The sequence below is a fragment of the Ornithodoros turicata genome, chromosome 6, assembly GCF_037126465.1.
Source record: "Ornithodoros turicata isolate Travis chromosome 6, ASM3712646v1, whole genome shotgun sequence".
Classification (NCBI taxonomy): domain Eukaryota; kingdom Metazoa; phylum Arthropoda; class Arachnida; order Ixodida; family Argasidae; genus Ornithodoros; species Ornithodoros turicata.
In genome coordinates, this window is record NC_088206.1 from 46688682 (window position 1) to 46832860 (window position 144179).

The 144179-nt window shown below is 45.4% G+C and overlaps 3 protein-coding genes and 1 long non-coding RNA gene across 6 annotated transcripts; 1 reads left to right on the top strand and 3 right to left on the bottom strand.

Annotated features, from left to right (window-relative positions):
• Positions 1-7364: 7364 nt before the first annotated feature.
• Positions 7365-15128, bottom strand: LOC135396619 (uncharacterized). 2 transcript variants are annotated; one of them, XM_064627686.1, is made up of 5 exons: positions 14965-15128; positions 14351-14632; positions 13731-13941; positions 10540-10592; positions 7365-10343 (listed from the first exon to the last, which is right to left on the bottom strand). In XM_064627686.1, exon 5 carries the CDS (start codon positions 10187-10189, stop codon positions 8201-8203), a length of 1989 nt encoding a protein of 662 aa, XP_064483756.1. In that variant the 5' UTR covers positions 10190-10343; positions 10540-10592; positions 13731-13941; positions 14351-14632; positions 14965-15128; the 3' UTR covers positions 7365-8200. The 2 variants fall into 2 exon arrangements, with proteins under 2 accessions (XP_064483756.1, XP_064483755.1); XM_064627685.1 differs by having other exon boundaries at positions 7365-10592.
• Positions 15129-23233: 8105 nt separating this feature from the next.
• Positions 23234-28267, bottom strand: LOC135398576 (uncharacterized). Its single transcript, XM_064629966.1, has one exon. It carries the CDS (start codon positions 28265-28267, stop codon positions 23234-23236), a length of 5034 nt encoding a protein of 1677 aa, XP_064486036.1.
• Positions 28268-29692: 1425 nt separating this feature from the next.
• LOC135397978 (acetylcholinesterase-like) lies at positions 29693-99227 on the top strand. Of its 2 annotated transcripts, none has more exons than XM_064629445.1 (9): positions 29693-29749; positions 29894-30132; positions 82971-83277; positions 84614-84830; positions 88526-88761; positions 89508-89708; positions 93060-93314; positions 95650-95876; positions 98955-99227. In XM_064629445.1, the coding sequence occupies exons 1-9, from the start codon at positions 29726-29728 to the stop codon at positions 99103-99105; spliced, it is 1857 nt and encodes a 618-aa protein (XP_064485515.1). In that variant the 5' UTR covers positions 29693-29725; the 3' UTR covers positions 99106-99227. The 2 variants fall into 2 exon arrangements, with proteins under 2 accessions (XP_064485515.1, XP_064485516.1); XM_064629446.1 differs by having other exon boundaries at positions 93060-93254.
• Positions 99228-139541: 40314 nt separating this feature from the next.
• Positions 139542-140599, bottom strand: LOC135397979 (uncharacterized). The gene is made up of 3 exons (XR_010423926.1): positions 140323-140599; positions 140182-140243; positions 139542-140105 (listed from the first exon to the last, which is right to left on the bottom strand). It is a non-coding gene; the product is annotated as an uncharacterized LOC135397979 (long non-coding RNA).
• Positions 140600-144179: the final 3580 nt, after the last annotated feature.

A 144179-nucleotide genomic window follows, 5' to 3' on the forward strand; every position in this document is an offset into this window, starting at 1 on the left:
CGTAGCCGTTTTCAGAACAAAAATCCATTCGATAGATCGCCGGCAAAAAATTCGTGAAGGAACGTCATTTTTTCTTTATTTTGTTCATTGCGCTTCTTAGAAGACGCGTCTTTCTTTGACCCCCAATGTGAGAGGGAGAAAGAGCACACTATCGCCTCTCGCGTCCTGGAAAAAGATTAAAAGGAAACAGAAAATGCAACCCAAGATAAGGCCAGTTCCGATAGAGTCACCCGATACAATTGTTTTTGTTTTGTTTCCGCAAGTTAAAGCTCATCTTCGACGCGTGAGGCGGCACTGTGCTCCTTCCCCCTCTCCCGTTGGGGATGAAGGAAATACGCGTCTTCTAACTCGGAGAACAAGGAGCAGTCAAAAACAGGGACAACGACACAAGAAGACACACAGAGGCTCCCTGTGTCTTGTGTCTGTGTCTTCTTGTGTCGTTGTCCCTGTTTTTGACTGCTCCTTGTTCTCCGAGTCATGTACCAACAAGCCCATCAAGCTACTCTAGTCTTCTAAGAAGCGCAATGAACAAAATAAAGAAAAAAATGGCGTTCCTTCACGAATTTTTTGCGGGCGATCTATCGAACGGATTTTTGTTCTGAAAACGGCTACGATATCAGGTGACCGAAATGAACAGATGTTCTCATTGGGACAACATTGTAGCTTTTATAATTAAAAAGTTAATTAATGAAAGTTAATTAAGACATTGCCTTTCGACTTTGCTAATGCCCTGCTGGGGAGTACCCTTCAGAATATGCTATATTGCAATTGATTTCATCTTGGAAAAAGTGTTATATATATATTTAAAAAATCTGTTCACACTTAGCGTGGACATCCTGTATGTGTGAGGCCATCATGGTATTCTACCTTGGCTTGAGTGTATGAAAATTGTGGAAAGAAACATGAATGGTGTTCATAGCACTTTTGAAGCTCCACCAGCCTGTTCAGATGTCGACATGCTGAGTATGAATCCATTTTGATATTTTGACAAGGTCGGTAAGTATCATAATTGTGCAGAGCTGTCTCCCAACTGTCGCCAGTTCCCCGCATTGTTGAGCACGGGCAACATCCCAACATGTCGCTCTGCGTTACGTCCTCTTGCCATCTTGCCTTTACTTGGGTGTCATTTCAACATATGAAAATTGCCTTTTCAGATTCAGGTTTCCAGTACTACTGCAGGTATGATGACCAGACGCCCAAAGGTCAAACTTTCTAAGTGTTACTGTCTTTATGTGTCATTTGAAAATTTCCCACTCTCTCCCCGATTATGAAGCACCTGCCCTTGCCAGTGTTGTACCTGGTTCAGCATTATGTGGCCAATGATGAATGGTGCCCTGTTGGACTTTTTTTTTCCATAAACACACACTCTGAGGCCTTAGCTGCCAACTGACAAGCATGGCAAAAGCAACTATCAGTTGCTACTTCATCGCTCAAAAAGGAAACTCGTTGCTGAGTAACACGTTCCAAGTTTTTACTATTCCCATATTATGAATCTGGCTCTGTCCACCAGGATGCTATATGTGCGAGACCTTCATGTCCAAGTGCGCCTACATGCAGCGGACTGTATGGTACTTCATTATGTGTTTATGCCACATCGCCAATGATGAAATGTGCTCTGTTGGATACTGTATCCACGAATGAACATTCTGAGGCTACAAGCATGAGCTGATACGCATAAGTAATGCAGAAAACGTGACGATGTATACATGCTGCGTTCTTCAATAAAATATCTCCAATCTACCAATAGTGAACGCATGCTACTAATTTCTTTTTAATCTTTCGGGTGCTGGCTGTCTAGGATTTTCTGCTTGCAGGAATCTGTGAACCAGTGGTTACTAACAATGGCTATTGGTCACCTTGACCAGATTTCATCTGAAGAAAAACTTGAGTCCGGGGGAACACTGCAAACACATCTGTACGGACCACAATACGAATTTGAGGAGAAATACATTTTTTCCCTTGAAAAGCTTGCTGTAAAGCATAATATATTTTATTAACCAAAACATATCGCACGAGTTGCACCCGTAGGAAAATACCCAGCCATCTCATTCAGGCTACAGTGGGCATCAGTGACTCGCACTCATAGTGGCAAGCAACGCAGTAGTCTTTCAATTTCAAATTTCACACGCAATATCATGCACCACCTCGCTGTGTTTAGAGTTTCTGCTCCAGGAAATATTACGGGGAGGGGGCATATGTGCCCTGGACCAACTTCTAAGGAAGCTACTGGTCTCAGGGTGCCTAGGGTAACGAGCAGACAGCCCAGCCGGAAGCTGGCAGACGGCATGGAGCCATTACAAAATCGCCATTGGAATGATGATAGTTGTTTACAAAATTTTATCGAGCAGGTCTTGCGTAAGATGTGGGCCATTTGTACACTAATCAAGGGGCAAAGTATGCGATGGCAGGAGGAACAGGTTAGAAAAAACTTTGGCTACGTTGCTGCTGCTGACAGAAGTGAGCATAGGATTGGGGATCAGATGACGTGATTGTTATAATACAGCAGGTAATGGTGGTAACATCGTTCTGTGTCGTCATGACATGGCGGCTAAAATGGTGAGCGTTCACCACGGTGAGCGCACAGGCCTGCATGCACTCGTGGGGTGTCCCTTAGCACGACATTCTAGTAGTGATAGATATAGCACTTGGTAACAATGGGCCGCTCAGGTTACATGCGACACGCACACGCACGATATATCAGAAAACAATGGAAATCATGTATCGATAGTGTGAACAATGGGTTCCCAGGTTTCAATAACATGCGCCGCCAGGATAAGGTAACGGTTAACTCAGGTAAACAATGGGAACTCACGTGTCGATAGTGTTTGATGGGCACCTGGATGCACGTTTAATGACATTTAATAACACGCAATGACATGTAATAACGCGCAATGACATGTAATAACACGCAAATGATATGTAATAACACACAAATGACATTTAATAACAGGCAATAACATCTGATGACATTTAATAGTATTTTTCCGATCGGGTTGACGTCAGTCCGTCACCTGGTTTGGTTGCCGCGTCAGAGCGCCAGGTAGTTTCGGTTCCCACCAAGCGCCCTCTAGTTTTCAAGCTTTGGCCGTCTGTAGTTTCGGTTTCGGTTTTCAATGAATGGACGCCAAGCTTGGTTGCTCCACGTGTAGTTCTGGTTTAAGTTTCGAATTCCTAGGTGTTGCCAGATGCCCTCTGGTTTCAAGCCATTGACCGACTGTAATTTCGGTTTCAAACCGCAGCACGCTAGTTTCGCTGTGACAACATCAACGCATTTTCTGGCGATATAAATTAAGCGTACGCGTAGAAATTTCATCAGAAAAAGAAAAAAAAACATGGTTGACCAGTTCTATGTGAACCTGCTCTCAAATGCATCTTTGGATGTGTTTCCCGACAACACAATGAGCAAGTTCCGAGTAAAGCTAGCCCATCCACAGACGTTGGAGGGTAGGTGGGAGGCCACTATAACAGAAATCAACATCCCTTTTGCGATTAAAAATGTAACTGACACAGTCAATAGTATATCGGAAACGACATTCCTTGGTTCTACGATTGAAGCAACAGAGAAGGTCAAGTTCAACGCTAATGAAAACATTCTCTTGCCTTTGAGACAATTTTTAGCAAAACATTTGCAGTATAAGACAAGAATTATACGTGGTAGCGGTCATTATGAGATACAACTTCCTCTGAACTATAGTTTGGAAATTAGCGCAACTCTTGCCGCTAAGCTTGGCATGGCTGAAAAGATAATCGGCTGTGGAGAGTTGGACAGAGGGTCACCCGTGAAGCTATTCAAATACCAGGTGGATACGGAAGAAACGATTAACATAGTTACCTATCGTTCACGAACGGTAAAGTATGAAGTTCCAGAAGGCTACTACGAATCGGGGAAGGACCTCGTTAATTCCATTAACCATGCCTATCGAACAAAACTTCATTTGTCGCAAGATGCTCGTCTCCTCATATGTAACCCATACAACGGAATTTGTCACCTGGAACGCATGAACGATGGCTATGTGACCTTTCATCCTTATTTGGCTTTGATGTTGGGCTTAGGAAAGAGTACAACTTTCTCAAGTTATGCAGTCGCCGAACGAGACGTTTGTCTATTCCCTGCTCAAAACTATATTTTCATATACTGCGATGTCATCGAGAACGAGTTTGTGGGTGACGTGACAGCACCACTTCTTCGATCGATACCGTTCAGAGTCCAGGGTAGGAATGATGTGATGTCTTATTTATTCACAAACCTCTACTATAAATATGTATCTGCGAAGGAATTGACAACCATTCAAATCGAGTTGGCAAACGAGATAGGTGATTTCATTCCATTCATTTCTGGCTCTGGACGTGTCGGGTTGACGATCCACCTACGTAAATGTATATAACAAACCCACCATGTTGCATAGCACATTTTGGTGCAGGAAAGCGAGAGCATCTACCACACTATACTGCTCCCGAGCTTTATCAGATTGGAGGAGGCATATTTGGTGACGTATTGAGGGGTTTCTTGCCCATACTGACCAAAAAGGTAGCGCCATACGTTGGAAGAAAGCTCCTTGATACTGGAAGACATATAGCCGAGGAAGTCCAGCAAGGAGCATCATTTTGAGAAGCCGTCAAGAAAGGAGTAGACCGCACAGTGCATAAAACTCGTGACGAGTTACTTCAGAGACTCACAGGGAAAGGAAGAAAACGCAAGACCGTTAAAAAAGCTCGACCTGCGGAGAAGTGGAGGAAGTCTGACTTCTTTACTTGACAGAAAAAAAAAAAGAAATGTCTATTGCAGTAGTGCATAAAGATTCCTGTCTGTGTACTACAAACCAGCTGGAACGCTTCTCTCTTCCACCTACAAACTTTGCTTTGGAGAAGTCTGAATACGTCGAGTTTTTCCCAGTATCTGCTCCGACATCAAGCGGAGTGATCGAGTACAATGTTCCGGGACTCGGTGGGGGCTTCTTTGATCTTCAATCCAGCTTTTTGCATATTCAGTGCAAGATCATTCGAAAGAATGGAGATCCAGCGGTAACTACAACAAGCACTTCAACAACACCTGATGCAGTCATACCTGTCCAAGCGTTTGGTTCATCGTTGTTTCAACACGTACATATCTACCTGAATTCAACCTTGGTTTCGAGTTTCGAACATTATGGCTACCGTTCCTACTTGGACATCATTACGAATGCCAACAATGTAACTCAGACACACACCCTTTCAGCAATGTTATACGAGCCAGACCCTTTAGGCACGAGTGAGGTATATGCTCCCACATCTGATTCAAAAGAAGTTTTCGCTCGTTACAAGCGAACCAAAGGATCGGCACTGTGTGACATGTACAGCCCAATCTTCAGCGACATATGTCAACAACAGAAGCTCATTCTTAACGGAACCGACATAAGAGTTGTGCTACGTCAAGCGTCGGATGATTTTCGTCTCTTGCAAGCTGATGGTTCAACAGAAAAGCACACTGTGGAATTTTCACGTATCGTGCTCTATCTCCGACGTGTTCAGTTATCGCCGAGTATACTTGTTGGTATAGAACGAAGACTTCAAACAACACCTGCAGTATACCTTCTCCGAGGACTGGAAATTAAGTACAGAACCATCGCCCCTAACCAATCTCAGGTGATATTTGACGACTTGTACAGCGAGCGAGTTCCCTCCAAGTTAACAGTATTGATGGTCAGGAGCGATGCCTACCAAGGTAGCAGACCACGAAACCCATTCAAGCTTGAGAACTTCAAACTAAAACGAGCACTACTGGACGTTGGTGGACAACAGTACACCGATGAGTTCGACTTCCAACGAGACATCTATTCCAAAGCCTATATACACCTGCTTCACAAACTAAAACGCAAGGATATACCAATAGCTCCAGCTGCGTATGCAGAAGAGACATTTATGCTTTATTACCATCTGACTCCAGATGCAGAAGTGAATGCTCTTTGTCCTGTTGTTCAAGCCAACGTTCGTCTGACCCTAACGTTTGCTGCCAATCTAACAGAAGCAGTTACGGTGTTGTTTGTATCCGAAACACCACGTGTGCTAGAAATCAACAAAGACAGACGAGTGAAATTTGTCTGAAAAATAAACATGGAGGAGTGGCAGTTCTATGCAGCATTCAGTAGACACTACTGCACCAGAGAACTGTTTCGGGGAACCTTTGCATGCAATGAAATCGCAAGACAGGAAGCCATACCCGGGATTTATGTGATTAACACAGCTCCAAGGAGCAGTAATGGTGAACACTGGACCATGACTTATGTTTCCGGTGACAATGTGGTTACGTATTTTGATAGTTACGGCATTCAGCCCGTCTACAAAGAATTCTACCAATTCATTCATCATACCAGGTCATTTTACTATAACAAGAAAAGACTTCAGGGCTATGGATCAGCTACATGTGGCCTCTACTGCCTGTATGTAGGCAGCATGCTGGCTTGTGGATTCTCGCTCCGAGAGTGCACTCAGAGATTTTCGTCAACGAACTTCACACTGAACGACAAGCTGGTACCCGTCCTTGTACGGAAGCAATTCCCAAGAAAGACAGACAACATGTCATGTTGCAGTGTACTTTGACACAATAAAATTGTATTTATTTCCATGTCGTTACAGGCACAATCTTATATATATATATATAAAAAAACAGCATTACAACAACAACAGCCAGGTAGGGCAACATATGCATAAAAACTGTCTACATCTTTCCATTGGATGCGTACCCAAAGGGTAACGTGTGGATACCATCCTCACAAATGAAACGCTTTGTGTCTAGGGGATTTAAAGCTACTTTCGTAACACATACACTTTTATTTATATTTTCCTTGCGCACAATGAGGTTCTGACAAACTTTGTACACTTCACCAAGCTTAAGAGAGTCTATGTACATTGAATAATGCAACTTCTGGGCTTCACATTGTTTCACCCCCTTAGCACGATTGTAGCGTCTTTTACTATGGAGATCTAGTGCATAGAGCTTTGGTTTCAGGCAACAGAACCCTAGGATGTGGTCGTGGGGCATTTCGTTCTTAAATTTTCCTAGCACCATCTTGTTGTTCGTAGAATACATCGAGTCATCACAAGAATGACCAGATGTATCAAGGTGGGTATCGGCGAGCTCTGCAAGGGCCTTCTCATCGCTCAGCATCACGATATAAGAATCTGTGTCCATATACAAGAGCCTTGTGTCCGGGGCTACCCGAAGCAAGTTGTTATAATAAAAGTCATACATCATGACTTTAGACAGCTCGAGAATAGTGAACCCCAGGTACAGAGGCTGTCGCATACGGACTATCGATTGAGCGAACTGAAACAAGACTACGTTAGAGCTTAGAGCTCTGAATTGTTTGAGGTTCGGTCTACTTAAGAATCTCAACACTTGCTCCTCGGAAGTTGCTAAGCGGCAGTCGACGAACTTTCGTACATTCATACATGTTTTCCCATATACGGAGTTAATTAAACACTTGTACAGGTTACGTTCGAAGGTATTGGTTGCCTGCTTGCGTAGTTCATGATGGAAGTCAACATAGGATCGCAGGAATGGTTTTTGTTTGAACCTGAGCACCCGGTGAATTTTCTCGAGCCGAAGACCCAACTGTAGGTACAACTTTAGACTGCGATAATGAAGAAAATACTTCTTCTTGTCAAGCAATGTAAGGAGTAATTTCGGTTCTATATCATGCTGTGGGAGGTTAAATTTTTTCATCAGGTCTTTCTGATAATCCGAAAGCAACTCATACGGGACGCTCATTTTTTCGGGCGCGAGCGGTAAATCTTTATGTCGTTCGTGGAGCTCTTGTACGTAGGCCAGGTCTACCTCTAAAAAATAACCAACGTCTGCATAATCTGCAACAAGGGTTACATCTAAACCTGCAACCTCTTCGGGTGACAGCCATTCAAAGTCTCCGAATGGGAGTGGTTCACGCATCACTGTGCCATAGAGTCCATTTATGTCCATGTAATGAATTATGGTCTTTGGTTTTTCGGGATCGTACTGCTCTGTCCCTGGGACATTTGCAGTGGCCATTCGCGTTGAACACTGGGTCATACCACCACGCAGGCCCCGTTCAATTAACAGATAGGCATCGGGATCATGGATTAAATCCAGATTAATCTGGCTCATTTTTAGTGCGCAAGACATGCTTAGTCCCGGGAGTGACACGAAATGAAGTGGTTCAATTTTGTGTGTCTCCAACGCCCATATTCAGAAGTTTTGAAACACGTCTGCCAGAAGCAATGCGTCCGTCAGAAGGTACAAATCCGAGTACTCGCCCAGACTCTTCAGTTGAAATTTTTCAAACACGTTTTGCGCATGGCGGTAATCTTCCTCGCTCACTTCTGATCCGTTCAGTTGGTTAAAGAACCGGTCACGTGATGGCAAACAGGGCTCGTCGTAACGTTCAAAAGAGTTAACGTAGTTATAACAGAAAACCCCTTTACGTACAACCAACTTGAAGTAGTCCTCCTGTGCGAAAAACTGACGCAGACACCTGAAGTTAGATTCACCTTTGTCACATAGATTTTTCGTCAATGTGTCGAGACTAGCATTGAGGAAGCTTAACGAGTCTATGAAGCGGAACACACCAATGTCTATAGCCTTAAACTTTTGACAACTGGAGGCTATCACTCTGATGTCTGTCTTCCGAAGCAGGTGCAGATGAGCTACTGTGAATCCGAGGTCATAATTGGCATTATGTGCAATGATGGGCACTTTCCGTGGTATCCGCAGTTTCAGATTACATCCCTGACACAATGATTGGCGAAATTCTCCACTTACGTGATCATGGTCTCGCACTTTCTGCTTCTTAGTGAATGGTTCTTTACAGATGTTACAGTGAGTGGCTTCAGAATGTTCGAGTTCGTCTCCTGGGGTCATTTGCAAGGGCACGGTCTCGTGCAACATCGCATACAGCTCATCATGCAAATTACGCAATAGTTCCATGAAAACGGAAACGCAGTCTGCACCACGGTAAATATGTTTCTTCAAGACATACGAATCGCACGAGCGTATGACGAGGAGACAGAAGGATGAAGGGATGTGTTCCTCGTAGACATTCCCGCCTCCCGAACACGGTGATAGTACACTCTCAAAGTCGTATACGCAGTAGAAGGGAACTTCCGACATCAAATGCTCTCCGGCAAACGACAGTGTCTCACCCTTCTTTGGAAAAATAGTCTTGGACACTTTTTGTTGTTTACACATTAGTAGATGATCGGCGAGTACACCCGGGGTGGTGCAACCCATCGTACACCGTTTGCAGTGAAAATAATCAGGTGGTGTGAACAAAGCATTGAAATTAGTAATGAGTACAAAATGGAAGTCAATCAGCAGTAGGTCGACATGCTTCTTGCACTGGTCGTCGACAACCTTAATCGGGTAAACATATTTTTCATCTTTGTCATAACCGTACACGTTAATGCTCACATCGTTCTGCTTCTCAAACATTTCTACATCTTTCGGGAACACTACAGGAAACGTCTCTGGAAATACATATTGAGACAGGTATGACCTGTAGGATGAAGCTCTGCGTCTGTAAGAACCCTTTGCAGGATGTAGACCGGCAAGTACGCAAAATGCGAAACACATGTTCTGTTCACTATCCTCGTGAAGGTCGACACTCAGAAGACACCGACACTTTTTTTTCAATTCGTTTGGCAATTCAAAGTCGGTACAACCAATGAGCTGTGGTGCGAGACGACCGACATGAAGAATGCAGGCGTGAATTCGAAATAAGAAAAATCCTGACCCTTGCATTTCAAGCTTTTCTAAATTGTTGGTGACTTCAGTGCCTACTTCAATGACAGCACGTTCTACGTCTCGTTCCGACCACAGCGTATGCACACTCGAAGGAACAAATTGAGTGACAAATATGATCTCATCCTCAGGCGTATGTCGACCGAGTTCCGCCTTCAGCAAAACATAAAAGCATAACGGAAATCCGAAATATCGAAGTACACCGGCAAGGTAGCGTCCGTTTTCATGAAAGAATGTGCTGACATCCTGCCCGTCGTCGTCTCTGTCATGTAGATGAAGCTCATAGCGGTTGGTATAGTTGCGGAGCGTACAGAGTGTCTCACAAAATGGGATACAGGGTGTTGCAAGGTTATGAACGTTAGCCAGATGAACTTGAAGTCCCAGCGCTGTTGTGTAGTGCTGCCGATCGGCCGGAGGACAAAGGTGGCATGTCACCATTTCTTTTTATTTTTTTACTCGGATTGACCGAACACGATGTCTGGCGAAAGAAGACGTTTCCCGTCTTTTCCAACTCGCTCTTTCTTCTCCATCCAGAGTCCGCTCGTGTTCCTCATGTCTTCGATGTCTTGAGTGCTTAGTTTATGAAACCGAGCTGGAAGGAACACCTTTACGTGCTCGTGATCCTTCATAATTTCTACGTAGACCGCCTCGCCATACCTCGTTTCAATTTTGTTAACATCAACCACATCATACTTGATGTTTTTAGGAATTGTCGCCATTTTTTGAAACTCTCCACATTTCTTTAACTTGTCAAGTTTATGCAAGATCGACGAAGACATGATGCTTACTTGTACACTGATGCAATGATGACGACGATGATCCTTCGGACACGTTGGACCGGCTGAAAACAAAAGGAGCACATGTTAGAACACTGCAAAATATTTCATCATTCTGAACACCATACCTCCTCAGAAGGAGGTTCGAGAGTGAAGGAGCTGAGCGTCAGACAGTTCTTATATAAGAAGTTGCCAGCATGGCAACCTTGAGGAGTCTTCTTTTTTTTTACATTGTCAACTCTGCAGTCGAACCTACCTTTGCAGTTTGCTTTTTTTTCCTGCAGTTTGCAAGCACGGACTTGTTTATCTAACGAAACGTATCTTGACCAGACTTCATTCCCTTGCACGAAATGACAGTGATAGCACCTTTTAGGTTCGTGACGCCTGCCTCGGTGTCAATTTCAGGGGCTAGTCAAAGTGGGAAATCCACATTCGTGGCACGACTAATTAAGCACAGAGCTGTCCTCTTTGACAAACCGTTCAAGCAAATATGGTATATCTATCTTTATAAGCAGCCGGTATTCGATACTCTTCCTGAAGTAAATTTCAGTCAAGACATCCCTGCAGATCCGGAGAATTATAGCCACTCATTATTTATATTTGACGACTGTTTAGCCGACCGGCAAAGACTCAAAGAAATCTGCAAATTTTATATCGCTGGGTGTCACCACCTGTCAATCACGGCTGTGTTCATCTCGCAATACCTGTTCGTCAACGATCCTTTGTATCACACAATACAATTCAATAGCACGGCTCTCGTTTTATTTCGTTCACCACGCACTACAGACCAGCTGCGTATGCTGTCCAGGCAGATTTTCGGGCGAAATGATTTGTTGCCCACGATATATAAAGATGCCTGTCAGAAACCATACTCATACTTAGTTATCGACTTGTCTCAACAGAGCAACGATCACTATAAGGTGTGGACCAACATTTTCCCGGATGATCACAGACAGATCGTATACAGGTCATGAAAAGGCTTAACAAACACATTCGTTTCCTTCGTATGATCGCTGAAGCAAAGACAGGGGAAGATCGCTACAACCTGATTCAACATGCCAGCAGGGAACAGCTACGAACAATCAGGGAGATTTGCATGAACCTCTGCAAAGGAAACATCGACGTACCGCCGAAAGTTAAAAAGCAATTGCAGCCTTTTGCAACACCCATTAGGACACTGGCTTCCAGGCAAGACCGTGCAGATGTGAAGAAAGTTAAACGGATTCTTCATCAGTCCGGCGGGTTTTTGCAATTTTTGTTGCCACCCTTGTTAGGTCTCGTTTCAAGTTTAGCGGGCAAAAGCATCGCAAAAGCAATCGGCATTTAAATAATGCAGAAATACGAGCTTGTTCCCTATCGGGAAAGCACTATTCCGTCGATATTGAATAAACAGGAGCCTGATGATATCAAAGCCAAGGAGATCATCCAGTACTTGCACAAGCTATTGCATCCTCCCGCGAACACATTAAGACAGCCTAGTGCAGCAGGTGAGGAGACAAATCATGTGGCATCGACAAGAGAGCAGACACAGATTCAAGCGGACGAGGAGGAAGATGCCATCGTTAATTTTATGAGCAGCGGCTACAAGATGAGAGCAAGCCAATTACTGCGTTTACTAAAACCCGTGCTCGGCTGGAATAGTAAAACGTTTGAGCTCATTGTCAATGGTGAACAAATACCAAATACCAACGTTGTAGACCTTGTTTATTATTTGGTCACAAGAGCGCGAAATGTGTGGCGACCCGCGTATCTCGAGAGGATCCTACCACTATTGGTCAAGCTAAATATACCGACACTTATCGTACATCCATCTCGACTTGAAAAGGAGACTGCAGAGCCATCAGCCAGTAGTCCTACGTTCACACCTGAGACACCTCGTCGACGCATTTCTCCGGTTATCACAAGAGCGGCTAAGAGACTTCGAGAATGGAACCAGTATTGAGCACGTTGGAAACGCAACAGGAACACTGTGGTTACCTTCGGGACGAAAACATTCTGGCGCATTTTCCCGCACGACACAGGAAGAAGGCCATCGCCATTCTGCAGATGCTAAAGACCGTATTTGCGATAGATGAAGAGGGAAGGATTATCTGTCATTCTCGCGTTGTTCCAAGTAGTTCCGTCATCGAGCTTATAAAATACGAACTGCACAATCGATCGCCCTCTTGGTACAAAGGTGACGTGGCAGCCGTTATAAATGCCTACTTGTCATTCGACGGACTTCGTGTTCGTGGAAGAAAATTGTGCTAATGGCTGCTTACGTGGACGTATACCATCCTGGTGCTCTAGGTGGTGTTCAACGACTCGCACGAGCGATCGGTGAAAAGCCGGCGAAGGTTGCCAAGTTCCTGGAAACCAGTGATGTGTACTCTCTCTTCAGAGAACTTAAGCGACCACGTCAGTTCCGGAAGACCATCGTTTTGGGTGTGAAGGATATATTCCAAATAGATTTGAAAGACCTTCAGAAACTGTCGAGATACAACAAGGGTTTTCGCTATCTTTTGTTTTGTATCGACGCATTTTCTCGTATGCTTGCTGTAGTGCCTGTGCAGAATAAACGAGCAGCGGAAATTATACGTGGACTGAGACTCGCTTTTAGACGTATTGGGACTCCGAGACTGATTCATTCAGACAGAGGTACAGAGTTCACCAATAAGTCAGTCGGAGCATTTTTAAAATCAAAAGGGATATCTCTCTTCCACTCTAATTCAAATACGAAAGCAAGTATTGCAGAACGATCTATTCGAAGTCTTATGACGCCACTTTATCGTGCTTTTGAATATCAGGGACATAAATCGTACTTGAAAATTTTACAGCCTCTGGTCAAAGCATATAATCATCGTGTTCATAGAACTCTGTCGGCACGACCTGTGGATGTCAACAAAGAAAATGAACATTTATTTAGACAAAAGCTCTATCCTACTCCGAGCAAACCCCCAGAGAAGCCACGTTTTCGCGTTGGCGACCTTGTCAGAATAGCAAAGTCTAGACACCAGTTAGTCAAAAGTTATCTTGGTTCGTTTACGCGTGAAATTTTTGTGGTGAGAGCAGTCAAGATTGGTTACCCGAATACCTATCTCTTACGTGACCAGCAGGAAGAACCTATTGAAGGTCAGTTTTATGCAAGCGAATTAACACGTGTGCAGCCTGGAAAGGGCCACCGCATTATAAAAAGACGCGTTCGGAACGGAAAGGTGCAGTACCTGTTGCAACCTTCTGGAAGTCGTAGAAAGACTTGGGTTCCGAAGAACTACCTGCCACCACCGACGACGAAATGACTGGCGATCACTGGTCCGATGTCGAACAGCCAGCCAACGCTGGCGATTCCTGGTCCCAATCGGGTAATGATGTGTGCGGCATGCGGGACGTTACCCAGGATCATCAACTCCAAGGAAAATGTCGCCGTCCTCATACCTGTTGGAATGACGTGTTAGAATGCGGTTCATCGAAGTCAACGGACGACACAGTGCTCGTCGCAGCATTTAAGATAACCAGAGACATTTTCCTGTTCCAGTCCCTGCCTCTGAACCTTCCCGCGAAAAAGACTGTGTGGGAGTCTTCAAAAACAATGTATGCCAGGGTGCACAGGAAGTGTGAAGACCTATCCGACCACCCGTTCGACCTGGTCTCCGAATGGGGAAAACAGATGAGCTCCATATTCAGCTATTACGGTGATCGTGACGTCGACGTAATGCAACTGGTGGCCGAAAGTCTATGTATCATGTACTACGCAATGAAGACTGGCTACCATTACCTGGCTGTGTACATAAACGACATGACAATTGACCTGTTGCAAAATAGGTTGTCACCCAAAGACGCTTACCAATAAATATTGAAATCCATGACGAGTTGTCTCATTTTACTGTAGGTCGTCATGGTAAATAGATGCCCGGAGATGTTCTGCTACACCTTGTCCTTTCTGAGTGCTGTTTCCCTGTTCGTTTTCGTAGCTACAACAGAATTTACAAAACCAACACTGAAACAGGGAAAATGCACTACCGTGACTCAGATTGACCATAACATCTACGTCCACCGATGTCCAGCTGCAGTAACTGCCGTACGCCTTTGGCTCAGCAATGGTCATCCGACGAGATACGGAGTAAATCTGTCGCAAAATGATACACGTCAACTATGGCATTGCTTGAAAGAAGCAAATGTCGAGCACAATTATTATAACTTCGAGTGCTCGAAGCTATGTGAAATAAGCTTCGAACCCAGGCAAGTAATAGAACGATGTCCCGGCAATGTGTACAATATTGCAAGACTCATTGGGAATGGAAAGCACAGCGGTTACGGTATCACTCTTTCGAAATCGGCTACCATGTCTCTGCTGTCTCATCTGAGCGAAACAATAAAAAGAATTTAAAACAAATACATACCCGCATTTCATTTAGCTATAAGATATACTGTAACACAAGAATGGTTTGAAATACTCACATCACTTGGCTCTTACGTGGCACACTCACTGCTGGAAGCTCGTACGTGGCAGACAGCGTATACCACCGGTCGAAAATGCATCTTGCGAGGGCGATAACGTTTTCTTTTTTGTGTGTGTGTGGCTGGTGTTCCCAAAGAGCGTTTGGAAAAAGCCAGACGGGTGTTTCGCGGTTGTGTAATCATACCAAAAGAAGAAGAAAAAAGAGCGCGTCGGCAAGAGGTATCGCATTTCACATGCTGCTCCTGCGAAAGGAGAAGCTGTCCACGATGCATTCACGTGATCCTTCCTTCCCTTGAAATAAAACAAAAATGTAGGGTCTTATAAGCTAGCTGTCGACGACTGAGACCGATCAGACCTTCATCGACGACGCAACTTTGAAAGGATGTGAGTATACCTCTTGTCTTTATGCCATTTTATTTTTTGTTATTTTTATTTCGAAACCATCACAGCTAGTAACCGCAATACGTAGTCATGCAATGCTTCTCGATTCGTTGTATGCTGTTGTCGCAATGCGCAACACAAGTTTGGAAATGCGTGTGTATAGAACACCTCTATTTTATAGTGATTGTTGTCACTGGGTTATTTACTTCCAAACGTCGTACTCCAATACAAATGCATGACACAGTATCAGAGACATATCGGAAAGTGGAAAACGTTAACCGATTCTTTGATAATGCTGCTTGTTGTTGTTGCATGGCACCTGATCGAGATTTGAGTCATCCTAGACTTTGTCCTGATTGAGAAGAGCATTCACAGGATGTTTCGTTTTCCCTTTGTTTTTTGCAGATTGCTTCTGTACAAGGATGAAGTCAAGCAAGACTCTGGTAATTTGTAACATATCTTTCGTTAGTTGAATAAAAGAGTAGTAAAATAATGTGTTGAAATAAAAAAGGAATGTATACAGTGTTGTTTGGTCTCTGATATACATCATTATTTGAGTGCACTTATCAAAGTAGCATGGGGGGAAAAAATCATGCTGTGACGCGGCATTTATTTTTTGTCAAATGAAACCGAAAGTACAGACGGTCAAAAGCTTGAAACTAGAGGGACATCTGGCAACCATTCAAAAACCTGCGTTGACGTTGTCACAGCGAAACTAGCGTGCTGCGGTTTGAAACCGAAATTACAGTCGGTCAATAGCTTGAAACCAGAGGGCATCTGGCAACACCTAGGAATTCGAAACTGAAACCAGAACTACACGTGGAGCAACCAAGCTTGGCGTCCATTCATTTAAAACCGAAACCGAAACTACAGACGGCCAAAGCTTGAAAACTAGAGGGCGCTTGGTGGGAACCGAAACTACCTGGCGCTCTGACGCGGCAACCAAACTAGGTGACGGACTGACGTCAACCCGATCGGAAAAATACTATTAAATGTCATCAGATGTTATTGCCTGTTATTAAATGTCATTTGTGTGTTATTACATGTCATTTGCGTGTTATTACATGTCATTGTGCGTTATTACATGTCATTGCGTGTTATTAAATGTCATTAAACGTGCATCCAGGTGCCCATCAAACACTATCGACACGTGAGTTCCCATTGTTTACCTGAGTTAACCGTTACCTTATCCTGGCGGCGCATGTTATTGAAACCTGGGAACCCATTGTTCACACTATCGATACATGATTTCCATTGTTTTCTGATATATCTTATCGTGCGTGTGCGTGTCGCATGTAACCTGAGCGGCCCATTGTTACCAAGTGCTATATCTATCACTACTCATTCTTCACACGACTCCATTGGCTTGAGTACGATGCCACGACGCGGACCCGGTGCTTTCAGCCATGGTCCATAGCGTTTCACGAGGGCTGTGCGGAGGATGCCTGCTAGGCACGATAACCCCCGTCCCCTCGAAATGTGATAGCCATCCTGTGAAAGCATCCCCTCTTTCACCTCCTTGTTCCTGGTAAAGACCTTGTGCTGGAAAAGATATTTAAACATATATACGGAATGTTTTTGCAAACAGCACTTCACAAAGACAGCAATACAAATAAACCGGAATTCCTGGTAGGCATGTGCCAGTACTTCGTACGCATTTTATTTTCGGAAAAATTGCGCGATAAAAAGCAACTGGAAACTAGCTTTGTGATACTTGAATTACAAACAGGTACCGCATCAAGACCAGCACCTGTTTGTAATTCAAGCACCACAAAGGTAGCCCCAGTTACTTTTTGTCGCACTGTTTTTCCAAAACTAACCAGCATACTGTATAAAATACCTGCCATGACCACCAGGAAGTTCCAGAGTTAGCGTTCGAGAAGCGACTACTCACGTCAATGCTCAACACCGTAGCGTCACCAGCACGGACAGCTGGAATCGTGCGTAGCATCGCGTTATATCCCTGAATTGTGCCAGAAAGTTCAGGCCGCCTTGTCTGTGGCATCAGCTTATACAGGAATATATGCTCCGCGTAGCCTTTCGCCACCTCAACGATATCCTGTGAAAGAAGACAATTCATGGAAATGAATCTTCCCTGGCGTGTCAGAGGAAATGGGTTTTAGCAGCACAGAGATTGAAATCGTTGCAATCTGTACTTACTGATACTTCCCGCAAAACAGCTGCGGCATTCTTCCCATCCTGGATATCGTTGCCACCGATATACATGACGATCCAGTCTACTGCTAGGTGCAGTCGATGGATTTTTTCTCTCAGACGGGCCGCTGTAGCTCCGGGATAGCTAAAAGTGACGATTTCCACGTCAGCGTCCACGAACAACCTGTCGCGCGTCATAAACTTCAGCTGGCTACTGCCAACCAACGCGCCTTTCATCGTTTACGTTTCTCTGAGATCACAATGCGTGATGCGGCGAACTTCAAAGTCAGCTGAACACTAAACAAGTAAATCTCCGAAGAAGCTGCAAGGGCGAACCATGCGTGCGTCTGTGCCGTGCGCGAGACACAGTTGGCGCCGTTGCGTAGTCCTCCTCTCCACAGCTGTCTGGTCGTCTGCTCGCTGAGGTCGACGCGACCACCAAGCCTTTGGCAGCCCGCTCGTGCAGACGCAGATGTTCTGTGACGGGGCCCACACAACAAACCCACCGCATGCAAAAATATAAATAAAATCAAATGTGTGTGGTGTTTTGCACATTGGTTTAGGGCCTTATGGGCCAGCCAAACCAAATATATTGCGATGACCGTGAGGGTGGGGACGTTTGCCACAAGATTTTGCGGCACGCTACCCAAACCCGGATTTATTTGTCATGAGCATTTTGCATGTATTCCTAAGAATCCTTCGCTGTAGTGGGACGATCATATGTTTAAACACTAAAAACAACAAATTATTTATCGAGTGGTCAAAAGCTTCCTTTTATGAACTGTATATGCACCGCGGAAAGGATGGAAATTCGCCTGTAATCTCTGACGGTGAAAATGAAATCGTAGTTCGATTGCCGCGGAAATAAACACTCTTTTATTTTTGAATCGGATAGTCCGCAATTGATGCAAACTACACTATGATGAACAGTCGCGTCCGAAATATCGAATATTCAGACAAACAATTCAACACGTCAGCCTGAACAGACTGGAAGACAGGTTGCTTTATCTTGGAATTATGAAATTTTTATCGTGGTTGAGGAAGGCCCGGCTAGCATTAAACCCCATAAAAAAGTAACAATAATACAGTGAAGGAAGTAACAAATCGACACCTGCCGTCTGCACGCACACTGTATCACAAAATTGGCCAAATCCGGCGGCCATTTACTCAAAATCGCCGCACGATTTTCGGGTATGTTATGGCGCGAGAGCTTCACGAGAACACAGAAAGAAAATTGGAATGGACAAAGGGGACTGGCCATCGGGCCCGCTGCGAGCCTGGGGAACACTTAGAGCAGAGGTGGGTTTGGATAGGGCCTCAGTATGGAAATATTGGTGTATGGGCAGGGCACGGGCCTGAAAATCCGGCCCATGCAGTGCTCTACCCCTTCTCAAGAGGCGACTACAGTACCAAAATGCGCATGACCTGTGCATACGTGCACTGTTTGGTTTGTTTGATAGCTGAAGAAACTCGGGACGGGGTACAAGACAGCGGTTTCTATAGAAAAGCACTATCACGCATTTTGTTTTCCCAAATGTTCCCGTAAGCAAGACGGACACTTGGTAGTTGGACAAAATGGGCATTTGGACCGTATGACGTGCAACCCATTATTTGAGGGTGAAATCCATACCCGACCCCTACCTCCTCTGACAAGACCCGCCACCCGCGCTCTACCAGAAAATGAAATCCGCACCCAACCGGACCCGACCAGCAGGGGCTGCGGCGCCTTTATTTACTTATTATTTGGTATGATCTTTTCTCTTCGTTGTTGTTCGTGGCCGACCCGCCAGCAGTGCTTGTGCCAAAAACGCTGCCCGCAACAGTCTCGCAACCCGCGCGGGTGTCAAGAATATCACCCGCAACCGACCCGCTACCCGCGAGAAATTCCAAACCGGGATCCGCACCGCAGGATAGAGCGGGTCGTGCAGAACCCTGCACTACGCCTGAAAACTCCGCACTTCGGCTTTCCTCTTGATCAGCGTCATCAACAGGCCTCTCCACCCTGCTTTGATTACCGGACCGCTTATCATCTCCATCATCATCTCTCATCACGTACAAATGGCACTGGGGCAGCGCCCAGCCTGCTGGCCGGCATCAGCCCCATCTCATCATCGTATCTCTATGTGTGTGTGTGTGTGTGTGTGTTGATCAGCGTCTCACTCTGCTTCACGGAGAGAGCGGTGTCGTGTGTACGCGGTTGCTCATCTCTGGCTTTGTTGAAGGACGCTCCTTCTGCTGTCCAAACGCGCCCACCACGCCTGTGGGCCCCAACGTGTGTGAGTGCATGTGTGTGGAATTTGGAGTAGCAAGCCGTAGCCATCTGGCTGACATCTCTTAACCCCTATGAAGAAGAAGAACCGAGACCCGTTACATGAAATAGGCATGGAAATGGACACAAAAATTCAGCTGTCGAGTGCCGAGCTGTCAAAAATCGAGCTGTCATGAAGTCTGTTGACGTACATGCCGCACCATGGTATGTGTTGTCGAGTCCGAACCTGGCACGGGCACGTGCGAAAAACGTAAAGCCCGGCCCGACAAGGCCCGCGCAATGCTCTAAAGGGGAGTGCGAAACCCTATCAAAATTTGCTAGCAGTCCTGTGCGAGCGCACCGGCCTTGAGTTCTATTATGAAATAATGCGAGCCGATTGAGGGAGCGCTTTCACGACACCAATCGACAGCAACGAACGTCATGGTTCAACAGCGTAAGTGTCACTGGCAAGAAAAGCAGGGATGTTTTGCAACGGGATGTCGCACTGTCATATGACCGTCGACAACCCCGCGTCCTTTCTGGATACCGTTGCCTCTGACAAAAATCGCTATTCAGCTCAACTGGAGTCCCCCGATACTCTCAGGGACACGTGATCCTGTGACACCACGAAAACTGAAAACTACGACCACCATATAGAGAATAGACACCTCCACGGACAGTCTCTGCGTATCGGGTGAAAAGCTTTAGCCCGCTGCTACCGATCAGAGCAATCTTCATCCACGAGAAAGCGAGGTGGTAACGGCGGTACGCGACAGTCACACGGCATGTTCGAGAAATGCCAGTAAAACGTACACACCAAACAGCAAACGCGAGACAACCAAATCCACCGCGCAAAAGCAAATCGAGGAAAGGAGGAAATCTAAAAATAAAGGAAACACAACCCAGCTCATAGGTCTCCGCCTGTCACGTGATCTTGTCGTGTCCTCCAATCAGAGACGCGATGGACTTCTTGCAAAATCGGAAAAGTAAGAAGGCCGCGCGTGTGGCGCCATCTATCGCAGAAAAAAAGTTCATTTTTGAGTTGAGACCTATGTGATATGTCCTCTTAAGTCTGTGCTAGTCAGAGTATTACATTTGTAATGTTTCTCGTTTTGATAGAATGTTTCGCTATTATTTTCCTGCGTGTATCTGTTGTTTAGGTGTTGGATGATGCGCCGTTTAGAGTGTTTCTCTGTTCTTCAGCGTTAAGTCCGTGCTAGTGACACTATTAAATTTGTAATGTTTCTTGTTTTGATATGAAATTGTTTAGATATTATTTCCCTACGTGTTGGATGGTGTGCAGGTTTGGCTCTCTATTAATTCTGGCTGTTGATTGTGTTGTTTCTCATTATTTCCTTACGTCTATGCTATTCACTTAATACGAAATTTGATTAATTAAAAGTTGTGTAATGTTGAAACAAAACATATGAAACTTAGATTCCCTATTGCGCTCGAAATGTTCATAACTGTCACAAAACAGCCGTACGCCTCCCGTCTTCAACAAATCAGGGCAGCTATCATTAGAGCTGGTTGTTGGCTAGGAGCGTGCTATGCGGTGAAGTACATTTTTAACGTATCTATTTTCTGTGTTGGATTCATAAAACAAAGTAAGGTTTGTAGTGTCTCTTAGAATGAAAATTGTATAGTGTTCAATTAGATTAAGTCACGAGGGTAGGGTCCTGCACTCAACGCAGAGAAACATCCCACATCATCATCATCCATTCATCTATGTTGTTGTTGTTAAGTCACGAGGATGATTTTATGATAGTTAAAATGATAGATTATTGTCTTCTGTTGTTTTGACTAAGAATACCTTCTTTGATTAAATGTAGTGTTATAGATTTTATTTCCTCTTGTGTTCGTGTCGTCGTGTCGTTCGTGTCCCATGGTCTTCCAGGGTCTCTGCTGTTCACAGTTAATTACATACATCTATCTGCACTTGTAATTATAATCCCGCTATTGCAATGATGGTGGTCACGTATAGGAATATTAGAGTTTTTATAATAAAACTTGTAATTTTGATTGTAATCGTATTGATTAAGAATATCTTCTTTGATTAAATGTAGCGTTATAGATTTTATTTCCTGTTGTGTTCGTGTCGTCGTGTCGTTCGTGTCCCATGGTCTTCCAGGGTCTCTGCTGTTCACAGTTAATTACACACATCTGTTGGTACTTGTAATTAAAATCCCGCTATTACAATGATGGTGGTCACGTATAGGAATATTAGACATTTTATAATAGAACTTGTAATTTTGATTGTAATAATATTGATTAAGAATATCTTCTTTCAGTAAATGTGGCGTCCGTTTCTCGTTTTGATATGGTATAGTTTAGCTATTATTTCCCTACATGTTGGAGGATATGTCGGTTTGGTTCTATATTAATCCTATCTGTTGATCGTGTTGATTCGAATTACTTTCTGTCTGCGCTATTCACTTCATAAGAAACTGATTAATTAAATTTGTGTCATGTTGGAATATTAAACTTAGCTTCCATATTGTGCTCGAAATTACTTGTATCTATCAGAACTTGTAATTAAAGCTCCACTGTTGCAATGACAGTGCTCACTTTAAATGTATCTTTTTCAGATTATCCAATGTGGCCTCAGTATTGTATGTATTATTGAAAGTAGGATATGATATTAAATTAGATTCTCTTTCAGATTATTCTTGCTATAATTCAAATATGATTGTTAATATTAAAATGTGTCTTTTTCAGATTATCCAGTGTGGCCGGAGTATTGTATCTATTAATGAAAGTAGGTTACGATAATAATAAGTAATCTTTTAGGTCTTGGTGCGGGGCTCCGTAAGTGAACAATTGGTAAGCAATGTGATGAATGTTGATATGATGTTTTCTTTCAGAATCTGATGACCGGAAATATTAATAACGAATAAAATATGTATATTCTTTACACGTAGTGTCTTGTGTTTTGTTTCTTCTGTTTCAGGTGGTGAAGGTTTTTCGGCTGGGTTTTTCTCCTTCACCTGATCGGCATCACAATTGGCAGCACTATTGGCATTACAATTGGCACAATTCCCAGCACTATTGGCTTTAGTAAATATATTTCAACTTGTACTTTTGTGTATGACTACTCTTTGCATGTATATGAATGTTATAACCGCGCGGACAACCCTCCGCACACGCGCCGCCCGCCGATAAGCGGGAAAAAATACGCGAAGGACCCAGGGGTCAACGGCACAGGGGTTAGGGGTTCATGTTGTTGAGTGATACCCCCGCTCACACGGCCAGACCAATTACTACTGATGTGGGGCTACTTTATCTGCACCCACCCTGTAGATTATGATATGACATGTGTGGAATAAAGCAAAGGAGCCACAGAGGTGACAGAAGAGATGTCCGTTTAATGCAACAAACTGAAGTGGAATGAAAACCCTCGCTCAAGCGCGATCACGAGGATGGTGCGTAGTGACGTCATTGTGTCATCTTCCTCAACACACTCCCCCGCGAAACAATTCCGAAGCTCACGCAGTGTCGCCCTCCAGCCTGTAAAGCAGCTGAATTGGTCGGGTTAACATCCTCCCGTCCGCCAACCTTACACGGCATGACCGTACTCTGCCGTCTGCACTGACGAATACCTCTTCGACTCGACCCAGAGGCCATGCTACTCGGGATACATTTTCTTTAGCGAGGAGTACCATATGCCCAACCTTGATGCCAGTCGAAGAGCATGGCGGACAGATATTCGCCGATCGCAAGCACAAGATGTATTCCCTGGTCCATTTCGCCCAAAGAACGGCGGTCAGGTTTTCTTGGTAGGCCCAGCGTCTTCGGAGATCACCCGACGTCGAGTTGCCCGCATCCAATGGGCGGGGTGCTGGAAGGGCTGTGAGTCTTTTCCCCACCAAGAAGTGAGCAGGTGAAAGCGCTTCGGAGTCGCTTGGATCTTCAGAGATGTAGGTGAGGGGTCTCGAATTGATGACAGCTTCCACCTGAGTGACAACCGTAGCTAAATCCTCGAACCTCAGCGTGCTCTTTCCCAAAACCTTGCGGAGGGAGGTCTTGACGCTGCGGATCAACCTTTCCCAAAACCCTCCCCACCAGGCAGCACGCTCCGCAATGAAACGCCAAGTGACTCGGTTCGATGAAAGGAGCCCGGTGACTTGCGAGTCCTGGGACAGCCGTGCCAGGGTGAGGTCTCGGCGAACACGTTTAAATGTGAGGAAGTTGTCAGAATAGATCTTCAGCGGAACGCCACGTCTCGCGATGAATCTTTTGAACGCTTGCATGAAATCCTCGGCCGACATTGACCTCGTGAGCTCAAGGTGAATGGCCCTCGTGACGGCGCATGTAAAAATGAGTATGTAGGACTTGCATGCTCCACCAGTGGATGACTTGTAATAAAGTGGTCCTGCATAATCCGTGCCAATTACCTCAAATGGTGGTGAGGGAGATACCCGATCGCGCGGCAAAGGGGCCATTGGCTCAGTACAGACGCGAGCCTTGGCGCGTTTACAAACAAGACACTGATGGAGGACTCTTTTGACGACCTGTCGACCTCTAATGACCCAATATTCTTCTCTGAGTTCGGCTAGAGTCTCTTGAACACCTGCGTGGAGAAGCCTTGTATGCGTGCTCATCACTAGCAAAGCGGTGACTGGGTGATCCGTAGGGATGATTATGGGGTGCTTAAGTGAATCTGCGTATCCTCCATACTGCAGGCGGCCCTTCATGCGCAGTATACCATGCTCGTCGCGGAAGACGGATGTATTCTGAAGAGACTTATGCTCGGTAGGTTGATGGCCGAAAGACTGCTGCTGTGCCACCACTATCCAGTATCTCCGTGCAGCTTCTACTTCTGTGGTAGTTAGAGCTCCCGTTTTGTTGGTTTGCTGATAACGAGAGTTGTGTAAGAACCTCTGTACCCACGCCGTGACACGCAGCAGCCTAGAAAATGAACTGTAGTTGAGTACCTCAAAAGGGGGACTCTTCACGGTAGCGTGACCGAGGCAAACGTGTACAGGTCTTGCTTCGTGGTGTACATCAGGCGAAACTTCGGTGGGCGTGTGCCAAGCGGGAGGCCACGCAGTCTTGTCACACAACCACTCCGGTCCGTTCCACCAGCAAGGACTGTCCACGATGTGAAGACAAGACGTTCCCCTTGTAAGAAGATCAGCGGGATTGTCCCGTCCCGGACAGTGTCTCCATTGGTCAGGAGACGTAATCGACTGAATCTCTGCGACTCTATGCGCCACAAACGGCTTCCATGTAGTGGGTGCCCCATAAATCCAGTGCAGAGTAATCTCTGAGTCTGTCCAAAAGAGGACTCTTGCCTCACGAAGCGATACGGCGTTTGTCACGAAGCTGGAAAGACGCGCGGCTAAGATTGCGCCCATCAATTCGAGCCGTGGCAATGACGTCTTCGTCGGGGCTACTCTAGTCTTCGCGAGCACAAGTGTTGCTTCCGCATGCCCGGTGCTGTTGCATGATACGAGGTAGATGACAGCGCCATAGGCTTGCGTGCTGGCATCGCAAAAGACATGCAATGTCTTTGCCGCCGTAGAAAAAGCCATCGTAGCAATGAATCTTCGCGGAATCCTGATACGAGAAAGTGTATGCGCTTCATTGCACCACTTGTGCCAAACATGCAGCAACTCCTCCGGGAGCTTTTCATCCCATGACAGCTTTGCGAGCCACAGACGCTGAAGCAGTATCTTAGCGGTGATGACATAAGGAGCGATGTACCCTAAGGGGTCGTATACACGAGATACCGCTTGCAGAACGTAACGCTTGGTATCAGAACGTTTCTCGAGGAACTCGAAAAATGACTTCAACGAGTACAACACCTCGTCGGAATCAGTGTCCCAGGACAGACCGAGGACTTTCTTCATGATTGCGCTCTTCGCAGGCGCGACACGATCAGCTTCAAACCTGGCTTGCAGAGTAGAATCATTGGTAGACCACTTAACTAATTTCATTCCGCCTTCTTGCAAAATGGCTTTAGCTTCACAGTAGAGAGATGCAGCGTGTTCAACAGTGTCCGCCCCGACAACAAGATCGTCGACGTAGAAGTTACTGGCAAGCAACGGGGCCGTTTCAGGGTGAGAGCCTGCGGCCGAATGCAAGTGCTGTCTGAGTGTTGCCGCCAAGAGGAATGGGCTAGACCTTGCGCCGAAGGGAACACGAGTCATTCGCCAGGTCTCTAATGGAGGTAAAGGCTCTTTCACGTGGGGGGTTGAAGCGTACCAGAAAAATCTTAAACAGTCCCGGTCGTGCTTATCCAATACAATTTGTAGAAAAGCCTTCTCCACGTCTGCTATAAGGGCTACCGGGTAAGTGCGGAAGCGCAAGAGTAGCTCCAGCACATCCGGGTTCAGATTAGGTCCAGAATGGAGAGCTTCATTAATGTGTTGAGGAAGATGACACAATGACGTCACTACGCACCGACCATCTTCGAACGATGCCGAGGAACGAAATCGCTGGAGCACAGTGTCGTCATCTGGGTTAGACTCTTCGCGGTGGACAATGCCCATATGCTCTAGTTCACAGAAAGCACGCAGCTGGGAGTCAATATCGCTGACGGTGTCTCCAGATTGTACCCCAATCTGCATTACTCCAATAGAACCGTCTTGCTTGGAGGCGTTCGCAGACAGGCCTTGTAGCGTCCACCCGAAAAGAGTTTCAACAGCTACCAGCTGTTCTGATAACCGAACGGAAGCGCCGGTGACGATCTTCCAGTAAAAATCACTGCCGATTAACAGCGAAACGTCACAGATGGCTTTCGTGGGTTCGTCAGCAATGTCAAGACCCATGGTTTTCAGCTGCCTTGAGAGATCTTCATTAAGGGCTGGTAGCTTGTTCGAACATATTTGCTCGTATTCAAGTGCCTCGATCGTAACTGCAGGGTCCCGGTCAGGAGAAGCGAATTGGCTACACAGTACTACTTGTACGCAACGGTATGTAGTACGGGAGGGAGCGACATTTCCAAGGGTGTGAATATGCAAGTCCTCAGTACGCAACGCAGTGCATCCAATCTTGGCCGAGATATCCTTGCGGATAAAACTGCGCTGGCTGCCGCCATCGAGCAGAACTCGCACCAGGCGTCGTTGGCCATTCTCGCCCTGTACCCATACCTTTGCTGTTTGCAAAAGAATTTCTCGTTCAGGCTGCACTTTGGGAGCATGTGGGGCAGAGGACATGGTCGTGACGATGTCCTGAACCACTGCCGCGCTCGACGACGGAGCAGGAGATGTCGTAACGATGTCTGGAGTAACAGCGACATTGGACGACGAAGCGGAAAGGCCCTCCAGACACAACTGTGTGAGATGCCGCCTATTGCAATTTTGGCAACGAAGTGTGTAGCAGACGCGACAATCCTTCGACAAATGTGACCGCTTGCCACACAGAAAGCAACGTCCTTCCCGACTCAATAGGCTCCTCTTGTCCGCTGCGCTCAGTGGGGCTGTACAAGCTTCTAGCGAATGCTCCTTAGACTTGCAGAGTACACACACCGCTGCCGTCGCGCTGGCTGCTAAAGAAGCAGCAGAAGGGTAAAGGGGTGTCTTGCGGCGATCAGCAGTCTCCTCCTTAGACGAAGCTGTCGGCCTGCGGACCCGTTCTCGAAACTCAATTTCTTTTTCAAGGAAATCCAAAAGTGATGACAGATCATCGGCCGTCGACGTGGCTGCCGAGGCGGTTGCAGAGTCGGTTCTGTTCGCACGGTAGTATTCCAACTCAAGTGGTGAAGGTATCTTCCGAAGAATTGTCCGGAAAATGGTAATCGAATATTGGCTTCGTGATACACCCAGACTCTGAAGATTCCGAATTCGAACCGTAACAGCTTCATGGAACTTTCTCAAACTTCTGATATCATCAATAGACTTCACAGGAGGCAAGTCGAACAAAGAATCCAAGTGGTCGCTCACCAAAAGCTCAGTCTTGCCAAACCGTGCCTTGAGGATATCGACGGCCGTAACGTAGTTCTCGTCCCTGAGTGATAGCCCCTCTATCGCTCGAGCAGCGGGTCCGGTGACGAGTGAGATCAAATATTTGAACTTGTTGACGTTAGAAAGTCTGGGGTTCTCATGAATACTGACACGAAACTGATCCCAGAAACCTTGCCACTGAGACAGCTCACCAGAAAAGGAGTCAATCCGCAACTTCGGCAATTTGACGCCGTCTGCAGGAGGGCCCACGCCTTGAGATGTAGCAGACGAAGGCTGTGGAGCACCGCCGACCTGAGCGGATGCCAGTCTCGTGATACCGAGAGCGGTGTTCAGAGCTTCACTGACTTGAACCGAGATAGTGATAATAGATTCCGAGTACTGATCGCAGGCCTCGCATTCTGCTTCCAAAGATGCTTCGTCGATAAGGGCCTGGATCTCTTGGTTGAGCTGAGTCAAGGTTGATGCTTTTGTTTCGAGAAACGTAAGCTTCGCAGTAAGCTGAGCAGGATCGTGGGGCGATGTAGCTATGAGGGTCTTCAAATCGTTGATGATACGCGTCACAGTCGCTCGGCTGGAAGCTCGCATCTTCTTCAGTCGTTCCAAGTTATCCATGACAACCTATGGCAGTCAGTAATCCTTGCACAAAATCGCCTCCCGGGTTTCGGCACCAGATGTGGAATAAAGCCAAGGAGCCACAGAGGTGACAGAAGAGATGTCCGTTTAATGCAACAAACTGAAGTGGAATGAAAACCCTCGCTCAAGCGCGATCACGAGGATGGTGCGTAGTGACGTCATTGTGTCATCTTCCTCAACAACATGATTATGACAAACTGGACGGAGATTGTGATGATGGAGGTGGTGAATGAGGGCTTTTTAAGTGTGCGCGCGATAATGCTCAATGGATGATGGTGCAGGGGTGATGGTGGATGGATGCGGGATGATGCAGGTTGGGCTAGAAGTGACGTAAGCGGGAGAGGAAATACGAAGAACCCGCTGCCACAGATCTGTACCAACTCTGAAGTGTGAGAGGCCCAAAGCAAAAGGAGGGCTGACAGGAACAAGGGGGCTCCCAGCAAACGGAGAGAGAGACTGATATAGGCTTCTCGAAGACTAATGTAATAGCCACAGTGGAGTAGGAAGTGTTCGACTGTCTCGCCCGGGCCACAGTGGGGGCACGCAATGGATGAAGAGCGACCGGCTCGGCGAAGGTAAAAGTTGAGGGGCAGGCAAGGCAACGGGCCCGCGTCAACAAGACTTCCGACTGCCGAGAAAAGCAGAAGCCTGCCACGAGAAGGACAGGTGGGCGTACGCAGGACGCAAGATGGTTCCAAAGAAGAGCCGTCAAATCTCGCGTAGTTGGCCTAGTCTTCTTCCTTATCTCACGGGGCCCCACAACTCGCGTGACACCTCCGGCATAAAAGCGGTACGCAATTACTCGAGGAGATCCGTACCGGCGATACGCTAGCTGAGCTCCGGTAGTCGCGCATGCGGCATGAGACCACCGCCGTACCGGGTATTGTATATGAGATGCTAAAACTGTCTACTAAAATTCTCTAATGAATTCACTTACACGGTAGCATCAAAAACACACACACAAAGGACAAAAGGTCCCAGCGCTGTATCGGGAGGCCCGCCGACGTCAAAAGGAAGCCACTTCCACCCCTCACCGAGCGCTCCGATTGGCTGGGTGAAAAAGCTCTTGTAGAACCGCGCTGGAAAGCTGCAGCACGAAGCAGTTCTCGAAAAGCGCCTGGAAACGCCTCCCGTCTCAGAGGCCGCGGCACCGCCTCAAGGAACGCATGTGTAAATGATAGTGTTGGAGTAAATGGTCTGGCTGGTGCGCTGCTTGGCAACAGTATATGCGCTATGACCTGCGTTTTGCTTAAAGACCAGCACACGTTCCGTGCAGCTTAGCCACTATACTCAGGAGAGCTCAGACATAGGAGCATGCACATGTCCTCGCGCGCATTTTCGGCCGAAGAGGAAGAGGGAACGCTTCGCATTTCATTTCGCGTGAACATTTTCCCGACAGAAGCAGAAGCTATCCCGAGAAGTCCAGAGTATCGAACCATGCAGTCAAACGCCGGCACAACGGTAAATAGCGCCTCTTATCAAGCGTTACGAACCTCTACCACGATCTGTAAAGTGCTGCCGGATATACTATAGCTCTGTGACTGATGATTCTTTTTCAACAAGCATAAAGACACTCAAAAAAAGGGGCTGTATGTATTCCTGTAGGCGAGGTGGGACCAGAGGTCTGCATCCATCAGCTCCAGGCCTGGCAGCCGAAAGTTGTCATTCTTCGAACGGGACACACTGTCGTCGTGGACACCACATGAGCACATAAGAGCCGACCGACCAGTCTTCCAGGACTCCAGCAGGTCACGCACAATGTCTGTGCACGACATCCCGCCATCCATCTCCAGAAACATTGGCATCAAGTGGGAGAACGAACTGTTCGTCAGGCCACACACAAGGTAGCTGCTCTTTACGTTGGCACTTGACAGCTGACAACTCGAGTCTTTTCATGTGGGCACGGCGGGACCAGACGTAAACGCTTAGGACGTGCGCATTCTCTCATTTCTATAATATGGTTCTATAATATGGTCTGTGGTCCCGTCTTTCTATCTACACTTTGGGGGATCGTTTTAGACGGCTGAAGGGTCATAACACGTTTACAACAAAAAGTCAATGGGTTTCCAGTAGCATTTCCGTAGCAGCGCTTACGTACAAATTATGGTCAACAATCACTCTCGTATAGTCTAGCTTTGATCTTGAATAGATTCTTGAATAGAGCATGGCATGGAAGTTGAGCCATTTCATTTTCTCGGGTTGTAGTCACCTCTGGAATATGAATCTGGATAATGTGTTTTATATGTGTAGTGTGTATGATAACTGGGCATTGTTTCTTGTTTCTTATTTAGTACTGTGCTAGTTGGATGTGTAAATTTTGGGGATGGGAACTTGTCAAGTTGTCCCACAGCTTTTTCCTATCTCCACATCCGAAAGATGAAATACAATTGAATTGAATTGAAAAAACAAAGAATTTTCACGAAAGCACGTCACTAGTGGAGCCACGACACTTCTCAGCTCTGTCTCGCTATGGGAGTATTGTATCAATTGGGCTGGTTAGTACATAGCAGATAGGATAGTGGATAGCAGTGGTGGACAGTACCACCGAAGAAATGCATACAGATCTGAAAACCCCTTCTCGTCTCACATCGAAGGCAGATTACAATGAATGAGCGCGGTGATCGGACAACATATACCACCCAAGCAACACAGCCCGTTGACAGCTGCGCAGACCGATGACGGGCGAAGACCCTGACAAATCGGGTGTGCGTCGCCTCCCAGCAACGGTACTACGTACGTTTTGCAACACCGGGAAGACAAAGTCCGATCAGGATTCCCGGTACCAGCTTCCGACTCTTTCCCGACAGCGTCCCATTACCCTGCTCCCCGCGCGTTCCGCTGTGTCTTTTAAATTTATTTGTTTTATGTATAGAATTTGATGAACGATAAGCACAAGTAATCTGAAGAAAGTTTTATTAAAGGAGCAGTCTAAGACCGAGAAAAAAAATAGTTTTTGATCGTGTGGAATGTCCGATCACTAAATATCGTTTGCACGCAAGAAATATGAGCGTAGCAGAAAAATATCGCGCGCAGCAGTCGATTGATTCTCACGAGTGCGGAGAGCTCTCTCCTACTCCCGTGGAAGACACGTGAGAAATGACGGGCACCTCCGTCACGATGTGACGTTGTACTCCTAGGGCTCGCAAGTGACCTCGGCTGCGATCTGACACCGACAATTGTCAAGGTGACGGCGGGCTCCTTTCGCGCGCGTTGTTCTGCCGAGAGACGCATGCGCATCAGAAACGGCTACCTTTCTTTTTATTTTCTTTTTTTTTACAGAACATGACGTCGGAAACATTGGTCGTCTGATCAGTCTGCCGCCAGTCGAATATTTTCGGTTGCACGGTGAAGACACGCAGTGCAACGAAATCGGGAACTCGCGTGTGGATTGAGGTCAGCACTCTTCCAAAAGGGAATGGGGACGTGCAGGTGCAGTGCGAGTGGAAGTTGCGATCGTTGAACTAATTCAATAAGTTGCAAACAGAAAGAACACACTTTGAAAGATGAAAGTCACTGAAAAGGTTAGAAAGGCTGTAGGACCCGAACCCACATCTTCTGGATTGCCGGTCCAGGGCTCTACCAATTGAGCTAAGCTAACACACCTCCTCAGCGACTTCCAAGGGTGTGTCCATCTGAAGGGACAAACCAGCCACTATCTCTCACTCATCCTCCTTTCACTCTTACATTTTTGCTCACTCACACACACATTCATATACGGCGGGATCGACGCAGGCGGCTAAGGCAAAAGCTTCTTAGGCAAATTGAGGCCTTGTATGTATTTGTCCCTTCTATGTTGTTCCAGCCTCAGAACATCAGTTCTTTCATGAACGCACTTTGTTTGTTTGTTTGTTGTCCAGGAACGAATACGAGGTGAGTCGCGTCATGTTGCATCGCTTCGCGAACAGCACGAACCGCCACCCTGCGTATCGCCTCATGTGAGACGCTGGCACTTTTCGTTAGTTGGATACGTGTATAATAAACAAAAGCAATGACTATAAGACACACGATCGCGTTACCATTATGAGCGTAATGTTTTATTGTTCGTTTGCACCTCTGTTTTATGCCTCAAACCAAGAGAACATAATGAACCGCTGTCAACAAGGAGCATGCCGTGTCCGAAGCAGACGAATTTTCCGTAGCGAATGAGAGCACGTTTAACGTTTGACGTCACAGTCAACGGAGAGTGGCTTGTGGCTGGAGCGCGCGAGCCTCCCGCCACGGAAGCGATTTTACAAAACATTGTTCAGCCGAAATATTTTACGAGAATGATTTTTACACACTGCTTGACAAATTAAAAACGGTTTTCAGCTATTCAAATTTTCTTTCAATGATCCTTTAAGACATGATGCAATATACAGTGTGTTTCACCTAACTGCGAACATATTTTTTACTATATTCAAATTAGATGTCCATAATTCCACCAATGGTGACACGTTCTACGGCGGTTGGCCCACCTTATGAGGACATTAGAAAATTCCTTGGTTGTCGTATCAATTAATTTGCACTAATTACCTTTTCAATTATTAGAGATAGAGGCTCGGTTCAAATGTAACATTGGTAGATCTTGTTCCACTGATGTCATTGCCGTTTTCAGAATCGAAATCGGCCCAACCTTGCTCAACAGTCCTTTGCCGAAAAGCCATGTGTTTTTCTTTGTTTTGTTTATTTTCGGCCCTGCAGGCGCGAACGTTTCCCTCGCCGTCTGATGGGACAGAGGCAGGGGCATTCTAGGGGCTGCAGTTGCAAAATACAGATGTGACTGCTGCCTGCCCAGTACGAATCGCGAAACGATAACCAATCGCACTGTATCAGACTGTGCCACGTCCTGTGTGCTGTTTCCTTTCTTTCTTTTGTGCCAATGCGGATCGTTGGTCAGGTTGATTCGTGTCGCAAAAAAGTCCGATAAGCAAGCTTCAGACACTTCCCCAAAGTCTCAAGGTCGCCGGAAAAACGCCCTTAACTCTTTATTCGTTTACTTTGCGGCCACTTTGCAATTTTGCAACTGCAGCCCCTAGAGTGCCCCTACCTCTGTCACATCATAAGGCGAGGGAAAAGCGAGCGCCTGAGGGCTCGAAAATAAAACAAAACAAAGAAACACTACATGGTTTTTCGGCAAAGGACTGTGGAACAATGGTTGGGCCGATTTCGATTCTGAAAACTGCAATGACATCAGGGGAACAAGATCTACTACTGTTATATTTGGACCGAGCCTCTATCGCTAATAATTTAAAAGTTATTGCTGAAAATTAAGTAATACGACAACCAATGAATTTCTGATGCCCTCATGAACGTGTCACCATTGGTGGAAATATAATTTTAATATAGTAAAAGTATCTGTTCGCAGTTAGCTGGGACACCCTGTATATGTTACAATTACACACCATGGATGAAGAAATCCGAATGATATAATGAATCCGAAAGATATCATAAGTGCACAAGATTCAAAGTGTTTACTGTCATAACAAGGGAAAGAGCAGGAAGCCTAAAGAGCAACGGTATCACAAGAGGAGAAGCGACTGCTCAGAAAGTATTGTAACATCATAAGGCAATATGCTACCACACCAGAAACTCAAAATTATGTTTAAGAATGACCACTATAAGGACACGGACAAACGACCAGCTGTACAAACTTCTGAAATATGTTGCCAATCGGATCCAGATCCTTTAAATGCAATGAATATCCATGTGGTGCAGAAAGGACACTTGCAAATCGTCAACACTACCCAGATTGTGTATCAGTTCACAATTCACCAAGCTGGCTATAAAACGTCGCAGTTCTTCATCTGTGCACAGGGGAACCCTTGGAGGGGTGCTGAGCCAGTCCTCATTCTCTTGTGTCATTTAGTCTGTGACGCCTTGTACACACATTTCAAGAGCTTTCATGGATTTTTTCATGTCAACAAGGAGTGCTAAGATGCCTCACTCAAAATCTGAAATTCTGCAAAAATAAGACATGCTAAAAACGATGCTTGACGCATCTGTGATGGGGCACTTATTCTGAGCTGTTCCCACTAAAATGTCGGCGTCGTGCAGGTACTATGTTTCCGAAGAAGCGTCAGGCCCTGATAAACACTTGCAGTGATCACACACGTACGTGAATGCACTTGTTCGAGACACTGATCCTGTGTTCTAGACAGGTCATGGCGAACAGTCAAGCCTGCAAGAGAAAAGTTGTATTTCACGACATTAAGAACCTAAAACAGGACATATGAACCTCACAGCACATACAAAGAAATAGGACTAACCATTTCCAGCGCGATGCTCTAATGCTGCAACACAGCTGTTAGGCAAGGGAGTGTAGCAGAACGTGAGCCCAGTGCAGCCCTAATGACAATGTTGTGCAAGGGTAAGTGCTAAGAACCAGGACTGGATAATAATAGAAACTAGCAGTTGAGTGGGAAGTCCATGGCGGCGAATTCTTGGTGTATCTCAGCATGGTCCCCGTGGTTCTGTCTTCGTGCAGGTGGAAAACCGATGTCATCAAAAAGCTGTTTTAGCACAAAAGGGAACATATTCATGACTGACGATCATTCTACAGACCAGGCGCAGTAAGACGGTTCTAACTGAGGCATAAATGTCGTCGCGATTCACTGCTCTGGATGGAGGTCAGGGGGGATGACCTCGAACGGGTGACCATGGCCTACGATGAAATTCAAATGACAGTTATATGAAGGAACTCGAATATATGCCAACGAAAATATACAGTGAACCCTCATTAATATGACCCCCGTTAATCTGACGTACTTGCTTTATGACCGTTTTTCTCGGGAACCGTTCCGCGGGCATGTAAATCCCCCTCCTTAATATGACAATCCGTTTATCGGACAATGACCAAAATTTTTGTCACAACTAGGGTCAAACACAGGCGTTATCTTCTCGTTATTATGACCGCGTCACATGACCTTTAGATTAGCCCCCGGGAGAGGCTACCACGTACCTCGCTCAGAGAGTGACATGCGTTAAAGTAGGGTGTCAAGGTTTGGGATGACCCCTGAAATCGTTGACCCCACATTTATACTCATATCGCTTTTCGAACCACCGAAGCGCTTAAAAAGGCGGTGACCACGGGACCAGGTAACATTGTGCTGCTGAAGTCACGTTAGGATGGCCGGAACAAAGCGGAAGAGGTTTTTGGAAGGAAGAGGAAATTTGGTAGCCGGAATCAAGAGCGGCGTTACTCGAAGGAGGCAAGCGAAGCCCTACAGGTTTCCCTTCTTGACATTATTTTTTATTTTTTAGAATAGCAAGCCGACCTCTGGCTGACATTTCCTTTTGTCTTTAGTAAACCTTTATATCTTCCCTACATGTTGCCTAGGTATTTTTGAGCAAAGAATGGACATTGCTAACGTGTCCCCGATTGATGGTGCTATTGTCCATCTAGAAAAATTAATTACTGAAAATTGTTCGAAGCAGACATTGTTAACAGATTTTTCAGAAAATAAATCATACTTTGGTAGGCTTTTGTTGTGCGTAGCGGTCTGTCCGGACCGCGGAGGGAGCGTTTCTCGTTAATATGACAATTCGCTTTATGACCAAAATCCGCGGGAACGGGAGTGGTCATAATAACGAGGGTTCACTGTATACAGACACAAGGAACCCGATGCATAACAAGCGAACAAGCAACATTCACACAAGGCACACTCGAACACAAGTGGTAAGTCCGGGCAGGTGCATCCCGTCTACGAAGGGAATACCTACAGTACGAATACCTGCACGAGGGAATACCTACACGAGTACCTACAGACTAGAAATCTGTTGAACATCATTTTCTAATGGCAAATTCGACATACTTACATCGAGGGTACGACTCCGAGAACACTGAAACACTAAAATCTCCATGGCCGTTCCTCATTTCTGCTGACAACGGAAAATCGAAAATAGCGGCCAGCACTCGCTCCCTCAACGGTCCATCCCAACTGCGACTGCGCGGTGTCGGACTCGCTCCGGGAAGCGTGACTGGCGTGACCACAAGGGAGCTGCCGTCTGTTGGTCATGGAAGGCGTTGCCTTCCGTTGGCTGCTTCATTCCGCTAAACTTGACGTGCTCGTTTACCTAAATTCATCACTTGATATCTAACTTCGGCGTACTTGCGTATCTCACATGTATTTGTTAAATAAATAAGCAGTGAATATTTTCCCACTAGTACATCACTTGCTTGTGTGCTGTCGTCTGTTCGTCACTTTATTATCACGAAACTCGACAGACCAGAGCATGGAATGCGGGTAGTTTCGTTTTTGCCATTTCCGGTTCCCGTTGGTTTGAAGAGCAGCATGAAGATGACGGTTAACTGTGTGTATTCATCTTTGGATTATTGTTGTCTTCGGAAATACATGCCTACATTCGTTTCAATGGGTAATGATTTATTGATTTCGCGCCCAAAGCATACAAACGCCGCTTCAACAGGGATCACTCTGGTTTACACTTCGCAAAATAAACTTCGAGAATAAACTCCTCAAAATAAATCACGAAAAAATCCACGGTGTAAAGATAAAGCCGTAAAAATCAACTTTTGCGATACAAACGCTTCAGATTCAAACTTTCAAAATAAATCGTCTCTGATTGGTCGACAGGCACGGCAGCCTCAGAGCAGCGAAGGTCTTTGGCTACCAGCTCCCGTGGCTCAGTGGTTAGCGTGCTGGCCATGTCACGTCGCGACTGGGAGGTACCCGGGTTCGAATCCCGGTGCCGGCTGTGCTGTTTGGGGTTTTTCCTGGGTTTTCCTCAGACGCTTTCAGACATATGTCGGCACAGTTCCCTTAGAAGTCGGCCCAGGACGCACATTCCCCCAGGGCGTGAGTCGTGACGTTGCCCACATACGTGAGGCCGACAACGGCAAGCCCTATCACCACCACCACCATGGCTTTTGGCTCCCGCGTCTCAAAATAGTTCCCCGCAGGGTGAGGCTTTTTGCGGTGGGCTGGGAATGAGAGTACCGAGTCTGGACGAATCGTTTACTGTATTCTCCGCCGGCTATCAGGATTCTGTTGACACTGCAGTTAATAATTTGCTCTGCTGCTCGCCTGTCAAATTTGAGTATGTCGAACTCTGAATTCGTGTGGTGTCACCGAATGAGTTCCCGGTGTTGGTCCCAGCCGTCCCAGCTATGGTGGACACCTGCTATATTATGAACATTGTCGCGAACATCGCCATTCTCCTGCAGCTGCCTTGGTTGTGAAGTCGTAGAGTTGAAAAGTGACGATCGACGAAAAAGCCTGATTCCGATACCGTGTGGATGTGTTGTGTTTATCCGTCTGTACGTGTTTGTGTGTGTTCCAGCCTCAGAACCGTAGAATCGTGAAATCGGAAGCTGCCTGTGGTTTTCCTTGTGAGCCTACGTTCTGATTAAAGGGACAGTCGCATTCTCCGAGGTCAATTTCGAAACTAATGCGAATTCTAATTCCTTGCCGACCACTGAAGTGGGCCCGAAAATACCATTTCGATCCGCGGCGTACTTTTTGCGCAATCCTTGCGCCCTCGCTCTCTAAAAGTGGGAGGAAACGTCACCCGGATAAGGCCAATCATCGCGCGCCCTGGGCAAATGCGAGCCGCGCGCCTGTTTGGCCATCCCGAAGCAAAGGGAGCAAACATGGAGTCGGAAAACGAGTGATGTTTCTCTGTCTGGGGGAGATTCTGACGAACATTTTAGCGGTAGCGGCGACGAGTTAATGCTGGATGATGACCCAAACTCTAAGGACCCAATGCCTCCGGAACTCGCCGACCAGAGCCTGTGTTGCCATTCTGTTGCTAGGGTGGTAGAAATGTGCAACAGTGCCGCCGTGCAGTGCATTGCACAACACCCATTACTCAGGGACGTCTGCCTCCCTAGAGAGCTTCTAGTGGAGTACGCGCCTCAATTATGCCGCTATCATCAACATTTTAGGCGGCTCAATCCCCAGGACCACAGGTAAGCCTGCAGTGCTCTCCCGTTTGCTATATGATTACGACCGTAATGAATTTTTCGGTTTAAATGACCCCCCCTCCCATTCGGAAGGGTAAACTCGGGTTCTAGTCGGGTGTTGTTGGTTATGCAAATTGTCGCACCTAAAGTGGACAAGGGCTGTATACAAAAGGGCGACTATTCTCAGCAGCTTTTTGGCCTACACAAGTTTGCCCCCCATAAATCATAAGCGCGGAGGACAGCCGTAGAACAATCCAGAGAATCCTGGCCCAACAATTCCATCGGAAAAGTGAAGCAACACAGCCGCTTCAGCTAGTCTCGACATGCTCTCAATTATGTCAGTTAGCCATGGCCTGATTGTCAACACAAATCCCTGATTGATTGGCAGATATCCAGTGGAAATTTTAAACTTTGAAGGAAAGTCTTACAAGTCTGAAAACAAACATTTGAGGTGCCAATGAAGGGGGGAAGCATGTTACTGAAGTATGTAAGAGTAACGTATTATGGGAGAAATTAGATTTTGCCGAAATTGGAGGGAAGCTGGTTTGGGAGGGAGTTAGCAGTTGGAATCGGGCTCATCCTGAAAGAGACGGACATTTTTTTGTTGTACTATGTTGCACATCTGCCAACCTTCCACATACAAAATGTGGGGGACCCTGGAACTAAGGAAGGAATGCACAGGCTTTGAACTCCAAGGTTGGAATAGTGTCTGTTCTGGCTATTGTCTTCCCAACACTGCGGGAGATTTGGCAGGTGTGCAAATGCCCACAAGATATGATGCTAAACAAAAAGAAATGTCATGTGGAGTTGTCTTTTCCAGCTGCCTGAGGTTCACGGCATACTCGTCATTCACAAGATGGCCTGGATGCGTTGTCCAAGCAATCAGGAGGGAGTTCCCGTCTACGTCTTATCAAGGCTATCAGTGTTAGGACCATCGAAACAAGGATGTCTTGACAAGAGAGACAAGCTGGTGCATACTGATGGCTGGAACTGGAGCCATGTAGTGGCAAGATGAAAATTTTGCTGACATAGGCACACTTTGTGCACGTGAGCCCTTGGTCATCCCCCTTGCCTCCTATCAGAGGTTTTCGAGAATACTATAGGTGTGTGGTGTTCTCGAAAACCTCTGATGGGAGGCAAGGGGGATGACCAAGGGCTCACTTGCACGAAGTGTGCCTTTGTCAGCAAAATTTTCGTCTTGCAGCAATTTTTGTCTTTTCGTCATTGCAGTGTGGGGGATGTTTTGTCTTGTCACTCTGTATCTCCAGTTGCAGTCAACAGACTGTCTACCCGTCTGTACAGCAAAAACTACTACACGTGGGGGTATTAGCTCTGTCATCAAATTCAGACCGTACTGCACTAAGTTAGTGTCGAGGTGTGAATATTTCGAACTCTGTGCAGATTGTCAATGCGGTGTAGTGACGGGAATAAAGAATGACCCTATAGTTGTATCGATTTATTGTACAGTGGAGTATGACAGAGTGGGAATAACAAAATAGCTTAGGTTTATTTGCCTCCCATTATGTATGGCAGGCAAATAAACCTAAGCTGTTTTATTATGTTGTGCTGTGGTTCTAAATTAATGTGGTGTGAAGTCTGGGTGGTTACAGGTATGCTGCCACGGGGATGTTAGGAGGGTTCATGTTGGCAGATCCATATCTGGTGTTCTAATACGCTATGCAAGTGTGTGTCCTTTGTTTTCCTCTTCCTGGAATCGGGATAACAACCCCCTTGTGAGGCGCGGTGAAGTGGGTCCCCAGCACTTGCTTCAGCCATGACCTCCGCATCTGAAATATGGCCTTGAGTGTTAACACTGAAAAGAATACGTTTAGTGCCTAGCGGGTACAATAACAAACATAAAAATTACTATGCAAATAAATCTTCCCCTTTGCGGTCCCTGTTTCACTGGCACGGTTATTTTCCTGTCGACATTACGTTATAAACGCTGGCAGCCGCATCATACAAGATTCCTTTCACAGGATTCGGCAATTTCCAGGGCTCGCACACATCCATTATGTTGTGGGACGTGCAAAAAGAATTGCAATATTTTCGTGGCTTGACAAAACGTACCAAATCCAGTTGATTCCGTTGACGTGCTTGCTGCCGCCTGAAATAGGGCCAGAAATTAGCAACAAGGCTGCAGTAGAATACTGATGCAACGTGTGTGTCTCGGACGTAGCCAAACACAGATTGCGATGTTTCCACATCCCTCAATGCTGCCATCAGGCTTACACTATGAACTGTAGAAACATCCACTAGCTGCAATAACATTAGAATAACGCTGTCATGTGGGAGTGTTACGTTACTCCTGCATAATACAGGAGACAATTAGCACAGCAACAACACACCAATCTTTTTTCTCGAGAGTACCCGTACTATTGCGTCAGGATGCTGCAATCATTGTAATAATTTGTGTACATTAGTAGGCGGTGTGACTGTGACGTTACAATCGGCGGCGAGGCCAGGTGTTCGCGATGATGTTTACTGTGACAACTGATAGTTTTCATCGCAGCGTAGCTGTGACCACGCAGGATTGTCACTTACATCCGTTACTGGTTCCTGCACTTGTTCCTGATCGAATATGGTAGGCACGGCGTCAATCTTCAGCCGTTTCCGTTTCTGCCGCAGCCCGAGCCGAACTTGCAATACATCTTCATTAAAATAGGCGTCGTCGGCGAAATGACAGGAACAGACGCGTGAAACATTCAACCCTTGGGCCACACCACAGTAGTGGCTGGCGATCGCTGCCTCCCACTTTCGTTTCGTCTCGCCATTGCGAGGTTGGTGAAATGTAAGCTCGGGATTCGCGTTATAAGTCTTTGTGCACCCGGGCACGTAGCACCGGTTTCCTGGCTCTGAAATCGCACGTCAACGGCGTGAAATCCTAGGGCACACGCTGTGGTTCAAAGCACTTCAAAAGCAAACGCGACAAGACAAGAAAAAGGGCCAGACGCGCGCTCAGACACACACAGAACTCCGGCGCAGGTCCCCCAAGGTCGCCATTTTCCCATGTATTTGTTCCTATCCAGGCTCCCACAGCTCCCCATAGAGCCCATAGTTTGAGATAATTCAGGCAACACTGGACATGCAACCAATGAAAATGAACTATGATGCCTACCTTTCGGCCAATCAGGAGTCTCTCAGTTTGGCTCGCCTTTCGGCCCGGTACTGGCCAGTGGCTACCATCGGCTTTAACTTTTACTGGTTTTCATGCCCGACGCTTGTTATTCCGTATTCCAGAACTACTAGGCAAATTTTTGACAAAATACACGTTTATTTGAAACATCGTACTGATTCAATAGTCTGACACAAATATTCACCGTCCCTACAGAGTCTAAATCGTTGCGTTCGTTGACCAAGTTCGAACTTGAAAAACACACACACACTCTACTCCCAGAAGTGAGCGACGCTCACACGAGTGCATGCGATTTCACGGTGAGTCTTTCACCTTTCGTTGGTTGCAGTGCAAAGGTTTCAACGAAGCGGGCAATGCTTGTCGCACGGACACCGAATCCTGTCTCCGTTGTGACTGCATTTGAAAATGCGACGGCGCTCACAAGTGTTCCTCAGGCGTCAGCTCACCACTGCATTCCAGTTCTGAACTCGAGAGACTGTTCGTACGTAGGATAGTTGTGTCGGGAAACATCACAACACGCGCTGAGCCACTTTGACACACGAACAAATCTGGGACTTCTCTTTGAACAATGCCATCATACCGTGGTGTCAACTGACATCGTCGAGACGCGAGACGCCGCTGCCACTTCTCTCCCTTCTCTTCTCGTAACTGCCCGCCAGACAGGCAGCCCGCGAAAGAATGCTCTTTTGAAACTTTGCCAACCAATAGCGGAGCGCGCAATGTCCTTCGGCCAATGGGTATCAACTATGATGCCTGACGGAGTAATATCACGTGTTTATGACGTGCAAACATTTTTTTTAGAGCCGCGAAGAGGGGGAGCTGTGGGGGCCTGTTCCTATCCCGATGTGTATCCCGGGTGACGCAAACCCGCCATTGTTGTAACTACCCTCAAGCGGGTGCTTTTGGCAAAACTGCCATCTTGTCCTGGTCGCACGTCATAAAAAACGTCATTTTCAGGTCATGTGACTTTGTTTATATGTCGTTTTGCCGCTTACCGACATATTTTCGCCGTCATAACACCAAGAGATTACCGTATTTTGCTAGCGTAAACTATGCGGTGCTTCTTCCGCAACATGGTAGCCCATTTCCCCTTAGTTTAAGTACATGGCATCGGCTCGGTAAGTATTAACGCGCAGTCGTCACCACATCTTTGGAAGTCAACAATACGAGGCTTTGTGTGCAAAACTGCGCGTTTTACTGCAAGATTATCGGATAAAACTAATTACCGTGATCGAAAAACATCCAAAACGTCGTCCAGAAACAACAACCGCATTGTTTACAAACGGTTTGGCCGCCGATCACGGGCGCCGCCATCTTTAAGGTCACGTGCGCCTTGACGTTTGCTGTGACGTGCGACCAGGACCTGTCCAGGATGCATTGCGTTCGCCCAGCACGCTTTCGTCTACGGAGGAATACATTGGATGCCACCCCTGTGGTGCAATGCCGGAGGCCGCCCTTAGATACCCCATTGTTACCAGACGTTGGCTTGCGTGGATTGTAGCGCGCTAAAGATCCAGTTAAAGCACAATCCAAGCCAGGCCAAGTCACCGAAGGAGAAATGGACGACTGCGGCGCCTGGTACGACAGGTACGCTATGTGATGCACACAGCCGTGCACTAGATCCTTCCGATCGCTCAACACGTTTAAAAACGGGACCAAAAAGTGAAAAACGACAGAGAAAGTTGTTATACGCGTTTTATTTGGACATATAAAGACTATATTCATTCGCAGAAACAACAAAAACATTTTGCCGCTAAACTTAGCGCGCTGAAGTGATCCGGAACGGCAACAGTGGGGTATCTAGTGGCGGCCTTCTTCGTTGCACGCTTTTCCGAGGTGAGTTTGGGGGACCTGCTCCGGCGGGAAGAAGCGCCTCCTGATGGTTGGTTTATCCGGGTGACGTCATCCAGTGTCGGCGCCTTGCGGGGATTGCCGTGCGCGCCGGACATTTAAAAATCGTTTCTGAGTGAACCAAGTGGATTTGTGCGGAGAAAATTTGCCGGCATACATTATGAACGACAGGGAACATGACCATAACAGTTCCGGAACACGCTTCCGGATGCGACTATCCCTTTAACGCACGGAACAGGTACTGGACAGACTCTCGAAATGCATTTCTGCAAATAAGCTGCATATGAATGTGAAGAAATTGTGTGTTTGTTTGCAAGAAAAAAACTATTTTCTCTCGAATGAATAACTTGAGTCAGCAGAGGTCCTAATTTTTTTGTAACCAGCATACGGTAATCTCAAAGTGTAACGAAATAAGATTCTAATTTCAGGAACATCCACATTGATTCGCGCACCTTCCTAGACAACGATTTGCCATGCAAAAGCTGCAAAAGATGTATCTAGACATAATACTTCAAGCACTTTGTTTTCACTGGTCTTTGAATACACTGGAACCGAAGAATGCCATTTTCAAGGTATTAAAAACCATGAAATTTTCTCACAGGAATTTTTGCATCTTTTTTATTCGCGTGGACATACAGTGTAAATTCTGGTTATCAGATGTGGGAACTGAAGAAAACTAAGAGCAATGAAGTAACTGAAATCAGAAGTGTGAGAAATGAATGGCACCCTCTGTTGTCTTTGTTTGCCTTCCTTTCTCTCCTATGACCTTCGCATTCAGAAATCCCCAAGTACATTTATTAGCAGTCACTCTTTATGCCAAGCACCCACGCCAAGAAGAGGTCTAAAATTTACGGTACCAGCTACTTCACTGTATGGTACCCTTGCACCCATTTTTACAGCTTATAAATATTGTGCTGAAATATGAAATCGCTGTAAAACTTGCATCCTGTACGACATTACATTAAATGTGCTGCTTGCAGTTCTGCAGCGTTGTTTCTTCCTCGCGTTCAAGTGAAAAGGCAAAAAGAACGCTCCGGGACTTACTCTCACACAGCCATTATTTCGGGGCCATGTCCTCGCACTAAATGGTCACGAGTATTCTTTGGAAAACTATAGCGGCACATAGGGAAACCGACATTGCATTTGCACCGACCTTCTATTTCTAATAATTAAACGAGACCTAATTAGTACATTCGCTTCGGATGTAGAACATGTTGTCATCCTTTATAACTGCAAAAATATTATTTCTCTAAGAATAAAATATCAGTCCATGGACATGCTATATGCACTGCACCTACTAGAAATTGCTTGCTACCAGTGCTTGCTGAAAATATACTGGTATTTGTGTCTTATGTGATGTATGGCCCACATTTTCTTTTTGACCAGCTATGCCCGTGTGAGAGCTCCTACGCCAGACTAGCTAATTCCTCCTCTTTGTCCTCTATGTGGTCACATATATGTTACGCTACAAGGAAGCTACCTGATACCACACCAAAGAGGTGAATTTACATGAAGACAATCACATAGCAGAGTGAATAACAACCACCATTATTGACTTAGTTTGCTTGGTCGATGACAACTGAAGGTGGCATATTTCTTTCCTCAGATTTTTTTTTTATTGGTTTGTTCCAGCTAAAAACAGAAGCCATACACTGAGCAGCAGGGCATAATAAAACCCTCCATAAGCATCACTTTGCCTCTTTGGCTTTGGCAAGCGTGACTTTGCCTCCACAAGCATAACTTTGACATAATTGCTTTGTGCCGTGATATAGGGTACTATGACTGTGTTCGCAGTATGATTTAAAACGTTGGCACCTATAGGGCTAGATTGCGGCCCCCTATTGTGTGCAGATATTCTGATGCCTGCAGAGCTGTAAGCTGTTCTTCCGGGTGAAAGAAAGCTTGAAGACTGCATACGTTGTGGCTCACTGCCAAAGAGATGCGGTTGGAGAAGAAATTACTAGACATAAAGCACAGTGAGGCATGCTCCACCCAGGCCACAAGGAGGTACACAATTAATTTGAGCCACCTTCTGTTAATGCAGCAAAAACACCTATTTCCACTGAAAGAAAGACAGGGTTTTTTTTTTTTCTGTTGTGGTTGAAGGGCACACGAGATCATAATAAATTGTTTCCAAAAGCTGTTACGTCGCATTCTGACATGATCTGAGCCAATATGGTCAGCTGATGCTATAAGACCTACAGAAAACACATGCCAGCAGATTCTGAACATGCTATAGGAGAGGGTATGCCCTTGAAATGATGAGATTTGTTCACTTTCCAGATGACTTCAGGTATGTGAAAACAATCATAAATGTTGACAAAGCTGTTATGAAGCAGCGACTGGAATTAATCTGTAGAACTGGGCAGAACGGTTGAATGCAGAATTTGTTCAAAGTGTGCTATAGCGTCATACAGATGGGATATGAATGAGCTGACGAAACATTTTTCTTGCGTAAGAGCAAATACACCTGTAGGTTCTCAAATTATTTTTTTTGCTTCCTAGATGGCCTCAACTCACGAACATGCTGCAGCACATTATGGTGACAATTTTTTAAAATTTTTCTTAAAGAAAAATAAACCTCTAGATTTTCAATATGTTGCAGGAGAGTTATACAAATAAGGGAAGATTTCTTTTAGACGACCTATATGTGAATATACTATCTGAAAAAAACAGTAATTTTTTGCAAGTGCTTGTTATTCTCAAACACATGGTTAAACAATGAATATAGATCAGCTTGATATTTTTATGTGAAGCAAATCACAAGCAATCAGTTACAAGCATAAATAATCTGGGGCTCCTTCAAGAATGCTAATGTGTCAGAAATTTATTGTAAACTTGTCTCCAAATGTGTTCCTTTCTCGAGTTCTCACCACGTCACCAGATTTATTCTCGTTCTACATACCCTTTGGGATGGCAGAGCCGTGGTTCCCCTCTAACACCAGGCAAGGAAAGCGCACAAATGATGCATATGTAGATGTCAGAAGGAAGCTCGTAAGGGACAACTTCATATTTCGGCACAGTTTAATGTGCCCCCATTGTTCAAGAAAACAAAATGATGAGTTACATTCGATATATGCATCATCTAAAAAATGCACACAATTTTTTTCAGTGATATTTAACAGAGTCAAGCTACATCTCTGGCTGGTTTTGGCTGGAATAGCCCAGGTTGACAGTTACACAAGCTGATGTATGTCAGCACTGAAAATATAAAGGAAAAAAGGCAATTTAAAATGCCTCACTCAATTTACTACTTTTCATAGCTTACACCTTGACAGGTGTTTTTTATCCTAAAATGGTTTCATTGCCAAAATCAACGAGAATGACCGTCATCACATTAACAAGTTTCAACTGTATACCAAGTAATAACAAACATGTGCTTACTTTTTCTGCAATCAAGATGTAAATTACATCGTTGAGTTGCAGGCTTCAGTGAAAAATCACTGCTGAGTGAGTACGGCACTGCTAGTGACGCAACATGTGATTCCAGTGTCTTTCACCCCACCCCACGTTATTTCATGAGCAGTTGGCATCAGAATTAATCAGCTTGCATGATGCACTTATGAAGGGTAATTTCATGTGTGCCAATAAACATACTGCAGTGCTAATTTACAATGTAGTTTGTGGCTGTGGAGCACACTCATATTCAGTATGCCATGTGAACTAGGGGAGCATTTTCTGGCATAAACATTAGATGAGTGAAGACCCCAAAAAAATGTAACCACTGTTTACGTGCATTTGACAACCCGCATTTTTATTGCTGAGAGGCTCTCTTCGTAACAAGAGGGAAAGGGTGCTGGCAATGTGGCGCATGTTCATAAGATGTAGAACCAGAGACACAGAAAAAAATTGACAGCATATCATGATGTCAATCATGTCATTGTGTCCGTGTTTCTCTCTCCTGTTCTGCATTTGTTAATCTTTTTGTGTAGTTGCTGGATTTTAGCCCAACAGCAGGGGTCAGCAAATAGAGCACATCCAGAACATGCAAGGCATACATTTCCTCATTCTCCGCATTCCTCATTCAAGTAATGTTGAAGAAGTAACCATGCGAAGAAACAATACAACAGTGAAGCTGGCTTCAGTACACTACAACATGTAGCAATATACAGTATGCCTCAGTGTTTCCCAAACCGTGTGTCAGGACCCCCATTGAGGCCACGATAGCCCAAACGGGGCCCAAGAGAAAGCAGATGAAGTGAGGGCAATATGCCACAAAACCAAGGAAACTATTTCTCTACGACTGCATTATATTGAAGTTGTTTTACAAAAATGCAAGCTCGCAGCAATGCTTTGAATCAGAGAGAAACTGATGTTCTGAGGCTGGAACAACATAGAAGGGACAGATACAAACAAAGCCTCAAATGCCTAAGAAATCAACGATGTAAGATGAAAGTCACTGAAAAGGTTAGCCAGCTGTAGGGATCGAACCCACATCTTCTGGATTACCGGTAATCCAGAAGATGTGGGTTCGATCCCTACAGCTGGCTAACCTTTTCAGTGACTTTCATCTTTCATCTTTGAATCAAGTGTGCCGCAGTATCATGACGAGACCGTGGACCTACATCGGACGCTACTTGCACGCACTAGTATAACATTCATATATCTTTATTTATTTCGAGAACCCCAAGGGTCCGGAGGACATTACATGGGGGGTGGGAACTGGAGCGTAAGATACATTTACAGCAACTTGATAGAAACAAACAAGCAAGCAGAAAAGAACAACACAATTAGCAGTAAGTAAACAGGAAAATAAAGAAACGACGACAGTACAATCTTATATGAAAACAAGTATTAAAGCGTGAAACAGGGAGTTCGTTCACATAAGTACAGATAATTAACAAATATGATAAGGGGGAGGTGAAAAATTTCATAGCGACTGACATACAAGCGTGGTGGTCTTGTGGGTGGAGTGAACGGGAGAGGGTGTTACAAAATAGTGTATGGTAGATAATAGTTGCGAGAGGTGATGGGAGTTGTTCCATTCGATGGCAGTTGAACAAAAGAATGATTTGGATAATGCATTGGTATTACAATGAAAGCATGTGACCTTATTAGTGTGGTGGATGCGAGGAAAAATGACACTCAGGCAGGTGATTGGTGCGGTGGCAAGATGAAAAAGAACCAATGGAAGAGGGCTAACTTGGCAAGACGGCGACGATGTTCTAGTGAGTCTAGATTAAGGTTTGATTTTAACGCGGTTACAAGGGATCGAATTTGTAGTCGTTGGAAATGAAACGGGCAGCCCGATTCTGGATGGCTTCTAAGGCGTCGCAGAGGTACTTTTGGAGAGGGTCCCAAATAGGTGATGCATATTCCAGCTTGCTTCGTACAAGAGCCGTGATGGTTAGGAGCTTAAGATGGAGCCCGCCAACCTGAGGGTGCGTCTAACAAAGCCTAGGGAGCGAGAAGCGTTAGTTATTATGTGGTTGATGTGCTCGTTCCAAGTTAGGTTGGAGGAAAGGTGGATTCCAAGATATTTGTAAGAATCTGCTCCGGTTAATGTGATATCACTTAGAGTGTAGGGGATGGGAGGAAGGCAGGAGACCCGTCTTTGAGAAAACGACAAAATGCGACACTGTGCAATGTTCAGAGGCATTTGCCACTCATTGCACCAACGCCGGATTAGTTAAAGGTCGCTTTGTAAGGTTAGTTGGTCAGAAGGAGAGAGGATTTGCCTGTACACTACACAGTCGTCATCAAAGAGACAAATCGTGGAAGATATGCCTGAAGGAAGGTCATTTATATAGATAAGGAAAAGGAGAGGGCCGAGGACTGAACCCTGAGGGACACCAGAAAGCACAGGTACATCTGGGGATAGGTGGTTGTTGGAAGTAACAAATAACGTATGATTAGTCAGAAATTGAGCTATCCAATGGACGACATACGGGTCGAGGTTAAGCAGATAGAGTTTGTATAGAAGCTTAGAGTGCGACACCATATCGAAGGCCTTGCAAAAGTCTAAGAAAGCGGCGTCAGTCTGATGATTATTGTCCGCGTGGAGAAAGATGTCGTGAACAAAACTGACTACTTGAGTTTCACATGAAAAGAGGTTTCGAAACCCGTGCTGCAAGTGATAGAAGAAGCATTTTTCTTCAAGGTACTTAACTACGTTGGAGTATGCGTTCGAGAATTTTACATACTATAGATGTGAGTAAAATGGGGCGGTAGTTATTAACGATGTGGCAGCTGCCTGATTTGTGAATAGGGACAATCTTCGCCATCTTCCAGTCCTGCAGTATGGCAGAATCTTGGAGTGACTGAGTAAATATGCAACATAGAATCTTGCTGGAAATAGATCTCGTGTTGTATAGAACCTTCGGGTTAATAGAGTCCGGACCAGCACTCGACGACAGCTTAAGTGACTCAATGATTTTACAAATACCATGAGTGCTGATATGAATGGGGACCATAGGTGACAAGGCGATTACTGATAATGGAGTTTGGGTGTACCCGTTATCGGTGTTGAAAACGGATGAAAACAAGGAAGCGAAAGCGTTGGCGCAGTCGCTGTCGGCGGGTGTCAGTTAGACTGATACGGTGGGATTTTGGTGGAGATAAGATTTTCCAAAATTGTTTTGGTTTATTCGTCAAGAGAGACGGGAGGTCGATGGTAAAGAACTTATGTTTCGCTTCCTTGATCGAGCACCTGTATTCCCGTTCACAGTAGTGAAATTTAGCCCATGATACGTTGTCGCCAAGACGCTTTGCTTTCCTGAATAAGCGCTTTTTCTTGGTTAGCAAGATTTTAAGACTTTTCGTGAACCAAGGATTGTGATCATAAGATTTCACTCTTATCTTTGGAACATTGTACTTGGTAAGGTAGTTTATGTTGTCACGAAAGAGGGAGCAGTTATCCTCAATGGAGTGAGGCAAGGTGCCATGAAATGAATTTTCATACAGAGCTTCAAGACCCTCGGTGATGGCTTTGAAGTGAGCTTGAGCATAGTCGTATATGGTTTTATCGTTGAATTTATGAACATTTGGACTACTTGAAGAGATATCTTAGAAAATGGTCACTGAGACCATCAGTGACATGGAAAGTGATGTGCTCAGGATGGGAGGTTAAAACCAAGTCAAGGGTTGACTGCGTGGCATGAGTTATTCGCATAGGATGTGGAACTGCATGCGATAGATTAAATATAAGGCATAAATCCACAAACAGTGTCTCTTGTGAACTCCGGGAAAGACACTGATCTCTATGGTATAAAGGCTGGATCGCGCATGGGAGAGGGGCTCGTTGGGGAGAGGCGTGCCTTCGGGCCGCCATGTTGGTGGGCCCTAAAGTGTTGTGTGTGCCCATAGAAAACAATGGGAGGCAACAGAGATTGTGAGTATTTATTGCGCTGCAAGCATTGGTCGTTGTTTGTCATCACACAATTTTGTAAGGTGCCAGTATACTGATGTATCCTAACAGTGTTTCACAGGTGTCCTGCCGTTCGATTCTTAATTACGTTATGTTTTGCATTCCGAAACTAGACCGTCACTGCAGTGCAGCGCTGGGGATTGTACTACAGCACGTTTCCCAACCAATATTTCAATAAGAAACGACTTGAGGTTAACAACAACCATGTATATAATATCCCGTACTGCGTTCTGGACAAAAATTGTTCCATAAAGAACGGTCCGGGAAAAGATATACTCGCATGGCAGAAAGAGATCGTTCTGTAGAATCACAGCCGTTGTTTTAGCCGTGTATGCGTTTAGTATGATTTATATCAAGCATCGCCTTAGAAAGAGTCTTTTAGTAAACGACAGCGGTGCTTTGCCTCGCAAATATGGACACACCGAAGCAGCCCAAATAATTACTTCACGCAATTAGATCACACTCGTTAGGACAGTTAATCTGATTGCGTATTTTCAAAGTCAAAACTGCACGCTATTTCTTGCATTTTTCTAAAGATATAGATTAAAAAGTTGTGCATATACTCACACATACTATACAAGATATTTGGTTGTGGATTAAATGCTAAAATTTATCACATTCAGGAGAAATGGTGACTACCACACATCAGTAAGAGTTTGCGATTTATGATCAGTGTTGTAAAATGTGTAATTTCACAATACGCAAGCTTTAATTCGCTCACTTTGACGAGCACTCTTTCATGACGTCAGGGAAGTTAATCGAATGGATTGATATTTTCTGTATACAATATCATAATGCGAATTCTTTATGTCGCGGATATTAAAAGTTACAAATATTTTCCGAATGAAATTTACTTAAAACTCGAAGCTCGAACTCGACTTCTTTACTTAAACCTTAATTTACTTAAAACCCGAAGGTAGTGATGTAAGCTTAATCAATTAAGTTACTTAGAAAGTGGTTACACCTCCTTGAGACACAGGACTTATCTCTTTTTGAAGTACAGCCCTTCTATGTTTGTTTGCTTCTTCCTTTATTTGTTCTGATTATTTGCAGGCGCGGTTGTGCCAAACTGAATGTCCTTCTCCAGCACTCACATTGTTTTGTTGAATACAACTGCAGCGTGAGAAAAGCTGCTTGGGGACGGGGTCCTGCTATCCAGTGCTGACTTTGTCATGCTTGTTATGTGAAGCATGTTCCAAAAAATGCAGCTCCACATATGGTCTTCAAATTGCAACAGGACTATTTGGAGCTTGAAACAGTTGTGATTTTGTCATTTTGGCCCTCGTGTACCCAGTCTGTGAAACACAAACAAAAAAAGTCTAACACGATATGCTTTTGTAATGAAGATCACTGATGATGAGTAAAGAATATACGAGTTCAAGTTTATTCAATATTTTATATCATACATTATATTATTCAACATTTTATGTCAAGTTTATACAACATCAAGTTTATTCAAGTTTTATTTCTTTTTCAAGTTTTATTCAAGATTTATTTCTTGCACTTATGCGTTTCAGGATACAATGAACGTGCAGGGAGGTCGCAAAAGACTACATTTATTGTTTTGTGACCTTGCTACAATGGCAATTTATATTTTAGGAATGACAATGGTCAGGTACGCTCTCTCAATTTTAAGTTCGAATGAGCAATGAATAGCAACTTTCCTCCTGATATTTTCTCATATATGCTAAATTTTAAATTTAATGTGATCAAATATGTGATAATATAATAATAATATATAATAATATAATATGTGATAAATGAATGTGATCAACAGTAGATGTAAACAACATGAGTAGCCAGAGAAGTGCATTCTCAATAAATAATTTTCTTCTTATAGCGTATATTTATTTATTTATTTATTTATGTTACCCTCAAGGTATACACTACAGAGGGGAGTGGGTTATAATACAATAATGCAATAGGAGCACGCTACTTGTACACATACATAAGCAAAAGAAATCGAAATCGAACTAAAGATGATTAAGTGAGGTAAGCGAGATGATCCGTTATTGCGACATGGAACTGCGTGATGGACGTAATGTTACAGATTGTTGAGGGAAGGTGATTCCAAGCAGCTGATGAGCGGGGGATAAATGAATTGGCGAACATGTTCGTCACAGCAGACGGGACAAGGACTTTATGCAGATGATCTAATCTAGCTGACGTGTAATGCGGGGGAGATATTAATTCACGTTTAAGTGCAAGGTTGTGAAAGTAGATCTTGTGAAACATTGCGAGGGTGGCGATATTTCGTCGTGTTTCAAGCTTCAATAGCGATAAATGTTGTTTCATTAATGTCACACTCGACGTGCGATGGAAGTTACTTAGTATGAAACGTGCAGCCCTGTTCTGTATTTGTTCCAGTGATTTGGTGAGCGAGGAAAGATGAGGGTGCCACACTACAGAGGCATATTCAAGTTGGGGTCTAACTAGAGACGTATAGAGAGTTAGTTTAAGGTGGCTAGGGACGCATGTGCATGCCTATTAACTGAAACAATTATCACAGTTCCCTGACAAGTTTTAATATCTGAGAGTGTACTGTAGAGGCTGCTTAGATCTACAACAGTTCATACAAGGTACTATATACTGTGAATGCCTTTAAAAATCCCATGTGACACATATGCCTTTACTTTCTGGAGGTGCTGTGGTAGTCAAAGTTTGTGGGCATTACGCAGGTTCTGCACCCATTTCTTGAGTATGTCGAGGCAGCTGTGAAGTAACCTGCATTGATGATGATTATTCAAATTTTTATGGCGCATCGACAACAAAGGAAATAATACATCAGAACATTGGTTTGGGTGCAACCAGTTAAAAATGAATATGTTGTTTAATAAATGCATTGGACAAATGTTAAAACATCAGTTTAAAACATGGTTTACAATCCCTGTATCTTCTAAAAATTAAAAAGATTAAAAACTATTCTAAAAGAATATGGGGAACTCTTCTAAAAAGAATTATAATCTCTAATTATTATGTTGCTGGGTGAAGGAGCCTAAAGTCTAAGGTGTGTTTCTGATGTGAACATGTAAGAAAATATGCAAAACTGATAGAGGCTATCCACAGTGCGTGCACGGAGGTTGTTCCTTCCTGTAAAGTAGAAACCAGTGGATGAGGAACGTGATACTTACCTGTACACCCGGCCGTATCACACTGCGCAGATTATTCACTGGGTAGCCCTCATGACGAAACCTGTATTGAGAGACCACTTTTGCCTTAAAAACTGCTACAAATAGCACGACACGCTACAAATTATTACTATCGTAACAAGCTGACGATACAGCTCAGACACAAAGGCGTTATTCAAGTCGCGCCACACCACCGTTACGTAGGATTCTTTGTCACAAATCAAACCAAGGAACAAAACAATACCAATACATGAAAAAAGGTGAAAATCGTGGTCTCATTATGACGTAATACCGAACTTGTGCGCGAAGGTAATTCAAAGAAATGAATGTGGCACTTGCTTCCGCAGAGAACACCGTGTACCATGCAAGCAATGCATGCAAAAAAGCGCTCGAGTGCTTGCACATATATTGATGACAACACTACCTGTGTAGTGTAACATGTTCTTTCAAGCATATTATGTACTCAAACTGTATTTGCCGCCGGGTAAAATGCAAGTGTGCTCGATTGAACGTCGGAAGAGCGATCAAGCAACCTGCATCCAGTGCTCGTTTTGGGCAAAAAAACACTTCATAATGGGCAACTAAATATACAGAATGGACGCCTATTTATTCCTTGATGAAGAGTGACTCACCTGTATAAATTTAGGCCCTGTAACCTTGCCAGTACGGTTGGTACGACCGTAATTGCAAGAAGTTGCCATGATCGCTGCGGCGACTGTTGTGGGTACAGTAAGATGGCGGCCGGTTTCTTCACGCTCGCGCTCCCTATCCGCGATCCAGCCTTTTACAATCGAGATCAGTGGGGAAAGATTGCCGTGGAGCAAGTCCCAATTTATTGACCGTATATGTATCAGCGTATATTGAAGGTGTATATTACTGTATATATATCAGGGCAGATTTCAAGCTTCCTGAGCGCGCACAGACGGTGATCTCAGTTGTCTCGCGACGTAACAGACGGAGAAAGACACCGGCTGACACACACAGACATCCCGAAGGCTATGCCCATCTTTGTTGATGCACCCACGAATCCACAGGAAGACTCCCGAAGCTCTCCCACTCGTATTAAGTACCTGTAGCTTGAACTACAAACAGTTTAGTGCACACTCCACGAAACGAGAACAGCTGATTGCTGCTTTCATGGGCGCGGCCATGCGAGCGGCCATGCGAGCCGAGAAGGACCGTTCAACAGAGGAGCAATTTTAGGTAAGTTCGAGCGTGGCGCCAGTCGTCGGTGCAACAATTTCCAGAGTGAACCGAGTTCGATCAGCTCAGATAACGCTTTTTTTCATTCTTTTTCTTTCTAGTAATATTTATCATTCTTTTTGATTCATTTCCAATTCTAATTCCAATTCCAGCTCAACCGCTCAGCGCGCTGACACTAGTGCAACGTAGAGTCAATAAATCTTTCGCTTCCTCGCTTCTCTAAGGAGAAGAGTACTTGAAGTATATTCCTGTTGTGTGATTCCTTTTTTCCCTCTCTACGTTCCAGAAACATACGGTTTCTGAGCCAAGACAATATAGTTGCGAGCGCAGTTGACTTACAGAAGTATCCCATACAGATCCCGTACCGTGAAGACCACCACCCCAAACGTGGTTGCCACGGTTTCGGTTTTGGCCATTTGCATGTCAAAATTCAGGGATTGATATTTTGATACACGTACGCGTTTCAGAATTTTTAAACGTGGATTTTAACTAGGACAGTCTCTGATATTGGTATCTGGCTTTTGTTCAAGACGTCCTTATTAGAGTTAATTAATGAATTTAATTGATTAGTCATCCTTATTAGTCATTACAGTCTCTCTTGGAAAAGATACGCGCCCGTAGAACTCAACTGTGAAAATGACGTGCTCTCGTGACTTTTTTATAAAAGTTTGTCCTCCCCCCCAAGCTGAAACACACACACACACAATAAACGGGGTGCCACAAACGCATACTTTGTGGTCGTAGCCATATTTTAATGGAGATTTTTTTAAAAATAAAACAACTAGGACTATGTGTAAATTGGTTTCGCACGTACGCGTACGCGAGTGGAGGAAAACCTTATCTGCAAGGTATTTTGGCATTCTAATTTGCATAATTCACTAAGATGTATTTTTGTGTGTGTGTGTGTGTGTGTGTGTGAAGCTCTTTTTCTTTCTTCGAGAAACAGAAAGAACAGAATTGCTGGCAATCGGTTTAGATATGAGATGAATCCTTCATCTATATGCTTCAAATTATTATCCCCAGAGGTGACATTTGTTTTTAGTGCACGGTTTCAGATTTTCCATTATCGAGATACTTCGCTCGCACTAACTCGGAAGTCGGCAAGGGGGAGCGAGCCCTTACCTAACCTAACCTGAAGGAGAGCACTGCTGGACATGGAGTTAAAGATTGAGAAGTACGGCATTTTCAAAGAGGTCCTCGGAGGAAAAATTCGAGGGTGGGGGGTGGGGGGCAGAGCCAGCACTGTGAAAACTCGAGGAGCGGTGGACTGTTCCCCCTGCCCCCACATTCCGATTTATACCGAAACTAAACAGGAGCAGCTTTCCAAGCTAGGGCTCCGGAACGAACCGACAACAGTAAAAAACAATAAAAGAAAAAGAAAAGCAAGAAAGAAAAAAAGAGGAAGGAAGCACAAAAAAGATATATTCGCTTGAACCGCAACGGGTAAAAAAACATTGCAAACTCGTTTTTTTTTGTGCCAGTCATCGGCATTTTTAGCAGCTTTTCTGAACCGTGATGTGGATTACAGGCCCAAATAATCACAAATGAGCAAGCACACATCCTCGCTGCTTAATTTTTGGTCACTTTACGTCGTTTGAAGTGCAAATTGTTGCGCCTACCACTAGCGCCACATTCGCGTTCAAATTGCTCCTCTGTTGAACTGTCCTTGTCGGCTCGCATGGCCGCGCCCATGAAATCGGCAATCAGCTGTTCTCGTTTTCTGGAGTGTACACCAAACTGTTCACAGTTCAAGGTACAGATACTTAATCCGAGTGGGAAAGCCTCGGCGGTCTTCCTGTGGATTCGTGGGTGCATCAACGAAGATGGGCATAGTTTTCGGGATGGCTGTGTGTTCGACAGCTGATATCTGTGCGCTGAACTAACTTCTATTTTTTAAAAACAACTTCAATATATTGCAGTTGTAGCTTGATAGTTTCCTTGGTTTTGTCGCATATTGCGTTCATTTCATCTGCTTTTTCTTTTCGCCAACTGGTGTAACCCCTGCTTTGACTATTGCGGCCTCCCTATGGTTTATGTGTCAGTTTTGGAAACACTGATATTGTTACATGTGACACATTGTAGTGTACTGCAGCCAGCTTCACTGTTTGACTCATAATTTGCACGGTTACTTCTTTAATATTATTTGGATTACTTTCATCTGATACTGTACCATTACATAGGATAGAAATTCATTATGGTTCAGAATTATTTTTCCTTTGCAATGTTCCCACACTGATCTTGATGACAAGTTGTCTCTCATTAAATTCCTTTTGGGTTGTATTTCACACTGCTTACAGCATAATGTGAGAATGAGAAAATGTATGCTTCACATGTTCTCAGCATCCTCTACAGCAACTGCTCCTGGGCTTAAAATCCAGAAACTACACACGAAAAAAAAAAACTGTAGAACAGACGACACATCAAAAAGGACACGACAAAATGATTGGGACTGTGTTATGCTATACTTTTTTTTTTTTGTGTGTGTGTCTCTGGTTCTGCATTTTTGTGAACATGTGCCATGTTGCCGGCACCCTTGCCCTCTTGTCACAAAAACACCCTCAGACATAAAAATGCAGACAAAAAAGTAGAGAACTCCAACTTAACATAACAAGAGAGAACAAAGATGGGGACACAGGAAGCATCTAGAGTCTCGGAACATACGCAGTGACCCCTCGGTTTTTAAGAAAAACCGTGGCCCTTCCCCGAACAATACTCCCATCTCCTTAAATAATGACCGGTTGTGCAATCGCTCATTCAGTTTGGCACTGATGATGTCTGTCGCATGACGGATGAAACGTCTGAGTAAATCTTGTTATTTTGTTATGTTAAGTTGGAGTTCTCTACTTTTTTGTCTAGTTATGTCGTCTCCCGGCTTTTGGAGTACTTTTGCATAAAGATGCAGGTTGTGAGAGGTACATAAACACTGCTTACATTGCTAACCTGTCTATCACAAGACATGTGAAAGGATTGCCAAATTAAAATTCAGTAATACAAAAATGATTCTGAAATACATAATTCCAATAGAAGGGAGAGTAAACATTGGAATAACAGGTAAAAGTAAAGCACTGAAGTGTTGACATTCTTCTGATGTGTATGAGATACTGCTCTATTTAACCCATGACATATATGTTGTCAAACATTAACTTCTTGCATTCAACATCAAGATGCTGTGCGTATTCCATCTAAGCGACTCGTCTTTACACGGACACGTGGCACACCATTTTGGCACAAAGATTTGATATCTCTGCTTGTTGGACATATCAAGCAAATACTGTGCCAAAATTGTGTTACCTACATGACATACTGCTTTGCTGAGATATGTTACGGAAGAAATACTCCTGAAGCGATTAAAGGAAGTGCATACGAGTACATATGCTTTGCAAAGTTGTTCCAAAGTTCCAAGTGTTGAATTGGCAAAGCGTTAGTCATCTCATAACAAAGTGATGAAAGAAACTAGTGAGAAATGCGGAGCCGCAAGCACTGTTGCATGGCCATGTTCACAATGGGCAATGACGCTTTTCACTTCGTGTACCGCGGACTGACTATGCTCAATGAGTGGTTTGCAGTATCTATGATTGATGTAGGCCATGGCAACTACCGATGCACTTTGCAGAGTGTGCAATGATGTCTTTTGTGAACGAGACAAACCTCAATATATTTCCACGTAATTTTGATCCTACAATTAATTGAGTTGAGGGTTTCAGGTATTTAAGTGTGCAGCTCTCTTCTGATATTTAGTGGGAATCACACATTAGTTACACATCCTCTAAGCATCTTAAAAAAATTGTCTTCTTGAAGTGGACACGGAAACTACCTTTCGCAGACAGTACACTGCTGGCATACAAAACCCTTGTACAAAGTGCCTTAGAAACGGTACAAATGACAACACACTGTCCATCATAAAAACAAATGACATCATACTGTTCAACAGTGCCACCAATTTGGTACAGTTGAGCTACGCTCAAAGCTAGGGGGGACGAGTTCGCATCAAAAAGGCACGGTCTTGAGGGGATTATGGTGGTCTTTGACAGAGCACGCAACTTTCGGTCCTACTTTTCTTTCAAGAGGAGGCAGTGAACAAGTGCCCATTCGTGGAACCCAGCCCTCCCCTTCCGATTTGTTTCGGTATCAGTCTGTCTACCAATGTCATGAGGACATTTCTATTCTGTTGAGTTTCTTACATGTTGTCCAGGACATATATGTAGGTAGGGAGGTATGCCAAGAATTTTTTTTATTACTACCCTTTTTTTATAGTTTGAATCCCTCGAAAAACCATTGCGCAGCACCAGAACACAAAGGCTACATAATGACCCAGTTTCACCAACCTTTTCAGCATCTGAACTAAGATGAACGGTCATTAAACTATCTGCTTCACCACATCACCGGTGGAAAAAAAGAAGTGTCTGTTAAGTGTCTGTTCGAGGATTGGCAACCCTTGATATTGGTTCAGTTAACCAGAGTTGGTGAAACCGGGCCTATGGAAGTCACCGAAACATTCATCACATCACAAACCAAAGTTTGTAAAAAGAATTGAGTGCTAGCATGAAGTTTCGGCAATTCTGAGTAGCATTTTAACTGCTGCCTATGTAGCTGCTGCATAATTACAAGTAATTCAGAAAAAGTAGTACAAAATTTGAGGGTACTCTACTCTATCTTCCTCTGCATGGTATTGAAAACTGTGATGATTCCAAGTGCTCATCGTCTTGGCCCAGATTCTCTAGCAGATTTATCAGCCATTTGTGTTCCTATTTGTGGTACTGTGGCAAACTAGTCACTCCACCCACATACCAGCATTCCTATGTTACACATACCATGTGGTTGATATACGAAGAGGGGAGTCAAGTCCTGTAGATCGCATAAACAAAATACAGAAACCGACACTGAAGATTTTTGTTTAAGTTTAATTTGTACAAGGTTTCACATGGAGGTCCACGCTTCCTTAGGTCCTACCTGAGGAAGTGTCGGTTTCTGTATTTTGTCTGTATCATGTAGTTATAAGAGTGGTTTAAACCACCTCACAGAAGTTGCAGATGCTGTTCATCAACTTTATTTTGAGATGGACAGATAGTTTCATTGCGGGGGCGGTACTCTACCCCATAGCTGCTTGTGGTGTGAGGAAGGAAATAATGTCCCATGGAGTCCAAAATTGCCAAAAGAGCTTCGAGAGCAGGCATTCGTGGGCTCGATTTAGCTATAGGCCAAGAAATTTTAGAGAGAGGGGCAGGAGTTCAGATTATTGAGATCTCAAAATGGCAGTTTGGAAAGCTCAGTAGTGTGGGCAATGACAAAGAATATACTCTGGATCTTCTAGAGCACCTGAGAGAGCCAACTTGCCTCATGTGGTAATGACACTGAGCTGTAAATGCCCCATTGAGTCACAGTGCACCACATTGGCGAGAAGTGTTTTGTGGCATCCAGAAACCAAGCTCTGGGCCAACATTTCTCAGTATAGATGGGACGAAAACGTCAGTTGTCCATTGACAGGAACACTATTTAAACAATCCATTGATATGTTGGTGAACGAGATCTGCTTTCTACATAACCAGTAACATTCCTTTGCTATCTTTCACTGTGATTTAATTAAACACATCCCTCATGTGACGGCGTTCCCGGCACAGTTTTACCTTGCTAAACCACTTTTCGCGGCGCTTATCAAACATAACATTAGCGGTTCTTCGTAGGCCGAGGCCGAGGAAAGCAAGAGACGTTTCCATGATGTTTACCGTGATGTACGTGATTACCGTCGTGACAAATGGTCGACACAGCAGTTTTGCGGTACGTTTTATATGTTGCCTATCGTGGACATTTTTCGCTACCAGATTGCCTGTCCAAAACAGCTACGACTGCATCAATGTCACTTCACCAATGAATTCCTTCATAAGTTACACGCGCGTGTTAGCACACCAAGTCGTTACACGTCTGAAAAATACCTGACGAAATCGGCAGAAGAAACATATGCTTTATTAGAGCTTGCAGTGATTATCCTTTTCATGCAGCACATCACGCAACACCATACAGCTCCGTCGTTACTCCATTTTCTCTAATAGCCTCGTCCCCAATAGCAGCCGAACGGCCGAACCTCTGAAGCGTTGTTTTCCTAGTATTCATACGCGTAGTTATTTACGCCTCTAACTCCATTAAATTAATGAATAATTGAGAGATACATGCTGAATACCACACAGAATTGCATAAAGACTCGTTATTCTGGAGTGTGACCTTCTTAAACACTGATTTTCTCACGTAAAACCATGCTTAACACTGGACTGCATAGACCCATTGTGATTTATTTTGACAGTTTGAATTTGAAAGGATTGGAATTTGAAGGGTGGATTTCTTAGCGTGGATTTCATAAGTTTTATTATTAAGAGTGGGTAACAGGGTACACCCGCTTCAACACATCATAGGCGGTAAACATGTCCATCCGTGTCGCTGGAAAGCAAAGGGTTGGCGGTGTCGCAAACGATCTCACAAGTAAGATATAATTCACGTTTGATATGACAACGTTTATCTTGTGATACCGAAAGCACTACCCAATTCTGCACGCACCCAAAAGGTTCGTACGTACTCAAGGCAGTTACACGGCTTGCCTCGCTTCCTTCGCTGGGACGTCGTATGCCTCCATCGACCAGTTCCTCCCCCCCGTTTGTTATCTCACGTGACTGCGCAGGGTTGGCAACAAACGGAGCGACTTCGCTGTAGTTAGGGGGCAGAAATTCGTCTTAACCATGACCACTGTCCATGACCAACGGTTGGCTGCGCCCGGGCGGTCACGCTCGGGGATAGGAGTATCCCATTGACGGCGCGCCAAGTACGTTCTCTAGAGTCGTCTTATATCAACTCTGTGCCTTCGGCCCCTTCGGTACCTTCGGCGGCACGCGGTCAATCTCCTGTGCCAGAATTTCACCGCGGTGCACGGAATCGCCAAGTAAGCGAGAACAGAATGGCGCCGGTTTTGCGTTTTAGAGTACCGGCTCGCGGACGGGGGTTGGTCTGGAGAGAATCCTATTTCTCCTCACTCTCTTGTTACTTCTCTCTCAAGCTATCGGGAAAATATTGGCGATATCTGCCAGCTCTGAGCCAACATTCCCATTGTGATCCCGAGCTTCACCCGGTCGGCTGTGCTGCTTATGCACATGTTATGGAATGATCGGACGCTCCACCAAAATTGAAAATCGTCTTTTGGGTCCTTAAAGGGACTGTCGAATCGACCACTGATCGATTCCGAAACGTCAGTGAAATGCGATTCCCCGTCCTTCACTGACCATGACTCCGAAAGTCCCATCCCGATCGACGGAATACTTTTTGCGTAATTCATGTGTAAGCGGCGCTAGAGCAGACGACGGATGTGGGCGTCAAGCGGAACTCCCTGCTGAGAATTTTTAGCAACGTCATAATGAATCTGACCAATAGGAACGCGGCGAGCCAGAGTCGTCCGCGCGGCTTGCAGCTTGCATGAGCAAGGTCGGGGAGGCGAACGCACAAACGAAGACGTCGGACTCGGAAAGCGAAAGTGGCGAATCGTGCTGCTCAAATGCCTTTAGTAATAGCTCCGGTGACGAATACATGTTTGATGGCGACCCATATTCCACTGATCCGCTTCCTCTGCAAGTGGCTGGTGATGTACGTGCCGCAGCTGCGTCAGCGCAACAGAACAAGCCTCGGGACCACAGATTTGGGTAAGTTCATGATGGGAGTGCCCAATACTTGATCCCGTGACATTCACTACAACGCCGGAAACAATAGAAGTGTTTGTGCGGCGTCTGTGCTCGCCAGGAACTGGATGAGTACCTATGCTGAAGTGCTGGTAAAGTGGCAGAGTTGTGCAGTGACGGCGAAGTACAGTGTAGCACGCAGCGCACTCTGTTCCTAGATCTCTGTCTTCGGCCAGAACTTCTGGTGGTGTATCCACCGCAGTATTAGTAGTAGTAGGAGGTGGGGTCGAGGCTACATGGGTGAGAGTTAGAAACCTGAACCCCTGAGCCCTGCGCGGCGCCTGTGCGGAGGGTTGTCCGAGCGCTTATCGGCGGGGGGAGGGCTGCGTGCGCGCTTACTCGCTCACATTTTTCAGTCTGGACCAACTTATTTCGTCATTTTTTCAATCTGCGCCGAATTTTTTCGCGTCTTTTTCCCGTGCGCAACAGGCGCCGCTCGGGTGGAGGGCTGCTGCGGTGGGCGGAGCGTGGCCGGAGGGTTGCGTGAGCGCTTACTCGCTCACATTTTTCAGCCTGGGCCGACTTCTTTCATTATTTTTCAATCTGTGTCGACTTCAATCGCAATTTTTTCCCGCTACAGCAGGCGTACAGTAGGCGATTTTACATGCATAGGATAGCCATACACAAAAGTACAAGTGAAAATATATTTATTAAAGTCATTAGTGTCAGGAATTATGTTATGACTCCGTGGGAAGGAGAAAAACTCAGCCAAAAATCATTGAAGGGCTATCACAATTTTTTATTAGTGGTAATCACGCAAGTTTTCAGTTAAGCAGAAGGAGTAGCACATTTAATCAAATGAGATGTTTTTAATCAATATGATTACAATCAAAATTAAAAGTTTTATTATAAAAGTCTAACATGATCACCTTAGCGGAGTTTTAATTACAAAGTTCTAACAGATGTACGTAACTTCATGAACAACAGCTAAGATTCCATTATGACACATTTAATCAAAGAAGATATTTTTAATCAATATGATTACAATCAAAATTAAGTTTTATTATAAAAAGTCTAACATTATTATACGTGACCACCATAGTGAAGCTTTAATTACAAGTGCCGATAGATGTATGTGAACAGCAGAGAACCTGGAAGACCATGGGACACGAACACAAGAGGAAATAAAATCTATAACAATACATTGGTTAATCAAAACAACAGAGGAGGAGAATAATCTATCATTTTAACTATCATAAAATCATCCTCGTGACTTAATCTAGTCAAACCCCATACAATTTTCATTCTAAGAGACACTACAAACATTACTTTGGTTTATGAATCCAACACAGAAAGTATATTAAAAAATGAACTTCACCGCATAGCACGCTCCTAGCCAACAACCAGCTCTAATAATATCTGCCTTGATTTGTTGAAGACGGGAGGCGTACGCCTGACATTTTCGACCGAAATAGGGAAGATTATTCCAACATTACACAATTAATCATTTTCTTATTAAGTAAACAGCATAGGCATACGGAAATAATGAGAAACATGATCAACAGCTAATAGAGATCCAAAACACATCACATAAACAACAGACACATGCAGGAAAATAAATGAAAAATAATCTATCAAAACGAGAAACATGCACGGATGAATAGCAGAGAAACACTTTGAGCGGCACACCATCCACACGTAAACAACGAAATAATGAGAAATATAATCAATCAACAGCTAATAGAGAACCAAACAAATGCACCAAAGCAAACAAGAGGTACACAGAGGATAAATAATTGAAAAACAATCTATCAAAACGAGAAACATGCATGGATGAATAGCAGAGAAACACTCTAAACGGCGCATCTGCCATCATGTAAACAACACACAGGAAAATAATAGCGAAACAAACTATCAAACATTAATAAATTGAAATGGAAATAATATATCTTTTGAACTATCATCAAATCAACCTTGCGACCTAACAATATACAATTTTCATCCTACTCGGGCACTATAAACTTTACCTTGACAGAGGTATCCAAACACGCAGCACAGCTATGCTTTACACAGTACAACCAGACTCGAGACCGGTGGGGTCACTCTCTCCCTCTATACAGCCCAAAGCGAAGAATCTGTTGGCAATCTATGGAGTGGTGGTACGATGCATCTGCCAACATGTAAACAACACACAGGAAAATAATAGCGAAACAAACTATCAAACATTAATAAATTGAAATGGAAATAATATATCTTTTGAACTATCATAAAATCAACCTTGCGACCTAACAATATACAATTTTCATCCTACTCGGGCACTATAAACTTTACCTTGACAGAGGTATCCAAACACGCAGCACAGCTAAGCTTTCCACAGTACAACCAGACTGGAGCCCGGCGGGGTCACTCTCTCCCTCTATACAACCCAAAGCGAAGAATCTGTAGGCAATCTATGGAGTGGGGAAACCCTCTCTCTTTTTCACATTCTTTCCTCCAAAAGGAAATATTCTTAGGACCGGTGTACAGAGGCGAAATTTTTTATTGATCGAAAATGGACATTGGAATTATTCGATTCTCAAGAACAAACTCTCAAAAACAATAGCACGTCTTGTAGGGTACCAGGGGAGACAATAAAGAAGCCGAGGAACGGGGCACGAGCCTCACTCAGTTCGTAACCAGGGAACAGTGTACTTCCTCTATTCCTACATTGGCGCAGCCGACACCCGAATGTGGGTAGAATTTGTAGTAGAAGAGACGTCCGAGGGACCGAAGATACGTCGTTGCGATGTCGGTGGGGACAGCATTGATCTAACCTCTCATCCCGACCAGCAGGCCTTTCACCAGTACATCGCCTCGAACGTCGCATCGACTTCTATGCCTGGAACTTTCAAGGTCAACATGAAAGTGGCCGATTTTAATCGACTCATTCATATTCCCTCAGAACCGCAACCCTCCTGCTCGGCTGGACCACAAGGAAATTCGGACACAACGATGCTTCTTGCGCTCTTCGAGCGTCAACAAGGTTGTTACGCTGAACAACAAGTCCTCGTCGAATTAGTCCGTAACATATCCGGCCGAGAGACTCTGTGTCTCCCTTCAGTGAGGCCTGATGAGTACGATGGTAGCGGTAGCGCAGAGGCATAGATGACCTCCTATGAATGTGCTTGCCAACACAACTCGTGGTCCACAGATAACGCAAAAGTTGACAATTTAAGGCCGTTCCTTATTGGGGCCGCCAGGAAATGGGCCGACTTACGCCTACTTAATCACCGCAATGCGCCGTGGAAGTCGTGGAAACAAAGCTTTCTTCTGTCATTCTGTGAGGACAAGATTGCTCGCTGGGATGACGCAACAACGTATAGGTACATTGGTGGCTCGTTCATCGATTATCACTTCGAAAAGCTACGCCTCCTACAACTTGCTGAGCCTTGTCTCCCTGACGCTTCCGTTGTCGCATTGCTGATACACGGTCTTCCTACGCATATACTGCAAATTGTGAAAATTAGAGGACCAACAGAGTCAGACGGTCTCCTACAGTGTCTGCGGGATATCGGCGGAAGCGAACATGGCGAACAACATGCTCAGCCTGCGCGTTATAACCCCGCCAGCTTTCCACCCCGCCGCACCTCTCCATTGCACGTACCGCAAACGCAGCACGGTAAACCAAGAACCGCGAGAACATCAGCCACAGTGGAGGACTACGTCGAAGATGTAACTTCAAAAAACGAGTAAAAGAGGGTGTCAGTTTCCACCCGCAGAAAGAATGTGAAACTGTCTATCTTGTATCTAACAAGCTGATCTACATTGATGTCATTGTAAACACCTCGCCTACACGCGCACTAGTGGACAGCGGATCGTCAGTTACTTTCGTGAACAGACGACTTCTGAGTCCAGCGGCCATCCGCAGGGGAAAGCCCATACAAGTCAGGGGATTTGACGGTAGCTCGAAAATTTTCGATCAATGGACTCAAGCCACTGTAAGTGTATCAAATGAAACAATCACCACCAATGCCCTAGTGATAAGTGAAGTAGATTACGATGTTCTACTATCAAGGCCAGACATGAGGCGTCTGAAGCTCAACATCTATTGGGACGATACCGTGTCTGTCGCCGACGACCGCCTTGAGACTTCGTTGCCAAAGGTACCAGCTACCGCTCCTTGTTTCGGTACGGCCAGTGACATACCCAAACTGTACCCGGAATTGATCTCCTTGTCTGGATTTCCTTCCCCAACCTCCGCGCTGGAAGTCCCCTTTACTCTTCGGGACACTACACCTATCAGACGAAAGCCTTACAATTTGTCTCTTGGAAAAAAAAACTGGTTAAGACAGGAGCTCCAATCTATGCTAGACGCCGGTATCATTCGTCCGTCAACATCACCATTTGCCTCGCCCATCACAATCGCCCCCAAGGCTGACGGTTCCTTTCGTCTGTGTACCGACTACAGAATCCTCAATCGCCAGACAGGTATATTCCCATTTCCCATGCCCAATGTTGATGACACCATCAACGAAACTGGTGGGAGCACCGTATTTTCGTGCATAGATCTGTGCAAGGGATTTTGGCAAATACCATTAACGGAGGACACAAAAAAATACACGGCGTTTGTCACACCATTCGACTTGTATGAATACAATCGCCTTCCGTTCGGTTGGAAAAACTCGTCTGCCTGGTTTCAAAAGATGATGACAACCGTACTCCAACCGTTCATTGGGAAATTTGTACATGTCTACATCGATGACATCCTCATCTACTCTAGGTCCATGGAAGAACACTGTCAACATCTTCACCTAGTCCTACAAGCGCTACGCGAGGCAAACCTCAAGATCAACGTAAAAAAAGCGTTTGTTTCCAGTCTTCCGTTGTCTTCCTAGGACGGCGCATTAACGGGAAGACAAAAACTACAAAAGAGGAGTCAGTGGACAAAATCAAACATATGAAGACTCCGCACGATGTCCACTCACTGAGGGTATTTCTAGGACTCGCAGGACACTTCCGTGCCTTTATACAAGGTTATGATGCGAGAATAAAATGTTTAACAGCCCTACTTCGGAAAGAAACTCAATTCATTTGGACACCAGAGCGTGAAAGTGCCTACCAAGACATCTTGAACAGAATTCCCTCCAACCCTGTTTTGGACCTCCCAGACTTCCGCTTACCCTTTGAGTTACACACTGATGCCTCCCAGTACGGCACGGGTGCTGTCCTTTACCAGCGCGACATCACGAGACCAACACCCCAACAACTCACCGTTATTGGGTACCACTCGTATACCTTCAACGATACCGAGCTTAATTACAGCACTACGGAAAAAGAACTACTTGCCGTAATCAAGGAAACTAGATATTTCTGCACCTTCCTGGATGGCAGAACATTCAAGCTGTTCACAGACCATCAGCCCATCACTCACATACTCGGATCTGCTGACCTCAAGGGCCGCCTTGCTAGATGGACTTCTGAATTAACAGCACTTCGATATGCAAGTACATTACAAGCCAGGAACAGCTCTCACGGACGCAGACACCATGTCCCGACTGGGTCTCGAAGACCTCGCTGCTGCTTCCTTTTGTGACTCGCAGTTATGGGATGGTACTCAACCCCTAACACAGGAAGGCAGCAGATACAAAGTACCTCCTACCATGACACGAAGAATCCTCCAGCTCTACCACGACAGCCCGGAGTCAGGTGGGCATAATGGTATATTAAGAACATACCGCAAGCTATGTAAGCGCTTCACGTGGCCACACATGAAACAGCATGTCAAAGATTACATCAATTCCTGTGATGTTTGTCAAAGAACCAAGCTCAAGTATCGTCAAACGGCAGACCGAATGATATTGCCACAACACTCCTCAGTGCCCTTCGAGGTTATTCACCTCGACTTCGCCGAACTTCGAAAGAAGTCTGAAGGAATACGGAAAACTCAGTCATTTCTGTTAGCTATCGACGAGCACACACGCATGGTCAACACTCGCCCAAGTGGCGAAGATGCCACAAGCATAATTGCAATGATGGAGCGGAATATCTTTAAAGATGTCAAGACGATCGTGTGCGATAATGGCCCTGGATTTACCAGCAAGCGCTTAGCCATATGGGCCCAGAGCAAGAACATACAACTTAAGTTTACAGCCCCATATCATCCCGCGGCAAACGGAATGGCTGAACGTGCTATTCGCGACATCAAACAATACATACACATGAACCCGGACTTTCCTGGCGGCTGGAAATCATGCTTAGAAGCAGCCACAAACCATCACAACCGTTCCCACAACAAAGCCATAGGATGTACACCATACTTTGCTCTGCATGGTACACCACCCATTCTCCATGCCGACCAGTACCTCAACATAGCTGATCACATCACCTTACAAGAACAACGCAAGACCACTGTTGAAACAGAAAAGTATAGGGTGGCCATGAAGAAAGACTTTGACCGCCGTCACAGTCGCCAGATCCCAGCCATCGCCATAGGATATCTTATTCTCGTACAGAAACCTCTGCCTGGTACGCGAGGATTACCACAAGGTCCTTACACCGTCGTACAAACGGCATCAAAGAACGGAATCTTAAAAACTGTCGGATACCTTACACCAGACAATCATATGCACATAGCCGCTATAAGGAACGTCTCAAAATATCATCCCAGGAGGGATGAGCTTCAAGACCCGGGGCCTATGTAGGGTACCAGGGGAGACAATAAAGAAGCCGAGGAACGGGGCACGAGCCTCACTCAGTTCGTAGCCAGGGAACAGTGTACTTGCTCTATTCCTACACGTCTTATGTCAGCGCAAACTGGTTTTAGAGAAATATTATCGGCGCAAACGAGAAATATTATTGGCGCAAACAATACCAAACGAGAAACGCTGCATTTTAATGTATTTCAGATCAGACACAACTATTATGCATACATTATTCTCGACTCACATAATATCAATCGAGTGAATATCTGAAGCAAAAAGAGAAAGTCAAGTTTACTAAGTGATAGAAACAATACTCATTCGAAAACGAGAATCAAGTTTAATTACATCGTTTTATGACAACTTTACAATAGTAATTTCTACACGCAGAAGCCACAAACAACTCATCTGAAATGCAAATGAATGTAAAAGTTTGCTACAGTGAAAATCAACACACACAGCTTAAAAATACATTCCCAACTAGTAGAATATTTTTATTAATATCAATCGAGTGATCATTGAAACAAAGTCAAAAGCAGTAATTTAAGCAAACATTTTTCGTAACCACGCAGCACAAATATACATGACAGAAACATGTCTTTTTCATTCAGGACCCACTAGTGGAAACGAAGTGAGAGAGGGAAGCTGAGTTCCCGTACACTTTCGTTAAGGTTACGCCCGCAGGCAGTAGGGGAACCCAACAATGGTCTTGGTAGACAAAGCCATAAACTGACTCCCGCAAGTCAAGTTAGGGAAGGAGGGTCTCTAGCGCTGTCTTGTACATAGAATCATTGAAAGCACACGTTTTTTCCTTACACATCACATCTTTTTGTAAATTGAATTTCATAATTCTCACGACAGGTGGAACACTCTAAAAGCGATAATAAAATTTTAATAAGTAAAATTAGCACCGATGTGATTTAATTAAGTGTCGAAGCACACTACAAAACAGAACAGACAATTGCTATACATTGAAGAGATGGATGGATTTTGTACTCGTTACCATAGGTCATGGGAGGACCTGATAAAAAGTTGCTTCGAAAAGGAGGAGCCGCGAAACGATTCAATTATCGCTGCATTTCAATACGTCCTAGACATGGTCGTATTCGGAGATATGATGCAAATTATGGAATTCAAGATGCGAGAACTTGTATGCCGAATCTACAATAGTTACAAAAATATATGTACGTCAACATCGGAAGGACAACTGGGATTGATGGTGGAGTTTTTGAGGTTTGCTAACGAAGAATTGAAATACACTAGACCAGACGTAATTGTAATCATTGCACAATCACACTACGTACAAGGATCTTCGCATAGAATCAGCGCTGGCAATCAAAGCGATTTTACACGACCATACTCTATACAACACCGACACCCGAAGGAAAGACTTGTAGAAGATTCGCTAATAGAAATTTAGAGGCATGTTACATCAATCTTTGTTTACAAAGAGGATCACTAATATTTTACGAAAGCTTATTTTATGAATTAAATTGCACAGTGTATATATTTTCTCAAACGATTGGACAGTTGACAATACTATATTGAAAGGAATCTATTATCAAATGACGCGATGCAAGTGATGGACAAGCATGATATGCTAGCGGAGTCTACAATTCTAATCATCATAACATGCGGCACACAGTTCTAATATGATTTTGGGAGAATCGAATCACACAACTGTCATCAGAAATGTTTATCCACTATACAATGAAGATGAGCACTATCCATAAGATACGTAATTATAATAAGTAAATATTCCTTTTGCAAACTTAACCAAAGCAGCACACATAAACGTAGCTCCAATTCACAGAACGCACCGAGGATTTTTCATTAGCCATACTGAAAAACTATGAGTCTACTCACTATGTCACGGCATATGAGGCACTACAAATGGGAAGGACATACATTAATTTTAGAAGATTTTAGCTCATAATGAATCAAAATGCAAACTCCAACACCAAAGGTTCTTGTTTAAATTTTCAAAGTCAAAACTGTACACTCTTTCTTACAATTTTTTTAAGATATAGATTAAAAAGCTGTCTATATAGTCACACATTCTATACATGATATTTGTTTGTACATTAATTGATAAAATTTATCAGATCACATTCCGGAGCAGTGGAGACTATCAGTAAGTATTTAATTAAAATTTGAACTACTGCAGCAATTTACGAACTGAGTTGTAGAAAGTGTAATTTCGCAGCTGGCTCACTTTGATGCGCGATGGTTTTCAGTTCTCTTTCACGATGACAAAGAATTTAATCGAGTGTATTGATATTTTCTATATACGAGTTACGAATATTTTTCGAACTAAATTTACTTAAAACTCGAAGAAATGGTCATCCACGTCGTCGAATGCGTTTCGGCAACACGCCGGGCAGCGTTTCCCGGACACCCAATCCGAAACCGAACGCGATTCGGCGCCCGACGCGTTAACGCGGCACCCCACGCGAGCGTGTTGCTTTCTTCCGGAAACGGGTTCGACGACGTGGATGACCATTTCTTCGAGTTTTAAGTAAATTTAGTTCGAAAAATATTCGTAACTTACTATCCAAGTCATGGAGAATTCACATTACGTTATAGAGTATATAGAAAATATCAATACACTCGATTAAATTCTTCGTCATCGTGAAAGAGATCTGAAAACCATCGCGCATCAAAGTGAGCCAGCTGCGAAATTACACTTTCTACAACTCAGTTCGTAAATTGCGGCAGTAGTTCAAATTTTAATTAAATACTTACTGATAGTCTCCACTGCTCCGGAATGTGGTCTGATAAATTTTATCAATTAATGTACAAACAAATATCATGTATAGAATGTGTGACTATATAGACAGCTTTTTAATCTATATCTTTAGAAAATTGTAAGAAGGAGTGTACAGTTTTGACTTTGAAAATTTAAACAAGAACCTTTGGTGTTGGAGTTTGCATTTTGATTCATTATGAGCTAAAATCTTCTAAAATTAATGTATGTCCGTCCCATTTGTAGTGCCTCATATGCCGTGTCATAGTGAGTAGACTCATAGTTTTTCAGTATGGCTAATGAAAAATCCTGGGTGCGTTCTGTGAATTGGAGCGACGTTTATGTGTGCTGCTTTGGTTAAATTTGCAAAAGGAATATTTACTTATTATAATTACGTATCTTATGGATAGTGCTCATCTTCATTGTATAGTGGATAAACATTTCTGATGACAGTTGTGTGATTCGATTCTCCCAAAATCATATTAGAACTGTGTGCCGCATGTTATGATGATTAGAATTGTAGACTCCGCTAACATATCATGCTTGTCCATCACTTGCATCGCGTCATTTGATAATAGATTCCTTTCAATATAGTATTGTCAACTGTCCAATCCTTTGAGAAAATATATACACTGTGCAATTTAATTCATAAAATAAGCTTTCACAAAATATTAGTGATCCTCCTTGTAAACAAAGATTGATGTAACATGCCTCTAAATTTCTATTAGCGAATCTTCTACAATTCTTTCCTTCGGGTGTCGGTGATGTGTAGAGTATGGTCGTGGAAAATCGCTTTGATTGCCAGCGCTGATTCCATGCGAAGATCCTTGTACGTAGTGTGGAATAAACGTCTCCTTAGCAATCTTCAATCTAGTCATAAGCTGTTTTTGTTGCGTCTTGTAGAATACATTACAATGATGACAAATAATACAATTATTATTTCAATTATGCACTTGTTTATTTCGATAAATTACAGTTCTATTCCAAACTCCGAAGTTTTCGTTTGTTGTCTTGATTGATGAATTCCGAAGACATCAAGTACTTTATTCTGATTATTGGGCGCTTGAATCCAGCGCTGATTAACGCGGGTGATATGTTGTCGCCGTGTTTGTATTGCTTCAACAACTTGCACTTTGTAGCGATGAACTTGCATAGTCTCTTATTGATGTTTCCTTTCTTTATATGAAGATTCTTGAATGGCGTACACGAGAGTATTAGATGAAAATCGTCCGCTGGTCCACCGCAATTGATATGTTTGTTGAGTTTCAATAAGTGATGATACATCAGACCTTGCACGACAATATTGAACTTCTGTTCATTCGACATCCTTGACTGGTAGAATAAAATAAATGTGTAGAGGTTCTAGGGTGGAATATATCACGTAATAAGATTTTTTTATGTACTTTCCATTTCAACCGTTAGGTGTAATTTCAACAAATCCGTAATGAATCGTGCGATATAGACTGCTTGTATATGATAATTTGATCTGATTGCTTTCTTGATTAATGCAATGCCTATTGCAATGATTACAATTACGTCTGGTCTAGTGTATTTCAATTCTTCGTTAGCAAACCTCAAAAACTCCACTATCAATCCCAGTGGTCCTTCCGATGTTGACGTACAAATATTTTTATAACTATTGTAGATTCGGCATACAAGTTCTCGCATCTTGAATTCCATAATTTGCACCATATCTCCGAATACGACCATGTCTAGGACGTATTGAAATGCGGCGATAATTGAATCGTTTCGGGGCTCCTCCTTTTCGAAGCAACTTTTTATCAGGTCCTAACATGACCTATGGTAACGAGTACAAAATCCGTCCATCTTTTCAATGTATAGCAATTGTCTGTTCTGTTTTGTAGTGTGCCTCGACACTTAATTAAATCACATCGGTGCTAATTTTATTTATTAAAATTTTATTATCGCTTTTAGAGTGTTCCACCTGTCGTGAGAATTATGAAATTCAATTTACAAAAAGATGTGATGTGTAAGGAAAAAACGTGTGCTTTCAATGATTCTATGTACAAGACAGCGCTAGAGACCCTCCTTCCCTAACTTGACTTGCGGGAGTCAGTTTATGGCTTTGTATACCAAGACCATTGTTGGGTTCCCCTACTGCCTGCGGGCGTAACCTTAACGAAAGTGTACGGGAACTCAGCTTCCCTCTCTCACTTCGTTTCCACTAGTGGGTCCTGAATGAAAAAGACATGTTTCTGTGATGTATATCCGTGCTGCGTGGTTACGAAAAATGTTTGCCTAAATTAATTACTGCTTTTGACTTTGTTTCAGTGATCCCTCGATTGATATTAATAAAAATATTCTACTAGTTGGGAATGTATTTTTAAGTTGTGTGTGTTGATTTTCACTGTAGCAAACTTTTACATTCATTTGCATTTCAGATGAGTTGTTTGTGGCTTCTGCGTGTAGAAATTACTATTGTAAAGTTGTCATAAAACGATGTAATTAAATTTGATTCTCGTTTTCGAATGAGTTTTGTTTCCATCACTTAGTAAACTTGACTTTCTCTTTTTGCTTCAGATATTCACTCGATTGATATTATGTGAGTTGAGAATAATGTATGCATAATAGTTGTGTCTGATCTGAAATACATTAAAATGCAGCGTTTCTCGTTTGGTATTGTTTGCGCCAATAATATTTCTCGTTTGCGCCGATAATATTTCTCTAAAACCAGTTTGCGCTCACATAAAAGTCTATTCTTAGATTTTCTGCGTGCTATTGTTTATGATAGAATTCTTATTGTGTTCTTGAGAATCGAATAATTCCAATGTCTATTTGCGATCAATAAAAAATTTCACCTCTGTACACCGGTCCTAAGAATATTTCCTTTTGGAGGAAAGAATGTGAAAAAGAGAGAGGGTTTCCCCACTCCATAGATTGCCAACAGGTTCTTCGCTTTGGGTTGTATAGAGAGAGAGAGTGACCCCGCTGGGCTATAGTCTGGTTGTACTGTGGAAAGTTTAGCTGTGGTGCGTGTTTGGATACCTCTGTCAAGGTAATGTTTATAGTGCCCGAGTAGGATGAAAATTGTATATTCTTAAGTCGCAAGGTTGATTTTATGATCGTTCAAAAGATGTATTATTTCTATTTCAATTTATTGATGTTTGATAGTTTGTTTCGCTATTATTTTCCTGTGTGTTGTTTACATGATGGCAGATGCGCCGTTTAGAGTGTTTTTCTGCTATTCATCCATGCATGTTTCTCGTTTTGATAGATTGTTTTTCAATTATTTATCCTCTGTGTACCTCTTGTTTGCTTTGGTGCATTTGTTTGGTTCTCTATTAGCTGTTGATTGTATTTCTCATTATTTCATTGTTTACGTGTGGATGGTGTGCCGTTCAAAGTGTTTCTCTGCTATTCATCCGTGCATGTTTCTCGTTTTGATAGATTCTTTTTCAATTATTTTCCTGCATGTTGTTTACACGTTGGCTAGATGCGCCGTTTACAGTGTTTCTCTGCTATTCATCCGTGCATGTTTCTCGTTTTGATAGATTCTTTTTCATTTATTTTCCTGCATGTGTCTGTTGTTTATGTGATGTGTTTTGGATCTCTATTAGCTGTTGATCGTGTTTCTCATTATTTCCGTATGCCTATGCTGTTTACCTAATAAGAAAATGATTAATTGTGTAATGTTGGAATAATCTTCGCTATTGCGGTCGAAAATGTTCATAACTGTTAGGCGTACGCCTCTCGTCTTCAACAAATCAGGGCAGATATTATTAGAGCTGGTTGTTGGCTAGGAGCGTGCTATGCGATGAAGTTAATTTTTTAATATAATTTCTGTGTTGGATTCATAAACCAAAGTAATGTTTGTAGTGTCTCTTAGAATGAAAATTGTATGGGGTTTGACTAGATTAGGTCACGAGGATGATTTTATGATAGTTAAAATGATAGATTATTCTCCTCCTCTGTTGTTTTGATTAACCAATGTATTGCTTGTTATAGATTTTATTTCCTCTTGTGTTCGTGTCCCATGGTCTTCCAGGTTCTCTGCTGTTCACATACATCTATCGGCACTTGTAATTAAAGCTCCACTATGGTGGTCACGTATAATAGTGTTAGACTTTTTATAATAAAACCTAATTTTGATTGTAATCATATTGATTAAAAATATCTTCTTTGATTAAATGTGCTACTCCTTCTGCTTAACTGAAAACTTGCGTGATTACCACTAATAAAAAATTGTGATAGCCCTTCAATGATTTTTGGCTGAGTTTTTCTCCTTCACACGGAGTCATAACATAATTCCTGACACTAATGACTTTAATAAATATATTTTCACTTGTACTTTTGTGTATGGCTGTCCTTTGCATGTAAATCGCCTACTGTACACCTGCTGTAGCGGGGAAAAAAAATTGCGATTGAAGTCGACACAGATTGAAAAATGATGAAAGAAGTCGGCCCAGGCTGAAAAATGTGAGCGAGTAAGCGCTCACGTAACCCTCCGGCCACGCTCCGCCCACTGCAGCAGCCCTCTACCCGAGTGCCACCTCCTACTACTAGTATTGCAGCGACGATCACAGTTTTCGCCTACTGCACCCACGAGAGAACAGGTACGTTACAGGTACTTTGAGCAATCCTTATTTTCGTCGTTGTTTGCACACACGACGAATGCCCCATGAAAGTTACGAAGACTCTAACCAACTGTGCAACTCAAGGGCCTGGTTAGGGGGCTTTGAGATAGAATGATTGTCAGGAAATTACTGTACAACGTGTTTAGGAACGTGTCCTTTCTTTTTACAGCTACCTCAGGTTCACTGCTTATTGTGTGTTTACAAGCTGGGTTTGGGGATTCCTTGGACCCAGGAACAGACGACAGATACGGGTGTTTCGTCCGCATGATTCGCCAACGTTTTGCATCCCCATCCTATCAGGGCTATCATCGTTTGTGTGCCTCATTTCCTGTACACACCTACGACATAATAAAACTGCTACGACATATGTGCAGTTTCTAATTGAGAAGTGAGAAACAGAATCTGTGTTACCACGGTAATCCCCAGAAGTGCAAAGAAATATGCCGGAGCAATAAAATACCTGGTCATAAGTGACAGTTATGCTTTTAATGGTAGTGTCATGCTTCTTATCGCTGACAGTATTATAGCATGTAAGGGACATAGCATGTCAAATAATTTCAGGTAACGTTTCATAGCTTGACTAATGGTTCAGTTACACCTCATTATCATAGTAAATGATACATCTGTCTGGGAATGTCCACAATATTTCACTCCCATGGAAGATTGTTCCGCCTTGATACAGCAAAACAAATTTTGATACCTGTCATTGATCCAATTTTCTTAGCGCCACTGTTTTGAAAACAGTTTGCAAGGCTGTAACTTCAGAGTTCCTTGGCAGAGCATTACCTATGTCTATGTATTATAATACCATGTTCCATGTCTATGTATTATAATAATTATTATAATGGAAGCCAATAAGTTACGCAAATTTGAATAAATCTTTCTCTGTGTTGACTGAGTGTTGTCCATTCAAGAACCATTGCATAGGTCCACATCCAACTCTTCATGCACACAGATATTTATTACTATTTATTATTTACTATGCACAGACAGTTATCAGCGTGATTTCCTCAACTTCCCTGCCCCACACTGGCAATGTCCCATGGCATCTGAAGCGGGGACTCACAAAAAACAGCTTCGTAGGGGCTTCAACTGCAATGGAACTTGTACGGCAATGACAATCTAGAATTGTGTGTTCCTTACATTTCTGGACGGTTGCATGAACCTCGGGTAATTAACATAGGGTAGACAAGTTCCACCTTGACTTACCTTTCCCAAACGCATAATCAGTAGTTTATCCAGAACCCCAAGCTTGGGGGGTGTTGCAAAAAAATTGGGGGAGTAGTTACATTATAACGGTGGCACACAGGAAAAAATTGGGGGTGTTGGGGGGATCTGGATTGATCTCTGGGCACAACAATGTATAAAATTTTGGAAGGGTTAGTACATCCTGAAACGACCCCCATGCCTCAGCCCCCACTGCACCTCCCCCTTACAGTAAGAGGCCTCTATACTATATACGGCATATCCTATCAAAGCTCACAGAAGAGCAAATTTGGCCAATGCCTATGTGACGGTGCCTCATAGAACATGCTGCTTTTTTGGTGAATTGACACAATATCTGTGGTAGCCCCTAATGTTTGGAGATAGGTACATCATTTGACATTTAACCAGCAGTAATGTATAGCATTGCAAAAAAGGAAACAAGGGCTTAATCTCAACGCTGCGTCAGCATCATTCATCATCTCACAATAAAGTAGTTGTTGTCAGCCTCTGCACAAGCATTTGGGTGGACCTGAAAAGGGCCTTTTTTTCTTGCTTGTTTTTCGTTTCCTTCCTTGAAGTTGTTTTGTCCTGGCATGTAGCTGTGAGATGTGAGTGGATGTCAGTGGAAGCCATCGTCATTCCCCATTCTCTCTTCTTGAACCTGGATGAAGAAAGCACTGTTCTGGAGGATCCTAATTTGTCAGAGGCATCGTACAGGCCTTAGTGTACCCCAACAACACACTGTCATCCCAGGGATATCCTAAGCGTATCATGCATGGACGGGGGTGACATCCGCAGGACAGTGAATCTGGTCTTCAAATCATCCTCAACATGTCATTTTGGCACCATATAGCGTCGCTATGGTATCCACAGATCATCCACAGATCCTACGTAAGGACCACTTGAGAATACTGCTAGAGCATTTCTGGGATGCACAATTTTTTTTATATTCATATCCATTTTTTAGTATGCGGAGTTATAAAATACCCCCAAGTCGTCAGAGAACCCATGTCAATTTTTTTATTTATTGCACAGAGAACAGTTGCATACTGATTATGACTTCATGCATCTTGGTTAACTGCCACAATGAAGCTTGACTGTTCCATTCTAGTACATTCCATAAAGTCCGAGATACTCACTCCGAAGGGTATTAGGTAACATCCTGCCGGAGACAACACCGAAAGGTCTAAGAAAAGATCGTCCCGGAACAGCACCGCAAGCGGTATTCTCTTCCGAAGCTGAAACAGATGCGGTTTATTGTTTATCACGCGACTCTCGGTGCATTCGAGAGCCATGCTCGTCTGCAGAGCTGTCCATGTTTGCTTCTATTACGCGAGGAAAAACTACTAAAATCGAAGAAGTAATTGACGAATTAGCTCTACGTCACTGCAAAGTCTGTTTTTTACTAATTTTGGTTTGAGAAATTCAGGTAGGGCCTTTGCAAGTCAAAAGCAGTAGGACAGAATCGCACGTTTCTGTCCTTTCCACGAGGTGGTGGTGGTGGTGGTGGTGATGGCGATAGGGCTTGCGTTGTCGGCCTCACGAGAAGTACTCCGTGTATCATAGAGAGTCGTCCTTTTCGGAGGCAGATAATTTTACGCTGGACCACCTTTTATTTCAGAAGAATGTCCAATCCAAGCATCGGCCGAAAAAAACAAAAAGAAAGTGTTTAGGGAGTCTCAGCTGGTAAACTAAACAAAGTAATATTTCTCCTCCCACTATCTACCCACAGGGACGGGCACGGGACGTACCTGAATGACTCTTCACGGACCGTCCGCGAGTGTCATCCCCAGGATGTTCTGGGGTACACGTCGAAAGACGAGGACACGATGACACTGTGGGGACATCCTGAGGATCGTGTGTGTTCTTGTGGTACAAGCCGGGTCTCTCAGCAAAATTGTCATGCACACACGTACCTTGTTTGATGCCGTTTCATGGATGGATGGGGCTTGGATCAGCTGCACCTGGTCCTTCTATAATACAGAACGTCAAAAGTGCACCTGAAATTGGCCACGAGAACCGCAAAAATCGCCTCCCTACAGTACACAAACAGTTCACAAACAGCGAGATAAAAGGAAACTGGGAAGTGGTTTTATGGCGCTTATGTTACGAACAGACGGTACTGCTTGTATATATAGTGCCTGTTTCTAACACAAGCACAGAAATAGCGTCAGCTCTCCCTTTTAGTGATCTGGGTTCTTAGTTTGTGAATTGTTCTGTGTCCAAAAATTGTAAACACAGTATATGTAATTTAGTAGTATACCTACCACTTGCGCTTGACTCTGTCGAGCTGCCTGCGTGTTCCTGTAATACAGATGAAAACCAATCATATCTACCACTTTCCACACAAGGAGACGAAAGTCACAGGTTCAGTAATAGGGAAAGTTTCATGATAACGTCCGGTAACGAGAAAAGCCAATCACTTTCATATGAATGACATCACATTCTTTTACTTATTTATCCTATCTTATTTGTATGCTTATTATTGATAGATTAGGGGATACGTTATATTGTACCGATTTCGTCGTTTGCTTTTAAGTAGTGCTCATGCGCAAGAATGACAGATCCGATTGGGAAACTACGTAGACATTGTGACTTACTCTCGAAGTTGCTGGCTCCCTTTGTTCCTGGAACACTCTCGGAACGGCGTCAGGTTTCTGTTATTTCCTTCTTTGTGTCAATCCAAGTTGCACTTGCATGATGTTCTCATCCGGGTACGCATCATCGGCGAAATGCGAGGAGCATACGCGGACAGCATGAATACTCCTTGCTTCATCTGGATATCTGCTAGTGATATAGCTGTTTCCCACTTTCGCTTCGTCTGGCTGTCCCTATAGGCGTGGGAAATCAACGTCGAGGTTTTCGAAGGAAGTTTTCCTGCAGCCGGGAACGGTGCATCGGTTTCCGGATGGCATCTCACGCGAAAGATGCAAGCGCAGAGATTCTCCCGATTCAGAAGGAGTGTCCGCGTCACTAGAAAGTGAACCTCACATGTGAACGCCGGCGACGTGCAGGAAAAAACAAAGCAGCCCCAGACTTGACGGCAGACGACAGCGTCCTTGACCGCGGATTAGCCAGATTCCCCCTTGCGTCACACGATGATGTTGGCGCTGGCGCTTTCGAGGATCAAAACGAAACCAGATCTTTTAAATTCGATTTCTCATCACCCGAGCAGTTTTGGGAGGAGAAAATTTGGCAAATAGCTCGTGGTAGTGTGTCGAACAAATTGGTATTGGATTCGTAACCACGGATCCGGATGCGACAGTCCCTTTAAGGCCTTTCAAACGAAGTTATTTTGAGCAAGCAAAATTCGAGTACAGAACTAGGCAATGTGCGTAGCTACACTCGACTTCTTCATCGGCAAATTGTTCATCAACGGCTACGATTCGGAGTAGAATTTACGCCTTTCCAATCGCTTACATGACTGACACTTAAGGAATTCCATGCAACGTTTTGGCGTTACAGGGAACTTGCTCACCATCACTTATAGCACAATACAATTTCCAAACGTTATGCGGGGTTTCAGAGAGCAGTCATCAACGCGTGTTTTAATGTCGTGTGCCACTACTAGCGCGAAAGGAAGAGGGAAGTAGCTGGAGCTCGATGCGACAGTCCACGAAGGTAACCCGCGAACTGAACAGACAAGTTTGTTTCGCGTAATAGAGATTCGATTACTTACTTACCCAAACCTTTCATTTTTCTAGTTACATCCACGTGCAATTTGTTCATGTGGACTTAATTTGTAATTATTTTTGTTTGCTGTTTGTATTAACATCCTGTTATCAAATGTTAACCACTCCCCTCTGTATTGCCTCACGGCCCTGAGGGTAAATAAATAAATAAATTGTTTGAGTGCTACACTCTTGAAACAAAGCGCCTAGCCACTTAACACCAGAGCGTCTAACCGAACCGAAACGGAAAACCGGAATTAACCTTTATTTTTAGCAGGGATGGGCAGTATTTAAATACATTGCAATTAAAATACTACTTAAAATATAAATACATGTATTTATATTTTGTATTTAAATGCAGATTTGAAAAATGTATTTATAATTGTATTTAAATACAATTTTTGGGTATTTATTCTTGCAAATACTTTATAAATACTCCTAAATACAGTATATGCTGACTCGTATCTCAAAGTTGCCTTGCATTTACCCTTTCGGGGAGAAGGGTGAGTTTGGGGCGCAGTTATGCCGTGTTTGCGCTAGCATGCGCATGCGACAAACCATTTTAGATGGCAAGTTTCTCACTGTTGCTGCGGACAACTGTCGCGACTACCAAATTACCTTGTTGTACAAAGCATCTTCGTCAAACTTAATACAAACATTTGTTCATCGGCATTTGTGGGGATGTTGTTCTCCTTTGCGAATCCGATTGAACGGCCGAACAGAAGATGCCTAAAAGGTGCAGTCTTCTAGAAACTTCTAATATTAAAATCGCCATGATATTCTAACAAATAAATGCTATTTTTCGTTGCTGGTTTGTTGTTATGATTATCGTTATTTCTGTAATTCCAGGTGACATTTTCCTCACAGTATTTATAGTAGTGGTTACGGTACTTAAATACTGTATTTATATTTTGTATTTAAATACTCATGTTGAAAAGTATTTATGAAGAGTATTTAAATACCTTTTCCAACAAAGTATTTTGTATTTATACTAAAAAATGTATTTATGCCCATCCCTGATTTTTAGCTGGAACTGAACCGTAATTGCTAGCGCCATCTTGGAGCTGAACCGGAACCGAACCGATCTAAAAACTTCGGTTACCTGTTCGGTTCGGGTTGGTGTGTGCCACCTGTATCTATCCCATCGTCTGGTGGCGACACCCGTTTTATGTGACATAATACTCGAGATCTGGCGGTCCATTTGGTAGCGCGGGTCATTCAAGGCCAAGGGTGAAGAAAGTTGTCTCGCCGCCGCTTATAGAAGAAACATGTTTTGTCATTCCTACCTTCGAAAGTTTGCAACAGCAGTGCATTGTAACAACATCATGTGGAACATTCAAAAAGTAGCCAAGAAACATTTCCTTCCATTTGCAACCCCTCCTATATGAACGACTAAGATATTAACGCCAGGATTGTACGCGACGCCAGAATCTCGATGTACGCAGCCACATGATGCGTGTCTTCTACAACTTCCACATTTGTCTGGAACTTCGCCGTTTAATGCTAGCTATAATGGTATTTGCTCTAATTAGATGATTTCCATTTCTCCGCAGAAAAATTCTCGTCCTCTTCATGCTGCTGATAGTATCCGTCGTCCTGTTCCTTTACTACTACCTTCGTCACACAGAGGGTGATGTGATCACTGTGGACGCCAAATCTGGTCGGTACCGAGGCACAAAAAATAAATTTCAGGGAATCCCTGTCATCAGCTTTTTGGGCATCCCTTTCGGAAGAAACACCACCGGTCAGAACAGGTTCCGCCGGTCACGTGCTGTCCACTACGTGGGAGGAGAGGAGGTGTTAGATGCTACACGTCACAAGCTACCCTGCACTCAAGGACGAATAGGAGCAGTTCTCCAGGTGAATATACATATACTACTATGCTACGGACAGCTATGTGCACTGCACTGCGCTTTCGTTGAGCGCGTTCGAAAGGTGGAGCAATGCATGGCACGGTCTGTGGCATTGAAATGCACAGAAGGCAGGAAAAAGGGGGATAACTTCAGAGAAGAAAGATACACGGGAGAACTGCACCAATAGATAAACCCGTGTAGTCCTGCACCACTATCTTGCGACTCGCGTTCTTTTACACTCCGAAAACGTTTAAGGCTGTATCTTCAGTACTCTCAGAAGTAACGTGAATTGATTTCTCGATTTACTTTCCCTACCTCGCCCACATAGAACTCTCTCTCGGAACACACATAGAGCCCAGAGGAGCACATGAGTTAAATTAGAAAAAAAAAATGTTTGAAATGGTGGTAACCGGCTCTCTTACCACTCCGCGTGGAGGAAAGAAGAAAAGGAGGCGCCCCAACGGCTCTTCGACAGAAGAGAGAAGCGTGGGGCAAGTGACGTGAGGATAGCAGGTGAGCTGCACCTTCTTTGGAGCCACGCGAGGGTCACGTTACCTGAATAGCCCAATGAGGTCGCTTTGCACACGCCACTTTGGGGGCCACTTCGGCGCGCTACCACCACACCTCTCCAAGTATTCCGAAACTATGGTTTGGGAGCTCCCATAGAGATGTATATAACTGAAACCGGAAGGTGATGCCACTATAGTGGCCCCCAATCTCGGCTTCGCTTCTCTGACCAATAGTGGTCCTCCTCTCTTCCCTTCCTCCATGTCACCCCGACTACAGCGCCCCCATTCGGAATGGTACTCTATAGCTCCTCGATTGCGGAGCCATTTTTCGATCGACAACAATGATAACGCCACGACCGTTCGTAAGGCTTGGGTCGCGTTTTTTATTTTTTCGGTCGAGGGCCGCCACATCAGCAACCCTGGTATACGCGGTAATGTTTGTACACGGATGTTGATGAAATAGAGTGTCACTACTTCGTCAGAAGAGGAAGTATTCTGCTGACAGAGTGCACGGAACCGTCATAAGCGCTACCTGTTTACGAGTAACAGTTTGGGGCCTGTTAAAAATTTGTAGGAAATCCGTTAAATGTTACTTTTCAATTTGACTATATCGTCTGAAGTCGATATAATGTGGTGATGATAATTCTTTTTTTTTCTTTCCCTTCTGATGTAATTTTCTCGGCTACTGCTGCTCTACGGGTAGCAGATGCCACGCATCACTGACTTTTTGTATCTGTTTCCCTTCACTATTGTGATTAAACAAATCATTACAATATTTCACTGAGACGTTGTGTACAATAAGACATCTTGAAACTTTGATTGTGATCTGTCTAGCCTTACAACGAGACCACTGAGGACTGCCTCCACTTGAACTTGTGGACGCCCTCCTTGCCCCAACCGAGGCACGTGAAGAAGACAACGCTTGTGTTCTTCTATGGAATCGCCTTTAAGTGGGGATCCAACACAGATTACGACGCCTCTCCTCTGTGTGCTCTAGGGGACGTCATCGTCGTTGTGCCTAACTATCGACTGCACGCGCTTGGCTTTCTCGGTAGGTAGTGCTCTAACTTCCATTCTAGTACAGGTTGGTGAGCTCTGCATTCCCGATTGAAAAAATCAGAATTATTCTGGTTTTAACTGATGTTCCTGGCGTTAACACTAGACTCTTTTGGTGTCTGTAATGTGCACATCAAAAATGTCTGGCGTGACACCAGGGTGATTCTTGCGCTGTCGAATTCTCCTGGTGTCAACACCAAAGTGGCCTACTACAACATCAGAATTATTCTGGTGCCTTCTAGAATGCTTGGTGTGCGCACTAGACAGACGTAGTGTTTTAATGTGACCGTCAGTGCGGTCTGGTGTGGTTCACAGACACCAGACCTACAGGCGCCAGAGTACGAGCACTACGCGTTGTTACCATGAAAACCGCAATTTACAATTATAATGACTTCATTAGCGCGACTTCTTTTCCAAAGGAATGATAATTCGCATCGCACATAATTCCCTCGAGTGTCGAAATTGACATCTTTTGCGGCTTTCACTCGAGTTTGAAAACGAAACTTTACGCTCTCATTGTCACATGAGGCAAGCGACAGCGCCATCAGCATTGGTGTCTGTTTTGAACTAGACCTGTGCGCCGCCGCTGCCGCCATTTCTTCGCGCACTGACGCCGCCGCTGGCGCCACCCCGGCGCACCGATATCCCGCGCGCGTTCCGTGTTCCGATCGGTTCCGCTGCGGAGCGGGAAGCTCAAAGTGGTTTCGCGCACTTCTGCCGGTCTTGGCCTCACGAGTATTGAACTGTCATGGCATCAGAGACTGGATCTCAGTTTTTGAAGCGCGTGTTGTTGTTCTCTGTTGATAAGAACTCAAGTGCATTTAAAACGAGCGCGGTGTGGCGTTACTTTGGCACCTTAGTTTTGCAAGACGGTGACAAGACGGGGAAGATTGGCTCTGATTTCTTATGCGATGAGTGCCTGACAAACGCAAAAGAGAAGGATGGAGATAAGCCCTTCGATAAGTGAGTATGTTGGTACATGAAAATCTTCTCACCGTTGCTGAACGAATGCAAAACATTGGTAAAAGGAGACGTGTAGAAAACGTTCGAGCTTTGTGGCTCTTATACTGTCACTATTATTATTTATGTTTTCATTCAGTCGTGACAGTATTAGGTTGATTCCCATGGGCACCGCGAAGGGGTGCAATGGGGGCCGTTGCCCCTCCTCCTCCCGCTGGCTGGGTGGATTTTTGTGCATGACAACATGCCCTCTGTAAAAATTCCCTCTGAGGGTACAGCGCGTGTACAACCATGTTACTGTGCACAGATAACGGGCTTTCACGGCTTGTTCTAGTCAAAATGTGATCGAAGTAGATCTATTTGAGCCTCGTCTTGTCTACTTCTTCGTGTGTTATCGTTCCCTCAAGCTCAAGGCATGCCTTCGTCGAACCTTCACCAGCTCGCTTGCCTGCTTACCCTTATTTCATCTAGATCTATTGTTTGTGATACATTTGTTGCGTTTTTTTTTCTTCAAATAAAAAGTGGAACCTTTTTAGGATGTGGTTTCGACTGTAGTCTAAACAGTATACACCTCAGGCCACCAGCGCTTGCGTACGCTTGTAGACGGCTTACGTGTTTACGCCCTCGTGCCGCTGACGCTGATGCCGCCGCCTCCGCCGGTGGCAAAACCGGCTCTACGCCGCCGCCGGTCAAAGTGGCATCGGCGCACAGGTCTATTTTGAACTCAACGAGCTAGCCGTGCCGAGGTGATTGAGGTTGCGTTCCATCCTGGTTTTATACCATAAAAACCGCGCACAGATGTGAACAACTTTGAATATGTGTTTCTGAAGGTCTGCATTATATGTCGTAGTTTGCTTTCCAACCTGTGCACAAGTGGAAGTAAGAGAAAATAGAAGCGATGCATGGCGGGGCAGATGTGACGTGCGTGTGCCGTGTGCTGTGTGTGACGTGTGCTTTGAATGTGCGTTTCGTCCGGCATCATGTGGACTGTGATTATTCATTGGATATGGACTACAAGAAGAGAGGACGGAAAATTTGACCGAAGAGTCGATCGAGTATGCTTTTTTAAATTATAACTGTACCGCATGTGGTGTATTCACACTTGCAGAAGAAATAACATTGCACGTTTTTGTACTTTATACCGTGGTGTGCATGCTTTTTCTAAATGTGTGCCATCAATGGTAGCAATAATATAGACAGTTTTGTTACACCTATTTGTCTGTTCCTATTTCTGATTATATTCAGTATACTATATGCAAACAATTAGCAGCCTGCTAACAGCTGGGACACCTTTGCAGTAGAAAGAAACCTTTGGTATCTTGTTGTATTGTTGACTCATTTGATGAGCCGCTAACCTTGATGAGTACATCCCTAGCAGCTTTAGTAAAGGAATAACGAGCAGAGCGTGTTGATTGATTGTTGCACATTAATGTATGCGTGATGCAAACCAGGATCCCTTCATGGTGTTTTCTGATGCTCGACTATTGAACATTATGCCGTTTTACGCATTCGATCCCGTGAGGTACTTTGCTTCTCAGCGCTTTCACGCGGCTCTGAAAGCTGTGCATAGTTGTGAACGCTTAGAAGAGTTTCACACAGAGAAAAACAAACATGACAGCACTAACACCGTGTTCGTGCTGTCTTGCCGCGCTTGCACTGTCCTGCGTTTTTTTTTCTCTCTCTCTCACGTCTTCAACTATGCGCAGCTTTTAGTGCCTTGTGAGGTTCCTAGGGAGCCAAGCACATCACGGGATTGAACGCATGAGACATCATAATGTTCAAAAGTGGAGCATCACAAAACACCAGGGATCCTGGTGTGCAACACCAGAACACACACATCAGAGGACCTGGTGTGGAACATCAGAGAAAAGACACTAGGAACACCAGGAAATTCTGATGTTAACATCAGAGAAGAAAACACCAGGAATGTCTCAAATCACAGCCACTAAAAACACCAGAATGATTCTGGTGCTTTTCTCAATAAGGTTGTCTCGCTGGTACCATGGTGTTCACAAATCGAGACACATATGACGACCTGACGAGGGGTGACAGTAACCAAACTCCTGCAACGTGATGCGCAGTTTCTGTGGAGGGGATAATCGCTACTCATAGTACTTGTACTGAGAGATTTTCCCCGCACACTCTCCCTCCCAAAAATCTTGCAACCTCCCAAATGCCTGCAAGGAAGGCAAAAAGAGCCAGAAACGCACCGAAAATGGGTGTCACCTCCCCCCCCCCACGGACCCCCCCTCCCAAGACGAAAATACTGGGAATATACCTGCTTGTAGTCGTGTCCAAGCTAAGAACAGCACGTCTAAACCCCTCCCTACCGCTGCTTCTATTGGCTGCAACGGCAGGCCCCATGACCCTACGTCGCGATATGCAGTGCGGCGACACCGAAACTATCGGGACTCTCTTGGCGCCACAGTACTATTTCTTCGACGGAATAATTATGTTAAGGTTGGCGAACAGCGTTCCATGCCGTTCTCAGATGAACACGGGTGTAGTTGCAAATTGTTAACGTTGAAACATCCAAGTTATAGGTCAAAATGACATATAGGTCTGAAAGCCGGATCACACGTCATCGTAACGTCCAAGATGTCAGTGTGTGGCTCTCGTAGTCGCTCGTGCGCCATAAAAGTCAGTGTGGTGTGCAATTCAACTTGGGAACTCAATCCCTCTGTACTTAAATGAGGCTTAAATGGCAGTTGATGCAACTCTTCCTATTAGGTGACGGCTCTGACGATGCTCCAGGAAACGTGGCTCTCTACGACCAGCTGTTAGCGCTCGACTGGGTGCTTCAAAATATCGTGTCCTTCGGTGGTAACACGTCTTCAATAGTCCTGCACGGCTACGAGGCTGGTGCAGTGTCCATCGGTTATCACATCCTGTCTCCCGTCAATACCTGGGCCAAGACATTTACCAGACTCATCCTACAGAGTGGATCGTTCTATCGTCCATATAGGGTTAGTCCCAGCTGCTAAGGACGGCGCTAGAAAAAGAACACACCGTAAAAGCACGGCCGGTGAAGAAGTAACGTGCCACAAAGAATGCACTTAATGATAAACAGGTTCGATAGATTTGTTACTTGAACTTCGTATGGATTGTTATTCCGGTCGCTGCATATTTTGCACAGGCTGCTGAATGTTTCTTGAGTTTTCGTAGCCCCCGACATATGAAGTTTCTGCTTCGTGTCTGAATAAATTCCGGAGACAGACACAACATATGGTTTAACGAAGGATCACCTTTCGCAAAGCGTCCAGAACAACAATCCATACGACCGCAAGTGCGCGCCAACCGTCCAGGGAGGGTTGCCCATTTCAGGCGAACTCTATCAAAGGAACGGAACAGCAGTCGAGATGGCAAGAACAATGAGAATTCATTTAATTGGCAAGATGCACGTATATTCTTTCTTTGGTAATATGCCCAGAAGCATACTTACATAGCATATTTACATGCATATACATAGCACACTGCTAGAAAAGGTTTCACCATAGCTTGCTTTCCTGGATACCTCATGCCATTGGTTTTTAAATTTGTGGCTTAAATTTCAACGGCAGTGAAGCGGGGAACTTCAATCCTGCAATCCTGGAGTGTTGTAACGCATATGTTGTTGATTCATTTGCTACCCAGAAACGTATACGGCGTGCCGATATTGTGTGAGCTCTTGGAGTTTGGATGCAATGAGCGGTATGTTGTTTTCACTTCGCAGAGAAGCACGACGCCATCTGAGGTTATGAAGATATTGGGATGTGAGCGCGGTGGATGGCCCTGTCTTCGGGTTAAGGACGCGAGAAGCTATAGCTCCCGAGCCATGTACCAGAAGTACGACTTCGACGTACTGTTCTACTCCGACTATCTACCATATAGTCTCCAGAATTTGATCAAACTTTATCCCATAAAAGGAAAACAGGTATTGCTAGCACACCTTTCACTTGCGCTGTATGCCACGTTCTTTTGAATTGTTGGCTTTCGTGGGATGTACTTGTAGTATCGTCCGTGGACGCGCGAACAGCAACAGTTGGTTGCATTACGCGCGAGCTCCACTAGAGAGATCGGTGTTGTCGTCGTTTTTACGTAGAGAGCCCAGCTTTGCTTCGGTGGCTTCAAGCGGGAGCCAAAGTACGCGCATTTACTGCGCTATTCCGCTGTCCTTCCAAGCGACGTGTGCACAGAAGGACAGGTAGGTTAACTACCTGTCCTCCTGTGCACACGTCGCTTGTTGCAATGATGACAATAGCATTGAAAGGTTGCTTACGAATGCCTTCAGCGTGGTTGTGCCGTAATGCCAATATCGGCTAAGTTCGGCCAATATCGGCCAATAAGCTAAGGATGGGCTAAAGAACACTCGAGTCGAGATTCAACACAGTTTACTCTAATGCTAGTTAATTTTATGTAGTTTTATTTGAGTTGCTGCATAATATGTGTAGTGTGAACTTATGCACACTGTTGTACTGCTTTTGAAGAAATATGGTGAAGGCAACATGTCCTTGAGTTTGAGGAACAAGAAAAATACAGAAAACTACGACTCTCGTACTTGTATAGTGTCAGTTTTCTGTATTTTCCTTGTTCCTCAAACCCAAAAAAATGTTGCCTTCATCCAATGTCCATCAGCTCGCTTGCACACTCCTCATCTGTTCATTGAAGAAATATGTTATGCGGTATAAGCTTCATCCAGTGCGCGACCAACTTCTTTACATCGAAATTGCTGAAAACGCGACCCACTTCACCAGGCGTGGGTCATGAAATTTAGTACTGTTCTTCGTCTCATCTTTTAACAACGTATTTATGCAAACGAAAACGGTGTATGCACAGTACGACAAATAGCCGACTCAGCCAACTGTAAGCAGGAAGTGCTAAGCTTTTGTATCAGCGCCAATTATAACCATGCCTCACGTTCTCAGTTAGCCAGACTAACCTGTAGCCAGTATAGATGGGTAGAAATCCAGCGAACCGGTAGAATGTAGGAAGGGAGTTGCCTCAGGACAGAAGCCGCCGATATTTCGAACAGAGACTGTTCTTCTTCTGGGCACCGTCCTCATCATTGGCATGGTATTTAAAGGGTTAGGTGTGACGTGTTTAAAGGTTCATGCGAACCTTTATAAACACGTCACACCTAACTCTTTAAATACCATGCCAATGATGAGGACGGTGCCCAGAAGAACAGTCTCTGTTCGAAATATCGGCGGCTTCTGTCCTGAGGCAACTCCCTTCCTAACCTGTAGCCAGATATTTATGTTTCCAGATGTGTTTGTTCGAGCCAGCTTGTGTGGCCAGATATTTCATGTTTCCGTATGTATGAAGAGCGATCCTGAAGCGATTTTTAGAAGGTGACACTATACAGCTTACAGCAAATCGTGATGATATTTTATTTATTTGTATATACATTTTATATATTTATTGATAATTTATTTTGACAGTTGTTTCACGACGTAAAGCCACGAATCATCATTTATTTTGACCTGAAGGACCTTCTAACCCTAATCGAACTTTATATGCAGTTGAGGGTTGCGATCTCGGAGTCTCCTACTCTGTTTCTAGGTTTGTATGCCCTAATCAAACGGTAAACTCCCAGCTAAAATGCCTAATTGCTAGGAAGCATAAATTTCACTCCAACGTTCATTCCTATTCTCTGCCTTGGATGTACATGCTGAGAGCCTTGGCAATAGAAACGTGTGTCTCTCCAGAGCCCACATGCATGCTAAGGAAACTAATTCAATATCGAACACGCTATTTTATCGCGTGAGAGAAGCCGTACCAATAATTTCGACAACACGCACAGGAGACTAAAAGACGTCGAGGAAATCACTCACTAGTGTTCTCGCTCGCTTCAATCGGGCTTCACGTACGTGCTACTGTCCTCAACGCTGCTTGGCAGTAGGCCACTAACAAAGCTACTGAGGACACCTCCGAATAATTTCCTCAACGTCTGTACAAGCGGGCCTACATCACAAATAAAACCTCAGGAAATGCTCTGCAAACGCCTGATTGAGCACGAGATCCTATTTCACGCCAGGGATGCGTTTGCCAAAGAGGGCCCCAGGGCATGTCCTTGCGCCCAGTAGTTACCTAGCCATGTCAAGCAAATGTATTAACTCTAGATCATTTGACGATTGCTTGCTGCCGCTGGCAGTCCTTTTAATAAATGTATATTCGCCCCCCCCCCCCCCCCAGTAACTGTAACTGAGCCAAGTAAAAGAACAGTCTCTGTTCGAAATGACAGCGGTACCTGACCTGTTTGCTTCTTCCACAACATAAAACTTCTTAGATTCCTCCTGTAGATCCATGTACTATGTAGAAATGTCTTCAATAGCGTATACTGGTTCATTGATATAATTTGTTTTTAACATGGTGTCAGAACTGTATGGGGACTGGGAACTGTATGGGTACTAGGACTGTATGGGGATCGAGTAGAAAATATTCGGTAAGTGCTGATCTTGGGAACTACGGATGTTGGCAGAGAACTGTTCTCTAATGGGCCAACGGATTGCTTGGGTCGCACATTATCGTGCAGCAAGAGCCAGCCACCTGATTCAGTCTTTCACTAACCTTGCATAGCTACGTTAAAACAGTGTTCTTGATTGCCCTTAAATTTCAGAGCACGTTGAAGAACAATCACGTGGGCAGAATTGCAGCGCGATGCAGTTTTCTATCGTGAAACTAGCTGCCATTGAGCAGACTGATCTAAGGTTGAAGTGTTATGAAAAAGAACTGGAGCTACGAGACAGACGAATGCGTAGTCAAGATTTACTTCATGTGGAAGTATCTTGCGATATCCCACTCGTTACACAATGTGGATGACACCGTGAAGCTGTCGTTGGCCCGGTACAAAGGACCAACAAAAAGACATGTAGCACAAATACGTCTTTGCTCAACGAGGTTTATTTTGCGACTGACAAACTAATGGCTTTTCCTGGGGTCCAGAGACCTCCAAGTTCGAGCAAGTAAAACAAGAAAAGCAGTTGAGACACAGGAAATGGGGAAACAGTTTCCCCTCACTTTCACGGGAAACTGGAGTTCCGTGCCCCCTCCTCGTGGGGTGTCATGACAGCCACTTGCCACTCCGCGTCGCAGCCGTCCAGCTGCAGACCCGTTTTTGGACGCAGTTTTACAACATTACTTGTCTATCTTCGTCTGTGTCTCGTAGCTCAAGTTCTCTTTCATAATGCTGGTTTACCGACAAGCGCAATTTTCTACCTTGTTCGAAGTGACTTTATCTGTGACTTGTGCCTAACTCATTTCTGTGGTCATATGCTATGTCCAGGTACTACTGGGAAATGTTCTGGATGAAGGCAGATTTCAGGTGGAAATGTACAAGTTAGAGATGGGCTTCACAACGGACATTGATGCCGAAGCACTGGTGACGCTGTACGCGCGAGAAGAATTGCAGGCTGTGGACATACACGACTTCGACCCCATTCGCAAGCTCTATGCCAACGACTCTGTCTGGGAAAGTGATGTGGGTAACGAAATCGCCAAAGATATTTTGGGAGATGTTCTCTTCAACTGCCCTGTCAGGGTAATAACCTGACACTTGTTTATAGCTAGTTGCGTTTGTGCAGAGAGGGAGTCACGAGGACTGCCCGTTCTGGCATGATGCACTTCACACCAGGGCTCGGAACCGTTATTTTTTGGGGTTCGGTTCAAGTTCCTGTTCAAGGTTATCGGTTCGGTTCGGGTTCAGCGCAACTAAAAGAACGGTTTGAACCGATATTAATCGGTTCGAACCGGTTTACGTGTGCTGTGCTAATAAGTGTACCACATGTGAGAGGTTCCGGTGATGACTTTCTCCTCGTTCCCTGCCTCGCCTCTACGCTTCATAGGTACGAAGAACCATGCAGTTCACAGCAGATCATCCTTTACTGTACCGAAAAGTGCTGGGAAAGGGCGTACAGCATACCGTTGAACTCCCTTGCAAAAGGCTATCGCCAATTTCTAAAGGAAAAAGAAAGACGAAAACAGTCACGTGGTCGATAGCAGTATCCTAGAGTCCCATGCGCAGGCCGGCACGCTGCTCCCCGTTGAACAGAGGAAGAGGGGCCGCTCCTGTGTTCCCTTCCTCCATGCTCTCGACCACACACCAATTCCTCTTTCCCGTGGTCGCTAGAGGTCTGCGTTGTTTGTGCATGTCGCTGTGAACCATTAAAATTTACGTCGCCTTCGCGCTGGGACGCTGAATGAAAGGAAGCAGCCGAGGAAACAATGCAAAGTGTAGCTGTCGTGTAGCAGTTTTCTTTTCTTTTTTTCTTTTTGCACCCCTCAAGTCACAAAAATGTACACGGATGTCGCGAACCTTTTGGAGGGTGAGGCTGTAGGAGGTGCATGGTCTCACCACTTTTTGGTCCGCTCTGTGAATTCGGCAAGATTCCGAGCGATACACAGCACAGCAGTCGTGTGGGAATGTACCGTCTGGTGAACCGGTTACCGCATCATACTTTTTCGGTTCAGTTCCGGTTCGTTCAAGGGGAGTGATGTGAAAAATGTTTACGGTTCGGTTCGGCAAAAAATAACGGTTTCTTGCGGTTTTCGGTTACGGTTCAGTTCCGGTTTCGACCCCTGCTTCACACCGCATGACATGACTTGAAGTTAAAAAGAACTGGAGAGAATCAAGTCGCCATACGCGCCATCGTATGCCACGTGTAAGGCGGCTGTAGTTGTTGCTGGACTATCACTGAAAGTTCACAGTTATCTAATTTTACCAGACAAAGGGTTGCAACCAGATAATCGACGGCGCCTCGAAGAAGAGCAGTTTCGCTGCCACAGGTTGCCTTGGTAATCACTTGTAACCGTGTAGCTGATTCTGTCTCGAGAGATGTGGACTTCTCGGCCTAATGTGAAGTTGCAAAAGTGCAGGTGAATCACTTTAGGAACATATTATAGGGTCTCCCCGAAGTTTATTGAAGCTCTTTGTCATCGTTGATTTGTATATTTGCGGTTTCATGGTTGGAAATGCTTGTTCGTTAAATTATTGTTTTTATCGTACTCTACAGCTGCAGTACCTACCGTGGTACAACAATGTGCCCTTCATATCCTTATTCTGCCAATATATATACACCGTACTAAAACGCTGCATTAGGGTACAAGAAGCCTTCCAGAGAGCGCTGAGAGGAAGTCGGACGTTTCCTGCAGCGAGTATCCCTCTCGTTGCTGTGTGTCGTGAAGGGACACCCAAGCCCAACGAACGTGCACCCTGCAGCACCATATTTCCATATCACTTGTCGTTCCTTCCTTGTTTGCCTATTGGTGTGCTCACAAGGCAGTGCACAAAGCCATTTGAAGGAAGGGCAGGTTTTTGGTTATGTGGTGTCGTATCAACGCAGGGTTGGTGTCAGCTGTCAGCTATAGCACATCGTTAGCTAGCGGCAACAAGTTCTGTGCCATCGTGGTAACTTGTCGTGGTAGTTGCACTATTTGATCGCACTCGCTACATCGTCCACCATCTCTGACACGCTGCCTCTCACGGTGGGGAGGGGTGTTTGGGGAAAGTGTGGTCAGCCTGCATAATTTGGCGGCCCTGTGCACCATGGGGGACGGAGCAGGGGGGAAGAAGGAGGGAAGATTATTGTGCTGCAAAAGAGGGGGGTGCAGTGCCACTCGTGCTTTTGTATTAGGGCAGTCGCTCCACAACATAAAACATGCGAGCGTCCCTTAGTAGACTTCATTGGGATGTTCCCTGTACCAAACAGCAACGGCAGGGCTGGTGTGCGAAGTTACCCTAATCCCTTGCAAGGGAGCAGATGGAAAACAGTATACTCTACTTTTTTGCGTTGGCTGTCGTTGTGCGAGCTCAGAAGAGCCTTCTAATGAAAATTCCAAAAACTGCGACGTGGCCACAGTGTATATTTTCATTCCAGTATCTCGCCTCTCACCTGGCATCCCATGGAAGCAGTGCTTACGTGTACCTTTGGTCCCATAAGCCATCATTTGGACCTTGGTCTTTGGAGGAACTTGGCCCGATGTTATACGATGACCTCGGCTTCGTTTTCGGCAAGCCCCTTCTGGAAGAGAGTTTGGCAACGAAACAGGAGCGAGCCCTTAGTCGGAGTACTATTGCGCTCTTCACGGATTTTGCCAAAACAGGGTAAGTTCAGTTCACGCAGCAACGACAGCGACGTCACTCGCTTTTACCGTGTCATACATCCGCGCTAAACCGCATGTCTCGTGTACGAACAATAAGTGAAATGCCGCAGTAGTTTATTTTCCAAGATTACCTACCTACCTTCCTTCTAGTACCTTCCTAAGATTCTTGAGGCGCGGATTTAAAGGAGCAACGATACGTTGGGTTTCTGACAGCAGCAGCAGGACAGACATTGCTTAATGTCTTACCTTGCGTGTGAGATTATCGAGAGATTGTCTGAGATTATCGGACGTTAATCAGACAAGAAAGGAGGGCGAATACGAGAATGGGGGTGGATCCCAATCTCTCGCAGCCGTTCACGTCTTGATTCACATTTTGCGCTAATATCCGGTATTCGTAAAAGCTTACGGCTTCGGGGCTTTACGTCGCGAAACAACTGCGAACAGTGAAGAAAAGGTCCATAGACCAGTTATGAAGGGGCACTTTGTCGCTTGCCAGCAAAATAAGGGGCTTCATTGCACCTGAATATTTGCAACACTTTGTGTACCCCAAGCACTTTCATTATTTACAAAAGCAGATCAAGACATCAGCGCAACTCTCTCCTGCCTTCAATGCGTAAGCAAACGTCACTGATCTACGTGAAACTGTGCCGACTTATCAGGACCAGGTATTTCACGGTTCACCGCTGAGTGACGTTTTGCATCGCAAGCGAGTACTAGCCTTCCCGGGGTCAGCTATGTTTCGGGGAGCTCTGGAGTGTAGTGCCACCTCCACAACGCGTGCAGCCCCTTTACCACCGCACGACTGCAGCTGCGGAGTGGCCCCACTTTAAAGATTCTCTATTGAAAAAGCACCAGAACCATTCTGGTGTTTTTAGTGGCTGTGGGGCATTCCTGGTGTTTTCTTCACTGATGTTAACATCAGAAGAACATTTCCTAGTCTCTTTTCTCTGATGTTCCACACCGGGATCCGTGATGTGTGTGCTCTGGTATTGCACACCAGGATCCCTGGTGTTCTTGTGATGCTCCACTGTTGAACATTATGATGTCTCATACATTCAATCCCGTGATGTACTTGGTTCCTCAGGACCCTCACGAGGCACTAAAAGCTGTGCATAGTTGAAGACGTAAGAGAGAGAGAGAGAGAGAGAGAGAGAGAGAGAGAAAGAAAAACACAGAGGACAGCACAAGCGTGGCACCGCAGCACGAACACGGAATTTGTGCTGTCGTGTTTGTTTTTCTTAGTATGCACAGCTCTTGGAGCCTCGTGAGGGTACTGAGGAACAAAGTACCTCACGGGATCGAATGCGTGAAAGAACATAATGTTCAACAGCCGAGCGTCAGAAAACACCATGAAGGGATCCTGGTTTGTAACATGCATACATGAATGTGTAACATTCAACCAACACGCTTTGCTCGTTATTCCATTACTAAAGCTAATTGAGACGTACTCATTAAGGTTTGCGACTCATCTAATCAGTCAAGAATACAATGGGTATCAAAGGTTTATTTTTACTGCAAAGGTGTCCGAAGGACACAGACAACTACGTGTAACAAAAACTGTCTATATTATGGCTACCATTGATGGTACACATTTAGGAGAAGCATGCACACCACAATATAAAAGTACAAAAAGGTGCGATGTTATTTCTTCTGCGAGTGTCAATGCACCACATGCGGTGCAGTTATAATTTATAAAAATATGATCGATTCTTCGGTTTCCGTCTTTCTTCTTGTAGTGCATATCCAATGAATAATGACAGTCCACATGATGCCGGACGAAACGCACATTCAAAGACATCACACAAACGACCAGTCGTCACATGTGCCCCGAATGCATCGCTTGTATTTTCTTATATTTCCACTCGTGCACAGGTTGGAAAGCGAACTACGACACATAATGCAGAACTTCAGAAACACGTATTCAAAGTTGCTCACATTTGTGTGCGGATTTTATGTTCTAAACCAGGACGGAACGGTACCTCAACCACCTCGGCCAGCTCGACGAGTTCAAATTCAAAGCCGACACTAATGCCGATGGCGCTGTTGCTGTCTTATGTGACAATGAGATAATAAAGTTTCGTTTTCAAACTCGAGTGAAGGCCGCGAAAGCGTGTCAATTTCTACACTCGAGGGAATTATTTGCGAAACGAATTATCGTTCCTTTGGAAAAAACAAAGGTGCGCTAACGACCTCATGATAATTGTAAATGGCAGTTTTCATGGTAAGAACGCGTAGTGCTCGTACTCTGGCGCCTGTGTGTCTGGTGTCTGTGAACCACACCACACCACTCTAACGGTCACATTAAAACACCACGTCTGTCTAGTGCCCACACCAAGCATTCTAGAAGGCACCAGAATAATTCTGATGTGGTAGTAGGCCACCTGGTGTTGACATCAGGAGAACTCGACAGCACCAGAACCACCCTGGTGTTGCACCAGACAATTTTTATGTGCGCATTACAAACACCAAAAGAGTCTAGTGTTAACGTCAGGAACATCAGGAAACACCAGAATAATTTTGGTGATTTTTTCAATCGGGAAATAGTGCAACTTATAAGGTAATGTCACATCCCCTACAGAAGGCTTCTCAAAGAGATATACACATTTTTCGTCGTGTGAGGACATCCCTGATGAGTGCAATATAATGGCTCTTCAAAGACCTGTTGTTAAAAAGACGCAACGTAACTGGTGGTCTGCGTGGATGTCAAAATGACGTCGACGCTATCGTTGTGAGAACTCAGATGGCGGAGCATGTATGAGGTATAGTGACGCGTTTTGTAATTGCTGTACTACTATCACGTTGTCGACCTTAATAGTTACAGAAGGGTTTCTATAATTGAGGCCTTAGAAACTGATACAACGTTCTTCGTATATTTAATACCCACTGAATACTCTAATACTCACTGAATAGGGAACAAATAAATGAACGTATAAACTAGAATTATCAAGATTATGAATGAGCCAGAATCACGTGCCGTTCGCCATTGTGGGCCACATATGCCAGTCATAACCCGGCTGTATGGCGTCGGCGGTCGCTTTTGGATTTCGCAATCTGCTCACATTTACATTTGCCATTGCAGCACCTTGCCACTCGTTCACGGAGCGCCCTGGCCACCTCATAGCAGAGAGAACCCTGTGGCAGTGGCGATCACTGCAGGGGGTTTGAAAACGCTGCAAGCCACCTCCATGGACAAGTGTTCCAAATTGTGGCAGTACATTGTTCACGCCTGAGCTGAGTAGGCACCATTGCCAGCGTTATCAACAAATGCTTAATGCTCTTCATATTGCAAACTTTGTACATACTATACATGAATACTTGAATGTCTGCCAATAAATATATGGGGTGTGGAATATTTTTACAAGAAATTCTGCCTCAATCTATGATTTCCTCACTCGAACCAGGGCTAAAAGTGCCTGGTGTTGGAACATTCACAAAAATGTCAAGTATATTCGGCATGAATAGTTTCATAACTGCATTGCGATGTGGTGAAAAAAAGTGGGAAACGGGAAAGGTGGGAAAAAGCGATGACACTAACGTTCGATGGATAAGCGCGACATCATGTGACAGCAAGGGCGTTCCCACCCATCTCCTAGCCAGACTGGGCCAGGCAGCAGCAGCGGCTTCGCGTCCTCCCACGTGACCACCCGGGAACGTTATGGAAGACACGTAGTTGTCCGGAGAGGAGTGCAGTAAAACTGCCGTGTCGACGGGTATGTTCAAGAACGTGAGGCCCGGGCTCTGCTGCCTCGTCTTCACCATCACAGCTACTTTTATGGAAGAATGGGCAGGTGAAACAGACGTGCTTGGGTCGAAGTTTGGGCACTGGGAGCGGACTGATGTGTTGGGGAATCTTCAGCGAAGGGGAAGGCGGGCTCCGACGCGTTCCTCTCTGCCCGTACGTTGAGTTTAAATGAAGCTGCACCCAGCTCTAGAACCTCGGAGGGGATGTCATATGGGTAGTTGTAGGAGGGGAGGGGTCGTTGAACAGCTTAGCGCCGGACGAGGACATGCTTGGCCGTGTGGAGACTGCCTGGGGTGTGCATGTGGAGTGTGGGGAGACTAGAGGCTCAGGTGGCAATAGGACGAACGCGACACATGGCTCGTCGCAATCTGCAGACTTCGTCGGCCGTAGGCACGTGGTTGGAGGAAGATGAAATTACGTCGCCAGGCAAACGCAGTGTCGCTCCGTGGACCAACTTCGCGATAGGACATCTCAAATATTGGCGGACCACACTGCAGAGTCCCAAAAGCACAAAAGGCAGGTGGTCGGATCATTCGTTGGCGGCAGGGTAAGCACGAGGAGTGAATTTGAGTTGGCGATGACAGCGTTCTACAAGTTCGTTTGCCGCGGGATGGTATCTGTGGTCCTGAGGTGGCTGGTCCTCGATCTGTGGTGACTGCAAGTGTTGGGATCCGGGATATACCGAAATCCCGGGACGACTTGGAAAAAATTGGGATTTCGGGGCTTGAACAGAATACTGCAAACTTACTGTTGATGCAGTCGCGATGCAGAACTGTGGAACAAGAACGTGTTGTTTAATTTGTAGCACTCTTTCAATGTCCATTCTTTGTCCTTAGCTGCCTTTCAAGCATCATAGTAGCGGGCTCCGATTGTTGACGCTTGTGACACACGCGCCAGATCTCCGTGCATGGCTTTAATCTTTAGAGGGGTGTCGTTGCGTCGAACTGCTTGTATAGGGGCATGCGTGTGAACAACAGCACGAAGAAGAAAATCAGAGCTGGGAATCGGAGGTGTCGGTTTAGCTTCTTCGATGAACAAACAAAGGAAGTGTGCAGCGGCTTAACATTTTGCGTGCCAAACGTCACCTGGACATTATGCTGAGGGGGCGTAGCAAATTACTGGAAACTGCTAGGGTCTCCACGAACATATCCTTCAAAACAAAGTGAACCACTTGCTTGGCAAATAAACCATCTGGAGTCTCGAAACCCAGTTTTTCTTCAACACTGAGGCGAATTCTCTTCTCTCTTGTAAGTCGGAAGCTTGTTTCGTGTTTGGTGGCTGTCTGAAAGAAATCGGTGGGCGTCTATGTGAAGAAACTACGCGAATAAAATTTTGCCAATTTCATGATAACATAAAAAACGTCATTTTTAAAAAATAAACGCGCCACGTATTGGAAACTATTAAGCTATGAAGACTGTTTCGGTTGACATGCACTACGAAGAAAATTTTGCGAATTCCAGGATTACATAAAAAACGTCATTTTTTTATAAAAGCGCCGCATATTACAAAAAATGGAAACTATTAAGCTATGAAAACTGTTTTGGTTGACATATAGAGACAGAGCGGCCTGAGGGACACACGCAATACACGCAGGAATGCGGGAGTTACTGTTCAAAGGCTGCGTATGTCTCGGTTTTATCTCATTCCCGGAATCCCATCCCGTGATCCCGGATTTCGCTCGGAAAAATTCTCAAATCCCGGGACTACAAAAATGGCCCGAGATTCCCGACACTAGGTGACTCACGACAAACCTCGACAACCAAATAGCAATGAAGGCACGGACGACAGTTTCAGACGTGATATCCGGGAGAGGAACAGCTTCGATCCAGCGGTAGAAGCGGTCAATCCAGACTTGTACGTATTTGGAGTATTGTATTTAAAATATTGCATTTTAAATACGATTTGCGGTATTTTGGTACTCTACAGTAGTGTTTGAACTGTACTTTCGGAGCTATGACGTAACTATATCGACACGTGCCACTACACTTGGAGCGCTAGACACTGGGAGCAGTATGTAGTTAGCACTGAGATACCTAGCTAGACGCTGGGAGCAATCACGTAATTCTAGCAACACGTTGCTCTACACTGGGAGCAGTGCGTAGTTAGCAATGACATACCTAGCCAGACGTTGTTAGCAGGACGCTGGGAGCACGCAGTACGTAGTTAGCACTGAGATACCCAGCGAGACGCTGGGAGCAATCACGTAATTCTAGCTACACGTTGCTCTACGCTGGGGGGCATTATACACTGGTAGCAGTACGTAGTTAGCAAATGACATACCTAGCCAGACGTTGTTAGCAGGACGCTGGGAGCTCTCCAGACGTTGCCTGGGAGCAGTACGTATTTAGCAGTGGCATAACTAGCCAGACGCTGTTAGCAGTACGCTGAGAGCAAGAGAGCCCAGACCAATCTCGCGCCGGCCCCGCCCCGGCTCATGCAAGTGATTGATAACCAAACATATGTCTCGTTTTTATATTTTATTGTAATCAATTTGACCTGCATCACCTGCAACACACAAGGTATTGCAATTACTACACAATGACACATACATAAGGATGCGTCACATCTGCTACACAATGCAGCACACAAACTGTCACATAATGATATTTCTAAGAACACACCTTACACAAACAGTGTTAAGAACTTTTACGCGAGGGCACACAATGTATGCACACACGCAACCATAGTATATAGAGTTATAATGAACTGACCTTTAGTGGTGAAGGGCTCTGAACTGCTGTGCTTCATGCATCAATGTAGTCCTCTGAACGGCTGTGCTTCATACATCCATGTAGTCCTCCGATATGCTGTGCTTCATGCATCCATGCATATACCACACAACATCACTGAAAAGAATAGAGACTGTAACAAGATTTGAAGACAACAGTAGGACGCACCACTTTGGCAGGAGTTCTGAGGAGAACACTTTGACAGCAATCTTGAGGAAAAGCATACCACATTGTGGTCGCCGGGAAAAAACTTCGCTGAAGTACCCCTCTCGCAAAACAAGTTTTCGGATCAGTTATCTTGACTCGTGTATCTCTTTCTGTTGCGACTTGAGCAACAAACAGCTTTTCTCGCATAGCATTATCTTCAGCGAGGATCTGGTGATTTTTTGTTGTTGTTGTTGTTGTTGTAGTAAGGTGTGTGTAACGTCTGAAGAGGAAAAGTGAATCTCTTTCAGGGTGACTATCTCGAATCGCATCTCTCGAGATTTTCCACGACTTAGAAAACAAGTCGCAAACCTGTTGCATATAAAAGTAGTGCGTGCAACTTAACGTTTGCCAGAAAGGAGGAAAATGGCGAGCCAGTTTTATGTAAATCTGCTCTCGAACGCTTCCACTAATGAATTTCCCAATAACACGATGTCAAGTTTCGTGTTAAGCTCTCTCAGCCCTTAAGTCTAGATGGTATGTGGGAAGTTGCCCTGACAGAGGTGAATATTCCTTTTGCAATCAAGAATGTCACAGACGGTGTTAATGAGATAACAGAGACAAGCATGTTCGGTGCTACAACCACAAAGGAGAAGATCAAGTTTCAAGCGGGAGAAAACATTCTCCCACCCATCAAGCAGTTGCTCGCAAAGCATTACAGGGCACAGACAGGAATAATACGCGCAACTGGTCATTATGAAATACAGCTTCCACTGAATGCTGGCTTGGAATTCAGTCCCACGCTGGCAGCTAAACTTGGCTTTACTCAGAAGATTATTGGTCGCTCGGAGATTGATAAAGGTCAGTCTGTGAAGGTACTCAAGTACCAAGTGGATACCGAAGAGGAAATCACCTTCATTGTTTATCAGTCACGCACAAAAAAATATGAAATTCCAGAAGGCTATTACAGCTCAGGATAGGGTCTCGTAGATGCAATAAATCATGCATATCGGACACAGTTACAGCTGCCACAGAACGCTCGTCTTTTATTCTACAATTCCTGCAACAACGTCTGTCAGCTGGAACGTCATAACGATGGCTACACCACGTTTCATCCATATTTAACTCTAATGTTGGGATTTGGAGCGAGAACAACTTTCTCCAGCTTTGCTGTGGCAGAGCGTGATATATGTCTTTTTCCGGCACAAAATTACATCTTCGTTTACACAGACATCGGGAACGAAGCCGTAGGAGATATAACTGCACCACTTTTACGTCTACTTCCATTCAGGGTACAGAATCGTAACGAAGTCATTTCTTATTCTTTCACAAACCTGTACTATAAATATGTCGTAGCAAAGGAATTAACTACCATTCAAATCGAGTTGGCAAACGAGATAGGTGATTTCATTTCATTCATTGCAGGCTCAGGACGTGTCGGGGTCACATTACACTTTAGGAAAGTCTAAGAAAAAAAAATACATATATTGCAGTCACCTTGTTGCGTCGCACATTTTGGTGGCGGAAAGCGGGATCTTCCACATTATTCGGGTCCGCTATATCAAGTTGGATCGGGCTTTTTCTCAGACCTGGTGCAGCAGTTCATACCTATACTAACTAAACAAGTGGCACCATATGTGGGACGAAAACTCCTCGACACAGGACGTCATATAGCTGAAGCAGTTCAACAAGGAACAGCATTTGGAGAGGCTGTAAAGAGAGGTGTTGGCCGCACGATCCACTCAACCCATGACGATTTGCTTCGCAAACTTAAAGGAAAAGGAAGAAAAAGCAATAAAAGCAAACGCAAGAGGGTTGGCCCGTCAGTGAAAGTGGAGAAGAAACGAAGAAAGGTTGACTTTTTCACCTGAGAAACATATCTAGCATTGCTATTGCACACAAGAATTCCTGCCTCTGCACAACAAATCAACTGGAGCTCTTTCATTGCCTCCAACCAACTTTTCCTTGGAGAAGTCCGAATACGTGGAGTTCTTTCCCGTTTCAGCACCAACATCGAGTGGTGTGATTGAGTATAATGTTCCCGGTCTTGGAGGTGGCTTCTTCGATCTACAGTCGAGTTTCTTACACATTCAATGCAAGATTGTTCGCAAAAATGGGGACGTGGCATCCACCACGGTAGGCACGACTGTGACACCAGACAACGTGATCCCTGTTCAGAGTTTTGCCTCTTCCCTTTTTCAACATGTGCATATTTATCTAAATTCGACACTGGTTTCTAATTTCGAGCACTATGCATATCGTTCCTACCTGGATATCATTACCAATGCAAACAATGTTACTCAAACTCACACACTGTCTGCAATGTTATACGAACCAGATCCGGTGGGAGAGTCTGAAAATTTTGCCGTGCCTGCTGAAGCAAAAGGGATGTTTGCTCGTTACAAACGTACTAAAGGATCTGCACTCTGTGATATTTATGCACCAATCTTCAGTGACATCTGTCAGCAGGAAAAATTTGCTTAATGGAACCGATCTCAGGGTTGTGCTGAGGCAAACGACTGACGAATTTAGACTTCTCTCTGGTCCCGCTGAGAATGAAAAACATACAGTGGAGTTTTCACGCATTGTCCTCTAGCTTCGACGTGTGCAGGTATCTCCCAGCGTACTTGTCGGCATTGAGCGAAGACTTCAAACGACACATGCCTCGTATCTCCTCCGAGGTTTGGAAATTAAGTACTGTGGAAACCCCGTGTTTCCACAACCTCGGGGCGTCAGTCCGTCCGCTCCGTCGACGAGGAAGACAAGGTTCAAACAACAAACAAGGGTTTATTCCATACCTTCTTCACAGCACGTGCCGTCCCAAGTTCAGAAACGCCGGGGTGAAGCCTGTAGATCTGTTTACTGTTGTCCGTGTAGCGAACGCCAGTTCAGCCATGCGAAGATCCCAATCACGGTGGTGCTGACTAGTAAAAGCAACCAACATCATTTTCAGGTTCCGATTAACACGTTCGGTAATGTTAGCCTGAGGGTGATATGGGGAAGTCTTCTTGTGCCGAATGCCTAAGACAGCGCAAGAATCTGAGAACACCTTACTTGTAAAGTAGGTAGCGTTATCTGTGATGAGCTGAGCAGGAAACCCGAACCGGCAAAAGGTGTCGAGTAGTCTTTCCCACACACTCTGGGAAGTCAGCGTCCTGAGAGGAAACAGCTCAACCCATTTCGTGAAATGATCAGTAACCACAAACATATACTGGTTACCTCTAGGACTACGTGGAAACGGTCCCATCATATCACAAGCAACTATTTGCCAGGGCCTATTGCTCTGAATAGGCTGTAAGCGCCCAGGGGGTAAACCACCACGAGGTTTTGTTCTCTGGCATACGGGACAAGTGCGAACATACTTAGTTACATCCTGCCTCATTCCTGGCCATGTCGCAACACGACATAACTTTTCATAAGTTTTTCTGCCACTGCTGTGACCTGCCAAGGCCGAATCATGAAAGTAACGTATGAAAGACTTACGCAACTTCCGTGGCACCACGACTCTGAATGGGGATGAGCCGTCATCCGCCTGGGGTATGTATCTGAACAGGATGCCATCCTCGCCCAGCAGATAGGAGTCGTGCCGTCCGTCAGTCATTCCGGTGCCTGCCGGGTCCTGCTCAGCTAACCATTGAGACACCCGCTGACAAAGGCCGTCCGCTCTCTGAGCGTCTAGGAGCTGCTCTCTGCTCACGACCATGCCCCAAGACGAAGATACGTCTCGTGCCACTTGTGCTGCTGCCAGGAGCTGGGAAGGCGCCTCGATGCCTTCCTCTCCCCCATCCGGTAGAGGCGCACGGGAAAGCGCGTCTGCTACCATGTTCGTCGAGCCCCGCCTGTACTCCACGTTGAAGGAGTAGCCTTGTAGCGTCAGGGCCCACCTGGCAAGACGTCCAGATGGGTTGTGGAGCCGCTGCAGCCAAGAAAGTGCCTGGTGGTCAGTCTGGACGGTGAAAGTGGTGCCGTCCAGGTACAGATCAAACTTTCTGAGAGCGAAGATGATCGCCAAGCGTTCCTTTTCCGTGACGGAGTAATTCCGTTCTGCCGGATTCAGCGTGTGACTTGCAAAAGCCACTGGACAGAGAATAGCGTCATGCTCCTGCAAGAGAACTGCGCCAACCCCATAATCGCTAGCATCTGTTTGCACTACAAACGGTTTGTTCAGGTCAGGCAAATATAGCCTGGCCGTATTAGCGATTGCGTGAGAAAGAGCTCGAAATGATCGTTCGTGCTCTCACCCCACTGCCAGGGTGTATCGTTGCGCAACAACCGGTTAAGCGGCTGCGCTAACTCAACGCAATTAGGGATGAATTGTCTGTAGAAACCACCCATACCCAAGAAACGCTGCAAGGCTTTTACGTTACCAGGAACCGGATACTCCATGATCGCCTTTAGCTTGTCATCGCTAGGACTGATGGTTCCTCCGTCCACCATGAAGCCGAGAAGACTGATCCTAGCCGATGCCAGCTGCACCTTGCGGGGGTTGATAGTTAGCCCCGCCTGCTTCATCCTTGCAAGGACGATTGACAGGTGTTCCAAGTGTTCCTGAAAGTTTCTGGAAAACACTACGACATCATCCATGTACGCCATCGCGAAGTTATACTTCGCATCTCCCAATACGGTATCCATTAGCCGTTGGAAACTGGCGGGAGAGTTAGACAGACCGAAAGGCATCCGTACAAACTCAAACAAACCCCTATGACAGGTAAAGGCTGTTTTCGGGACATCCTCCGGGGCAACTTGGATTTGCAAAAACCCTCTACTGCAATCAAGCGTTGAAAACACTGTAACGTTGCCCAGGGAATACATAATAGACTCGATGGACGGAAAGGGGTAAGAGTCCCTTACAGTTACTGCGTTAAGTCGACGGTAGTCGACGCATAACCTAGCCGTACCATCACGTTTCGGAGCCAGGACGACAGGAAACGCCCAAGGGCTCTGGGACCTTTGAACTGCACCGGTTTGGAGCATTTCATCAAGAGCAGCGTCTAACAAAGCACGCTTATGCACACTCAATGGTCTCGGATTACAACGCCAGGGCCTAGCGTTACCCGTGTCTATGCTATGCTGTAACACAGACGACTTACCGGGTTTTTCCGTGAAGACATCGTCAAACTGCCGCAGTACTTGTTCAAGCTGACGGCGCTTTTCCTCAGGACCATGGAATGACCCAAGACAGTCGGGAGCGGGGACGGTTCGACGGACGTTGCTGCAGCTTGCTTAGCTGAACTGCTGTCCTGTGGCACGGCGAAAGGAAAAAATCCTGACGATCCGTGGTACACGTATCCTCCATTGGGCAGGTCCAGCACAAATTTCCGCCGGATGATGAAGTCCATGCCCAGGATAACGGGCACTGCCAGGCCAGGAAGGTGGACGAAGCGCTGCTTTCTTCGTCTCCCATCAAAGCGAAGCCAGAGCACAACTGCAGTTTGTGCTGGAATCACGTCATTGGAAGCAAGACGTAAAGTGACATCTGTGGATTGCAATTCCACATTCCTTGACGCGCAGTGCTCGTAAACACAATCGCCGATAAGGGAGACTGTAGCTCCCGTGTCGATAAGGGCGATGTAATCTCTCCCCAAAATTCGAACAGCGATGTGTGGTTCCTTGTCCTCGATGTTATCTCGGACAGAAAAAGCAAAAGGAGCCAAAGCGTCTCCTTTTATCTTGCTACTTGCAAAGCCAGCTTCTGAATTATTAGGGTCACGGATTGTAACTATTCGTTCGCTCTTTCGGCAGATAGCCGACGTCGCTGACCGATTGTTTACCGCCGTCGGCTGCGACCGTTTCCCGTTGGCACATTACGGGGGTTTGGTCTTTGCTGCGGACAGTCCCGACGAAAGTGGTCCGGGCTGCCGCACGCCCAACAGCCAGCTGGCATTCTGCGTTGCTGCCGCGGAACATGCCGCTGCTCCTGCGGCCTCCTTGGGGTTTCGCCAGCTAAATAGCCGGGTTCGCCATGATTATGGGACAGGACGGGTCTGCCAAGGCTCGTTCCTGCGGGGATCGCCCTCTGTTCATAACGGAAGGGATCGGGTGCTCGGCGTGATGGCTCCGCATAATAATTGCGGTTGTGCTCATCCAGTCCCACTGCAAGTGGGCGCTCAACAGAGGCTGCTCCCGCTGACCACGCACAGCGCGGTTCTAACGCCAATTCAGGCGGCGGCGGGGGCCGATACTCGAGCTCCGTTAGGAGGTCTCCTTCAATTGTGCGAGCCTCTTGCGCCAGCGCTTCAAGGCTATTAAAGCGATGGGCTCGAAGATAGGGCCGGTAGCGAGGATGACACTGACGGATAGCCCGCGTCACACGCTGCTCCTCTGTAGCAGTAGGTTCAGCTCTGCTATACAGGTCTTGCAAGGCCCGGACAAATTCTGCTAAGGTCTCATCTGGATGCCGAGTACCCTTATGCAGCTCCTCAAGGATACGATATTCGTAATCCGGGGGAAGAAATTCGCTCGTAAACCGCTTCTGAAAGTCCTGAACGGACGTAAACCTCGACTGTAGCCGAAGCCAGCGAGCGGCGTCTCCGATCAAAGCAACCTGCAGGATGCGTTGTATCAGGACCTCATCTGAGATTCCCATACCAGTCTGATAGGCTGTAAGGTCATCCACGAAGTCTGCGACCGACTTTTTATCGGTGTACCCTGAGAAGGTAGGGAAGGTAGGGGCGCTTGTGCCTGCGTCGACGAAACCGACCCGGCATCAAGGCGTTGTGCCACCAACGAACATAACTCCGTCATGCGTGACAAGAGTTCTGTCGTTATAGCGGAGTCCAACTGCGGCACTGCAGGTACCGGAGCAGACTTACTCTGGAACGGGGGTACATGGTACATCTCCTCCGACGATGTGGCCGGGAGCTGCAAAAGAAAACTAAAAACAAAGCGGAAAGCCCCGCAAACACAAAACAGCGGAAAACAAGATAACAAGATAATAGCACGGTCTCCCGCTACCTTAACCAAGTACAAACAGCGGTGCTGCGCTTCCCCCAACGGCCGGGCGGACAAGCCGTGAACCCCGAAACGTTGGGCGCCAGTTGTGGAAAACCCGTGTTTCCACAACCTCGGGGCGTCAGTCCGTCCGCCCCACCCGCCGGGAGAACACAGCCACGACAAAATGCAATCAGCAACAACAAAGATTTATTCGACTCACATCAGCGGCAGCTCCGTCTTGCCCGACACTCCCGGCCAAGAATCCTTTCCTCCAACCCCGCTCGCGCTTTTAAATGCTCTGACAACGCCCCCTTTACTATCATGTGATCCACCGACACTTTTCTCGGCGGCGCAAACTGATATCTTATCTGTACCCATAGTACAGAACAATTGCACCGAACCAGTCTCAGGCGATATTCGATGACCTCTACAGTGAAAGAGTTCCATCAAAATTGACGGTGTTGATGGTCAAGAGTGTTGCATACCAAGGCAACTTGCAGCGAAACCTTTTCAAACTGGAGCATTTTAAACTAAAGAGAGCAGTGCTCGATGTTGACGGTCAACAGTACACGGATGACTTTGACTTTCCACGAGATATTTACACAAAAGGTTACATGAACTTGCTTCACAAACTGAAGCGCAAAGACATCCCCCTACCTCCAGAGGCCTATCAAAAAGAAAAATTTATGCTCTATTACCACCTCACACCAGACGTGGAGGTGCACTCACTCAGTCCAATAGTGCAGGCTAACGTTCGCCTTACACTGACATTTGCTGCAAACCTTACGGAAGCTGTGACTGTACTTTTTATTTCGGAGACACCTCGTGTTCTGGAAATCAACAAAGACCGGCGAGTGAAATTCGTCTAGAGAAGACAGAAGAGTGGGAGTTCTATGCAACGTTTGCCCGCAACCATTGCACAAGGTCTTGCTTCCGTGGGACATTTGCATGTGACGAAATTGCGCAGCAAAAAGCCGAGCCTGGTCTTTACGTGGTGAACACCGCTCCCAGATCTTCACGTGGAGAACACTGGACACTATGTCATATTCCCCGGAAGGGAAGCATCTCTTATTTCGACAGTTATGGTACTCCTCCAGTGTACAAGGAATTTTACACATTCATTGATCACACGAAATCGTTTCAGTATAATCGAAAACGACTCCAGAGATATGAATCTGCAACCTGTGGACTCTACTGCCTCTATGTAGATGCACTTCTCTGTTGTGGATTCCCTCTACAAGGGTGTACTCGAAGGTTCTCACCATCAAATTTCAAGCTCAACGACAGACTTATACCAACTCTTGTGCGTAAACAATTCCAGAAAGGGAAGATGCTGTCATGCTGCAGTGTACTCTGAGAGATCAATAAAAACATGCTTGTTGTTTTCCAAACATACTGATTTTATTTACTTATGTCAACAAAAAGGGTATACAATAAATCATTATTGAGACTCTGAGATACACAACATTGTAACAATATTACAAGATAAGCTACATACAAAACTTTTGTGTGAGTACAAGAACATTGAGAGTATCGCTCCAAAAGTTACTTTTTTCAGAATAACACAAGACATGCTGTTTGCAAGCATTGCTGTCTAAATCAAGTATACAATTACACTTGAGTCTCTGAGATGCATGCACAATATTATAACAATATTACAAGATAAGCTACATACAAAACTTTTGTGAGAGTACAAGGACATTGACAGCATTACTCCAAAAGTTGAATTTTTTTCCAGGAATATTAATACAAGGCGTGCTGCTTACAGGCATTGTTGTCTAAATCAAGCATACAATTATTAGAATAGGGATAACACAACTACAACCATATGTGAGACACTGGACTTTTAATTACAATTACAGGTATCTGTGGGATACAAAAAAAAAAGGTTCGACACTTGGGTTGCTTGAGAAAAGCGTTGACTTCCCTTTTTCTTATTCAACATGTGAACTCCATAATGAAGTCTACGATACAGTCACCACTCTTTCATTACAATAGCTAATCACAAGACTGTCATACCAAAAGGTAATGTCTCTATACTCCATCTGAGCAAATATATCGCTTTGTATCCAGAGGGTTAAGAGCTATTTTTGTCATGAACACGCTTTTGTTTACGTTGTCCTTCTGCACGATGAGGTTCTGTTCAACCCTGTGTATTGTGCCATGTTCAAGAGCGTCTGTGTACATGGAAAAGTGAAGTTTTCGTGCTTCACACTGCTTTACACCTTTGGCGCGGTTGTACTGTTCTTGCTACAGAGATCTCGTGCATACAGCTTGGGTTTTAAGCAACAAAAACCAAGTATATGATCACGAGGCATCTCATTCTTAAACTTGCCCAGTACCATTTTGTTTTTTGATGAATACAAAGGATTGTCTTGCTCATAGGCTGAGTTGTCCAAGTGATCGTCGGCTAGTTCAAGCAGTGACTTTTCATCGCTCAGCATTATTATATAGGAACCTGTGTCCATGTACAACAGTCTAGTATCGGGAGCTACACGCATCAGATGATTGTGAAGAAGTCAAACAGTCAAGAAACCAGTTGGGCCAACTGGTACCAGTTGATCGAACTGGTCCCTGTTCGATAACACAGCTCACCCAGTCCCAGTTGAACTGGTCCAGTTGCAACTGGGACTGGGCGAACTGTGTTATCGAACAGGGACCAGTTCGATCAACTGGTACCAGTTGGCTCAACTGGTTTCTGGCCGGTCCTAGTCTCAACTGGTACCAGTTGGCACAACTGGTTTCTAACCAGTCCCAGTCTCAACTGGAACCGGTTGGAACTGGGACTGGGTGAACTGTGTTATCGAACAGGGACCAGTTGTCCCAACTGTTACCAGTTGATCTGGGACCGGTTGAACTGGTACCTGTTCGATAACACAGTTCAACTGGTACCAGTTCAAAAAATTTTCGCCTGGGGTTGTAGTCTTCTTCATTTACTTCCACTCTATTGAGTGTATTGAAGAATTTCTCACGAGGTGGTAAACAAGGCTCATCATAGACATCGAACTCAGTGATATGACTGTAGCAAAAGACCCCCTTGCGAACGACAAGTCTAAAGTGTTCTTCGTTTGAGAAAAACTGTTGCAGACAATGAAAGTTTTCCACTCCCTTGTCACACAGATTTTTCACCAACATTTCAAGACTTGCATTTAGGAAACTCGTACTGTCCAGGAACTAAAGGACCCAACGTCAATAGATTTGAATTTTTGACAGCTGCTGGCGATCACTCTTGTGTTCGATTTTTTGAGCAAATGCAAATGAGACACAAGGAAACTCATATCATAGTTAGCATTGTGGGCAATGATTGGAATCATTGAGGTGTTTTGAAATTTAGGTTGCACGATTGACACAAGGATTGTCGAAACGTTCCACTTACATGGTCATGGACACGCACTTTCTGTTTCTTTGCAAACGACTCTTTGCAAAAGTTACAGTGGGTGGCGGCGGGGTGCTGGCGTTCGTTCTCTTCGCTCATTTCCAGAGGTGCAATCTGTTGTATCCACTCCAGAATTTCGTCATGCAACCTGTGCAGTAGACTCATGAACACAGCAACGGTCCACAAAAACGGTGTTTTTAAAGAACATTTGAATCGGACGCTCGTATAATTAAGAGGCAGAAGGAGGAGGGGATATGATCTTAATACACATTTCCTCCGTCAAGACATGGTGACAGGACACTCTCAAAGTCATACACACAGTAGAAAAGTACTTCAGCAAAAAGACGTTCACCAGCGAACTCTAACGTATCTCCTTTCTTTGGGTAAACTGTCTTGCCTACTTTCTGAAGTTTGCACATGTTTATATGATTACTCAGGACAGCTTGTGTAGTGAAACCCATGGTACATCGCTTGCAATGGAAACGTCCACATTTTTGAAACAAACCATTGAAATTTGTGATGACCACAAAATGAGAGTCAATCATGAGTAGGTCCACATGTTTTTCGCATTCCTCGTTCACAACTTTTATAGGATAGACAAATTTCTCTTCCCTTTCATATGCATAGACATTAATGGTGATGCCATTTTACTTTTCCAACATTTCTACATCTTTGGGATACGCGATGGGAAATGACTCTGGGAGTACATACTGAGACAAGTATGACCGATACGAGGATGTTCTATGTCTTCGAAATCGATCAGCAGGATGCAATCCTGCTATCACAGAAAATGCGAAACACATATTTTGCTCACCCTCGTGCAGACCGTAATCCACATTCAGTAGAGACCTATTCTTACGTTTCAACTCTACAGGCAGCTCAAAGTCACTACAACCGATTAGTTCAGGCAGTAGACGTCCAACATTGATAATGCATGTGAGAATACGAAAGAGGAAAAAACCAGAGCCTTCGATTTCGAGACTTTCCAAGTTGTGCGCAATTGCCTGACTGAATAATAGCGGGTTCTATGTCAACTTCTGACCATACTGTCCTCACCTTGGAAGGCACGAATCGTGTATCAAGTCGTATCTCATCATCATCCACTGTATGTCGTCCAAGTTCTGCTTTGAGAAGGATGTAAAAACGTAATGGGAAACCAAAGTATCGCAACACACTACCAATATACTGCCCGTATAGATGAAAGAATGTTGTCACGTCATGTCCAGCCTCGTCTCTGTCATGCAAGTGCAGCTCGAAGCGTCTTGTGTAATTTCGAAGTGTGCATAACGTCCCACAGAATGGGATGCAGGGTGTCTCCAGTTGGTGTACGTTTGCCAGATGAATTTGGAGTCCTAGCGGTGTTGCGTAGAACTGCCGCTCATGCGGAGCACACAAGTGACAGGTGACCATGATTTCTGAAGTTACATTTTCTTGCCATTAGTGAAAATGATGTCTGGATACGCCAACTTCTTGCCATTGCGGTATCCATCCTTCTTCTCCATTTGGAGATTTGGTAACTGCCTCATCTCTTCCAGGTCTTCGTCCGAAAGTTGCTTGAATCTACCCCAAGAACACGCTGATACCCCTCACTCATCCTGAGGATGTCATCGCGGGACAGCAGTGACATCCTGGGAATATCCCCACATGATCCTCAATTTGTTAGAAAAGTGTTAGAATGAGACTCCAGAGATGGTCCTAGGGACAGCATCTGGGGACAAGACTGGGATACTAACAGGAGCACTAAAGGATCATGTAAAGTCCTCCAGTAAATCTGCTTTCATTTCTCACTTTCAGAAGTGTGCAGACGTTTACAGTGGAAACGGACTCTCACTCTTGCAGGTTTCAACCTCGGCTACCAGCTTGTCATTTTCCGTCTCTCATTTTTGATTGTTTTTTGATGACGAACAATGGGTGCCGTGGTATAAAAAGCAAAAAACATAAAAGGTCATGTGTCACTAAGTGTAAGTCTAAGACAGCCGACTTGAAAAAGGAATCCAACAGTCTTTAGAAAAAATCTTCCCGGCAGTGGCATTTGCTTTCATAGATAAAACATATACTATATATTGCTTATCTTGCGAACTCCCGCATGCGCGAGAGTCCTCACATCTCAGTCAAAACGAAGGGTGAGGTACCTAAATTTAATTCAATTTCATGTATAAGCAACACACCAGTGACGAATTCCTTGGAGTATAAAGATACGACCAAGGTAACGTCCGCGTTTCCTACTTAGTTGATTTAAAACATACACCGAAAGTCAAGCCCACGCTGTAAAATGCCATCACTTTTCTGTATCTTCCACGGAAATGCTCCGTGCAGCATTCCGTCAGGGACCTTGCACGGATGTTCATGGCAACAAGATCACAATGAAAGGTAATTGCAAGCTATATTGTATCGCACATTGAACCCAGCGCATGGAGTATCCGTTGAAATCATTCAATTTGTATTTGTACCACTGTATTTTTTATTTTCTCTTTGTAGTATTTAGTAGTTTATACATGATCACTGCTGATTTGGTTGAATTTGGTTATGACAAACAAACCCAAACACTAATTAATGGGCGCAGGCATTGAAATGCACATCGCATTATTAAACTAATTTACTTCTCCTATATATGTCCTCCGGCTGGCGGCCGCAGGATGTATGCAAATGACTATCACTGGATGATCCCATGATGACACTCTCCGGATCTCCTGCGGACATCCCATCACGGACGAGGACGCGAAGACACTTTGAGGACGTCCTGAGGATCACGAGTGTTCTTGGGGTATTCGGAAGGTCACCTTGGTCTCATTGTCTGTCAGTAATTCCACATAGACAGTATCTCCATACATTGTCTCAATTCTGCGAATATCCAGAACATCAAATTTTTGATTCTTTGATAACATACTCATCTTTTGAATTTCTCCATCTCCCGACTTTTTCAGTTTGTTAAGTTTCTCCAAAATCGATGACATTCTTTCCTCGGAAAACTGAAAAAACGCATGGGGAAAAATTAATTAGCTCAACATGTACTCAGAGGCAGCATACCTCTTCACACTCAGATTCTCACAGAAGAAAACCCAATGTGCGTGACGGTTTATATACGAAAGACAACTGAACATTTTTCGCAAATCATGACCTTGAATGTCTGAAGAGTGAACAAACATGCATATAGTCACGTTATAACTTGCCATGGTGCCATGGCAAAGAAGAGCTCAAGGTGGCCCGATATTGAAACTCAACCCGGTGGTTCGTGGTCCTCATCAGACAGTGATGAAGAAACACCAGACGGAGATGAGTGCGACAAATCGAACAAAAGTGTCTTTCGTATGCTAGCACCATGTCGTCAGCAGCACAGATCGTGGAAAGAACTTTCCAGGTGTGGTCTAATGGAGACGAAACGAATGTCTTTGGTGGAGGCTTTCAAAATTGTCACCAACATAGTCCTCTTTCAAGAACTTCCCAAAAGTCTTCCAAACATTGGCGTCTGGGAGACTGCCAAAACCATGTATGCGAGTCTCAATAGAGAGCGTTTCGTTTCATACGACACACCATTCGGTTTGTTAACCAACTGGTCACACCAAATCGATGATTTGATGGACTACAAACAACAAATCGATCCTCTGTTGCTTTCAACAGAAAGCCTATGTTTTTATCGAAATCGCTGTGAAGTTGGGATACCACTCAACAGCAAACTTCATCATGCTGTTTGTGATTGACTTTCTCAATTGTCGACTTGAAAACTAATGTATAGCAACTGTCAAATAAATTCAGATTCTATGAAAAAATTTCTCAGTTGCCTGTAGCAAGTAGATTGGAGTGGTGTCTCTCTCCTACATGCGCTGTGAGTTTCTGAAAACTTTACATAACATCATACTGTATAGTATTTCACTGTGAAAAAAAAAAGATGACCGAAGTTGGACCGTACCGCTTCATTACACCTGCTTCGATAACCATTTCGGGGCAAAGTCAGAGTGGGAAAACAACGCTGGTAACAAGACTTTTGACTCACAGAGCATCCGTTTTTGACAAACCATTTGATCGTATATTTTACATATACTTATACAAGCAACCAATCTTTGATAAATTCCCCGAGGTCACATTTACGCGAGATATACCAGATAACTTGAAGAATGTCAGAAATTCTTTAATCATATTTGACGACTGTCTGGCTGACAAAGGTCGACTTAAAGAAATCTGTAATTTCTACGTTGCCGGCTGTCACCATCTAAATTGTTCACGTATTTTTATTACACAATATTTATTCGTCAACGAGCCCCTATATCGGTGCATTCAGTTTAATAGCAGCGCTCTGATTTTGTGTCGTTCTGCACGTACAGCGGATCAGATGCAGTTACTTTCCCGACAGTTGTTTGGTCGAGGTAAAGGTGATTTGCTCTCCACCATATATAAAGATGCATGCAAGGAACCATATTCATATGTGGTAATCGATTTGTCTCAAAAGCGTCCGGACCACCTCCGAGTGTGGACAAATATTTTCCCTGACGACCGACGGCAGATAGTATATAAAACATGAAGAGGGTGCGGAACAATATTCATTTCCTGCACTTGCTGGCTGAAACAAAGTCACCCGAACAACGTTACCATCTCCTGGAACATGCAACAAAGAATCAGTTAACAGCTATTAGAGAGATTTGTATAAATCTCTGTAAAGGGAACATCCAAGTGACTCCGAGTGTGCGAAAAAAACTGAAACCTTATGCAATCCCAATTCGAGCATTGGCAAAACGAGACGGTAGCAGTGTACAGAAAGTTCGCAGAGTATTGCAACAAACTGGTGGGTTTGTGCAGTTCCTCTTGCCCCCACTACTCGGTCTCATCTCATCGCTAGGGGGCAGAGCGATTGCAAAAGCAATCGGTGTATAACTCATGCAGAAGCGCGAGCTTGTTCCATATCGCGAATCTCCTATTCCTGAAATACTGCTCAAGAATGAACCGGATGACATCAAAGCAAGAGAGATAATTCAATATCTCCACTCTTTGCTGCATCCCAATGTGGTGACGGATAGGACAGCGACATCTACAAGGAGAGAGAGTGCACATACGACAGAAGATGAGAGAAGTGACGCTGTTGCTGCTTTTATGAGCAGTGGTTATAAGGTCAAAGCCAAACAACTTTTGCATATACTGCAGCAAACCATTTCGTGGGATCCGAAAACCTATCAGATCATTATTGATGGACAACCACAAGAGGATACCAATATAATTGACCTCGTTTATTATCTCGTATCCAGAGCTCGTAGTACTCCGAGACCTCCATATCTTGATCGCATGTTACCTCATCTGGAGAAATTGAATTTGCCGTCACTCATTGTACCCTCATCACGACTTCAAAAGGGTGTCACAGTATCGACTTCAAGCAGACGCTCACCAACTCACGCTACTGAAACATCGCCACCGCTTACACGTGCCGCAAAACGTGCTCGACATCAAGAATGGATTCCGTTCTAGCTGAAGATGAAAAGGCTTACTTTGAAGATGCAAAGATACTGTCTCACTTCCCCTCAAGACATCATAAAAAGGTATTGGCAATGCTTCAACTAATAACAACTGTACTGGCGTACGACGAGAGTGGAAGAGTTATCTGTCACGGCAGAGTGCTTCCCCAATCCTCTATTGTGGAGTTATTGCAGTATGAACTTCACAATAAGCAGCCTGCTTGGATGAGAGGTGACGTTTCGGCTACGATTAATGCGTATCTGACTCTCGACGCTCTTTGAGTGCATGGCAGGAAGCGAAAGTGTTGATGGCCGCCTACTACGATCCACAACATGTTGCCAGTTTTGGTGGAATACAGAGACTTGCGCAAGGCATTGGTGTAAAGAAGAGCAAAGTTGTCAAGTTTCTGGAGACGAGTGATCCTTACAGTCTGCACAAAGAGTTCAAGAGGCCTTCGATGTTCCATAAAATAGTAGCCCTTGGTGTGAAGGAAACCTTCCAAAGTGACCTGAAGGATGTACAGAAACTTAAACATCATAACAGTGGGTTTCGCTATTTGCTATTTTGCATAGATGTTTTTTCTCGCCTTCTTGCAGTTGTACCCATTTGTAATAAAAGACCACCTGAGATAGTACGTGCTTTAAAGCTTGCCTTTAGACGAATCGGAACGCCCCGTCTTCTGCATACGGATCGCGGGGGCGAGTTCGTTAACAGTTTAGTGCGAAACGTTTTAAAGAAAAAGGGTATTCATTGGTATAACTCACATACCCCGTATAAAGCCGCGCACTGCGAGAGGGTTCAAAGGAGTATAATGTCTACTATATATCGTATCTTTACATATCAGGGCCACAAACGATATGTAGACATCCTACCTCTCGTAGTAAAAGCATACAACAATCGAATACATAGATCTCTTTCTGCTAGACCCGTGGATGTAAACAAAGGAAATGAACACATTTTTCGAGCGAGACTCTATCCCACCCCAGCTGGACAACCAAAGAAACCACGATAGAATGTTGGAGATATCGTGCAAATTGCTAAATACAGACATCAGTTGGTAAAGAAGTACTTAAGTTCTGCAACAACAGAATTGTTTATTGTGCGTGCTATCAAACTGGGTTATCCCAATACCTACCTATTACGTGACCTGAACAATGAGGATATCATTGGTGGTTTTTATGAGAGCGAACTTGCACGAGTGCGACAGATTCCAACAGTAGAAAAGATTATAAAAAGACGAGTCAAGAATGGCGAGCTTCAGTACTTGATTCACTCCGGTGACAGCTCGAAGTGGGTACTGGGAAATTATTTTTTTCATTGACTGACTCAATATGGACTGTTCCCAGACTTCGGATGTACCTGAAGGATGCAGGACTATCGAATACCTCAATTTTTGAGTGCAAGATCAGTGTGGAAAGCCTCATGCAACGTGGAAAGAAATGATGGACTGCAGCTTGACAGAGGGATCCGATCCAGTGATAGCGGAAGCCTTTAAGGTAGTCACAGACATGGTGCTATTTCAAACGATGCCAGATCCTCCTCCAAGTAGGGATGTTTGGAAGATTGCAAAGAAAATCTATGCCGGAGTCCACAGTGGCTGTTCGCTGAGGTCGTCCCCAGGAGGTTTGAAAGTAATCCAAGACTGGGCATGCACAATTGACAAACTGTTGCTTTACGTGGATGAAGTGGATGCTATACGAATTGCTGAAGAGAGTCTATGTTTCATGGAGTATGCTGTCCGCTCAAAACTTCATTTTGTGGCAGGCTACATTAGTATGATGACCATCGACCTTCTTAAAAATAGATTGCTGCCTAAAAAAAATCCATGTAGCAAAAGCGAAACAAAAATTCTCTTTAAAGCCTCGTTCTTGTCATTTCACTGTGTGACATGGATAAGTGCGGGTGGTTTGTCACTTCTCTTGGATTCCATAAATGTCTAGCAATAGTACTGATATTACAGTTTAAAAGCCACAATTTTCCACTGTACTTCAACAAGGCAACTGTACCCTGGAGGTAGAACTGGAGGAATACGTTTATGTGCACAGGTGCCCCTCGGACTTGCTCTCCATTAGAATGTGGGATAAAGATGGTCGAGCGAAGCGCTATGGTGTTACACTGACACAAAACGAGACGCGTCAGTTGGATGAATGTCTCCATCGAATCAATGTTAATGAAACATTTCATTACCAGCATGAGTGTTTCCAAGTCTGTTGTCTATGTGATGAACGCATGTTGACACTCGTCGGTGTCCTGGCAACATGTATTCTCTGAGTCGAATGGTTGGCAGGCGACCTTCTGGCTATGGAATTCCCCTGTCGAAAAAAGCCATCACTTCACTGTCCTTATATCTGAATAATAAAAGTGTTATGTCTTGAAAAAGGATGTCTCTAAAGCTTACCATGTTCGTAATCCTCACAGCGTCAGCTGGGAGGAATTTCATTTTCCTCCTCAGGAATTTCTTTTATGTAACCACACGAGGATCGATTAGTATCGGCCTCCGAAAAAAAAAGGCGTGATTCGTGTGCCTTCCCCTGCCCAACGGATAACAAGTCTGGTTAGCAATCAGGCAGGAATCACTTGTGAAATGCGTAAGAGGGTTCTCGAGAAAAACAAAGAGAGGCTAATTTACATGAGTTGCATTGCAAGTATGAGGAACACCAATACTGGAGTCACGTTTGGCGAAAAGAAACTATTGACTACCTAAGAAAGACTAAATAAGACTCCATTATCTACACGTACGTCTTCACGAGTCAAGAAAAAAAACTGTCAAATGAATGTAATTTATAAAAGATGCAAAGCAGCCAGGTGCAGTCGTATGAGGAAAAGCCAATGCCAGACACGCATTCGAGATAGTGATCAAGGAGAAAAAGAGGTTATTCGTTGCTCAAGTCGCCACGGGGATTGTTATCTACATCCTCAACCAACAAGATACTTTGTACAAAAACATGCAAAGAGGAACTAATTCATATGGGTTACACGACTGCCAAGAGTGTAAAGAAAAGGCGATATGCCTAATTGCTACAAAGAACAACGAAAGAAAGAGAGAGATTAGTCAGACATAGTTGACTATATAAGGTTACTTGATAGCCACATGCCGTGTGTCAGTGCATGTCTTCAGTGACCGCCGGCATGTCTCGTGAGTATTCTTCCTTACGTACTAGTGCTGCCTTTTCGGGGTCGCTATGACTCGTTAGTATAAGAGAAAATCACTTATGTATATAGCATGAGAAGTATGATATATCGAATAATATATTTGGGAAGCTTTTTCGAAAAATGACTGAAAGAGGGTTCCACTTTCTAGGAAAGACATAACTTTGAGGTCTGTGACTTGCTCGGAGTTGCTGTGCTTCATGCATCCATGTAGAGTAGGTGTTTTGTAGGACCTTTCCAAAAAGTTTTTTCAACTCACTGGAACGCGCACTTTCTAGGAGTATCCCCCGGTCAAATAGTCATGTCCATGATTTTGAGTTGCTGTGCAGCTGTGCTTCAGACATCCATGTAGTCCTCTAAGGGTAGGTGTGGTCTTTGCAAAGCTCTCTCGACTCAGTGGAGCGTTTACACTTTTTCTAGGATCACCATCCAGGTCCATTTTTCGTCAAATTGTTGTGCCCATGCTTCGAGTTTCTGTGCTTCAGGCAACCATGTAGCCTTCCATGGGTATGTGTCTTTGTAGAACAATTCAAATAATTTACTGACCTGAGCATAATTTTTTCTAGGATCATCCCCATGTCCATTCAAATTGCCGTCTCCGTGCTTCAAACTGCTGTGCTTCATGCAATCGTCTTACAATGAAAATAAAATATAAAAACGAGACATATGCTTGGTTATCAATCACTTGCGTGAGCCGGGGCAGGGCCGGCGCGAGATTGGTCTGGGCTATCTTGCTCTCAGCGTACTGCTAACAGCGTCTGGCTAGTTATGTCACTGCTAAATACGTACTGCTCCCAGGCAACGTCTGGAGAGCTCCCAGCGTCCTGCTAACAACGTCTGGCTAGGTATGTCATTTGCTAACTACGTTCTGCTACCAGTGTATAGTGCCTCCCAGCGTAGAGCAACGTGTAGCTAGAATTACGTGATTGCTCCCAGCGTCTACTGCTCCCAGCGTCTGGCTGGGTATCTCAGTGCTAACTACATACTGCGTGCTCCCAGCGTCCTGCTAACAACGTCTGGCTAGGTATGTCATTGCTAACTACGCACTGCTCCCAGTGTAGAGCAACGTGTAGCTAGAATTACGTGATTGCTCCCAGCGTCTAGCTAGGTATCTCAGTGCTAACTACGTACTGCTCCCAGTGTCTAGCGCTCCAAGTGTAGGGGCACGTGTCGATATAGTTACGTCATAGCTCCGAAAGTACAGTTCCAGCACTACTCTATCCTCAATACTTTTTATTTTGTGTACTTGTACTCTATTTAAAACAAGGTGTCGAACCGAACCCGAACCCGAACCGAAAACCTTACCCGAATCGTTATTTTTGCCGGAACCGAACCCGAACCGAAATTTTCATGATACTGTTGAACCCGAACCGGAGCAGAACCGTAAAAAATAATAGCGGTAACCGGTTCGCAACAAAACGTTTCGGACATAAAAGAAGTCAGCATAAGAGTTCCTCTCTATCCCCGAACGAAGACACATTGGTATCATCATCACGCGCCTATATCATGGATTTCAGAAATTTTCACCTAGCAGTCAGACGACGACGTATAGTAAGTATACTTTCAGCGTCTTTTTAACACGTTGAAGCGCAGTTGTCCTTGTGAGCGCCGCGGCTAGCGCCCCACGCACGCGCTGCGGCGTCTACTCTTCAGAGACGAGGTGCCACGTAGACGAATGAAACAGGAGTGGAGTAGGCCAGTTATGTAGCTCTACAGGGCGAATATGTGATGACATAATCGCCCAAGATTTTCCTTTACACGTGAGCAGTACAAATTAAACAAGTCAGAAACATCAGAAGTGGAGAAGGAGCGTACGCAGAACGGTGCCCGTTTGATTGGTCGTGGTTTGAAAAGTAAATGTGGTTGTGCTTATTGGTAGTGCAGTTGTGTCGTCACACATTGCCTTTGTGTTGTGGATTAACTAGTACACTGCTGTGAGCTCGGACAGAGTAAGGCTGGCAGGCTTATTTTCGACATGCTTCAGTACGGTTTCAGATCGATTCAGGCTGCGAAGGCAGTGTGCCGGCAAATACTGTCGTCTATGTTACGCTGTCCATCTTATTAGGCTACTTTTAAGTGTATCTTGCTGGCACTGTGCGTGTGAAAAAAGAGATTTTCGGAACAGAAACTAGCAGGACTACACCACTTCAACAGCGTGGACTCTATTTGCAATAAGTGTTCATCCATTTCTCATTTCTCTCGCTAAAGGGCTACCTCACCGCTAGGGACGTCAATGCAGACAACAGCAGTAAGCTATTAGCCACGCATTTCCTGATAAAAGCAGTTTTAGGAAACATATAAAACGGAAGCGTTGAACCGGTTCGCGAACCGGTTCGGAGCTGCGAACTGGTTCGATTTTTGGCGTGGCCGAACCGGAACTGAACCGGAACGAAATCAAAACAACGCGAACCCGAACCCGAATCGAACCCGTATTTTTTGCGGTTCGACACCGTGATTTAAAATACATTTTATGGTATTTTCTACTCAATACTCTAATTACATATTTTCGATCTCCCTCTCAAACTTTCTGTGTCCCCTCTTTCTATTATCTTGCTTGTTCAGTGGAAATTTCCTGAGTCCCTCGGACTTGATCTGGACGTTGGCTCTTCTTGCCCCGTGTGTACTAATCCTTGACTAGTGAGGGTTCTGTTATGTGTGCCCTAACGCGGTCATGCCGAATTCTGACCTCGCCGAGCAGGGACCTGCTAGAAGTTTGCTTTGTTCTGGGTCACATATGGAGTGGAGTTATGTGGTATCTCTTTGTCATCTTTTTGGGACTTGTGTTTAGATGACTCCTATCAAACAGCGCGGCTTGCGTAGTGCCCTGGGTTTAGGTGATTCATGTCACATAGCGGCGGCTTGCCGCATTGACCAGTGACCGGTGACTTTTTGCGTTCAGGGATGAATAGAAAGTCATTCATCGTCCATGTGTCCTGCAAATGGCTTGCGCATGTGTCGAGCAAAGACTCAACGGCAAATAATGTCATAACGCCGAACAAGGCGGCCACAGGCGAAGATTTTTTCGCTTTCGACAGCACTGTCTTCGGAGGCTCGGAAAGGGACAACAGCGCCATACAAGAAGTGCGCAGGTACATGGATGACAGGGAGGCCGAAATCACGCGTTGATGAAGTATCCTCGACTACGTGAACTCTTCTCCAGATATAACGCCGCTGTGTCTTCCAGTGCACTTATGGAACGTCTGTTCAGTATTGCGGGCAATGTTTTGCAGAGAAAGAGGGGAAAGATGTCAGACGACCATTTTGAAATGCAATTGCTACTGCGGGCAAATAAAGTGAACGCTTAAAACGCGAGACTGCCTTATTTGCGAGAGGTACTCGAGTATCTTAATTGTATTTCAAATACTTTTTGAAGTATTTTGTACCCTATCTTAATTACTTTAATTTTCATGTATTTGTACTCTGTCTTAATTACATTCTAACGTTAGTATTTATGATATTATCTTAAATACATTTTTGAGCATCTTGTACATGTCTGGGTCAATCATGGTTAAAAATATACTTGTTCTGTGAATGTTGTACGGGTCCCGACGAGATCGAGGTGCACATGATCGAAACGAGCGTCCGGCGTTGGGAAGTGGGAACAAGGGGGCGCGTCGTGTGACGGTGTATCTTGGAAACTTAGCATGGGATGCAGGAGCGTGCCCAATTTCGAATATCTCCAGGCATACCGGCCCAAACGCAATGATAGCGTAGTAATATAGTTATGGGAGCTCACGGGGTACTGAGATGCGACGATCCCAGGGCGTGACAGGTTGTGCAGACGGACGAAGACGGTACGGCGAAAGTGGGCCGAAAGACAAAGGCGAGGGTGCGTGGACATCTCATCACAAGAAGGTATCCGATCCGGGGAGTGGTATACCCGATGTAAACGAAGCGACTAGCCCTGTTGAGGGAAGCGGTCCTGTGTAGTCCTCAGGATAATGCATCTGCGACTTTGCGTTGCGGAGCCGCTAGTACGACGAATACCTCATGTAAAGTACAGAATAAAAGGCCATATCTATCACATAGGTGGGCATTTTGGTGAAACCTCACTCGCCCTCACCCTCACGACCCTCACGAGCACATGCCCTCACTCGCCCTCGCCCTCACGGCCCTCACAGACACATGCCCTCAATCGCCCTCACCCTCACCGCCCTCACGAGCACAGGCCCTCACTCGCCCTCACCCTCACGGCCCTCAGAGACACATGCCCTCAATCGCCCTCACCCTCACAGCCCTCACGAGCACAGGCCCTCACTCGCCCTCACCCTCACGGCACTCACAAACGCAAGCCCTGAGGGTCTTACCCTCATAATGTCTCCTGTGAGTGCACTCATGAGGTCTGAGGGGCGCCAGGTCTCTGTGAGTGAAGTCACTGGTGAGGCCTGAGGTACGTGAGGTCAGTACGAGGGCATTCAGAAATGAGGTCAAATGACGCATGATGTGGTTCCAGCGACACAACCACTGGCTGTGTACACTTTAAAGGGCTGGTGTGCACGTATTGAGCAATTTCGTCTACGTCGCGCTGGGAACACAGCAAAGCGTCCTGAGCTGACTGATTACTTTGCGATATGGTTCCAGCGACCTAACTACACGCAGGGTGCACGTTTTTACAAATTTAGTCTATGTCGCGCTGGGAACATAGCAAAGCGTCCTGAGCTGACTGATTACTTGGCGATATGGTTCCAGCGACCCAACTACAGGCAGGGTGCACTTTAAAGGGCTGGTGTGCACGTTTTTACAAATTTAGTCTATGTCGCGCTGGGAACACAGCAAAACGTCCTGAGCTGATTGATTACTTGGCGATATGGTTCCAGCGACCCAACTACCGGGAGGGTGCACTTTAAAGGGCTGGTGTGCACGTTTTTACCAATTTCGTCTATGTTGCGCTGGGAACACAGCAAACCGTCCTGAGCTGACTGATTACTTGGTGATATGGTTCCAGTGACCGAACTACCGGCAGGGTGCACTTTAAAGGGCTGGTGTGCTCGTTTTTAGCAATTTCGTCTACGTCGCACTGGGAACACAGCGAAGCGTCCTGAGCTGACTGATTACTTGGCGATATGGTTCCAGCGACTCAACTACAGGCAGGGCGCACTTTAAAGGGCTGGTGTGCACGTTTTTACCAATTTCGTCTATGTTGCGCTGGGAACACAGCAAAGCGTCCTGAGCTGACTGATCACTTGGTGATATGGTTCCAGTGACCGAACTACCGGCAGGGTGCACTTTAAAGGGCTGGTGTGCTCGTTTTTAGCAATTTCGTCTACGTCGCGCTGGGAACACAGGAAAGCCTCCTGAGCTGACTGATTACTTCGTGATATGGTTCCAGAGACCCAACTACCGAGAGCATGCGCTTTAAAGGGCAGGTGCGCCGGTTTTTAGCAATTTCGTCTATGTCGCGCTGGGAACACAACAAAGCCCAGTACACTTGGCTGTGTTCCCAGCGCGACGTAGACGAAATTGCTAAAAACGTGCACATCAGCCCTTTAAAGTGCACCCTGCAGGCAATTGGATCGCTGGAACCATGTCACCAAGTAATCAGTCAGCCAAGACGGTTTGCTCTTTCCCAGCGCCTTATATACGAAACTGCTAAAAACGGGCACACCAGCCCTTTAAAGTGCACACTGCGTGTAGGTGGGTCGATGGAACCATATCACCAAGTAATCAATCAGCTCAGGAGGCTTTGCTGTGTTCCCAGCGCGACATAGACGAAATTGGTAAAAACGTGCACACCAGCCCTTTAAAGTGCACCCTGCCTGTAGTCGAGTCGCTGGAACCATATCACCAAGTAATTAGTCAGCTCAGGGAGCTTTGCTGTGTTCCCAGCGCGACATAGACGAAATTGCTAAAAATGGGCACACCAGCCCTTTAAAGTGCACCCTGCCGGTAGGTTTGTCGCTGGAACCATATCATGAAGTAATCAGTCAGCTCAGGAGGCTTTGTTGTGTTCCAAGCGCGACGTAGACGAAATGGCTAAAAACGTGCACTCGGGCCCTTTAAAGTGCACCATGCCTGTAGTTGGGTCGCTGGAACCATATCACCAAGTAATCAGTCAACTCAGGACACGTGGGTGTGTTCCCAGCGCGACGTAGACGAAATTGCTAAAAACGGGCACACCAGCCCTTTAAAGTGCACCCTGCCGGTAGTTGGGTGGCTGGAACCATGTCACCAAGTAATCAGTCAGCCAAGACGCTTTGCTCTGTTCTCAGCGCGACATATACGAAACTGCTAAAAACGGGCACACCAGCCCTTTAAAGTGCACACTGCGTGTAGGTGGGTCGATGGAACCATATCACCAACTAATCCGTCAGCTCAGGACGCTTTGCTGTGTTGCCAGCGCGACGTAGATGAAATTGCTAAAAACGAGCACATCAGCCCTTTAAAGTGCACACTGCGTGTAGTTAGGTCGCTGGAACCATATCACCAATTAATCCGTCAGTTCAGGGCGCTTGGCTGTGTTCCCAGCGCGACGTAGACGAAATTGCTAAAAACGGGAACACCAGCCCTTTAAAGTGCACTCTGCCGGTAGCTGGATCGCTGGAACCATATCACTAGTGTCTTCATAATTTGCCCACGTCTCGTAAGCGTCATTTAACCCCATTTCCGAATGCACTCATACTGACCTCACACCCCTCAGGCCTCACCAGTGACTTCACTCACACAGACCTGGCGCCCCTCAGACCTCATGAGTGCACTCACAGGAAGTCTCATGAGGGGCAAAACCTCATGAGTGCACTCACAGGAGACCTCATGAGGGTAAAAACCCCATGAGTGCACTCACGGATGGCCTGATCGCGGGCTTGCCCTCACTCACCCTCACCTCAAAGGCGTGAGGTGAGGGTGAGGGGCACTCATGAGGGCCCTTATGAGTGAGTTCGCCCAGCTATGCTGATTACTTGGCGATATGGTTCCATCGACCCATATACAGGAAGGGTCCACTTTAAAGGTCTGGTGTGCACGTTTTTACATTTAGTCTGTGTCGCGCTGGGAACACAGCAAAGCGTCCTGAGCTGACTGATTACTTGGGGATATGGTTCCAGTGACCCAACTACCGGCAGGGTGCACTTTAAAGGGCTGGTGTGCCCGTTTTTAGCAATCTCGTCTACGTCGCGCTGGGAACACAGCAAAGCCTCCTGAGCTGACTGATTACTTCGTGATAGGGTTCCAGCGATCCAACTACCGTCAGGGTGTACTTTAAAGGGCAGGTGTGCCCGTTTTTAGAATTTTCGTCTATGTCGCACTGGGAACACAGCAAAGCCCAGGACACTTGGCTGTGTTCCCAGCGCGACATAGACGAAATTGCTAAAAACGTGCACATCAGCCCTTTAAAGTGCACCCTGCCGGTAGTTGGGTCGCTGGAACCATATCACGAAGTAATCAGTCAGCCCAGGACACTTGGCTGTGTTCCCTGCGCAAAATAGACGAAATTGCTAAAAACGTGCACACGAGCCCTTTAAAGTGCACCCTGCTGGTAGTTGGGTCGCTGGAACCATATCCCGAAGTAATCCGTCAGCTCAGGAGGCTTTGCTGTGTTCCCAGCGCAAAATAGACGAAATTGCTAAAAACGTGCACACGAGCCCTTAAAGTGTACCCTGCCGGTAGTTGGGTCGCTGGAACCATATCATGAAGTAATCAGTCAGCTCAGGAGGCTGTGTTGTATTCCCAGCGCGACGTAGACGAAATTCCTAAAAATCGGCACACCAGCCATTTAAAGTGCATCCTGCAGGTAGTTGGGTCACTGGACCCATATCACCAAGTCATCAGTCAGATCAGGACGCTTTGCTGTGTTCCCAGCGTGACATAGACGAAATTGCTAAAAACGTGCACACGAGCCCTTTAAAGTGCACCATGCCTGTAGTTGGGTCGCTGGAATCATATCACCAAGTAATCAGTCAGCTCAGGACACGTGGCTGTGTTCCCAGCGCGACGTAGACGAAACTGCTAAAAGCGGGCACACCAGCCCTTTAAAGTGCACCCTGCCGGTAGTTGGGTGGCTGGAACCATGTCACCAAGTAATCAGTTAGCCAAGACGCTTTGCTCTGTTCCCAGCGCGACAGAGACGAAATTGCTAAAAACGGGCACACCAGCCCTTTAAAGTGCACACTGCGTGTAGTTGGGTCGCTGGAACCATATCACCAACTAATCCGTCAGCTCGGACGCTTGGCTGTGTTCCCAGCGCGACATTGACGAAATTGCTGAAAACGGGAACTTCAGCCCCTTAAAGTGCACCCTGCCGGTAGCTGGAACCATATCACTAGTGCCTTCATAATTTGCCCTCATGAGTGCACTCACAGGAGACCTCATGAGGGTTAAGAACCTCACGAGTGCACCCACGGATGGCCTGATCGCGGGCTTGCCCTCACTCACCCTCACCTCAAAGGCGTGAGGTGAGGATGAGGGGCACTCATGAGGGCCCTCATGAGTGAGTTCGCCCAGCTATGTCAAGTACCCAACATCCTAACTGGAGGTACCTCTTCGTACAGCTCATCTATCGCATTTAAAATAATTCAGCATCTGCATTTAGGATGACTTATAGCTCTCAGTATGATGCATGGTTCATGAGTTCAATATGCTGTGTTGAAACACGACACTAGTCCTTTGTAATGAGTCTTGCGGAACGATTGATGAGCACTCCTTTCGTGACATTGTGTACCGTTGCTACAATGAAGAATTTCTTGAGCAAGACTGATGAACAAACGAAAAGCAGAGTCTGTCATTCAAATATGCATGTTCCTTGTAGTATTATGAACTGGACACAGACTGCCGCCTACTCACAACTTGGTCTAAACACGATTTAATTAGCAATTAGAGCTAATTGGGGCCCCCACATTAATCAGCACCCTCCAGGGTGTCACCACACTAATTGTGGGCTTCTAACTCGTGCCCTGAACAAGTCTAAACATGCACGTACGGGGAATATCCGTTACGGCAAACATGTGAGAAAAGGAGCGCGGTCAAACAACGCGCAAACCTCGGTGAATATCCGTCACGGCAAGCATACGAGAAAAGGCTTAACACGAGCGCGGTCAACCAACGCACAAACATCGGCAAATCACTCACCTTTTCCCCCGCGGCGAGTGTGCGACTGCTCCCGACGGCAGCCGTGCACAAACTGAGGCGGCGCGGAGACTGCGTAGTGACCGAGTGCACGTCTGCGCTCCACGACATCCAGCGAGCGAGTGACTGGAGCGCTGCGACCGCTACGCATGCGCGCGCTCTTACCGCCGTTTGCGCCCGCCCGGCCGCGGGCGATTTCGGTTTCGCTCTCTGCTCCTTCCACTGCGCGCGCGCGCGCTCCTAGCGGCGACGGGTGGCTTCTTCGTTTTGGTTTCGCTCTGGTTTCTTTGCGCGTGTTTATTTGTATAAAGGCAGCGCGCTCTGCGCTCGTGTCATCATTCTGACCGATAGGTGAAAAACACCATGTGTGGTTTATTCTCCTGCATTTCTCGCCGACGAGGAAAGACAAAAAAACGAAGAACTTCGCGAATTATTTTGCGGCATCGTCGAGGAAGCCTTTCAAGTCCACCACCTGGAATGGTTGCAAGCACGTCAAGAAATGTGTCAGGACAAGATGAAGCCGCTCGACCACATCTTAGCGGCGTACAGACTGACGAAAAAGAAGTCCAACTTTAGCCTGGATTATCTGTATTGTGAACGCAGTTTCGATCTAGAGGACGACGACGCGTGTAAATAAAAGCGATGCATTTCTCTACGAGTCTTAGTCTCTTCTTTTTCAAGATGGAAACAATAACACCGACTTAACATAACAAACTAACCAATTTATTCAGACGTTTCGTCTCCCATACGGGAGACATCATCAGTGCACCCTCGGGAGGGAATGAGTGACCGAAAACCAGTTAAGTCTTTGTATACATCGGGAAGTGGGCCACGGTTGGGCCACGGTGGGCCACGGTTAGTTTGTTATGTTAAGTCGGTGTTATTGTTTCCATCTTGCATTATGATTCCCGGCTTTTGGAATATACTCTTCTTTTTCTTCGCGTAACGTGTACGCACGCAACATGTCGTCCCCCGGACCTTTTCGTTTCCGCCATCCTTTTCGCTGTATTTTAAGCGGCCCCTCTATGTGCGGCAAATCTACTTTCGTTGCGAACATGCTCAGGAACCTGAACGACGTGGTGGACAAGCCTCCGTCACAAATATTCTACGTACAGAAATATGCTTCGCCGAGTATGCAGGACCAATTTGGGGACTCCGTAAAATTTACCAAGGAGCTACCGCGAGAGTGGGACACGTCGCGCGCTACGCTCATCGTCGTCGACGATCACATGACCGACGCCGGTTCCTTGAAGGAGGTGACCAATCTTTTCATTCGGGGTTCTCACCACGCCAACGCGTCGATCTTCTTACTCGTTCAAAACATCTTTTTCGACAGTAGCCATTTTAGAACTATATCCTACAACGCCAGTTACGTCGTCCTGTGGCGCATCGTGCGCAGCGTCCACCAGTTGCAACATTTAGGGCAACAGCTATTTGGCAGAAAAAGATTCGAGTATTTTCTGGACGCATATAAACAAGCGATGTCGTCGCCCCACGCTTATTTACTCGTGGATCTTCACAACTATAGGCACGAGGATCACAGGTTGTGTAGCAGTATCTTTCCAAGAGAACGTATATATATACGCTCCGAAATGAATCTCCACCCTCACCTCATTTTACTCAAAGTACTCTCCACTCTACCCTCTCCGCGCCGTCGGGACGTCTTGAGACGTTTTTCGTCCGACATGAAACACCTCTCCGAAATTTGCCTCAATGTATTGAACGGAAAGGTGGATCTAGCTCCAGACACTTTCGCACGTTTGAAGAAGCACAAACGCTTCTTACGTCGGCTCGCCTACAAAAAGATTCACAAGAATCCGCAACGTTTGAAGCGCTATCTGTCTCAGCACGAGGGCAGGACGTTCTTTCTTCGGTGGTTCCTCTCCTGCTTTCCACCATGTTGAACTTCATAACAATGGCCAAGGGAATTGAAGTGACCACCTCCATCGGAAACATTCTTTCCTCGAAGGAGAGTGATGACATCAAAGTGAAACTCATACTGCAAGCACTGTATCGCATACTCAAGCAGTATCGATTCGACCCCTACGATAATAAAAACAAGGCGTCCGACGAAACAAATGACTGACTATTCGCTCCTCTCTCCAGAGGTGGACTAAGAGGAAGCGGAAAGGGTCGTCTCGGAATTAAAGAAGGTTATTTCCTGGGATCGCGAGGGTTGTGTCTCCGTGTCGTGCAAGCCCATCAGGCACTCCTCCGTTTAAGAACTCGTCAATTATTTATTGCGACGCAAGACGGGAAAGAAACATTCCTGGTTCCCCAAAGTCTCGAAACTATTGCGCCTGATTTCTCCACCCAAATCTCGCGAGTCTCAACAGCAGCAGCAGCAGCAGCAAGCCTCCTTTGCGTGGACGACTTATGGAGGATTATGAGAAACCAGAGGGTGGTTTGGGGGGAGTGGACCGCTATAGAAAAGCGCATCACATGAGCAAAAACAAGGCTCTCGCCATTCTCCGAAAGCTGGACGCCTACACGCTACACCATCCGGCGAGAAGAAAGTTTAATAGGAGACGCATCATCGCACTCAAGATCAACGACATGTGGCAAATGGATCTCGACGACTTCTCAAAATACAAGAGGTTCAACGGTGGCTATTGCTACATTCTCGTGGCAATCGATTCTCTCTCCCGCTAAAGACGAAACGCCCCGCCGAAATGAAAAGGGCCATGATAAGACTCTTCCGGGGAGGTAACGCGCCTACACGCACCTCTTGCGACAGAGGATGGGAATTCTACAACAAGATCGTCAAGGAGTATCTGACACGAAAGAAGGTCCACATGTATTCCACCTTCTCTCTCGTAATTAAGTCATCGCATGGAGAACGGGTCATACGCAATTTACGCGACAGAATATTCCGCTATTTTAGAGTAACCGGAAAATACCACTTCGTTTCCGCGCTTCCAAAGATCGTGCGCGACTACAACACCACCAGACACAGTACGTTGGGCATCAGCCCATCCGAAGTCACGCCCGAAAACGAATTGGAGCTGTTCAATAAGATAAATGGGAAGCCCGTCGTACCCTGCGTGAAAAAGAAGCTCAAAGTGGGGGATAAAGTGAGGGTCCTACTACACAGACAAGGTCTTCATAAGAGCTCGGAAGGGAGTTGGTCGCCTCAGAATTTTACCGTTTCACACCTGAGAGACACCTCCCCTCCCGTAGTGCACCTGGAAGATTATCAGGGTAAGGAAGTGGACGGATCTTTCTACCCCGAGGAGGTACTCTTCATAACCCGAGACGCCGATCAGCCTTGGCCAGTAACGAAAGTGCTGAGAAAGAAGAAAGTGAACGGCCAGAGCTTCTCCTTGGTTCGCTGGTTACGACAAAGTGAACGACAGTTGGGTTCCGAGCAGTGACGTGGTCAAGATTGGGAAATGACATCAGACATCTATGTTCACCTCCTCTCGAACACCAGCATGGATAAGTTTCCGTCGAATAAACTCAACGCCTTCACGGTAGCTTTCGACAGCCCGCTTCAGTTCTCAAATCGGTATAAAGTCGGTCTGATGGATCTCAGCATAAGCAACGATTTTTTAAATATCGGATACGAAAGGCAAGATCCGAAAATCGAGGTACCTTTCGACGACACGGTCGAAGCCGGGAGAACTTTTCGTGTCACCTCGGATCCGAGAGGGATTTGGAAAAAGCCCTTTCGGAATTTAACGTTTCTTTCGCGTACAATAAGTCGCGATACGACTTCGTCTTACCCGTGGACGTGAAGGCTGTGGAATTGGTCCCTCGGCTCACGCAGGCGCTCGACGCCTCGCTACCATCGCGCAAAGCAGGTCGTGCGGTGAAACCTCCCAAATTGAGCAAATGCGAAGCCACCTCCATCTTATTGGGGCACGCTGCCCCCGTCGCTTTCGGCGACGTCGCTTTGAATTCGGAAACCACGTCCCGACGTAGCACACTCAACAAGTATTTCCAGGTGCACAAGCTGGACGCCTCGCTAGAATTCGCTGATAACGTCTACTCTCTGAAAACGCCGAAAGGTTTGCACGTACCGGAACCCTTTTTAAACCTGCTGCAGTTCACACCTGTCGAGGGACACGGAGAAACGCTACGCGTCTCTCTTCCCCTAGCGCGCCAATTTTCTTTCACGATCAAGATGAAAATCTCTCGATCTTTGCAAGTACATCTGCCTCCCGGCTCTTATGCGACTTATGCACTTCTGGATGCGATTAACCAGCGCGTAGGCGAACGCGCGCGCTTCAGCTTCGATGGAACCGAACAGAAATGTAAAATTTGGCTTTTCCGAGGGCACACGGATATCGTGGAACCCACGTACGTGGGGAGCGGGAAAAAACGATATTAAAAATACTACCCTTTCATTACGAGAAAGACAAGCACGTCGTCACCTACACGTTAGATAACATCCAGTATTTTAACCTGTCTCAATTCGAAATTCCCTCAGTGATGATCGTTCTCGCGGACGAAACGGACGTTTGCCGTTGCGGTCCAAAGGTACAACCAATTTAACGTTGCATCTCAAATGTGTACCATAATTCCCCGAAAATAATTCCCGTGTACACGGGACCCCTTTTCCGACGAGGGGGCGGTGTGTTGAGCAACATATCCAAGTTTATCGTTCCCATTTGGCAACAAATAAAACCGATCGCCAAGAAAACGTTGAAGCGCTTGGCGCGGAATTTGGCCGACAGCGAAGGAATATGGCGCGCAGTAAAAAAGACGGCCATAGCAACGGGGAAAGACGTGCTGGATTCCATGGAGGGCTCTGGGAACAACAATAATGGAAAGAAACGTCGCAAAAGACAACAAAAGGTGCCGACACACGACGCACCCACAGATATCTTTGGTTCGCCGTGAGCGTCACACATCCGCTGTGCGCTCCGTCCATCTTGACGTCGACGAAAGACAAAAAACAGTCGCAACGATCGCCGTTCTGTCTGACGAGTGACGTGATGATATTCTTACCCCCTTCCATTCAATACGGCATGGAAGATAATTCGTATCAACTCTACGCAACGTTACGAAGCGACGAAGGGTGGGAAATACTTTAACCTGGTCGGACAGATCAATACCGACCTGTTTCAACAGCCGCGCCTGATGGTACCTGCCGTCGAAATTCGCGTCGTTTTCCTGTTAAACGACGAATTTAAACTCGTATCGGCCCTCAACGACAAGAAAACGTACAAATACAAGGTGGACATTAAAGATATGACGTTCACTTAAAAAGGTGACGCTGGCACCTTCCCTGTTTTTGGAATACGAGCGGCGGCTTCAGACCACGCCGGCCATCTACGTGTTATGCGGATTGGAAACCAAAGTGCGGAGTTTGAGTGCCGGGAGCTTGGACGCTCACTTTGGAAACGTTTACCCCTAAAGGGTGCCTTCCAAATTATGCGTCGCCCTGCTCGCCACGTCCGACTTTCTCGGCAACATCCAGTCGAACCCCTACAAATTCCGCCATTACGACCTGTCTCATTTGATGCTCTCCGTGGACGGCCAGCAAGTGCGAGCCGAGTACGACTTTAAGAACGACCTCGTCAAAATTCCCTACTTTAACTTCTTGCAAGAACTGGGTGAAAAACATTTCAAGTACAGCTATGACCAATTTAAAACGAACGGGTTCCTTCTCTACTTCAACTTGGACGTGGACAAGTTTCTTCTCCTTCGCATTTGAACGAGTGGCGAAAAGGAAACGTTCGCCTGCAATTACGCGTCGCTAAAGCCTTTCCACCCGCGATCACCGTCCTCTTGATTTGCGAGTGTCCCAAGCTCATGTGCGTCGACAAGGACCGTACCGTCACCTTCGCACAGAAAAGATGTACAAGAGCGACATCTCGGAACTCGTGTCCCTGAACCCCCTCGCTTCCGCCATGCTGAGAGGCATTTGCGCTTCGGACGAAGCATACGTCTAACGCAAGACCGACTATTTAATCATCAATACGGAAGAGCAAAGAAAGCGCGGGCAGCACTGGGTGCTCTACGTGAAAAACTACGACGGGTCTATCGTGTTTTTCGACAGTTACGGACTTCCTCCCATCGAAGCAAACCTTCGAAGGACTTTACTAGTGGACGAGTATAACGACAAGTGTATTCAATCGCCTTTTTCGCCTTACTGCTGGCTTTTTTGTGACTACGTAGCCACGCGCATGTCGAAACGCTACAGCTTGAAAAATTGTGTATCCATGTTTTCCTGTAACCTCGAAGAGAATGACGAAACAATAAAACGTCTCCTCGTGTGCGAACTCGTTTCGTAAAATAATCTATTTATTTTTTTTTCACAACATACACAAGACGCTTCCGAGACGATCTTCCAATGTGCTAACCCGAGGTCGGCATTTTGCGAAATATTCATTCAACATCACATCATGTCCTGCCTAGCCACAGCCCATAACATCACATCACCATCACAGCCCATCACATCATAACCCATCATTCGACATCACCATCACAGCCCATCACATCATAACCCATCACTCAACATCACCATCACAGCTCATCACATCATAACCCATCATTCAACATCAACATCACAGCTCAACACATCATTACTCATCATTCAACATCAACATCACAGCTCATCACATCATTGCCCATCATTCAACATCAACATCACAACTCATCACATCATTACCCATCATTCAACATCACAGCCCATCACATCATATCCCATCATTCAACATCCCAGCTCACCACATCATTACCCATCATTCGACATCACAGCCCATCATATCACAGGTCTGAATTCAACTTCAGAACTCGTTCTGAGTTCAACTTCGTTGTGTATGATGGACTTTGAATCTGATCTGCAGGGACCGGTTATGAGACTGAGGGCCTTGTATACTGCGTATGCTTGCTTCGGCGACGACTTGGCTTCGGGGCTTCGGTGACCGTGCGTCCCGGCTCCTGGGCAGATGTCATTTTTTGGATGGCGGCCGTTTACAGTGACGTTCGTAAATTAAACAGGTGTTCTGTTTGTTCTGCCGCAATGGTGGGCGGGGCTTGGCGGGGAGCCCGCCCACTTCCCGGAGCGAGCCTTGACGGGGCGGGGTGGCGATAGGGTTGTACTGAAAGCGTGAATGCAAATACCAGGTGCGTAGGGTGAGGATTGGCGAGTGGCGCGGCAGCTGGTATGCCGCTGTCCTCCTAGTTTTCGGGTTGTTGCGCAACGCGCCGATCGACTGCTGATATTGTTACATTAGAAGAGGCATGGCAGGTCTTGGCCTTGGCATCCGGTGGCTTTATGGTGTCAAGTTTCTTGGCGCTGCACGGCTGCTCATTGAGCTGGCATATTTCCTTCTTCTGCTACGTATGTGGAAGGTGGCGGTTGTGTGGAGAGAGGCGGGAGGGGTGATGAAACTGCTCGTCGATGTTCGGTAGTCGGTTACGCTGCATCGGGGAATGATCGAGATCCCATGATGGGAAGGAGGCATGTGCCAATAGAGGGTGCAGGGGAGTATCGTGACTTCGCCCCTGTTTTTCTGCGTGCGTTGAGATTTATTTTTATTTTTTTCCCAGTCGAGAGGTTTCGACGTGCTGCTGTTTAAACTGGGTCTTTTAAACTGGGTTGGTTGGACTGGGGGTGCATTGCAAATATCTAGCAGTGAAACGGCGGATTTTCAGGCAAATGCATCTTTGTTTTCTCGCTCTCTCTTTCTCGATATAGTGCCCAAGCAGCACAAAGGACCGGGGCGAAGCCGGTCCAGCATCGGGAAAGAATCCTACAAAGTCGGGGGCATGCCACCAGCCGATACCGGTCCTTCCTCCAGTTTGCAACACCGGGATGATTAAGGACCGACATCGGCAGCAAGTATTCGGTCCCGGCAGGTCCCCGACGGATCCCCGATAATGGTGGCAGGGGCTCCCCCCATGCATATTTACCCCCCATGCATATTTTAGCATTAATATGCTTATTTTTAATAATTACAATAATTTCGAGTGTAAACAGTGTGTGTAGAGCCCAACATTTTATTTTCGGAGAGGAAATAGACTGACATAACACTTGTAGCACCTCAATAGACTAAACGACGAGTGGTGCACACTAAGCAGTCTGCCTGCATCACCCAATGCATGCCAATTGTGTCTGAAATGAAAAACAAAAAAAGAGGGGTACACAGAAATATGCAGCATGTCCGCATAACTACTGTCATTGGCAATGTAGCCTGAAAAGAAAAGGGTGGAAATGGTGTACCGTAATATCCAGCCTGCCTGCGTAACCACTGGCCCTTCAATGGTGTCTCAAAAGGGGGGGGGGGAAACGTACACAGTAAGAGGTGGTCTCTGAAAGGAAACAAAAAAGGTATCCAGTAGTAGGCAGTCTGCCTAACCACTTGCACTTCGGTAATGGCCCTGGAAGAAATGAACGGCAGCATTAATATTAGACGTAATGGTAAAATTGCTGCATGGGGGGAAATGGTATACAGTAATATGCAGCCTGCCTGCGTAACCACTCGCATGTCAACGGTGTCTCAAAAGAAAGAAAAAGTATACAGCAAGAGGCGGTCTGCCTGCACAAGTGGTGGTGTCTCAAAGAAAAAGAAGTTAAGCAGTAATAGGCAGTCTGCCTATCTGCTCACGCTTCAGTACTGCCCAGACACAAAAATGAATGGCATGTAACATTAAACGTAACGGAACAATTGCTGCACGTCAGCACAAAATAGTCTGTGCACGGTACGTGGAATGAGCTTTATCAAAAATGGTAAAATGCACAGCGTAGGGATTACGAAACTCAAGAGTTACCAAGAGAAAATTTAAATTATGAAAAAATGACAAAGCCAACGACTGGGAGAAATGCAAGTCCAGGAAAGAGAAAATAGTTCACATCCAGCGCCTTTGGTGCAAATGCCTAGCAATTACTACTAGCAATTACTACAATGAAAACTGTAAAAAATGACAGCTGACCGGGACTAGAGCTGACAGTCAATGGTGTGCGCATATTCAGCGTTCCTTCACAAAAATGTCAATAAGCAAAAAAAAAAAAAAAAAAGCATGGTCAAGGAGAAGCATCCCTATTGAAAAAAAAAAGCGACATCAGGTCTGATGTGATTTGGGACACTGTCTTGATGCTAACATCAGAGCTGCTCTGATGCTAATGTTAACACCAGCTGATATTAGCATCAAGACAGTGCCCCAAATCACATCAGATCTGATGTTAACATCACAGCTGCTCTGATGATGATGTTAACATCAGAGCTGCCCTGGCTGATGCTCACATCAGAGCTGTCTTGATGCTGATGTTGACATGAGAGCTGCATGGATGCTGGTTACGGCAATCTTGAAAATGCTGCAGTCTTGGTTTACTGAAATGTTCTGCAAAGAAAGCCCCTCATGCCTGCGGTATATGAGTACCGACAAGAACCCTCACGAAACAGGAGATAGCAACAACAAATCACTTCACCAGAACAATTCACCACTCCGGAGTACGTACCTTTTTAACGCATATCCATTTATCATCAACATACCTGAGCGTTGAACTCACGGGGGCACAAAACCTGGTAGTGATCGAACGGTGAACAGCGCAAAACAGCACACCTAGGTCCTCATTTCCGGTCCAACTTGACCTTCTTCCGAAAAAGCACTTCTAAGCGTTGTCATGGCGAGCAAGAGTCCCCACCGCATTTGAACACGGTGCTTGAGTTTCTCTTGCTGGAGGCCGCTGCGTCATACACGCTGAACCTGCAAGAAATATCGTTCCAGAAAATACGATGGCAGGACACGTATATGTAGAGCAGTGTAGAGACATATGACATACCGTCTGCACAAAGTACAGTCGACTTCACTTGGCGTTCTATCTCCCTGTCGTTGTGCAGATCCCTGCAAATAGAGTAAAACGAACAATGAGAATGCATGGCGCAGTCGAACATATTACTTCACAGTTATATTAATTACACACCTGAAACGGCAAGAATCCTGAAGGCGAAGGATGATTTGGCTTCACATGCAAGGCAGCGTCTTCACTCTTTGACATGTCAAACGAGACCGACTGGCCTGCTCGCGGTTAGAAGAAACGCTTCCACTTACGGACAGTTGCAATATCAGCCGGGTTGCAAGAACGACAGCACCAGGTGAGAACAACAATACAAAGCCTCTAAAACGGTTTAGACTTGCTGGAACGCTCGCAATTACGCGAACTACACGCGGCGACGAGAAACGACCGTTACAGCAGCCAAAGCGAACCCAACAAGAACAGCGCATGCGCGACAGGCAGGGCTGGCTGGTGGTGGCATGGAAGACAAGCGACGACGCGCGAGCGAGTGCGGGTGAGCCTGTGTTGAAATGGGCATGGAGCCAACATTTCCGCGCAATGGCTTGGCGGACGAAATATGACGACGGGTAGAATCGTACTACCTCTTGAGATTGTGGCCGTTCCAGGATCTTTCGAGAAATGCTGCTGTTTTCATAAGAATCACTGAATGTTGTGTTTGAAGCAAAATTGCAACATGAGATTGGCCAAAGCTGAGGTATTAGTTAGTTATGATTGTGAACAGATCGGCAGTGCAACCTGACAGTGAGAGATCGATAGAATCAAAAACAACAACAACAAAACACTCACTGTTTTGCCGACCTTTTCTCTAGTGTTCTTTCTTTCTTTCTTTTTTTTGTTTGTGAAGGAAAGCAATGAAGGAAAGCAAGGTTAAATGCTACATTTTTCTTGACTGTGTGCGATGGTGTACATCACAGGTTCCTCATGTGCCATGAATCTACTTAAAAGCTGCTGATGGTGGCAGGGATTCACACTTATAACAGTGACCAGAATGCGGCAGGAGTACTTTTGAGGCACTCTGGCCACGTTGACCACAAAACGGCGTTCCATACTCCCTCCGAACCAAGCTTTGCAAAACTTGTAGCACAGAAACATTAACAACACACACGCCGGCCATTTGCACCCAGCAATGACAACCAAAACAAAGATGATGGCGATGGCAGTCGCGGTAGCCCAAATGCAGGGAGCTCCAGCGTAGTCTTTGCGGGTTTCGGTGCAGCGGTTTTCGTCGGATCAGTTCGACTTGCTAAAGCTCTCTTCGTTTCGTTTCACGTGAGTTTTTCGTTTCGGGGGATTCGGTCGTTTCGTTCGGGCGTGGCCGACTCTTCCCGAGTATCTTGTACTTGCGTGCTTTGCAGTGAGGCTCCATTAATACTTCTGTTCAGGGTGCTGCGTGTGCATGTTTTCTGTTATACAACACAACACAGCACAACACATGAAGTGAACTGCAGCCCAATGTTTGAAAGAGTTACCTCATACCAGACAGCCAAATTCCTTCCTGAAGGGATGCTTCACTGTCTCGTACAGCTTGGGACAAAAGTTTCTGAAACACGGGTGTTTTGTATTTCACTTCTCCACGCCTCCCCTGCGGCCTAAGGGGAACACTTGTTGAACAGAATCCCCAAGGATTCTGTTCAACAAGCATTCCCCAAAGGTGGCTGGGAAAAGTCCAATACAGAATACCCGTGTTTCAGAAACTTTGTCTCAAGCTGTACCATCCGATCACGTGTTACCGAATCTGCATAAGCATCAGGAGACGAGCGGGAAGAAATACTTATCCAGTACACCACAGCAGATCGGGACGTTAACGGGGATCCACCGGGAAAGAATCCTGGCCGGGACGCAAACGGGAATCTATCGGGTAAGAATTCTGACCGGGACACGAACGGGGATCTATCGGGAAATAATTTCATGTAGTTTCTGTAGTTTCTGTAGTCGGGAAGCAGTCGGGCTCGTGACGGCGATATCGGCCACCTCGAACCCATCATCCCCGTTACGTTCCCAGCCGAATCCCAGTCCTTTGTGCTGCTTGGGTGTCGTATCTCTACGATAGAAGCACGTTTGGTCATGGTTCGGGGCCGATTAATGGATTCTATAGTGCGTGTAAATGAATGTTTCGTACGTTACGGCATATACGGAAAATACTCGCACAGCGCGTATTTTGGGATACTGCCATCTGCTCCAATTGCCTTTGTGTGTGTGTGTGCGCGCGCGTGTGTGTGTATGTCTTGCTGTATTTCTAGAGGCACTGGTGTAAGCAGCATGGCGTCTGAGTCTGGTGGGCCGTATTCTGCTTCTTCGCTTTCTGTATACAGTTAGGAAAATTACCGCGTTGCATTTCAATCTGCACTGCCGGCCTCAGTTGCTCTGTTGGTAACGTGTTCACTTGCTGAGCTCATGATCGCGGGTTCAATCCTAGCCGAGAATGGTAGCTATGTGGGAGCGATAAACATTGCTTCCAGCACCGGTGTGTTAAAGATTGCTTTGGCGCGTCTAAAGTACCCCGGATGGTCGAAATTATCAGTAGCCCTACCATGCTGTACGTGCAGCATCTCTTCACACAAATGGGGTAACTTACGTTGCGCGTAAATTTACTCCCAATTATATTATTATTCAATATGCACTGTGGTACGGTGCAAAAAGCAGACGATGTCTGTGGTGCATGCCTTCTTTGTTGTATACCTTCACACCAAAAACGACGAAAAACAATACTTACATTAACAATTTTTAATGCATATTTTGAGGTGCGTAGTTCCATGCATACTTCTGCAGAGTTTTAGTGCATATTTATGAGCACTCCTGTTTTGATTATCGATGGGTCGCTGTTCATGTATCACTGAATCTCCCAGCTGAATGTGTGAACACGGTAGCATCCTTTTGCAACAGGTAATGGAATAGGCATTGTCTTGTGGATTTTCGCTGCGCTGTGTGTACTGGCGAACTACCTCAAGGACACACGTGCTGAAATAATCTTCTAAATCATTAAGTGCTTTCACACGTCAAGCGTTTTGGAACAACTGGTCGCACCAGTGCACATACCTGTCCATTTTTTACTTTCTACTTTAGACATAAGTCGTAATGATTATTTTCAGATGTCATAATAAGAACCTCTGAGCACCCGCACAGTCCGCAACGTCCCCCTCCAGAATAAGAGGTGGTAGGTGATAGCACGCTTGATCCCCTGGCACTTTCCCCTTCCCCTGAAAGAAAAAATCCTGGGAACGCCCATGGGCAGCCGTGATTGCTGAAACGGCCGACACGTCTCTCCAGTCCGCTTTCCCATCCACGCAGCACTGCACTGGGTTCTGCATTCAACCGCTCACAGTCGGCTTCAACCGGCGCGAACCCTCTTTGGCGGCATGTTTCGTGCATCCGCAAGTTCGGCGGTACGCGGGCCAGCTTTCCCTCTGAGCTCTGATACCAAAGGGCTTTCTCGGCTTGAAGCATCGTTGGTTTGGTTTGATATCGTCTATACGACGTGGGCCGAACAACGTGAATATCATGAGAGTCACGCTCTATGCTAAACCTGGAAGAAACGCGCGCACCCATGCGCAGTTCCTTTGGGACCGTCGTAGTGATCTGTGATCCTATTCCAGAACCGGAGTGTATCAAAAACTCGACGGCAAGATCAGGCCGGACAACGGTTTGGGCAGTTCGAAGTGTCTATATGCCGATTCCATTGCCACGAAGTGTATAAATGTCCAGGCGTGAGAGCACACTGTACGTGAGGCCGAACCGTTCTACAGGTATTTTCTTTTATGTGTGTCGTCTCTCTTGCAGTGTCTTCCTTGAAGTGCCGAATACAGTTCACCGACCATATACGTGCGGACCATCACAGTCGTCACTTTGTCTCCTATTTTGTAATAAATCTGTTACGCTGTTACTGATAGAAGGCAATGCTGAACGTCGTACTCAGAAACAACACACAAGTTCGAATAACAAAAAGACAAAAACAAAACTGTGTGCAATGAAACATTGGGGCTGCG

Coding starts and splice junctions, on each gene's coding strand:
- LOC135396619 (XM_064627686.1), bottom strand. CDS start 10,189: ATGGTGACATGCCACCTTTGTCCTCCGGCCGATCGGCAGCACTACACA.
- LOC135398576 (XM_064629966.1), bottom strand. CDS start 28,267: ATGGATAACTTGGAACGACTGAAGAAGATGCGAGCTTCCAGCCGAGCG.
- LOC135397978 (XM_064629445.1), top strand. CDS start 29,726: ATGCAGTCAAACGCCGGCACAACG. Junction 30,133..82,970: donor TTCGTCAGGCCACACACAAG/GTAGCTGCTCTT, acceptor ATTTCTCCGCAG/AAAAATTCTCGTCCTCTTCA. Junction 88,762..89,507: donor CGTTCTATCGTCCATATAGG/GTTAGTCCCAGC, acceptor TTCACTTCGCAG/AGAAGCACGACGCCATCTGA.